The following is a 144,179-nucleotide window of genomic DNA, read 5'->3' as shown; positions in this document are numbered from 1 at the left end:
CAAGAAAACATGTTTTTAAAGGGAAGCTGTCTTGATAAGATTGGTTACTGTGACTGTATCATACATTTTTTATGACAAAAGAATAAGTTTAAATTAAATTCTTATTCTCGGCGATCACTGAGAAATAAAGACAACTGCTGTCTACATCAGGGGCATGACATAATGACACAGTGGCATCTATGAGTTTTTGGTGTCTCCCTACTTCACCAGTCTCTTTTTCTAATTTCTTGATGAGCATATTCATCCACTGGCTAGTCTTCTTCAGTCCAGAGTAAGTCCAACATTCATTCCTGCATCTCAGTGGTTTGTTTCAGCTCAGCTGCACATCACCAGTTACCATGGCACATACCTCACAGCCACCCTGGGTAACCTGATTTGGTCACCCTTGATAACCTTGATTTGGCAAGTGATTTGGCCAATCACTTGCAGTTCACTGTGTAAACAGGATCCAGGTGCCCAAATACCTTTTAGGACTGGAGCTGTGTTTTTACTCAGATATGCTGTTTTCCAACTTTGGGAAGCATGGCTGCAGGCTCAGACGTTTCTGCTGGCTCCAGCGGAGTCCTTCTGACTTGAGCCCACCGAGGAACTGGCTTGAGAGCCTCTCAGTCATTTGATGGGCACTGTAATAATGAAATTATTATTCAAGAAACATCTTCAGTTAATCAAGTATTCTTCTTTATGGAGACAAAGGGCCATCTGCTAGGGCATCTTGATTAGGATTCCACTGCATTAAATTTACAGTCATTGTGGGAAGATCAGAGCCAAGCAAACCAAAACAGGTTTTCTTCTTTCTCTTTTTTTGTTTAGAATTATTCAATGCAAAGGAATTGCCTTCCCTTGCTCCTCAGCCAGCAAAATACAAAATTAAAAAAAAAAAGAACCAAAAACCCACAACAACACACCCTCCCCGCAAATCCCACAACTCAACTTTCTATCTTTCCACCAAATATAATCACAAAAAAATCTCATCAAAAGCTGATTTAGTGCAAGGTTCACTAAAAAAAGGGCCTGAGTTTGTGAATGTAAGAGAAAATTATCTGAATTTGTGGTTTTTAATGAACCATGAAATCTGGCAGCTTCACTGGCTTGGGATTTCCATCCAGACATGTGCATGTCTCTGGAAAAAAGCTTCTCTTCTTTGGTGATTAGCAACATGAAAGGTGTTTAATATTTTAGCAGCTGGGTAAATAGTTTTTACAGACATTTGTTTATGTGTTTATGACAGAACTGATGGTATCACAGAACCAAAACAAAACCCTGCACTAGGTTTTTGCAGAGAAGTAGAAAGAAGTTCTTCCTTTAATATATTTTCAAGTGTTTATTAGCAACATATTGGAACTGGTTTTCAAAATAGCAAAATACAGGAGCACATACAGAAAACATACTTGTTTAAGTCAGCACTTGCCTTGCAGGCTGGCAGTCCTCAGAGGCTGGGTACTTCCCACCAGCTGCCCTTGTGAGGGAGCTCGGGGCATTGTGCAGGTGGAAAACAGCCACAGTCACACCTTTCTCCCCGTGTACCTCTGCACCCCTGAGGACATGTGGAAGAGCAGGCTCTGCAATTTGTCTTGCCTTTATATGGGCTATTTTCTCCTCAGAAGTTGTGTGTGTTTATTTATTCATTTGTTCATTTATTTGTCTTGGTCAGGTCAGGAGTAAGAAAAATAAAAGTTTTGCTAAGGTAAACTATCAGAAACAAGCTGTCATGGACTTGAAGTACAAACTGCTTGACAAACTTCATCTGTCATTAAAAAGAGAAAAAAAAGCATTGTGTTTTGGTTGCTTAGATGTGATGTGCTATCAGCAGCTAAAACCAATTCATTTACAGAATGATTAATATAAGCAGCAGATGGTGAAAGGACAGTATCCTTAGCTATTAAAAATATTAATCAAAGCTAACTGTGAGAATTTGTACATGACCTAATCAGCTATGGTGCCAGTTAAACACCTTGTGAAACTGTTTGCTATATATAGTAACCTTGGGTACTTCCCCCTAATATTGAAAGAAATCAGAAAAGGTTTTTTGAAGTCACTTACAGATACAAAAACTTCTAAAACAAACCTTTTTTTATGTATCTGGGTGAAACTGAAGGATAATTACAGGTGCACAGTCAGGGTGGCACACTGACCATTTTATATCAGGAAAAATACTATTTACTTTCATGAACATGTTTGAAGAACTTGGAAAATTACTGGTCAAATCATAATCATCATCAGCATCAGGACCCCCAACCTTTTTAATAAATGACAGTTCTTTGGGGGGGACAGGAAGAGAAAAAATATTTTTTTTTTTCTGCATAAGCATAATGACATGACTAAGATATTGCTAAAATAAAAGTAAAAGCTTTGTGCATCTTGGTTAATTAACACTGTGACTTTGTCCTCTATTGAAAAAACGTGACTGTTTAAGGTAAGGATAACCTATACGCTGTAACAGCATCAGCTGACCCAGATGAAAAAGATGAATATACATTTTAGACACCATTTCATTCTCCTGAAAAAAACCCTAAAATATTATAAACTAAAAACTCTATATTTTAACTCCTGTATGTCAAGATGTTTCAACTTCTTCAAGTGTTCCTTAGCATTGCCTTGTTACTTTAATTGAGAAAACCTTAAGAAATCTGATGGTTCTTTACTTATTTATAACTTGTGTTCACATTTATGCAAATAGGGAAAAAATCGAGCTGTATCCTTGAAAAAAAAATCATAGATCTGACTGATTCTACAAAAGAGCAATCACAGACCTTTTAATGCATTCTTCCCGGCATGGGGAGGAAATCGAGGAACAACAATTGCAGGCAAAACTTCGCAATACAATTGTCTTGAAAAGGCTACAAATATTTCTCGCACAATAAATATTGTCCATTCCTGTCAGCCTTTTCAACCTCTTTTGTGTTCCCAGAAATTGCCAGTAATGAAAACAGAGCAGAGCCAATCAAATTGTTGTATACACTACTGCACTGTGGGAGCTGGAAGCCCTGCATTTAAAATAAGTCTTATGCATTATTCATAGACTATGTATGTTTATGTAAATTACCAAAGGTGGGAGTGTATACTGAAGCAGAATAAGAGGTAAAAGAGTGATGATAAAAATACCCTGCTTAAACTGTACCTTAGCAGGGGATATATATGCCCCTTCTACATGTCCTTGTTAAAAATGAGTGAAATCACGTGCCATATCCTGTATGGAAAACAAATATACTTTCTGGCTTCTAGGACAGACATATTTTTCAACATTTCTATTGGAGCAAGTATATAAATACAAAACAAATACGTGAGCCTTTCAGTCATTCACAAAGGCACTGGGGAGATTTGGTAGTGCTACCTTTAGGGAAGTTATAAGTTTAAAACTATGGGAGAGATATTTGCTGGAACAGTCACCTGAAAACTTACAAAAATAGAAAAAAAATCTTAAACTTACTCTTTCCAAAAAACAAGACCATTTCTAGGTCAACAGTCCTCTTTCCACCCATTTACACTAGCTATTATCAACACACATATCCCTTCTTCTGAAAGGAAGAGTTTTAGAGAACAAAACACAAACACAGGTAAGGGTTAAAATGATAATTTCTTTCAGGCATTATGAGTGACAAGAGGAGGAGGAGAAGGAGGAGGAGGAGGAGGAGCATTTATGTAAAAGAGGGTCGACTCTGCAGCCCTCTGCAGTTGAGTAGCATACAGTACAAATGCATTGATTGTTCTTGGATTCATGTATTTGCACACAAAATTTAGTAACTCCCTTCTAATGTGTTTAAATTTTGTGTAATATTACTTTGAAAACATATATCATCATATGTGCTATATATTATACATCTTATAGAATATTAATGAGTATAACTCATAATATATTACATGAATGTTACATTACGTGAAATCATTCTACTTTTCTTTCTTTAAATGAAACTGCTGCTTGACCTAAGCTCAGAGCATAACTTATTGAGTGACAATGGCTGCATAATTATACATTTAGTGTGAGCAGGAAATTGTTTTCCTGTTCTGTATTGCAATTTTCCCGTAATGCATTATAACAAAACCTATGCCTTTTGGAATACTGCAGATTTCCAACTTGCACCTCAAATAATCCATATTCCTTTAAAAATACGGTTATTTTGAGGAAATCCTGAGGTATCCCACACAAACCGGAGGAAGAAACGGAAGAAATTGTCATGGTTTAACCCCAGCCAGCAACTAAGCACCATGCAGCTGCTCGCTCACTCCCTCAGCCCCGGTGGGATGGAGAGAATCAGAGGAGTAAGAGAGAGAAAATTCCTGGCTAAGATAAGAACAGTTTAATAATTTAAATTAAAAAAAATAGTAATTATAACAATAACAATATAATAATAGTAACATTAATATACAAAGCAAGTGATGCACAATGCAATTGCTCACCACCCGCCAAACCATACCCAGACAGTTCCCGAGCAGCAATCGCTGCTCCCTGGCCAACCCCCCTCCCCCCAGTTTATATACTGAGCATGACATCATATGGTATGGAATAGCCCTTCGGTCAGCCTGGATCAACTGTTCTGGCTGTGCCCCCTCCCAGATTCTTGTGCACCTGGGAAGCTGAAAAGTCCTTGACTAGCATAAGCAGAACCTAGCAACAACTAAGTCTTGTGGAGATGAGCCGGGGGCTCTGCAGATAGCAGGAGCCAACGAGGAAACCTCCGTGAAACACCTCAAGGGAAACAAGGGATGTTCCACTAAGAAGGTGACACGGCGAACAGCCCAGATGAAATACCTCTACACGAATGCACACAGCATGGGGAACAAACAGGAGGAGCTGGAAGCTGCTGTGCTACTAGACAGCTACAACCTGATTACCATAACTGAAACTTGGTGGGATGAATCCCATGACTGGAATGTGGCTATCGATGGCTACAGGCTGTTGAGAAGGGACAGGTGAAGAAGGAGGGGCAGAGGCATTGCCCTCTACATAAAGAAATCAATACAGTGTGAAGAGCTGTCCCTGAAGAATAGCCATGAGCCGGTCAAAAGCTTATGGGTAGGAATCAGAGACAGAGGCAACAAAGGGAACCTTGTGGTTGCTGTCTACTGCAGGCCACCTGATCAAGGGGAGCCTACTGACGAAGCCTTCTTCCTCCAGCTCCAGGAGGCTTTGCGCTTGCAGACTCTTGTCCTGCTGGGGGACTTCAACCACCCCAACAGTTGCTGGAAAAGCAACACGGCGAGCTGTAGGCAATCCAGGAGATTCCTGGAATGCATAGATGACAACTTCCTAAGCCAGGTAATAGACACCCCTACCCGAGGGGATGCGATACTGGAACTGATGGTCACCAATGCAAGTGAGCTCATCAGTGATGTCAAGACTGGAGGCAGCCTGGGCTGCAGTGATCACGCGCTGGTGGAGTTCACACTCCTGAAGGATGTGGGAAAAGCGAGGAGTACAGTCAGGACACTAAATTTTAGAAAGGCAAACTTGCAGCTCTTCAAGGAGTTAGTCAGAAGGACCCCCTGGGAGAGGGTCCTCAGGGACAGGGGAACGGAACAGAGCTGGCAGACATTTAAGGACACCTTCCATAGAGCACAAGAGCTCTCAGTCCCCAAGTGTAAGAAATCAGGCAAGGAAGGGAAGAGACCAGCATGGCTGAGTCGAGACCTGCTGGTCAAACTAAAGATGAAGAGGGAACTGCACAGGCAGTGGAAGCAGGGACAGGTGTCCTGGGAAGAGTACAGGGAAGCTGCCCAGTTGTGTAGGCAGGGGGTCAGGAAGGCCAAAGTGCGGCTGGAGTTGAAGTTGGCAAGGGTTGTAAAGAATAACAAGGAGGGCTTCTAAAGGAATGTCAGCCAGAAAAGGAAGGTTAAAGAAAGTGTGCCCCCCTTGATGAACAAGAATGGCGACCTTTTATCAACAGACAAGGAGAAGGCTCAGGTATTCAACAACTTCTTTGCCTCGGTCTTCACCGGCAACCTCTCTCCTCACCCCTCCCGAGTCGATGGATGACAAGATGGGGAGCAGGGGGGTAAAGCTCCTCCCACTGTAAGGGAAGATCACGTTCAAGACCACCTGAGGAACCTGAATGTATACAAGTCTATGGGACCTGATGAGATGCATCCCAGAGTCCTGAGGGAACTGGCTGATGTAGTTGCCAAGCCACTCTCCATGATACTTGAAAAGTCATGGCAGTCAGGTGAAGTCCCTGCTGACTGGAAGAAGGGGAATGTTGTGCCCATTTTTAAAAAGGGAAGAAAGGAGGACCCTGGGAACTACTGACCTGTCAGCCTCACCCCTGTGCCTGGGAAGACCATGGAACAGATCCTCCTAGAAGCTATGCTCAAGGACATGGAGGACAGGGAGGTGATTCGAGACAGCCAGCACAGCTTCACCAAGGGCAAGTCCTGCCTGACCAACCTAGTGGCTTTCTATGAAGGAGTGACTGCATCAATGGACAAGGGAAAAGCAATGGATGTCATCCACTTGGACTTGTGTAAAGCCTTTGACACAGTCCTCCACAACATCCTCCTCTCTAAATTGGGGAGATATGGGTTTGATGGGTGGACTGTTTGGTGGATAAGGAATTGGCTGGATGGTCGCATCCAGAGGGTAGTGGTCAATGGCTCAATGTCCACATGGAGACCAGTGACAAGTGGAGTCCCTCAGGGGTCCATACTGGGATCAGTGCTGTTTAATATCTTCCTCAGTGACATAGTGTCCTGGTTTTGGCTGGAATAGTGTTAATTTTCTTCCTAGTAGCTGGCATAGTGCTGTGTTTTGGATTTAGTAGGAGAAGAATGTTGATAACACACTGATGGTTTAGTGGTTGCTAAGTACTGCTTATGATCGTCAAGGACTTTTCGGCTTCCCATGCTCTGCCAGGTGCACAAGAAACTGGAGGGGGCACAGCCAGGATAGTTGATCCAAACTGTCCGAAGGGCTATTCCATACCATATGATGTCATGCTCAGTATATAATGGGGGGGCGGGGCTGAGGCTGGCCGGGGAGGAGCAATCACTGCTCGGGAACTGTCTGGGTATGGTTTGGCGGGTGGTGAGCAATTGCATTGTGCATCACTTGCTTTGTATATTATTATTATTATTATATTTTTATTATTATAATTACTATTTTACTTTATTTCAATTATTAAACTGTTCTTATCTCAACCCAGGAGTGTTTCTCACTCTTACTCCTCCGATTCTCTCCCCCATCCCACCGGGGCTGAGGGAGTGAGCGAGCGGCTGCATGGTGCTTAGTTGCTGGCTGGGGCTAAAGCACGACACACAGACAGTGGGATTGAGCGCACCCTCAGCAAGTTTGCACACGACACCAAGCTGAGTGGTGCGGTTGACATGCCAGAAGGACGAGATGTCATCCAAAGGGACCTGGACAAGCTGCAGAGGTGGGCCCATGTGAACTGCACTTTGCTCATTTTCATCAAAGTTCATCGTCATTAAGCTGGGCAATTCTTACTGTAATACCATTGATGTGGCATATAGCAACCATAAAAGAGATGACATACAGCATTATATAGCAATTAGCATCATACAATTCAGTTAATTGGCTATTTTCACCCAAAATCAAATCCCCTTGATGTACACATCGGACTTCTGCATCCTTTTGCATCACCCACCAAGTGCACCCAGGTTCTTGAGAAAAAGCAATCCCACAAATGGGTTTGCCTTTGCCAGAGGGGGAAGTAACCCAGACTGTCTTCCCCAGCATATTTTTTATGTGCACTACAGGGACTTTATCTCCTTCTACAGTAGGTAAATGTTTTGATTGGGCAGGGCCAACTTGATTGGCAGATCCCCTGCTGTTGACTAACCAGGTGGCTTTTGCTAAATGTGTATCCCAGTGTTTGAATGTCCCACCACCCATTGCTCTCAGGGTAGTCTTTAACAGTCCATTGTATCGTTCGATTTTCCCAGAGGCTGGTGCATGGTAAGGGATGTGATACACCCACTCAATGCCATGCTCTTTGGCCCAGGTGTCTATGAGGTTGTTTCAGAAATGAGTCCCGTTGTCTGACTTAATTCTTTCTGAGGTGCCATGTTGCCACAGGACTTGCTTTTCAAGGCCCAGGATGGTGTTCCAAGCAGTGGCACAGAGCATGGTGTATGTTTTCAGCCATCTGGTGGTTGCTTCCAGCATGGTGAGCACATAGCGCTTGCCTTGGCGGGTCTGTGGGAGTGTGATATAATCCATCTGCGAGGCCCCCCCCCATATTTATATTTCAGCCATTGCCCACCATACCAGGCTTGAACTGCTTGACTTGCTTGATTGCAGCGCATGTTTCACATTCATGAATAACCTGTGCAATACTGTCCATAGTTAAGTCCCCCTCGATCACGAGCTCATCTATATGTTGCATCTCTTCCCTGATGGCCTGAGGCATCATGGGCCCACCGAGCTATAAATAATTCACCCTTACGTTGCCAGTCCAGATCCACCTGAGCCACTTCAATCTTAGCAGCCTGATACACCTCGTGGTTGTTTTGATGTTCTTCAGTGGCCTGACTCTTGGGTACGTGAGCATCTACGTGACGAACTTTTACAACCAGGTTCTCTACCCGGGCAGCAATATCTTGCCGCAATGCGGCAGCCCAGGTGGGTTTGCCTCTGCGCTGCCAGTTGCTCTCCTTCCATTGCTGCAACCATCCCCACAGGGCATTTGCCACCATCCATGAGTCAGTATAGAGATAAAGGACTGGCCACTTTTCTCATTCAGCAAATATCTAAAGCCAGCTGGATGGCTTTCACCTTTGCAAACTGACTCAACTCCCCTTCTCTTTCAGCAGTTTCTGCGACTTGTTGTATAGGACTCCATACAGCAGCTTTCCACCTCCGATGCTTTCCCACAAGACAACAGGACCCATCAGTGAACAGGGGCCTTTTGGACAGTCCATAATCACTTCCAAGATTCCTGGGCGACTGGGGTTTCCTATTCGAGCCCATTGTGTGATTAGTGCAACCCACTTACTCCATGTAGCATCAGTTGCATGATGTGTAGAGGGGACCCTCCCTCTGAACATCCAGCCCAGCACTGGCAGTCGGGGTGCCAGCAGGAGCTCTGCTTCAGTACCAACCACTTCCAAAGAAGCTTGAACCCCTTCATATGCTGCCAATATCTCTTTCTCAGTTGGAGTGTAGCAGGCTTCGGATCCTCTGTATCCCTGACTCCAAAACCCTAGGGGTCAACCTCGAGTCTCCCCTGGTGCTTTCTGCCAGAGGCTCCAGGTAGGGCCATTCTCCCCGGCTGCGGTGTAGACCACATTTTTAATATCCTGCCCTGCCTGGACTGGCCCAAGGGCTACTGCATGAACTATCTCCCATTTAATTTGTTCAAAAGCTTGTTGTTGCTCAGAGCCCCATTTGAAATTGTTCTTCTTGCGGGTCACTTGATAGAGGGGTCTAATGATCTGACTGTAATTTGGAATATGCATTCTCCAAAAACCCACAATGCCTAAGAAAGCTTGTGTTTCCTTTTTGCTAGTTGGTGGGGACATAGCTGTTATTTTGTTGATCACATCCATTGGGATCTGACGACATCCATCTTGCCATTTTATTCCTAAAAATTGGATTTCCTGTGCAGGTCCCTTGACCTTACTTTGGTTTATGGCAAAACCAGCCTTCAGAAGGATTTGGACTATTTCCTTTCCCTTCTCAAAAACTTCTTCTGCTGTATTGCCCCACACAATGCTGTCATCAATATACTGCAGATGTTCTGGAGCTTCACCCTGTTCCAGTGCCATCTGGATCAGTCCATGGCAAATGGTGGGGCTGTGCTTCCACCCCTGGGGCAGCCAATTCCAGCTGTACTGAACACCCCTCCAAGGAAAAGCAAACTGTGGCCTGCACTCTGCTGCCAAAGGGATGGAGAAAAATGCATTCACAATGTAAGTTGTGGCATACCACTTGGCTGCCGTTGACTTGCTTTTGACTCCAGTTCGTATTGAAGTTCTAGCATGTCTGGCACAGCAGCATTCAGTAGTGGTGTAACTTCGTTCAGGCCACGATAGTCCACCGTTAGTCTCCGCTCCCCATTAGACTTTTGCACTGGCCATATGGGACTGTTAAAGGGTGAGTGAGTCTTGCTGATTGCTCGCTGGCTCTCCAGTCGACGAATCAGGTTATGGATGGGAATCAGGGAGTCTCGGTTGGTGCGATATTGCCGCCGGTGCACAGTTGTGGTAGTGATTGGCACCTGTTGTTCTTTGACCCTCAGCAACCCCACAATAGAAGGGTCCTCTGAGAGACCAGGCAAGGTGGACAGCTGTTTAATTTCCTCTGTCTCCAAGGCAGCTATACCAAAAGCCCACCGGTACCCTTTTGGGTCCTTGAAATACCCTCTCCTGAGGTAGTCTATGCCAAGGATGCACAGAGGTTCTGGGCCAGTCACAATGGGGTGCTTCTGCCACTCATTCCCAGTTAGGCTCACTTCAGCCTCCAGCACACTTAATTCCCTCAGGTACTGGATACCTTTCTCTGAGGTGGTCCATTTGCCTGGGCGGTATATAACATCCTCCTTGAAGGGATACCTTTCTTTCATGCTTGACAGAAGTCGCCTCCAGAGGCTGAGAGTTTTTGCCCCTTGTCCAATTGCTTTGTCAATGCTCCCTTCCCTAGAAAGGGATCCCAGCTGCTTGGCTTCCTTACCTTCTAAATCCAGGCTACTGGCCCCATTAGCCCAGCATCGGAGCAGCCAGGTGATGATGTGCTCACCTGGCTGATGACTGAAATCTTTTCGCATATCTTGCAGCTCACTCAGGGTTAGGGATTGGGTGGTTACCATCTCATTTATGGGTTCTTCCTCCTCTGGTTCTCATGATGGCCCTGTATCATCTTCATCCCTTACTAAACGAGCTGATTTTCTTGTGTATTTTTTCTTTTGTATAGGGGCAACTGATACCAGTGCAGGTTGGTTCTCTGGTTTAGCCATAGTGCCTGTCACTGGGGTTGGAGTGGCCACAGTGCCTGTGGCAGGGGTTGGAGTAGCCCAGTATAAGTAAGTATAAGTATACATGTTATACAACATTAATGAATGTAACACATAATATATTACATGAATGTTACATTACGTGAAATCATTCTACTTTTCTTTCTTTAAATGAAACTGCTGCTTGACCTAAGCTCAGAGCATAACTTATTGAGTGACAATGGCTGCATAATTATACATTTAGTGTGAGCAGGAAATTGTTTTCCTGTTCTGTATTGCAATTTTCCCGTAATGCATTATAACAAAACCTATGCCTTTTGGAATACTGCAGATTTCCAACTTGCACCTCAAATAATCCATATTCCTTTAAAAATACGGTTATTTTGAGGAAATCCTGAGGTATCCCACACAAACCAGAGGTAGAAACGGAAGAAACTTAGGGTCAAGGTGGCTGACAGCAAAGAAGGGTTTTGAAAGAAATTTTTCCACTCTGCCACAGCACTGATTTTTAAGCAATTAACACAAGGACTATAACATGAAAATATCCCAGAAACCTCATTGTTGAGTTGATTTTAGGGTGTAGAAAATACTGTGGGAGTCAGTTGGAGGCATAATCCTACATGGACAAGCAACACTCAGTGAATAACTGACTTCTGATACCAAACATTTTCCTCCAGAACACTAATCCATACTTTACTTTTCCTACATGTACTTACAGATCAAGTTCCTCTCCATCACCATCTTCCTACATGTGTAGTACAGAGATCATTTGAGAATGCCCATAATGAAACACGTAGGCAAGGGCTTGGGTTGTTGTTTCTGAGCAATGTTGCCATGAATGTTAAAAATCCCTCAGGGCAAGGAGCTGAGGACCTATATTATTATGTTGATTCTCATCTCTCAGGACTGTAGTGAGAAAAATTCAATGCCATGAAATCTGAGAACAGAGCACTGTAATTAGCTTATGCTCTAACCCGATGATAAGCAGGATACACTCGAAAGACTCTTTTGGAAAAGAACCTTTTGCATTCAGACCTCTCTGAAAAGACTTTGTGTCTTTGAGGAATGTGTTGTACCAAACAAGTGGCAATCTCAGACACCAGCTATTTGATACAGGCATCTTATTATATTTCAGTGATATAGTACTTAACATCTCTGATACCATGGAATGGAATGGTTGGCTAAGGACTTTACCTGATATTTCCTGCATATATATATATACACACACACGTGCGCGTGTATGCGTGCACGTGTACACACACACACACACACACATCCATCAAATATATATCACATAAATGTGTATTATCAGAAAGATTAACATATACACCTTTCTGATAACATTGTGACTGTGAAAGGACCGAGGGAGATAGTATTAAGGAAGGAGATCAAACTACATTATGCCGTTTTAGGAAGCAACATAGATATTTAATCCCCTGCTGAGGCTGAACTAAGGAAAAGAAACACAGTAAATGTTTTGTTTTGACTAGAGTGCACACAGATTTTTTTAGAAAAATTATCAGTGTAACCCTTAAGATGTTTAAAATCCAGGCTGATATCCTACAGTCTTTTAGCATGGTTTTTTTTCTTACTCAGGCAATTTAGTTAATGGTTGTGTTTCTTGTATGTTTCCGAAAATAATCTCTCAAGCAGCAAATTTAGTATACTCATCCTGGTTCAAGAAGGGCAGCTCTTAGCTCTCTCTCAAATGTAACACCCTTCCTAGCTCTGAATGTCATAGCTGAAAAGTACTATGACCTGCCAAATTAGAAAAAGAAGTTATTTTTCTAATTTAACTTCTAAACCAGAAGTTCTGTTCTTTCAGAAAGGTCTCACTGGTATCCAACATGTAGCTCTGGAATGCTGCAATAGTTGACTACAAAGCAGAGACATTTAAGTTAATGACATTTAGTAGAGAAATACTTTAACACGTACTATGCAATGGTCCTCTTTCAGTTTATGGTGAATACAGTTACAGTGAATACACTTCAGAGGCAGACACCCAACAGGATAGTTGTTAGTACAAGGCAGACTCTGTGGGGCTGTATGGGGCTCAACAATTCTCCAATAAAATGACCTCCATACTCACTACAGAGTGATGAGATCTAAAAGTATCTGGGCAGGTAATATATGCACAATTTCACACCCTCATTAAGTACCAGTCTTTGAGATTTTATTTGGACCACTCAAAGATATGCCTTCAGTGCAGAATGACTGTGGAGTCTCCAGTGCTGCTCTTTCAGGTGCCCAGATGGGTGGCAAAGCAACATGCTGAAAAAATACATGCACTAGACAACGGGAACTCAAGTGAAAAGGATTGCCACCTCTGAGATCTTCTGTATACAGACATAACCCAAATTAAGCACAAACCTTCCATTATAACTTTAGCTCGAGTTGTGCGCAGTAAACACTTGATGAGACAGAAGATGAAGAAAGGATTTGGGCTCATATTCCAAGCCCTTCCATAAAACTTGGGAGGGTTAGATCCAGATACTGTAGCTTAGCCAAAAGTGGAGGATGTAGGTAGGTCAAACCACATGCGCAGTGGCATTTCAACAATGTATTCTACTTGCTACACAGTCATTGACTGAATGAATAATAAATGGATGGAAAGGCAAAAACACCCAAAATCATGAGGGTCATCACAGAATATTTGTGGGATTTTTGTTTATGAAAACCCTCTCTCAAATGTATATTAACTAAGCTGTAATGTAAAAATGGAATCATTGCAAAATGCCCGCAATTATTCTGCAAATTGTGCTTCTCGCTGGCATGAAACTGCAGCTGATTTACATACAGCATAGCTGGAAATGAAGCAATATGACACATAGGACTACACACACATCAAACATTCCTGCTACAAATTCTACCTACTCCAACAAATAAATACTGCCACTTATAGATCAAAGGCAGCATTGCAACTGTTATATGTTCACTGTAAAATTCTAAAAATACTTTGTTTCCTGTAATGGAATTAGGAGTAGGAATTTCAATATCAAAAGTCAATCGTTTCTCAAATAAACTAAAGGAATACCCTTTTAAGTTTATTACAGGGAAAAGTCTGTATTTTCAATCAGACTGCCAGGATTTTATGGAATGAGAAATTGTGCAGTGAAAAGATGGTCTTCAGAGACTTGATACTCTGAACAAACAATATGTACGTGAGGTTTATTCTGTTATTTAAACAACATTAACACAACAACAGCCTCTGCCTGCACTGAAAGACTGTGCAGAAATTATTTCCATGTCTTTGAACAGAAATATCCCATTTGAAAGCTGCTGATATGTTTACACAAAACACTGTCTATTTCAAATCGTGTTTTAGGAAAGTGGACAAGTATCCTTGGATCCTTGGACAATAAAAAGACATAAAATTTACCTTGTAAAATATCAGAGTAAATCCATGGTAAATGCAGAAGTTACCCTGTGATTTCTAAGGTAATTTCCAGGGAGATGAACTAAACAGATGAAATGGGAGCATGAACCTGGATTCCATGGGCACAGAAATATGTGATATAATGTGTTATTTTGGCACTGGATACTAGGTGATATTTGTTGTTTTGTATTTGATAGCAAACAAGTGGTATCGTGAGTTCTTGTTAGTATTAGCATATATAACTGAGACTACAGAGATCACTAATTCTGCTTCTAGCAGTAGTCAAGAGGGATGGGAGAACTATGATTACAAAACAAATTTAAAAATTCCTTCTAGATTTTGCCAGTGCCAAATCTTCCTAATTTCCCAAGTAAATGACCCAGATACCTCCAGCTACTAAATATTCACTGTCTCATGACATATCAACAGGCAGAAAAGCAGTAAGGATGGAGTGAGAAGAGTGCTTGTAGTCCTTTGAGAAGGAAGGACAAACGTGGCAAGCATGACCAAGCCCTTCTGACTGCCACCACTGCTGCTGTTGCTGAAAGAAGTAGGATTTAGGCAATAGTGTAAGGTAGGAGCCCAGCAAAACTTCAGGAACACAGCTGTTTTCAGCCTGAGGATCCCAGCAGCACTTCAGGGACATGTGCTTTTCCCTCCAGGATAAATTCGACATTAATTGTGATTACTAAAATTTATTCCTCCTAGATTATCCACTATACTACCACTTTGGCAATAAGTCTTCCCAGTGCCACACTTCAGGGACTAATTTTGAATACAGAGATGGAAATATGCAGTGCCTATCACATCTCTCTAACAATGAATGTTATTCCTTCAGTATCTCCTGAATATCACTAATTGATTAACATGCACATAACTCTACATTGAGGAGAGATGACCAATAACACCGCAGTCCTGTCTTCAACATGTAAGAAGTAACCCTGTGCTTCCATTTCACGTAAGCCTGTTTTTAATTTGAGGATAAAGAACAGTAGCTACAATAAAAGCAGCCTCTAATGCCGTAAACACAATGTCACTTCTATCCAAGGGGAAATAAGCTCCCCCCTTTTCTTGTTTTATGGATTTTGAAGGGTGTTTTGTTTGTTTGTTTTCAAACAGCATCTCAGTAGAGTTCTGACACTGGTTAACCATATCAGTACTCCTGACTCCGACCACTCCAGATAACAGCACCAGCATGGACTGGTGGGGGTGAAAGGAAGCCAGTGCATGTTAAATTATGCAACTGTGTGCTGTGTTCAGCTGGGATAGAGTTAATTTTCTTCCTAGTAGCAGGCACAGTGCTGTGTTTTGGATTTAGTAGGAGAAGAATGTTGATAACACACTGATGGTTTAGTGATTGCTAAGCAGTGCTTATGCTAGTCAAGGACTTTTCAGCTTCCCATGCTCTGCCAGGTGTACAAGAAAATGGGAGGGGGCACAGCCAGGATAGTTGATCCAAACTGTCCGAAGGGCTATTCCATACCATATGATGTCATGCTCAGTATATAAACTGGGGGGGGGGGGTTGGCCAGGGAGCAGCAATCACTGCTCGGGAACTGTCTGGGTATCAGTTGGCGAGTGGTGAGCAATTGCATTGTGCATCACTTGCTTTGTATCTTATTATTATTGTTATCATTATTATATTGTTATTATTATCATTACTATTTTACTTTATTTCAATTATTAAACTGTTCTTATCTCAACCCAGGAGTGTTTCTCACTCTTACTCCTCCGATTCTCTCCCCCATCCCATCGGGGCAGGGGGAGTGAGCGAGTGGCTGTGTGGCGCTTAGTTGCTGGCTGGGGCTAAAGCACGACAAACTGCAAAAAAGTTAACAACAGAGGGGGTTTGGTTGAACTCTGCTGCATGTTGGCATCTACAGCCATTTAAAATGCTGCAGGTTATCCTGGCTGGCTTCACTTTAATGCTCTCAAACAGTGCAAGTCTTCCATAGGTGCTGTGTCCTATCTGCTAGTCCTGTGTGGACATACTGGCCATCCAACACCACCCCAAATGTGGCTGGAGACCAATGCAGCAGTCAGTTCAGGGACCCGACCCAGCAGACAGGAATTGGCAGCAGGCGCTGGGAAGGCCTGTTTCATCCTTCTTGTCTCTGGATGGGACAGAGGTGCTTCTGAGATCTCCTCTGTGAGGCGGGACAGGGATAAAAGCCAGTGCTGTATAGCAAATCTGTAAGGAAATCTCTACAGTTTGGGGAATCTGGGATTAATTACTGCACTGTGTGGTGTCATAGAAATGCTCCTGGAAAGGGTTTCAGGCATGGCTAAACTAAATTCTTTGTATGAAAAGAAAGTGTTTGTAGCATACTTAATTACAGAACATTTATATCAGAAGTTATATCAATCACTTAAAAATACAGAATGATAGTATGACATCAGAACCACAGGTTTTATTTAATTTGAAGCAGATTTACATCAGGCTTATACTTTTGTTATACAGAACTTAAATGCCATTAAGCTATGCTTTACTCGCAGGACCAGTAAAATATAAATCCTGTAATAAAACCATTGCAAAACACAGCTTTTTAAAATCCTCTGTGTGACAGACACCTATAGGTAAGAAACAGACTAGCTCTTTCACATTTTTCTTTTGAAAAGATCATAAAAAGTGGAAAACAATAGAGTTTTAATTAAATGAGAAAACATGAAGCGAAATTTTCTGAATATCTGTGAATAGGCTCCAATGTATTTTGTAATGTAACTGCCTCCCAACCTGTTTCTGCTGATTTTCAATAACAGTGGCTGGAATCTCCTTAGGTCTCTAACAGCTCAGATTTCTGCAGCAAGTCCATTTTGGTAAGTCAATTCCCTCTCTGAGAAAATCTTATCTCACTGTTCTGTGGATACACTAAAAGCTTTGCAGCAAGTGCAGAAGATAGAATAATCCTAAGGCCATAGAATCATAGAATAATTTAGGTTGGAAAAACCCTCTAAGATCATAGAATCACAGAATGCTTTGGGTTGGAAGGGACTTTTAGAGGTCATCTAGCCCAACCCCCCTGCAGTGAGCAGGGACAGCTTTAACCACATCAGGTTGCTCACAGCCCTGTCCAACCTGACCTGCAATGTTGCCAGGGATGGGGCCTCCACTGCCTCTCTGGGAAACCTGTGCCAGTGCTTCACCACCCTCATTGTAAAAAATTTCTTCCTTATGTCTAGTCTAAATCTATTCTTCTTGAGTTTAAAACCATTATTCCTTGTCCTGTCACAACAGGCCTTGCTAAAAAGATTGCCCCCATCCTTCCTATAGGCCCCCTTTAAGTATTGGAAGGTCCAAGAAGGTCTCCTCGCAGCCTTCTCTTCTCCAGGCTGAACAACCCCAACTCTCTCAGCCTGGCCTCATAGGAGAGGTGCTCCAGCCCTCGGATCATTTTGGTGGCCCTCCTCTGGACCCGCTCCAACAGGTCCATGTCCTTCTTGTGCTGAGGGCCCCAGAGCCGGACGCAGTACTCCAGGTGAGGTCTCACCAGAGCAGAGTAGAGGTGCAGAATCCCCTCCCTCGACCTGCTGGCCTTGCTTCTTTTGATGCAGCCCAGGATTCGGTTGGCTTTCTGGGCTGCAAGTGCACATTTCTGGCTCATGTCCAGCTTCTCATCCACCAGTTGCCCCAAGTCCTTCTCGGCAGGGCTGCTCTCAATCCCTTCATCCCCCAGCCTGTACTGATATTGGGGATTGCTCCATCCCAGGTGGAGGACCTTGCACTTGGCCTTGTTGAACCTCATGAGGTTCACACAGGCCCACCTCTCCAGCTTGTCCAGGTCCCTCTGGATAACATCTCGTCCTTCTGGCGTGTCAACTGCACCACTCAGATTCGTGTTGTCTGCAAACTTGCTGAGGGTGCACTCGATCCCACTGTCTATGTCACTGAGGAAGATGTTAAATAGCACCGGTCCCAGTACAGACCCCTGAGGGACTCCACTTGTCACTGGTCTCCATGTGGACATTGAGCCATTGACCACTACCCTCTGGATGCGACCATCCAGCCAATTCCTTATCCACGAAACAGTCCACCCATCAAACCCATATCTCCCCAATTTAGAGAGGAGGATGTTGTGGGGGACTGTGTCAAAGGCTTTACAGAAGTCCAAGTAGATGACATCCATTGCTTTTCCCTTGTCCACTGATGCAGTCACTCCTTCATAGAAAGCCACTAGGTTGGTCAGGCAGGACTTGCCCTTGGTGAATCTGTGCTGGCTGTCTCGAATCACCTCCCTGTCCTCCATGTCCTTGAGCATAGCTTCTAGGAGGATCTGTTCCATGGTCTTCCCAGGCACAGGGGTGAGGCTGACAGGTCAGTAGTTCCCAGGGTCCTCCTTTCTTCCCTTTTTAAAAATGGGCACAACATTCCCCTTCTTCCAGTCAGCAGGGACTTCACCTGACTGCCATGACTTTTCAAGTATCATGGAGAGTGGCTTGGCAACTACATCAGCCAGTTCCCTCAGGACTCTGGGATGCATCTCATCAGGTCCCATAGACTTGTATACATTCAGGTTCCTCAGGTGGTCTTGAACGTGATCTTCCCTTACAGTGGGAGGAGCTTTACCCCCCTGCTCCCCATCTTGTCGTCCATCGACTCGGGAGGGGTGAGGAGAGAGGTTGCCGGTGAAGACCGAGGCAAAGAAGTTGTTGAGTACCTGAGCCTTCTCCTTGTCTGTTGATAAAAGGTCACCATTCTTGTTCATCAAGGGGGGCACACTTTCTTTAACCTTCCTTTTCTGGCTGACATTCCTTTAGAAGCCCTCCTTGTTATTCTTTACAACCCTTGCCAACTTCAACTCCAGCTGCACTTTGGCCTTCCTGACCCCCTGCCTACACAACTGGGCAGCTTCCCTGTACTCTTCCCAGGACACCTGTCCCTGCTTCCACTGCCTGTGCAGTTCCCTCTTCATCTTTAGTTTGACCAGCAGGTCTCGACTCAGCCATGCTGGTCTCTTCCCTTCCTTGCCTGATTTCTTACACTTGGGGACTGAGAGCTCTTGTGCTCTATGGAAGGTGTCCTTAAAGGTCTGCCAGCTCTGTTCCGTTCCCCTGTCCCTGAGGACCCTCTCCCAGGGGGTCCTTCTGACTAACTCCTTGAAGAGCTGGAAGTTTGCCTTTCTAAAATTTAGGGTCCTGACTGTACTCCTCGCTTTTCCCACGTCCTTCAGGAGTGTGAACTCCACCAGCGCGTGATCACTGCAGCCCAGGCTGCCTTCAGTCTTGACATCACTGATGAGCTCACTTGCATTGGTGACCATCAGTTCCAGTATCGCATCCCCTCGGGTAGGGGTGTCTATTACCTGGCTTAGGAAGTTGTCATCTATGCATTCCAGGAATCTCCTGGATTGCCTACAGCTCGCCGTGTTGCTTTTCCAGCAACTGTTGGGGTGGTTGAAGTCCCCCAGCAGGACAAGAGTCTGCAAGCGCAAAGCCTCCTGGAGCTGGAGGAAGAAGGCTTCGTCAGTAGGCTCCCCTTGATCAGGTGGCCTGCAGTAGACAGCAACCACAAGGTTCCCTTTGTTGCCTCTGTCTCTGATTCCTACCCATAAGCTTTTGACCGGCTCATGGCTATTCTTCAGGGACAGCTCTTCACACTGTATTGATTTCTTTATGTAGAGGGCAATGCCTCTGCCCCTCCTTCTTCACCTGTCCCTTCTCAACAGCCTGTAGCCATCGATAGCCACATTCCAGTCATGGGATTCATCCCACCAAGTTTCAGTTATGGTAATCAGGTTGTAGCTGTCTAGTAGCACAGCAGTTTCCAGCTCCTCCTGTTTGTTCCCCATGCTGTGTGCGTTCAGGTAGAGGCTTTTCATCTGGGCTGTTGGCCGTGTCACCTTCTTAGTGGAACATCCCTTGTTTCCCTTGAGGTGTTTCACAAAGGTTTCCTTGTGAGCTCTATCTATCTCTGGAGCCCCCGGCTCATCTCTGCCAGACTTCAACTGTGCAGCAGCGTCCCCATCATGCCTCTGGGCATCACGTTGAGGGCTCACAGTAGCACCCCGTCCCTCTAACCATTGCGTACCATCCCACAGCTTGTCACAGGCACGCCTGGTACATTCCCCCTCCCCCTTCACATCTAGTTTAAAGCCCTGTTAATGAGCCCCACAAGCTTCTGAGCAAAGACCCTCTTTCCCCTTTGAGAAAGGTGGCTCCCATTTGTTGCCAGCAAGCCTGGTGCCATGTAGGCCATCCCATTGTCAAAGAACCCAAAGTTGTGACGGTGGCACCAGCCATGGAGCCATGTGTAAAGAGATTGGATCCGCCTGTTCCTACCAATGTCACCTCCCACAACGGGAAGGAGGGAGGAAAAGGTGACCTGTACCCCCGATCCCTCACTAAGCGTCCCAAGGCCCTGAAGTCTCCTTTAATCACCCTTCAGCTACGCACTGCAACTTCATCACCACCGACATGGAAGAGCAGTAACGGGTAGTATTCTGAGGGCCATAGCAGGCTGGGAAGTCTCCTGGTGATATCTCTGACCCGGGCTCCTGGCAGGTAGCAGACTTCCCTATGAGGAGGGTCCACCCGGCATATTGGACCCTCTGTTCCCCTCAGAAGGGAGTCTCCTCTAACTATGACCCTTCTTTTCTTCCTTGTGGAGGCGGTAGTAATATGGGGGGTAGGTCTTTGTGGTCTTGGCACCTCTTCTGGTGTAGACTGGTCCTCCACCTCTAGAGCCTCATACCTATTGTGCAGAGGCACCTGGGGAGCCATGGTGGGCAAGGAAAGGGTTCGCTTGCCGCCCCGATTGTGCACTTTTTTCCACTTGCTGCTTCCCTCTAAGACCCTGCATATATCCTGGTGTGCGGAGGGTACTGGCTCCCTTTGGTCACAGGCCTTCTCTGGAGGCTGTCCCTGCTCAGGTTTCTGGGAGCTCAGAGCATGGTTCCACCAGTCTATCTCTTGCTCAGACTCTCTGATGCTCCATAGCCTGTCTACTTCCTCTCTTAGCTCTGCCCACCAAGCTGAGTAGATAGTCCACTTGGTCACAGCGCACACAGCTGTTCCCTCCACTGCCATCTGTTCCCAGAGCAAGCTGGTGGCACTCCCTGCAGCCCGAGACCTGGACAGCTGTGTGTTTCCCTGGGAGCTCAGTCTGGGTTGATACAGCCTTTCTGGCTGGTGCAGAGGATACAGCCTTCTGCCGGGTGGATACCATGGCCATGCCTAGGCTCGCTCGCACCAGCTGAACTTACTGAACCTACCTCCTGAGCTAGCAGGGGGACTTGGCCTTCCCCGCATGTCCTGCCCACACAAACTGACACGCAAACTGACGCTCCACGCCCTGTTTGCCTGTCCTGGTCACAGCGCTCCTGGTCGCTCGTGCTCCCTGGGGGCTGCTTTTATAGGTGGGGTTTGGCCGCTGTCACTCCTGTCCCTGCCCACGCTGCGTCAGAGCTGCCGCACGTCAGCAGCGCACCCTTTCCCGCTCTTCCCCGCTCAAGGCTGGGGGATGGGGTTCCCTCTGTCCCTGCGCTTTTGCCGCCTTAGCAAGGGTGCCCTGGCACGAGCGTACGCTCCAGAGCCCTCCGCCTCGGTGATCATAGAATGGAATCATGGAATCGTTTAGGTTGGAAAAGACCTTTAAGATCATCCAGTCCGACCATCAACCTACACTACCAAGTCCACACTAAACCAATCAAGGGTAGACTAGACTAAACCATGTCCCAGAGTGCCACGTCTACCCGTTTTCTGAGCGTTTCCAGGGATGGTGACTGATCAAGTCCGACTGTAAACCTAACACTGCCAGCTCCAGCACCAAGGCTAAATCAATCAGTCTAAAGTGCTTTTCCAAGACAATAAAAGAAGTGCATAATTTATGAAATTCCAGTGAACAACAAACTCACTTGTATGCCAATTTACCAATAACCCATACACCAAATCACAAATATCTTCCCAATAGAAAAGAAACAAATCACTAGGTTTTGCAAGATGATATAACTCAGTTAAAAGCAGAATCCCCCCCACCCAGTTTTATGACTTCAGTCTCAGCTCTCTACATTTTTTTGTTTTCTTTCTGCTTTTGTAATTAAGACAGCTGCAAAATCACTATCATTCCTCCAGCTGCCTAAATATAGTGCATCTGATTTTCACTTATAATAGCAAACAAAGCATGATGTTGCCATGACATAAAAGTGAGTGGTGGTGTGGTAGCAGTGGCATACCTTGTGTTACAAGAAGACTGGCCTTACAGTTTTCTCTTTTGTCCCACGAAGACACACTTCAAGGCAGTATCAATGTTCATCCAGAACCAAGAGAATTAATTACGCCCATTTTAAGAACACATACAATAAGAGTGTCATAAAGTAATCCTGATGGAAACCAGAAATCCACAATGAATCAAGAGGAAGGGGAGACATGAGGAACTCCCTGTACCTGGGAGAAAGAGACGCAAATTTAGCCTACATCTAAGCCTCCCAAAAGTTTCAGGTCATCCTTTCAGGTAATGCTGTGGGCGAGCAGTTGTGAATTAGTGATCTTTTTAAGGACTGCTGTTTCTACAGATTATATATTATTCCTTCAGGCCTTTCACTAAACGTGTAAATAGGGCACATTAGGCAGAATACAGTATATATAGCAGTACACAATAGAAGACTAGACAAATATAACAGATTAATATATTTGTAAAGCAATTTTATTCATTTTTAAACATTTTTAAAAATGGATAAGAAATATCATGTTCTTAACAGGTACTATTTGCTATCACATGCTAAGTATTTGAAGGGGAAATAGATGTTCCCAGGGTAAACAGATAGAAGGGGCTTGAAAAAGAGAATGTCAAATAGGTGCTGAATATGAAGAAAGAAAATGAAATCAAAACAATCCTTCTTGCCAGAATCAGTATACTCATGCAAAGGCAAGCAAAACAAGCCTACCACCCCTCAAACAGATGTCCCACATAAAAAAAAAAAAATCGCTCTTTCAAAATCTCATCTTACAAGGTAGGTATGATCCCAGCAGAACCCATACTGATTTCCATTTCTTTCTAAAGATACTGTTTTGAAGAAAGAAAAGTTCTTTATGAATAATATCCTGTAAATTTTTGCAACTATGTCTATTTCCCATCTTCTCTGAAATTTAGTATCTCAACCACAATTTTTGTGTCCTATTGACAAAAATCACAGCAAACAACAAAAAAATACCCAATGCTGAAGTAATCAAAAGTAAATTTCAGCTAGAAAATAGTTTCCCTTCCTGACACTATTTTCAGATTTTGTCTTCCCCGCTCCCCTGTGCCAAACCAGCTGGGCAGATGAACTCAGGATTATAATGGAAACTATTAAACAGCCTTGGCTATGATATCACTCTCATGGTTCCAGAACACAACACTAAACCTTGGCTTTACCAATCTGCATGCACCAGCAGCAGATGTATCTGTAGCTAGTGCACCCTACACGGGGTAGAGACCTCACAGCAACAGGCACGAATAGCCTTTTAAGTCCTTACGAAAACTACTTTTCAGAAGACAGGGTGTGACAGTGATGAAATGCCATCTGGCTTCCATGTGCTCTCAACAGATTACACTTACATGTCCTTACAGACACAGAAATCTTTTTTCCAGAAGAAATGCCTGGGAAGAAAGGTAAGTGGGATGAAGATGTAGGTAAGAAACCATAATGTCAAACAAAATTATTTTAAAGCATTTCACTTTATTCTTCTTTTCTTAACTTACTTTGTATTGCCAGTATTGCTGTATCTTGAATGAGGTTTTCCAGACAGAGATCACAACTTGCAGAAGGAGGTTCCCAAGACATGAGTGATGAGTGCCACCTATCTACATACATTACCATCACATTCTCTCTATTCAAAGGCAAAACCTACCGGCTGTTGCTTTTCACTTTTTCTGCCTGCTGAGTTGTAAACTGTACGATAGAGAGTAGTTGTAGGACATTCAATAAAATGAAGAGGAAATAAATACCTGTGGAAGTTCCAAGGTTGCAGAGAATTTTCTATTATGTACTAGTATTAACCTCTGTACAGTAAAACTGTCTCCTAGGCTTTCAAGGGGAAAACACCCTTTCATTTGTGAAATCTGCACATGGGTCATAACAATCTATCTTTCAAATATTCATTTGTAAACAACAGGCAAAGAGAAATACCTTGATCAGTAGAAGGTTTTGCTACAATCATTCTTGAAATTGATGTCTTAATGTGTGTGCATTAAGTGAGAAAATGTGATTTACTTCCTTGACCATCCAGAGGTTCCTGCACTGCCAGAGATGAGGCGCTGGACAGACCTGCAGCTGAGGAGTACGTGTGCAGTGTGTCACTTTTCTGGACAGCAGAAGCATAAAGAATAATTCAGTGCTGGGAAGAGTTGGGTTGCCTCTGCTTCAACGTAGTTTGCATGTGCTCTGGTTAGCCTAAATACTGTCTACATGATTCCTTACAACTACATGAAGGGAAATAAACCCACCTGGATAAAATGCAAAAATTCAGTGGCCAAAAAGCAGCAGAAAGCATATTTGTCTGCTCAGCTGCCAGACTTGGGTTTTGGAGAGACCTGATGTTGCCATCCTACAGCAACTCCCTGGGCAGGATTTATGCTCAAGGCAACAAGAAATGTGCCAGCAGAGGCATACTAATTATTCATTGCTATCTAATACTAAAGAGGTGTAAGTAACTTTAGGAAAATATGTGAAAATAGAAAAAGGACTCCTATAAAAACTCAGGAAAATAAAAAATACAGCACTACCACTAAAGCTTTTCCTTTGTCTCAATGAATAGCTTTTTCTTGCTATTTATCTTGCATTTTCCGACCTCTTTACAGAAATGTTGTTAGTATCCTTTAAAAGCATGTTTTCATTCAGTAATTGTTCTTTCCTTTCAACACCCTTGGTAATGAAGATTGTTACCAAGAAAATCATAATCACTAAAAAAAAAATTAACCCTAGCACAGTGCCTATACCTATGCAGCAGTTATGATACCTGCTGTGCCCAAAATGTTCTCAGTGTCTAAGAGGTCAGCCATGAGGATCAGTTACTTGCCTGTTTGAAAGACAGAAATCGGGGCATTGGAGGTTTCTATAAAGTGGTTAGGAGAACAGAAAAAACATTATCCTCTACATGCAAAGTACACAAAGAAATCAGAACAGTAAAAGCCCAAATTCAGTTTTTCATTACTTAATTCTCTTAGTTACCTATATTTATTATCTCACCTGAATTTTACATTGTGCTGGTTTTGGCTGGGATAGATTTAATTTTCTTCATAGTAGCTAGTATGGGGCTATGTTTTGGATTTGTGCTGCAACAATGTTGATAATACAGGGATGTTTTCACTATTGCTAAGCAGTGCTTACAGAGTCAAGGCGTTTTCTGCCTTTCACACCACACCCCCAGCAAGCAGGCTGGGGGTGCACAAGAAGTTGGGAGGGGACACAGCTGGGACAGCTGACCCCAACTGACCCAAGGGATATCCCATACAATATGACATCATGCTCAGCACATAAAGCTGGGGGAAGAAGAAGGAAGGGGAGGACATTGGGAGTGATGGCATTTGTCTTCCCAAGTAACCATTACACATGACCATATTGCGTTTGTGTGTGGCGAAGTTTTGGTAGTGGGGGGGGGGGGGGGGAGGGGGGCTACAGGGGTGGCTTCTGTGAGAAGCTGCTAGAAGATTCCCCTATGTCCGTCAGAGCCAATGCCAGCCAGCTCCAAGATGGATCCGCCACCGGCCAAGGCTGAGCCCATCAGTGACAGTGGTAGTGCCTCTGGGATAACAAATTTTAGAAGGGGGAATAAAAAAAGAACCCAACCCAGAACAAGTTGCAGCTGGAGTGAGGAGTGAGAACAAGTGAGAGGCACAGCCCTGCAGACCCCAAGGTCGGTGCAGAAGGAGGGCAGGAGGTGCTCCAGGCACGGAGCAGAGATTCCCCTGCAGCCCCTGGTGCAGCCCCTGCTGAGGCAGCTGTGCCCCTGCACCCATGGAGGCCCACGGGGGAGCAGAGATCCACCTGCACCCGGGGAGGGCCCCACGCCGGAGCAGGGGGACGTGCCCCAAGGAGGCTGTGACCCCGTGGGAAGCCCACGCTGGAGCAGGCTCCTGGCAGGGCCTGTGGGCCCGTGGGGAGAGGAGCCCACGCTGGAGCGGGTTTGCTGGCAGGAGCTGTGGCCCCGTGGGGGACCCACGCTGGAGCAGTCTGCTCCTGAAGGGCTGCACCCCGTGGGAGGGACCCACGCTGGAGCGGTTCATGAAGAACTGCAGCCCGTGGGAAGGAGCCACGCTGGAGAAGTTCATGGAGGCCTGTCTGCCGTGGGTGGGACCCCAGGCTGGAGCAGGGGAAGAGTGTGAGGAGTCCTCCCCTGAGGGGGAAGGGGCAGCAGAGACAACGTGTGAGGAACTGACCCCAACCCCCATTCCCCGTCCCCCTGCACCGCTCACGGGGGAGGAGGTAGAGAAAATTGGGAGTGAAGGTGAGCCCCGGAAGAAGGGAGGGGTGGGAGGAAGGTGTTTTAAGATTTGGTTTTATTTCTCATGACCCTACACATGCTCTCAGTCCTCTCTCCTACTCAGTTTTGACTGTTAATAAATTAAACTGTTTTTCCCCCAAGTCGAGTCTGGTTTGCCTGTGACGGTAATTGCTGAGTGATCTCTCCCTGTTCTTATCTTGACCCATGAGCTTTTTTGTTCCATTTTCTCTCCCCTGTCCAGTTGAGAAGGGGGGTGATAGAGTGGCTTTGGTGGGCACTTGGCATCCAGCCAGAGTCAACCCACTTTCCTGTAGGAAAGCCCTGCTTTCCTGGAGATGGCTGAACACCTGCTTGCCGATGGGAAGGAGTGACTGAATTCCTTGTTTTGCTTTGCTTGCATGCGTGGCTTTGGCTTTTCCTATTAAACTGTCTTTATCTCCACTCACAAGTTTCCTCACTTTTACCCTTCCGATTCTCTCCCCCATCCCACCGGAGGAGAGTGAGTGAGCGGCTGTGTGGGGCTGAGTTGCTGGCTGGTGTCAAACCACAACATATATATTCCTTGCATGTTATATGAAACCAAAGTGGGAAAGGTATGTTATTTCTGAAGATGGAAAGGATGGGGTTTGATATAACTAGAGAGTACAGTGTTCTGAATAACCCATTCTTTTACATACCATTTTCGTCTAGCTATACAGTATCTCTCAAGATCAGATGTAGTCTTTAGCTAAATGATGGGATTATACATTTGCAATTCTGCAGCCACACAACGTGACTTGAGAGGATTAGCCTTTCCTTCCTCACCCAGCTCTCCTGCCCCCACAACAAACGTACACTCCATCAAATAGTCTGTAAAACTGCTGGGACACAAACCCGTATGTTCCTCCTGTATTTTTTCTCCTATAGTATTGTCCTTGCACAGCTGCACCATCCTAGTTTTATGCCCCTTATGTATAGACTTGGCCTTCAGAAAGGAAAAACTGTCAGACACGAAGCTGGATCTCAAAGTGAAATATTTACAGCCCTAGGTTTTAGCAACAAGAAGTCACAGTGATGTAGCGATGCAAACGTTTTTAGGATTTTGGGCAGGGACTGCCTTTACTCTGTGTGCCCAGTACCAAGTGCAACCATGGCCTTTATTAAAAATTATTATAAACAGTTACTACAAACAGTTCAGAGTAATACTGAATAGCTCACCATCTCTCATTGCTTTTATACGTCACTGAACTTGAATTATCATTGTTTGGCACATCTTACATGGCAGCATTACTCTACTGAAATGTGTATTACTACAGAATAAATAATACATGACCTGCATTATAATACACATTTTTAGTTGCTTGGTCCTCATTTTAAGCAGCAATTAAAAATCAGCTCTGACAAACAGACGAAACAAAAAAATGTAGGAAATACAAGGTTACTCATTACCACTGTTTGTCTATTGATAATAGTTTATTGTTAAGCTCTCTGCCATGAGATGCAAAGTCTCATTTGGGTCTGGCTGCTAAGAAAATACTGTAGAATGTCACTCATGTAAAACCTCAAGAAAAATGTATCATCCAGAAACTGATCAAACTCAGTTGTAGAAATTGTAATGCTACCTGTTGCCTTGGTCAGGAGTTTTGAAATGGCACACATTTTGCAGTCACTGACTACCTATTAAAAAACTTTAGATCCATTTGTATAAGCTATAAACATTCCATGGATTATTATACTTACATTCTTCTCAGACTAGTTTTTATTTGGTGCCACTTTGTAGGAACAAGAAAGAATAAGAATTTCTGCTTTTCCATACCTCCCCTCACTGAAGGATATTTACCCCAAAATATCTATACAACCAGGGTAGAATTGCATTTCACCATTTCTACCCTAGTCCATCTAAAGGAATGCTATCATTGGTTTGTTTTTAGAGGTTTACATCAGGTTTTGGTCCTTATCTATAAAATACACCTTTATTTCCCTACCATTTATGTCACCGTTTTTTTACTTAGCAAACACTGAAATGTCTGCGTCATTCCCTTTTGTTCTATTTGTTTACTTATGATATGAAGCAAGAATTATCTACTAGTTAAAGCACTGGACTGAGTTTAAGGTCAATTCTTGAAACATCTACAGATTTTTACATGACCTTGGATGAACCAGTCAATGATCATTTCTTAGTGCTTTAGTTCCTATCTGTAATACAGAAAGATATGACAGATCCCAACTTTATTGCAATGTTCTGAGGATAAATTCATAAATACTTGTGAGTTTCTTAACTGTTGTTTGATCTGGGCATCCATAGGGATATTCACTGCAAATACCAAATGCAATTGCAAATGAAATAGCAAATGACCTGGCAATTACCTTCTTGACATTATCATTGCTAGTGATGTCATACAGTGCCAAAAAAGAAATTTCTTACAAATATAGTTCAATTTGTGGCACTATCTTGTCTAAGTAATTGCTAAACCTGTACTGTAACCGATTTAGGAAGACATTACAGGGAAGTAAAACAGATCTTGACAACCTAGATCTCATGACTAGCATGATCTCATGCAGATGCACATCCACCATTTTTCCTGTCCACTGAATTTTCTTAATATTTCCTCATTCTACATGAAGGCAAATACAAGTCTGAGATGGGAAAGAAACTGAAGGCAGTTGAAGCCCTAAATCTAAATGAATCCTGAGTTTTCTGTAAGATTGATGAGGTCTAGCATGACAACTGTCGTGGTTTAGCCCCAGCCAGCAACCAAGCACCATGCAGTCGCTCGCTCACTCCCCCTACCCCGATGGGATGGGGGAGAGAATCGGAGGAATAAGAGTGAGAAACACTCCTGGGTTGAGATAAGAACAGTTTAATAATTGAAATAAAGTAAAATAATAACAATATAATAATAACAGTAATAATAATATACAAAGCAGGTGATGCACAATGCAATTCCTCACCACCCGCCGACCGATACCCAGACGGTTCCCGAGCAGCGATCGCTCCTCCCCGGCCAACCCCCCCCAGTTTATATACTGAGCATGACATCATATGGTATGGAATAGCCCTTTGGGCAGTTTGGATCAACTATTCTGGCTGTGCCCCCTCCCAGTTTCTTGTGCACCTGGCAGAGCATGAGAAGCTGAAAAGTCCTTGATTAGCATAAGCAGTACTCAGCAAAAACTAAAAACATCAGCATGTTATCAACATTCTTCTCCTACTAAACCCAAAACACAGCACTATGCCTGTTACTAGGAAGAAAATTAACTCTATCCCAGCCGAAACCAGGACACAACAAAGACAGGAGAGTAGCTACTACGTACAGGGTAGATATAAAACTAAAATATCCTTATATGCTAAAATACACATCCCTCTCCTTCCCAAAAGAACTGGTATGTAAAACTTAAACTTTGGCTGCAGGGATTTTTTTGAATGTATCTTTTGAGACAAGGACAGAAACTTGAGACTTCCTGACAAGAGGACAGAAGGGCTAGCACAAATACTTATAAAACATGTCTGCATTTATTATATCCTCAGAAAGGTAAGTGGGATGTAGGATAAAATGCAACATGAAATTATCTAATATAATTCAGGGCTCTGTTTTGGGGCCAGCCTTGTTTAATATCTTTATTGATGATCTGGATGAGGGGAATTGAGTGCACCCTCAGTAAGTTTGCAGATGACACCAAACTGGGTGGGAATGTTGATCTGCTGGAGGGTAGGATGGCCGTGCAGAGGGATCTGGACAGGCTGGATTGCTGGGCTGAGGCCAGCTGTATGAGGTTGAACAAGGCCAAGTGTCCTGCACTTCAGTCACAACAACCCCATGCAACGCTACAGGCTTGGGGAAGAGTGGCTGGAAAGCTGTCTGGCAGAAAAGGACCTGGGGGTGTTGGTCGACAGCCAGCTGAACATGAGCCAGCAGTGTGCCCAGGTGGCCAAGAAGGCCAACAGCATCCTAGCTTGTGTCAGGAATAGTGTGGCCAGCAGGAGCAGGGAGGTGATTGTGCCCCTGTACTCAGCGCTGGTGAGGCCACACCTGGAATACTGTGTCCAGTTTTGGGCCCCTCAGTAAGAAAGACATTGAGTTGCTGGAGCATGTCCAGGGAAGGACAAAGAAGCTGGTGAAGGGTCTGGAGCACAGGCCTTATGAGGAGCGGCTGAGGGACCTGGGGTTGTTCAGCGTGGAGAAGAGGAGGCTGAGGGGAGACCTTATTGCTCTCTACAACTACCTGAAAGGAGGTTGTAGTGAGGTGGGTGTTGGTCTCTTCTCCCACGTAGTTAGTGATAGGATGAGAGGAAATGGGCTCAAGCTGTGCCAGGGGAGGTTTAGGTTGGATATTAGGAAAAATTTCTTCATGGAAAGGGTAGTCAAGCATTTGAAACTGCCCAGAGAGGTGGTGGAGTCATCGTCCCTGGAGGTGTTCAAAAAACGTGTAGATGTGGCACTTTGGGACATGGTTTAGTCTAGTCTACCCTTGATTGGCTTAGAGTAGACTTGGTAGTGTAGGTTAATGGTTGGACTGGATGATCTTAAAGGTCTTTTCCAACCTAAACGATTCTATGATTCTATAATTATGGTGAACTAACCTCTTTCTTTAATAACCAGTTACCCAGACAAAGGACTTGCAGTGGATCTCATTTCAGTATGCATCCCAGTGAAGCATCTCCTTCTCAGTAAAGCATTTGATATGGTATCAAATGGAGCTTAAAATGGAAAAGATGAGGATTAATAACAAGATAGTTAATGAACAACAGATTGTTAACAAAAGGGTGTCAGACAGGAAGTTATTAGTGGATTTCCTTGGGACTAAGCCATTCTAGTATTTCCACTGGTGACCTTGTCACAAAAAAAAATCCAAGCATGTCAAGCACACTTGCTAAGGACACAGGTTTAGATGGTGAAGAGGAATATTCACATCATTTGGCATAACAATCACAGTGATTTAACATCCCCTCACAGACAATGGAGGGAATCAGAGAGGATTTTTAAAAAGATGGTCCAGAAAGGGATTCCACTTTACATGTTCTTTAACATCTCTTAGAGAACATGGTATATTTGAGAAAATGAAGCTTCTTAACCTAGCAGCTAAGCTGGATGATGTTGCATCATTGAGGTTGAAGAGGGTCAGACTACTACAGAGGAATAACCAGGTGACCTTGGGAGACAGAATAAGAAAGAAAGGATGGCATTTAATAGCTTGAAATACAAAGTCCTGTATTTAGCTGTTAACCAGAATTTGTGCTAGGAATTTTGAGTCCACATTGAAAACGACAAGAGGCAAAAGCAAAGTTCAAAAACAACACTTGAGGCCTTTGTTGATCTTAGGATGACTATGATCTAGTGAAGCCATGACAAGAAACCTAAAACAAACAAACAAAAAAGAAAATTATTTGATACATATCAGGAACACTTTTTCCAGCACAGACAGGGCGGAAGTGTTAATCTCATTACTCAGAGCAATGATAAAGATGTTTACCAGGACATACCGTTCCAATCAAAGGAAATTTGAACTGGACTCAGTGAAGAGAAAAGTCTACTTGCATGACCTGAGAAACAGAAAGTCTGTCTTACAGGACATTAGAAATGTTGAGCCTGAAAAACTGTGGACTAAGGGTGAGGGACAAGATCTGTTTAAGCTAATGAACTATGCTGGTACAAAACCCAGTGCACTTAACATAGCCATGAATAAAAGCAGACGGAAAAGTAGGTTAATGACTTCTAGGACAATATATTCTAGGACAACCTTCTACTTGAAATACTGAGTCCAAACAATCTACCAAGTTTAAGATGAAGAAACATGAATAAGCTTTATGAATCGCAACTATAAAGCTCCCAGGATACGGCTCAGGGCTGTGATGGAACCATAAACAGTTTTTTTGAGAGGCATTTTGAAATCATCAGGTAAAAGGTGTTACATAGTGTGTAAAACAAAATCTTTATAATTAAATTTATCTTCTCTTTCATTATTAAAAAAATACCCCAAACTTCCGCTTTGTTATAAGAGGAATATGGGTATATTATAACACTGTAAGAATCAGAATTGCTGCATAGATACACATGGGCAGTAGAAGTCAATTAGTCAAAGATTTTAGGTACTCTCCATAATGATATTCCATAGGATCTATATTACAGAAGTGTTATTTCTCTCACCTCTATAGCAGCATAGGAAGATGCCTGCCAGGCTACATTTAGACATTTTGTCACTGGGTGCTTTCAGTATGCGGTGCGCACAAACTTTGGCTAATAAAATTGTTCCTACTGGGATGTTGTGAACACTAAATGACAGGTGTGGACAGAGGAGATATTCCCAGCACTCAGAGACTAAGTATTTTTTCTGGTATAACTTTATAGTCACCCCTGATAACAAGCACTGATCCTGTTCTGCTTTCCAATGCTGTTTTACGTATATGCTGAGCGGCATTTAAAAAGAAGAATTAGGATGGACTGGTTAGGGTTCCTGCCTCTCTGTTTGCTTCCCTTTACCTATCTTAACCTTCTACACTGTGGTCACTTAGAAAATACCTAAGTAACTGAACTACTCTAGCTTGACTGGTTTGTGTATCTAACAGAAAAGTTCACATATTGCAGCCTTGGTCACATTTTTGTCACCACCTTGAATTTACAGATTTAAATCAGAAGATGTGAGAGAAGGAAAATCAGTTGGTTGCCATTTCTCTGCTTTAATTATTGAATTCACTGTGTGATGGGAGGAAAAATAAACTTTGAAATATATCCCTGGACACACCCCAGAATAGCAATGCCTTTTTTTTTTCTTAAAAGAAAAGGAACTTCCAGAGAGGTACCTTGGAGACCTGTATTTGCTTTGTGCTTGTAATTTCCAGAAGAATCAACAACTTACAGCTGGTTTAATTGAAACACAGTACATAATAAGCTGAAAAGTATTTCAGAAAGATGAATCTTGAAGATAACGCCAAAATAACTGAAGGAATAATGGGTTCAGAGGGGCTTCTCCAAGCATAAACTGATCTCCAAATCTTTTCTTGTTGGATTTGATGACACTGCTCCCCTCTCAGAAGTATTTATTACTTTAAAATGAACACAGAGGAAGAATAAATACAATAGTTTTATATTTATCAAAAACAATACACCTATCAGCAGACTGAAAAATGATGGAATCTTCTGAATGCTATAGTTTGTTTTTCTACAGAGAAAAGAGCAACACGTTACTATGTGTACAAAAAGATCTTCAGCTGTGCAAGTTCTCAGTCACCATAATTTTCCTTTTACCACTTTGCACGAGTACCACAGCGATTTACACTAGTGGCATTAAGACTGCCATGCCATTGTAAATAGCTCTACAAAGAATTCCTGACATTTCTAGTCTTTGATTCAGCAACATGACCATTTTTTGTAAACGAAAATGAGGACTGATTCTGAACCATAACTGAGATGAAGCACAACTTGCTCTACAAATTAAGCTATTTCATGTAAATAATGTGTCATATACCCTGCAGTTTTGGGAGTGGCTTCAGTATGATACCTGTAATATTTTTCCCCCAAGAATTCTTTTTATGACCACTTTCAAATTACTTTCTAGTGAGTCCACAGCCCGCAGAGTTTGAAACACGACCATAGTATTCTGATAAATGAGGTTCTTTAGGCACAAAATTTGTGTCCTGCCAGAAGTGGTAACTGCTGTCCAGAACTTATTGATGAGATCTGGTATTGTTTTTGAACAACAGAAGGCAGCTGACTTTCTTGGCCTGACACTTGATTTTATTGGAAAAAAAATTCATGTAGGGGACACTTTTCCGCCTATAAATAAGCAGTGATACATTACATGCTTAGAGTTAATTTATGACTATCTCCTATTACTGGTAGAATCAGTCAGCCCACGTTCTATAAGGTGTTTTGAACCAGAAGACCACAGGCATGCAAGTCACAGCCCATGAATACTATCAACATCTCCCTTAACATTTTAAAGGAATATTGTACTCAAGTTCAGCTTGTTTATCTACAGGAAAAGATACTGTGTTTTAAATTTTCCATGGGTAAACTTCAAAAGACGAAATTATCTCATGCTCAGAATATAGAAGAAGTTTTCTCAGAACCAACCTTCCTCTTTGGCATACTCATAAAACAATTGTCGTTTTAAAGACGTTCATTTTTAAATTCCTGTGTAAGGCATATGTTGATGATGTTCCCAGACACAACATTTCAAGACTAGTTCAGAATTTGGGGGACATCACAGGAGTAAATCATGAACCTTGAATTACGATCTGACATAACCCAAGCTTTAGTTACATTTGAATATGTATCTTGGTTCTTCATTAAGCACCCCAGAAAACTCAAAGCCCAATTTATTACAGAGATTTAAATGACTGTGATTGTCATAATCAAGAGAAAAGTAGGTTATACCTATAAATTAAATGTATTGTATAATTCAATCACATATTTCATAAGTTGCAAAAATTGCTACCAAAAAAATCAAGAATGTTGAATTCATACACCACACACTCTCATGCAAAGTGAGAAGAAAATTCTGAAACTCTAATCTTAGTAGAAAATTTCCTTTCTACTGCATACATGAGATAGTAGCATATGATCTCAGTTACATGGCAACCAGTATGACCACAGAACCATAGGACTGAAGAAAATTTTAAGAGTTCATCATTCACCCCATCACCCATTCACTGGCCAAGTCAAAATCACCTCTTAATCTGTGGCATTTCTGACAGACACCTTGCAAGGGAAAATCTCTTCTACAGCAATCCTATAGTTTTGCTAACATCTAAACAGTGTTCTCCTTTTTTCTGTTTCAGCCCAATGTCCTGTCCTTCAATGATATGCAGTCTTTCTTTGACAAATTTTTCCTCCTCAGACCTTTTCTATTTACTTCAGATAACTCCCATCTTTACAAGACCACCAGAATTATCAGCTTTTCTTGTTTCTTTCTTTCAGACTTTTAAAGTGGACCATACTTTTTATTGGAAGTGTCCTATATGGGGAACAGGTCCAGCCTTACCTGTGCTAGGCAGAGCAGAAAAATAATATTAATAATGACACACCCATTTGCAGCAGCCTGACATTGGTTCATAGTCAGCTTTTCCAAGGGATAGCTACCCACCAAGGAATAACTACCTAGCCAGATGGTTTGCATCTTGTATTTGTGCAGCTTATCCTGCATAACTGCATTTTGCAGAATCACTTTAAACACAATCCTCTTTTCCAATGCACTTGCAGAGCATCCCAGGCAGCAGTTTTGTGCAAATGTAATATTTGAACACATACTATGTCATCCAGGTGGAACTACTGCAGCATATGAGATGCAGAACAGGCTGTTATGGAAGCCTACTCAATCCCACTGATAGATTATTCCCTTTTTTGATCAAATCATTACTGTGATTATTAAAATTATTTCATTGTTCATGGCTAACAATAAAACAGGAACGAACACAGTCAGTCCCAAGCAGTAGGATGGCTTTCCACACATCACAAAGTATTCCCATCCCACATATTAGGACATATATTCAAGGAAAAATGGGACAACTAATTTGACATTGTCTTTTCCAAACATATGGAATATGTTAGAAGTTTTTGTGGAAATAATTCTAGAAACTGTTAATTATTTAATGTCAAGGAGAAGAGAAAATACTTAAAAGACTAATGTCCATGGTCATCAGAATGCCCTGTTAGCAATTCAAGGCCATTCAGACAAGCAGAATCACAGCCAAATTATCTCTTTCTCCAGGACCAAAAGAAAATTGTAAGTCCTCTTGGAAACCATTTATATTTCTAATATTTCTTCTCAATCAGTCTGTTGGGTGTTGCGTCAAGAGGGCTTTGGAAGGCACCCAATTTGTCGTTATAAGTCCGGTCGTGTTCAGTGCACTGAACTATCACGATTATGGATGCACAAATAATGTAGGCACTTTTTGTCTAGTAGTGCTGCATGAACTACCATGGCCACACTTAAAGCGTCTGGTCACGTTCAGTGAGAACTATCATGGCTAGACCAATGAATCAAAGCAATTTATTAAAGCAACAGACACGCAGGTTCTTTGGATTACTGGCAATAAATTCACTGACTGCAAGGCACATGCAAATACCAAAGCATGGGTAACACAGATGCATCAAAAGATATAAAGCAACTCTATATAGAGGTTTCTAAGTTTCCCGGGGAGGCACTTGGTATAACCAAGTGTTCAGATCTTACCCAAAGGCGTCCCAATGGGGGGGAAGAGAGGCTCAGCCCGTCCACTGATCCCAGAAGTCAGAATGGTACGCGATGGTATCTTCCCTAACATCCCCTCTCTCTTAGGCTAATTTATACTATTTTTTACCTTTCAGGTGGAGCTTGAGTGACTCTAGTTATACACACTGTGTTATGATTGGTGTAAAACTTTCTTGCTTCGCTTTAAAGGTATAGGCTAGGAAAAGCTCAAAGCGCAAGCTCAGTGAGGAGTGGTCGCACCTTAGAGGTGGGTAGGTTTTGGGATGGAGGTGTGTTTTGGTATTATAATGATATTATAATGAGCAAAGTTTACCAAAGGGCAGCATTTTGTCAAAACCATGACAGGTTGTTGGCCCAGGGTCTCATATTATACCCTTTCCTATTGTCCTTCTTCATTCATCCATCGTTTACACAACTTCTCACAGTGTTCCATTATACTGCACTCTGTTCCTTTGGTAAGTACATCTACAATAAATTGTCTGCCATGTTCTGGCAGTCAGGGCTATACAGAGACTAAAAGCAGCAGCAATAAGGTGACAAATGCTTTATCTTTTCATGTCTGTAGATAGACCAAGTCTCCGGGCTTGACAGAGTGTACTGGGGAATCCAAGGGCACAGGAGCTGCCCCGGCTGGGCAGAATGCTTCACAGCAGTCCCATCTGGGGTGCCACACAGAGCCTGGCCGCGGTGTCTCCACACCACTCCACCCTCCAGGCAGTTCCTCTTCGAGCCAACACACCAAGTTCCCTTGGTGTTGCCGACGTCTAAGGTTGCAGGCCCAGGAAACTTCTGTGAAATGGATTCCTTGCATGCCAGCTGCACTCCACCCTGGAGGCTTCTTCAGTGCTGTGTCTTTCCTAAAATTGTGAATCTAAATTTAATCTCTAAATCACCTCCAGCAATTACTCCACATTGGGAAAGACAGGATTTCTTTCCTCTGAAAAGTCTAGTTTGAGAAGAATCTATTCCAAAATTTTCACTGCAACCCAAGGGTTCTCAAGACATGTCCAGTCCAGGCTGCCAAAGTCCTCTGCCCTGCTTTCCCCCTAAATTTCTACTCTTGGTCCTCACAGAAGAGCTTGGCAGCATGAAAGATGACAGCGAACATGAGGCAGCACAGTGAAAGTTCAAGATTTGCAAAGGCATTTCCATAAGGCAGGCACCCTATCTCTGCCACCCAAGCCCTCTTCCATCATGGAAGTTGCTTCTGAGTAAGAAGGAAGATCTATACCATTTCTTGCAACATCCTATGTTCTCAGGTCAGTGGTTATCAGGTCAGGAAACCTTAGATGTGCAGCAAGTAGTTATTCAGCCCTCAGAAAACTGCTCCCTGGTAGGCTTCAGTTAATAGCGTATTTTGACTAATGGGTCAGAACAGTACTTTATACATGAGGTTTCATATCATCCAATTTGCCTGACAATTTTGGTGCATCTGTTTCTCAAAATTCTCATTCATTTTCTTTATATCTTTACAACGAAGCTATAAAAGCATTTGCCAGCCTTCATCAGATTCCTTTATGTTATATTTATTTCAGGCACTTTAGTTTAACAGGGATCCAGTTCCTTCATTTCAGCATATCTTACAGACAAGAAAGAAGAAAATGTTTTCTTGCCAAATTTAATGCAATTAAGAAGTTAAATGGAAGAAAAACCAGCTAAACCCACTTATACAACACTGAACTATGTGAAGACCTACTTCTGTAAGTCCAGCAAAGAACAACTTTCAGAATGCTATGGACCATGACATGTATGGGAGATGTTGTCTTGCAATGCAGATGACATGGTGCACCAGCGCATGGGACCATCCACTGCTCAGAACAGTATTCTCTCTTCTGGTACTGTGAGCAAGCCAAATATCCCACTTAAAACATGCTTATGGCTAAGATGGAGAAAAGAAGGAATAATTTGACCCCTGGTATTTCATGGTCCATGAAGTGGTAGGTGTGATTTTCTATTTCCCTTTCTTCGTTTTCAGATGAAATAAAAAGACAAATGGCTGATAAGCGTCTTATTTCCAGTGAAAAGGTGGTGTAGAAAGACAGTCATCTCACCTCCTCTCTTCCTTGCAGAAACACCTGCCCTTTAATAAAGAAGATGGGAGACAGGGAGGAAGGAGGGAGCAAGCCAAGTAAGCAAGTAACACAATACATTTCCAAAGTAGCAGAGAAAATGGGGATCTTTACTATCCCGTCTTTCAAGTAACTACACAGGACAGGTCAGGCTGTGTCTCTCAGTAAAGGATTCTGGGTGAGATGAGATAGAAACGCACAAATATGGGAAAATATTTTAATTTAGAAGTTTATTTTCATTCATGAACACAGCTATGAATAGAAATTATGCAATTCCCACACAACATACAGATGACATAGGTAATAAGGAATAATGTAAAAAGAGTAAATATCATAAACTATAAAATACAAACTGCCAAACTGTATTAACTGTATGTATTTAAGAAAGGAGTTTTGATTCTCTTGGCTTCAGTGCCAGCACTGAGATGTTACTCATCTCTACATAATTTTATTCCATTTATTTAAAGATATAAAGAATTGCTTTCCTCTGTAGTAATTGCTACTGGTCATGTCACTGTCATGAGCTCTGGAAGAGACAATGAATTCTCAACCTTGTCTCTCAATCCACTTTGTCTCAAAAACATAGTGAGAGCAATGACTTCTTCATAGGAAAAAGAGAACTTTTCTTAGTAACATATTATGGTTTAAGAGCCATTTGTCAATTTTCAGATGCATCCAGCTCCTATGGCTTGCTGTAATTCTGTCAGGTACTAAAGATTCAGAAGCAGATGCACACCATCTAGCTCTGTTACCTGCATCATTTAGACCAAAGGGCAAAAACTCACATGATGAGCGCAGAAGTAGTTTTGTCTGCTTCCATGTGGCCATTGTTGCCAGGGTAACTCCATCCTCCGAGATCCTCGCGTGCAGCACGTCTGTCTGGCTTCCCACTACCACTGGCTCACCAACAGACAACATCACAGCATGGCAGAAGCGCAGGGAAAAAGATGAGATTGGCACACCACACTTTCATATATGAGGTGCTCACATTTAAAGGCTTCTTAGAATGCCATGGCCAAAAGCACGTAATCACATAAAGTAACTAATTTTCAGTACTTTTATGTCTTAGGACAGGAAAGGGAGCTCATGGATTTCTGCATGCTCTACCTGCAGGGTCAACACAACTGACAGATCTTTAGTAAAAGCAACCTATCTTTGTTCTTTCTAATCACTGTGCAATCACAGAGCAATTTGAAGTAAGGTCTCAGAAAGAACTCTAGCAGCAAATAACCCTGAAATTTAAGGGTGTTTGCATCAAACCTTACCTTTGCAACAATCTTTTTCCTTTATGTTAAAGTGAACCAAAGCCCCAGATCTGAGCACTACTTTCTGGCAAAATTCAGGTACAGACCTGGATCTCGTGTTGTACCTCAGATTTATTCACAAAAGTGGTATCTGCCTGTGCTAACTAAACACAAAATTACTGATCCACATACTATCTTGGCTTTTTGTGATCATAAACCTTAAAGAAAGTGTTGAAAAACCTAAACCAGAGATGTTCAACACACATCATCTAGACTGGAAGTGGCCTACATGTCCTACCTATGTGGCCTTCATGATACTTGCTTATTCTGCAGTGTCTAAGTGGTCTCACTTTTAAAGTACATTTCAAGCACACGCGGTTCCAAAGAAATCTTTGCAAACATGCCACACCACCACTTTCTGAATATGAAGACATTTGCACTGAGTGACTCACAGGTTCACATCCTCAGTTTCTTCTTAACTTCAGGGTGCCATCAGTCCAGAAATCCAGTGATGACTTTTCAGCATCAGTATCAATAATTTAATTATATTCACATGAGTTGATATATTGGGAGTGAAGAGGGTAAGAAGAACAGAGTTGTGAAGAAATTAAAAAGAGAGGTCAAGAACATCAAGGCAAGGTCAGGAAGGGGAAGGGAAAATTAGAGAAGGAAAAGCACGAAACACAGGATGGAAGTAACAGAACCTTCTCCATGAATGATGCAGGACATATCAGTGAAGAACAGCAAAAATAACCACTCTCCTCTGTAAAAGTCAGCTTTGGATCTTGGTCTTTAGGCAAATCTTCCACTACAACAGATGCCCTGCAAGGTATCAAAAAGAGCATACAATGCTGATTGCCCAGAAGGAATTCAGCCCTCAGAGCTGAATGAATGGGATGCCCTTAATTTAAGAATAAACAAACATCTCTGCCTCAGCATATTTAAGTTTTGCTCCCATGATTTGTGATTTCTTTAAGACAGTACACTTAATGTGCTTTTGAAAGTTGTACATTATTAACTGCAAAAAAGGAATTACAAACTGTTGTTTCTGGTCTTTGCTTATTTAAAGTCTCTGTTTTTGTTGAGAATCTGAACATTTATTGCCTATTCAAGATAAGTGAATTATAGCAATATATATATACATTTTTGTACTGGTTTGAATGACCAGTACATTTTGCTAATACAGAATAGTGCTCCTTCAACTGAATAATTCACAGGTATCAGTGAGACCAAACAAAAAGTAAAGTACTACTTAGCATAAGCAAGAAAGGTAAGAATCTGATTTTAACTAGTTTCAGCATTAGGACAACAGATAGTTAAATACTGCAAAGTCAAGTAGAAGTCCCTATATTATATTCATATATTCAACAAAGTCAGGACTAAAACATAATATGCATATTAAATTTATTAATGTTTAACCTGAGACGGCAACTAAGTCCCACACAGCTGCTCAATCACTCCCCACATAGTGGGACAGGGGAGAGAATCGGAAGAGTAAAAATGAGAAAACTTGTGGGGTGAGATAAACACAGTTTAATAGGGAAAGCAAAAGCCGCACAAGGAAGCAAAGCAAAACAAGGAATTCATTCACTCCTTCCCATCAGCAGGCAGGTGTCCAGCCATCTGCAGGAAAGCAGGGCTCCATCACGCGTAACGGTGACTTGAAGACAGGCGCCATCACTCCCAATGTCCTCCCCTTCCTTCTTCTTCCCCCAGCTTTATATGCGGAGCATGATGTCATATCGTATGGGATATCCATTGGGTCAGTTGGGGTCAGCTGTCCCAGCTGTGTCCCTTCCCAATTTCTTGTGCACCCCCAGCCTACTCACTGGTGGGGTGGTGTGAGAAGCAGAAAAGGCCTTGACTCTATGTAAGCACTGCTCAGCAGTAACGAAAACATCTCTGTATTATCAACACTGTTTCCAGCAGAAATCCAAAACATAGCCCCATACTAGCTACTGTGAAGAAAATTAACTCCATCCCAGCCAAAACCAGCATAAAGACCTTTACAATCTGATGATTTAAGATCATCAAGTCCAACCGCTAACCTAACACTGAAGTCCACCACTAAACCACATCCCTAAGCACCACGCCTACATGTCTTTTAAACACCTCCAGGTGACTCCACCACCTCTCTGGCAGCCTGTTCCAATACTTGACTGCCCTTTCTGTGAAGAAATTTTTCCTAGTACCCGATCTAAACCTCCCCTGGCACAACTTGAGCCCATTTCCTCTTGTCCTATCACTTGTTAATTAGGAAAAGAGACCAATCCCCACCTCACTACAACCTTCTTTCAGGTAGTTGTAGAGAGCAATAAGGTCTCCCCTCAGCCTCCTCTTCTCCACGCTGAACAACCCCAGGTCCCTCAGCCGCTCCTCATAAGGCCTGTGCTCCAGACCCTTCACCAGCTTCTTTGTCCTTCCCTGGACATGCTCCAGCAACTCAATGTCTTTCTTGTACTGAGGGGCCCAAAACTGGACACAGTATTCCAGGTGTGGCCTCACCAGCGCTGAGTACAGGGGCACAATCACCTCCCTGCTCCTGCTGGCCACACTATTCCTGATACAAGCCAGGATGCTGTTGGCCTTCTTGGCCACCTGGGCACACTGCTGGCTCATGTTCAGCTGGCTGTCGACCAACACCCCCAGGTCCTTTTCTGCCGGGCAGCTTTCCAGCCACTCTTCCCCAAGCCTGTAGCATTGCATGGGCTTGTTGTGATCCCTCAGCCCATTGATCCAGCCTGTCCAGATCCCTATGTAAAAGATTCCTTGCTTTCAATTTTTCCTAACAGTATTATTGTTTTATTTTGATAAATGACATTGTTGCATAGCTACATGGATTGAAACTGAAGAATGGTTTTATTTTTTGATGTCAGCATGCTTGATGGTATTTTTAAAAAGCTTGAAAAAACCATGAAGCTGCATTTTATAGCCTTGCATTATTGTAACATGATGTAAGTCGGACCACTGTAGGCTAAAACCTCAGCATCATCCATGGACACATGAGGCCACGGTGCTCGCCTGAAGGTGGTGAAGGCCATGCAGTGTCAGTGGAGCAGATGTTTTCCCTTTGCTGGCACTATAGCGCTGCAGCTTCTGGCTCTCCACGCCATGCAGAGCTTTCACGCCGGGCAACAAGTCCTCTTGCTATATTGTTTTCACAAAGAAAAAAGCATTCCTCGCTTCCAGGGTTTCCTACAGCATCATGTATTCCACCATGTGCTCCCTCTGGGCCTGTAGGCATGGTGGTGCTGGGTTGATGGTTGGACTGATGATCTTAGAGATCCTTTCCAATCTTAATGATTCCTAGTTTTACTTTCATTACAAAAATAATCCAGCCACCAAGCCAGGAAACATGAAATTAATTATTACTCTACCCTTAATTGGTTTAGTGGCGGACTTGGTAATGTTAGGACTGGATGATCTTAAAGGTCTGTTCCAACCTAAACGATTCTCTGATTCTATCATCCCAGCTCCCTTACTCGTACAAGCTGTTTTTTTATTCCACACAAAGACCCAACAACAGGTTTTTGCGCGGTGTTTTGCAGCGAAGAGCAGTGCCACAGCTCCAAGAAGAACTATCTCAACTCCGGCCTACTCCACCTGTCCCCTGCCCTCAGTGGCGGCCAGGGCCTTTCCCGTCCCCTCCCGCAGCCCTCCTTACCTTCAGCCCCCGCTCCGGAGCTGTCCCCAGCTCTCCGAGCTCCCGCAGCCCGAGGCGGTCGGCCCCTAAAGCGGACGCCCTCCCCTCTGCCGCCCCGGGCTCTGACGCAGCTCGCCGCCCCCTTCCCGCCGAACTACAACTCCCAGCACGCCCCGCGCCCGCCGTAAAGCGGCCTGCCCTGTGCGGCGGGCGGGGAGCGGGTGTCGCTGCCGCCATCGGCATCGCCGCCGCCATCGCCATCGCCATCGCCATCGCCATCGCCATCGCCATCGCCATCGCCATCGCCATGTACCACAGCAGCACGCAGCGGCGGCACTGGACTTTCCGCGGCGAGGAGGAGCTGGTGCGGTGCCGGGCCGACGCCAACCGCAAGTTCCGCAGCAAAGCGGTGGCGAGCGGGAAGGTGCGGGGCGGGGGAGCCGTGAGGGGAGCGGCGGGGACGGGGACGGGGACGGTTGCGGCCTCCTCCCGGCCGGCACTCCCTGCGGCTGTGAGGGGAGAAGCTGGGGTGGGAGACGGCCGTGCCGGAGCGCATCCCGTGAGTCAGGCTCGGCTTTGCTCCCCTCAAGGTCCAGCAGACCGACCCTGTCCTTCTGGAGCCCCACGAGGAGCTGGCGATATGCAAGTACTACGAAAAGCGGTTGCTGGATTTCTGCGCCGTCTTCAAGCCTGCCATGCCGCGTTCCGTGGTGGTAAGCAGCAGTGCCGGCTCGGTGTGTCATCCGCTTGCGGTCTGATGGCTAATGGAGCTGCAGGCTTTGCCCCCTCCGTGTCTCTTGTTCCTTGGCTTGCTTGCCTTACTCCTGAGAGCACGGATGTCCCTTAAATTTTTGTTTTCCAGTGCTGCAGTCTGTGTTTCAGGCCGCTTTTTATCTCTGTCTGTTTTCTGGTCAGTGCAACTGTTTCAAAAACAGAGAGTTGTTTCTTAACTTCATCCATTTGTTGTGGCTGTTATGCTTGCATGGATGACTTTTAACAGTTTTCTTTCCTTTCCCTTAAGGAAAGAGTAGAAACAAACTCAACGATATATGGATTGATGATACAATAAAATAAGCTCACTGTAGCTAAAGGAGGTAGTCCCAAAGTTGCGCTGTCTGGTCCTGTTGTTTCTCAACCATTGGTACTTGTCTGACCACAAAGCAAGCTGGTTCAAGCACCTATACTGGCAGTAAATTAACTTACAAAGGGTGTGTGTGTGGGGGGGGAAATCTTTGAGCTGACTAATCTTGAACACAGAAGAGCACGTTTCAGAAGGGAGAGAGTAGGGACTTAGAGCTGAAGCAGCGAATGAAATTGTGCTTCTTTTGTGACCTAGCCATTAAGAAGTATGACCTACATAGTCCCCTGTCAGGTCTCCCTCTTTCTGGGGGATGTGGCAAATAAGAAAGATGAAGAGTGCCTTGTCTGAAGATGCATTTGAAATGTAGCAGTAGGCTGCCGTTACATACTCTGTGGACCCAGACCTTATATTTCGGAAGTGGCCCCTGTAGAGTGTGTGTGCTGGATCAGACTCCGCAGGTCATGGTTTTGGAAGACACCTCCCTTCATGCTGATGGCGTTCAGATCAGCTTGGAAATCTGGCACTGACAGACTGAAGTACTTTTAGACACACAGAGAAGCAGAAATGTTAAACACGCTGGGAAATTTACTGATCTAAAAAAGTGAGATCTAAACTTGGCTGGGATTACTCACAACTTCTAGGATAATTTTTTCAGTCTTTGGGTTTTAAACTTCATTTAAATACTTCATTTTTCTCATGAAGATACTGTAGGCTTTTTGAGCGTTGTCTTCTTAAATATGTCTAAAAGTGGAGGAAAAGATAAGCTGCCTTTTTGTAAGCTCTTGCCAGTCATAAATGTATTAGACTTTGAAATATTTAATGATATGGCATTGTGTGCAACTTAGTGCCTTAGTGTGTCCTGTATGTCTGTAGTATGTATTCAAACTTGCCTGTTCTGTTTTGTGACTTTATTTTTTTATTTATTTTTCTTTTTCTTAATCCATTTTTGCTTCTGTATTTACTTTTCCCTCCCTTTTTTTAACTTAGGGAACAGCTTGCATGTATTTCAAACGCTTTTACCTCAATAACTCGGTGATGGAGTATCATCCTCGGATAATAATGTGAGTTTTTAACGCATCTTGAGTTATTCTATCAAATGGAATGTTGGAGGTATAATCTTCATATCTGGAAAGACCTGAAAAAATGAGAAAGGAAATCTGAGAGCTTAAATAGAGTAAACACAAAGTATGGTCACTTTCAGTTTCCATTTGGAAAAGTTTGCTGTGTTCAGAACAGATACAAATGTTCTGAATAGAACTGTTGATAGAAAGATGGATGCTGCATATGTCAACTGTTTGCTTTGTTTCCCTCCTCAAGGCTAACATGTGCATTTTTGGCTTGTAAAGTAGATGAATTTAATGTGTCCAGCGCACAGTTTGTTGGTAATCTTCGAGAAAGCCCTCTTGGACAGGAAAAAGCTCTTGAACAAATACTGGAATATGAACTACTGCTTATTCAGCAGCTGAACTTCCATCTTATCGTCCACAATCCATACAGGCCGTTTGAGGGATTTCTAATCGATTTGAAGGTAGTATTGTTTATATTTTGCATACTCCGTATACTAACATAATACAAATCTGTGGTGGGATGTGTTAGAAAACTTCTATTTCCTTTTGTGCCTGTGATCTTAAAAGATCTCATTTCTAAAGTGATAGGCAAATATCTGAAAGGAAGTTGGTTTCGTTGTGGTCTTTAAGCACTTCAGATTATTTTTGGAATAAGAAGATGGCCTGCTACTTTTTAGCTTTACAAAATATTGTTGAATTGTGTGTTCTGAGCTCACGAACCAGAAGACGAGGAACAGCTACTTACTTTCCTAAATACTTACTTTTTAGACTCGCTATCCAGTGCTGGAGAATCCTGAAGTTTTGAGGAAAACAGCTGATGACTTCCTCAATCGAGTGGCTCTGACAGATGCGTATCTGCTCTTTACTCCCTCACAGATAGCTCTCACTGCCATATTATCTAGTGGTTCAAGAGCAGGAATTAATATGGAAAGGTAGTCTTTTCTTTTTTGCTGTAGGTATGATTTAAACAGTTTATTTGCTGCTTGTATAAAATTCATTTGTTCTAGATATTCTTAACTAGTAGAAGTGTTTATTTACTGGTCGTTAACACTCTGGTATGTTCTTTAAGTATGTTTCAAAACTGAAGCAGTACTATTTCCCACCCCCCCTCCATATTTTCAAAAAACAGGTGATAAATGCAATTAGTTGGTGTCTGGTTTCTGTATTCCTTCGGAAGAAGGGAAAAAAAAATTAAACTGATGACTATGCCCTAATTAGAACAGCATAGGATTATCAGACTCATCTTGAAGATTAAAGAAAGTGGAAATACAGTACAAACTGAGAGTATGAAACACCTAAGGAATCACTTAAAAAATAAAAAGTAAGACTTTTAAGCATCTAAGGCTACAGAGTCAAATTAAATTACACCAAACTGACAGCTACTAGGCATGCGGAAACTAAGTGCTGTACTTCACTGGTACAACTGTACAATTTCCATGGAAACGGACTAGCAACCAGGTGCTGTTTTAAATCAGTCTGTTCTTTCTGTGGTCTAGCCACTGGTGTTTGCAAAGACCTTATCAAACACTTTGATGTCATTGCTGAAATGCATGGTTTGTTTGGTTTCATTTTTTTTTAAGGTCAAAACATAATGCTTTTCTTCAGGAAAAACAACTGAGGTAGTTGCTCTGAGTAGCTGTATCTGGGGTGTTCTGATTGCATGACACTCCATGCAAGCATTTTGCATCTAGAGTCTTAATGCCTGCAGGCACAAGGGCTGATGCTAAATCCAAACAGTTCTTTTTCAAGAAGCCTTCCTTCCACCTGCTCTCAATGAATCTCAAATCTCTCATGTTCTGAAAGAACAAGACAGTGTGGAAGTATCCTCTGCAGGGTTCCCTGTTGATCTCATTCCTGTGTACTACTTGTGCCAAAATCCAGAAAAGCATGCTTACAAAAAACTAGAATAATTCGTAAGTAGCGTGTGAATCAAGGTATGTGAACTTTGCGTATTCATGAACAACTCAAGTCTTTGTCACCTGTCTGCACCATAACCTGCTATAACCTTGTCATTTATTGTTCTGTGTGAGTTTGGGCTGCTGGATGGGAGAGAAGCAAATAATCCTGCATCTCAGGTCTTGTCAACCTGTGAGTAGGTGTGCCTGGAGAGGTGGGACAGAACATGGTTTGAAAACCTGTTGCTCCTATGATGTCAGTGTATAGGTCGGTCTTGAAAAAGTTAGATCTTCAGAAAACAACAGGTGCCACTGTGCTCTGGCTAATAGGTGGCTCTAAATTAATCTTCACTTCTGGTATCAGCACAAGGTTAAATAATACTCTGAAATTTGAGCTCTGCAAGAGCAGTGGTGCTGACAGAGAGAGCAGCTATCACCTTATAGTAATTACTGTCTTCATGGTGGCTGGTGCCTCAGTCTGGGCGCTGGAGCTGATACAGCCATGTATGTCTATGAAGCAAGTTTGAAGTTAACACAGACTGAACAGATTGATACACTTTGGAGTCTTTGGACTTCTCTAATTTATCCATAAGTGCACTTCCTGGGAAGGGATAAAACTACTTCATTGTTGTGGATCATGGTGAGAATTGTTGCTCATGTGTGTTGGGGTTTTACCCAGGTGGTGTGTGTCTGTATTAATGTTCTTTCTAAAAGGAAGTTTGAATCTCTTGAGGGAAGAGGAGGGGACCCACAGACTCTTACAGGGCACCATTTAGGATTTGGTTTCAGCTGCTAAAGGAAGCAGTTCTGCCTTTCAAGCTTTGCTGTCTCTCGGTCTGTCTGAAGACTACTCTTCTGCAGTATTTGCTTTTCTAGCAATCATACTGTGCAATAGTGTGATGTTAGTATGACACTTCATAGAATCTTAAATGTAAGTTGACTTAACTCAGTGAGACTTACTTGCAGTTGGAACTTTGGTTCTTTACATGGCCATTTTGTCATGTTTTTACAGAAAAAGAATGTTGAAAGTGACAGATTTGCTTTTTTTATCACTTCATAGCACTTACGTAACCAAAGCGTTCTTACTAAGTCTAATCATAAAGCTCTAGGAGATGTCAATAATAGATAATACACGTTTTATTAACTAATGGTAGCTGCCACAAATAATTATGACACTTTAAGAACTCATTCTTTTGTGTCTCTTTCCAGTTATTTATCAGAAAGTCTTATGCTGAAAGAAGACAGAACATCCTTAGCCAATCTACTAGATGGCATGAAATGTAAGTAAACATTGGAAAAATATGATAAACAGTATCTCTAAAGGACAAAACCAGCTTTTTCCAAACAAGAAAAGCTTTCAGCAGAAAGGTGTGCTTCAAGTGTTTTTCTTCACCTCAGGGCGTGCGTAAGGTAAGTAAAACATGGGCAGTAGAATGAACTACCTAGCATGTGGATACAAGGGGAGAAAACACTGAGACTCTCCTATGATATGAGAAAATGAAATTAAAAGGCAAAGGGCCTGATGCTTCTTGGAACATAAGTGCTATAAATTAAGTTCCAGCAAGTGACTCAAAAGTGAGAAATCTATATTGGGAGCTAGGTAATGTTTTTTGTAAGTCAAGATGAAATGATGCTTTGCTGTCACTGTGTCTTAAACATTACAGCTTCAGGCAAAAGCCTGCACATAACTACTTCTACCACCAGAGGGTACCTTTTCTAAGCTAAATGGTTAATGCTAAGTGATATGCCAGGATTTATATTTGCACTTCTGTTTTGCAGCAATAAAGATGTTTCAAAAGATGGTTAGGTTTGCTATATATAAAATAGCAAGAACGCTAGGATGGTTTGTCTGAGATAATGAGGAATGTAGTACACTGATTCTTACCCTTTTTTAATTAAACTAAAAGGCTGGGATATGAAATTTTCAGTAAGTAATCAGTTATTTAATGCTTTAAGCTAATGCACGCATTTAAAATGGGAGAGTGGTAGCATAAAAAATGCAGTCCTGTCACTCAGCTGAGTTTAGTAGTGAATGCACCGTACAGGTCACCAGGGTCTACAAATTCAGTCTAAATTGAATTTATAAACTTAAGGTGCTCTTCCCTTTCTCTTCCTGCTAATGAGTCCAGTCCTCAGGTTTCCATTGCTGAGTTGCAAAGGGAACATTGGGATCACTGCTTCTTCACTTGCATCATTCTGGAAGGTAGCTTTAGCCCAATGACAGCTCTTCCATAAACATATGATGGCTGGAAGGAAATTTTGAAGCATCTGTAAATGACTAGTTTTACAGAGAAGTGGTGATGGAGAAAAAAATCTTGTTTCTTGCAGGGTAGCTGTAAATTTAATTTGCATTCTTAACAAGACTAAACCCAATCTTTTCTTTTTTTTTTAAGACTGAGGTACAATGCTGGATGCAAAAAAATACCTGTGTATTTTGAAGTGTGTTAGCAGAGTAATGTGAACTCTACATTATTATAACACCTTGAGGAAATCCAGAATCAATGCTGATGACTTGTTTCAGTGTAGTTCTTTGTGCTCAGCTGCTTCTGTACCTTGATGTTACTTAGAATTAATCCTCAGATGTAAGATGATAGTTAAGTCTTACATAAGTAATCTTTCGTCCTCTAAAATTTGAGTGCTATGTGGGATGGGAAATTCTGTAAGCAAGCAGGAGGAGTTACTACTTTGAATGTCTAATGCTTGCTTTGACAAATACAAGGATTTTACTAGGTAAGCTTTCTGTCTCAACTGTTTGCACTATGTTGCATTACCCATTTAATGGCTAATGTTGCATGTTGCCTTGTGTAGGGTCTTTTGAGTGTGAAAGCACCAGATACAGTTTTAAAACCTTACAGAGGTGTGGACTTCAAAACTTTGTAGATTCTGTTTTTATTCTGTGTACCATTCTGATTTACTTTTTGTGTAGCTTTTTTTTTTCCTAGTAGAAGCTGCTTGAAAATGTATACTGTGCTCCTGTAATTATGAGGGAAGGGAGGGTAAACTGTTGGCTCAAGCTTAAGTATGAGGGATAAGCAGTAACAGTAGCCATACTACTGATTGATAAGCTTGTGTAATTCACAAGGTAGAGCAGAAATGATTTAATTCGGTTAGAGCTGTGTTGTTGCCACTGTAGGCATGAAAAATCTCATAAAGAAATATGAACTGCCAAGGCCTGAAGAGGTTGCTGCTATAAAACAGAAATTAGAGAAGTGTCACAGCTCGGAGCTTTCACTTAATACAAACCCGTAAGTAGATACTTATTCTTTGATGCATTAACTTCCACCTTTTATTGCTATAGAAACATTAACTTTCTCTGATCTGAGTGATTGAAAATGAAAACACCTAAATGTACACACAAGGATGTCTGTTCACATGCTTACTATATGAGTGTCTACTGGAAGCTGAGAACCAAGACTCAAAGTAGTGCTTTTGGTAATAGGTGAATATGTTCTTTCATGGTGATTGGCACTGCAGGCTGTAATACTGATTGTTTTGTAACACAGAACTGGAATCCTGGGTGGCTTCTGAGGTCTGGACACTTGATGTCATATGTCACTAGAATCAGGGGCTTTAAAATTGTACAACTGACACAAGAATTGTGTAAAGTGTTAATCTTTTCTTAAAACTTATGTGGATGGCAAAGTACTTCCTCATTTTTCTTTTCTGCCCTTTTCACTTTAGTACCCACTGTGAACTTCCAGTAAGCTGTTAGTTGAGGTTTCAGTAGTTTTTTTGTGATGAATATGTCCATAATCTAATCTTGTGGCCCAATAAGGAGACTCTGACTCTTATAAAAATACCTAAACATTTCACTTTTTTCCTGGATGGCGTTAGGAAGAAGAGGAAAGGTTATGAAGATGATGATTATGTCTCCAAGAGATCTAAAATGGATGAGGTCAGTAAAAGTATTGTACTTGTTTTTCCACTCTTAACTGCCAAGACAGAAGTAACGCAGCTACTGAGACAGACTTCTGCATCTGTTCATCATAGAATCATAGAATCGTTTAGGTTGGAAAAGACCTTTAAGATCATCCAGTCCAACCATTAACCTACACTACCAAGTCCACACTAAACCAATTAAGGCTAGACTAGACTAAACCATGTCCCAAAGTGCCACATCTGCCCGTTTTTTGAACACTTCCAGGGATGGTGACTCCACCAACTCTCTGGGCAGCCTGGTCCAATGCTTGACTACCCTTTCTGTGAAGAAATTTTTCCTAATATCCAACCTAAATGTCCCCTGCGCAGCTTGAGCCCATTTCCTGTTGTCCTATCACTAACCACATGGGAGAAGAGACCAACACCCACCTCACTACAGCCTCCTTTCAGGTAGTTGTAGAGAGCAATAAGGTCTCCCCTCAGCCTCCTCTTCTCCACGCTGAACAACCCCAGGTCCCTCAGCCGCTCCTCATAAGGCCTGTGCTCCAGACCCTTCACCAGCTTCTTTGTCCTTCCCTGGACATGCTCCAGCAACTCAATGTCCTTCTTGTATTGAGGGGCCCAAAACTGGACACAGTATTCCAGGTGCGGCCTCACCAGTGCCGAGTACAGGGGCACAATCACCTCCCTGCTCCTGCTGGCCACACTATTCCTGATACAAGCCAGGATGCTGTTGGCCTTGGCCACCTGGGCACACTGCTGGCTCATGTTCAGCTGGCTGTTGACCAGCACCCCCAGGTCCTTTTCTGCCGGGCAGCTTTCCAGCCACTCTTCCCCAAGCCTGTAGCGTTGCATGGGGTTGTTGTGGCTGAAGTGCAGGACCCAGCACTTGGCCTTGTTCAACCTCATACAGTTGGCCTCAGCCCATCAATCCAGCCTGTCCATGTCCCTCTGCAGGGCCATCCTACCCTCCAGCAGATCGACACTCCCACCCAGCTTGGTGTCATCTGCAAACTTACTGAGGGTGCACTCAATCCCCTCATCCAGATCGTTGATAAAGATATTAAACACTACTGGCCCCAAAACAGAGCCCTGGGGAACACCGCTCGTGACCGGCCGCCAACTGGACTTAACTCCATTCACCACTACTCTCTGGGCTTGGCCACCGAGCCAGTTTTTTACCCAGTGAAGACTACCCCCATCCAAGCCATGAGCAGCCAGCTTCCTCAGGAGAATGTTGTGGGAGATGGTGTCAGAGGTTTTGCTGAAGTCCAGGTAGATGACATCCACAGCCTTTCCTTCATGCACCAGGCAGGTCACCAGGTCATAAAAGGAGATCAGGTTGGTCAAACAGGACCTGCCTTTCATGAACCCATGCTGGCTGGGCCTGAACCTCTGGTTGATCTGCTCTTGCCTGTTGAGCGTACTCAATATGAACCGCTCCATAATCTTTCCCGGCACTGAGGTCAGGCTGAGAGGCCTGTAGTTCCCCGGGTCCTCCTTCCGGCCCTTCTTGTAGATCGACATCACATTGGCAAGCCTCCAGTCATCAGGGACCTCCCCTGTTAACCAGGACTGTTGATGGATGATGGAATGTGGGTTGGAAAGCTCTGCCAGCTTCCTCAGTACTCTCAGGTGGATCCCATCTGGCCCCATAGACTTGTGAGTGTCCCAGTGGCATGCAGGTCGTTAACTGCTTCCTCCTGGGTTAAACAATTCTGTGATTCTGTGGGGGCTCCATTCTGCTCCCCGTCCCTGTCTTCCAGCTCAGGGGGCTGAATACCCTGGGGATGACCGGTCTGGCTATTAAAGACAGAGGCAAAGAAGGCGTTAAGTACCTCAGCCTTTTCCTTGTCCTTGGTGACAGTGTTCCCCCCGTATCCAGCAAAGGATGGAGATTCTCCTTGGCTCTCCTTTTATTGTTGATGTACTTGTAAAACCATTTTTTATTATCTTTTACAACAGTGGCCAGATTGAGTTCTAGCTGGGCTTCTGCTTTTCTAACTTCTTCCCTGCATGACCTAACAAGATCCCTGTACTCTTCTTGAGTTGCCTGCCCCTTCTTCCAAAGGTGGTAGACTCTCCTTTTTTCCCTGAGTCCCAGCAAAAGCTCCCTGTTCAGCCAGGCTGGTCGTCTTTCCACCGGTTCGTCTTACAGCACATGGGGACAGCCCGCTCCTGCGCCCTTAAGACTTCCTTCTTGAAGAAGGCCCAGCCTTCCTGGAGACCTTTGCCTTTCAGGACTGCTTCCCAAGGGACTTTCCCAACCAGCATCCTGAACAGGCCAAAATCTGCCCTCCAGAAGTTCATGGTAACAGTTTTGCTGCCCCTCCTCTTTACATCGCCAAGAATCGAGAACTCTATCATATCGTGGTCGCTAAGCCCAAGACGGCCTCCGACCAGGACATCTCTCACAAGCCCTTCTCTGTTTGTAAGCAGCAGGTCAAGTGAGGCACCTCCCCTGGTAGTAATATTCTTTTACGTGTTGCTTGGACAGAATCTTTTTCACCTTTGTTCTTAAAAATGAGCCAGAGTTCATAGTAGCTTGCGTTAGGAGTGTTCCTGAACACCCTAGTCTTTTGTGGAGAGGGGGGACACACAGGCCATCCTTCTTGCTCTTCGCTCTGCTTTGAAAGTCTTTTGACAAACCATAGAACAACCAGAGAACAAAATAAAGCTTAGTACTTGTAATTCCAGCATGTGAAACTCCATGGTGCCAGTGAGGGGAAATAGCCGTGAAACTGAGATTCAGAATATTGTGATGAAAGGAGGTTTTGGAAGGCCAGGAACTGAACACTTGAGGATAAATCCTAGCTCTACAGGTGGAAACTCACTCCTTAGAATGTGGATGAAATATACTCAAGCGGGCTTTTTTCACAGAAGTTTTATGTGGTGGTTTTTTCTGCTGGCCAATGTTTCTGAAACTGTTTTCACTTACTTTCTCTGGCTTCTTGTACAAAGCAGAAGTAAGCTGCTGGACTAAATTTCTTTGTCAGCCAATTTGCTAGCAAGGCTTGCATAAATTACAGGTGGGTAGCTAGTACCTCAGGTTATAAGACCAGGTGGAGATAGACTGAGGAGGGTGACTTAACAAGTGAAAACAATTAAGGTTATCCTTCTGATCTAATCTGAACACCTCTCAGAGCTTTCATCGGTAATACTGACTGGAAGTTGTAGGGAGTGCATTCAGGTGGAGGGATAGCTTTGTGCAAAATGCTTTTTAACTGCACTTCTCTTGTTGCTGAAGACATTGTACACCTGATAGTCCAGGACACCTTATGTATGGCATTTAGAAAAACTTGCTAATAGCTGAAGACTGTCATCTGTCAAAATCTTAACATAAAATGCAGGATGTGTGGGTTTTTTATAATTGAAGGAATCTTGCTGTTGTAAATTGCCACAGTAGGTTGATGCTATAATGTCAAACTAGAATCTAAAAAATGATTTGAATGAGATTCTAATAAAATTAGCATTGAAGTATGTTCTAACAGAATGCGGAACCTCAAGCATATTTTATGATAGCTATTTAATGCTCTAAAAACTTTGACTAGTGTTTATTCCAAATGCCAGTCTTAAAAAGCATATTGAAGCTGGCAACTCTGTAAAACTAGCGCTTTTGTAACTTTTCACTTTCTCAACAGAACAGCTCCACCTAAGCTGTGGAGAATCACTTCTTCCTCCCTGTCCCAGTTGAGTTTGAAAGGGGTCTTATTTTAGTTATGCTGCTATGGTTTGAAGCAGTTTTGATTTTGGGGTTTCTTACTAATTTACATTCACAATTCTTTGTCCAAAGGAATAAACTAATTGAATAAATTCACGTAGTCTACAGCATTTCATGATAAGCTCTTGCACAGTTCTAACAGCTCTTGAAACTTGGGCTTTTTAAATACTGATTGATGTATATGAACTGCCAAGGGTTTGTACTTGTATAGTTTTGTTTCTGAGTAATTATTGCATGCAAGAGTAGATCTGAGCTGGCCAGGACATAAAGGAAAAAAAGTGTGCTTCATTTTTTGGAAAGCTTATAGTATGTGCATACTGCTCAAACCTCGAGACCTCACTAATCCTGTAGCTAGCTGATATTAACAGTATTTATAGCTGTAAGTAATTAGGCTGTAATACAGAAGTGCACAATCTGTTTTAATCTACTTGTAAGATTTTGTTTCTTGATTTCATAGGTGATGTTAATTAACAACAGCAAGGCTGTAACTGGTATGGAGAGCTCATCAATTTGAAATGAGGAAAGAAACACACAGGGTACTGGCTGAGTGCAGATGATACAGCTGACAAAAAGCACAAGATAGTAGTAAAAGGTTGCAATATGAGCTCTTGTGCAATTCTCTACATAGTTGTCCATAATGAAGCATGAGCTAAACCTCAAACAGGTGCTGAAAAAGGGGCTGCTAAAATGACAGGACCTTCTTGACTTTAAAACTAGGCACGGATAACTAGCTTTAAGGTTAAAGGGCTTAGTCACCACTAGTTAAAATATTTTTTTAGTCTTCATGGAATAAAGTGTTCATGAAATACTTCTGTTAGGTCCTAAATCTGGTGATAAAGAGCATAGGTGTCTTTTTTGGTGTGGGTTTTGTCCATGTGGGGTGTTTTTGGTGTTCTTGGTAAGCATTATGGCATGCTTAGTCCCAGGAGGCTTTCAATCCTGTGTTTTGGGATTAGCCACTGCTAGCTGGAAAGTAAGTCTTCCCTCTGCTGTATTTACTTGACTGAGTTATTCCTGTTTTCTTCCCTGCACCGGACATGGAGCACACTGGGTAATATTGCTAGGGCAGGCAAGAAACACTTTAAATGAACCCAGAAATCAAGACTTAACTGGAGTCTAACAACAGACTAGGACATACTTAAACTCCTTTAATGGTGCTCATGTTTAGCCATGGGAGGATGTCTGAGATGAAACCCAGGTCATGGGGAGTCTAAGGAAAGGAAATAGCCTTTCATGTTGTTCAGCAGTTGTTGACCATGACCTTAGGTCAGGAGCATCATAAGAATCTGAAAGGGAACTTAACAAACGTGTTTCATCAAGTAACGTCTGCGTAGGCCTTGCATGACTTCTTATTTCCCATTTGAGTGATCCCTGTGAATTCACCAGGACTGACAATTACTACCCAGTTGTCAGAAGTTGAAGGGAACGTGCATGGCAAGCATGGTCAGCTGTCCTGGCAGAAGTGCCTGACTGTCAGGTAACATGGAGACAACAAACCACTAAGTGCTGTGTTTAAAGTCGGTTTACACTTGCTGTTTAAGTCCACTACTGATAGCAGACATAGTTCAGAGATGTGAAAAGTTACCTGTGTTACTTCAATTCTCTTTAACTGGTGTATGTAGTAGAAGTTACTGTGACAGCCTGTGCAGCAGTTCTGTGTACCTACAGTTACATACTGCCTGTGAAACACACCAAAGTCACATGTTGCTGAAGGCGTTGCCTTTTTCCCTTCCATTAGGAAGAGTGGACTGATGATGATCTTGTGGACTCGGTGTAACCTTGAAGGAAGATGGCATCCTACCACTGCATAAACTACTGTTCGGTGTTAAGTGTGAACCTGTCTGCCACAGGTTCCCTACTCTGTGTCATGAGGTATTTATTCTGTCAGTTTTTAGTATCTTTGCAATAAAGCATTTGACTTCGCTCAAATAATCTGTTGTAGTTCCATTAAACCCTCATCTGTTCTAAGGTCAAACATTAGTAAGAAATGTTTGCCTTAAATCTGTCACTTGGGGAAGAGTTTTGGTTCTGCCATGCTGTAATACTATGCGTATGTCAAACTGGGCATTTAGCAAACTGGATAAATGCGAGCAGGAGACAGATCTGGTAACAGACCTCTATGTCCTTTGAAGCAGGATGTGCTCCCTTCTTCCCAAGCTTGTCACTGAAGCAGCTAAAAGAATCAAACTGTGCCCATAACACTTGGTACATGTGGGAAGCTCTTCTCAAGTGTACTAAGAGGCTGCAGCAACACACTTTACAGTCTGGAAAGTAAATAATCACACCTTTGTGACTTACTCTGCAGGTGTGATCTCTGATTACATTGCTGTGACTAATGTACCTAGGGATAACCAAGAAGAGTATATTAAAAATCTTCCTAAGGAGCTGGAGGTCTCCCAAATCTAGGGCAAAGTCTATTTCCTTTTCAAATACTGTTTGAATATAAGCAGTTCTGCAGCACATATACCTAAATGCAATTTTAGGAGTTTCCTAGTTTCATTGCTGGATTTTGTATGCAGTGGGTAAATAGTCAGCCAAGTCTGTTCTGCAGTGGTTTTTTTTTTTACCAGTTACACTACCTACACCCAGCCAACTACATCTACAAAATAACCCACTTCATCCACTCTAGTTTTGACAAATCTTTCTACACTGGGGTCATTGGCTGACTGGTCAGGGAAGAAAAGCAGCTATCACAATTTCATTCAGAAGCCGTGGCACCATTTACACACCACCACCACATCAAGTGAAGGAAGCATGACTTAATGTGGTTTCAGTTAAGTCACATACTGAGGTTCTGAACTGGTTGGAAGCTTTAAGTAGAGCATTCAGCAGTAGTAGCATCGCACAAAAAAACGTTACAAACTGGGACTGTGACTTCTGTGATCTGCGGTGTACAGAGAGACAACTGAGCCAGGCACAAAGAAATCTTGTTAATTACCTTTTCCTCTGAGATGCAGTTTAATACAGGCTTAGCAGCAGTTTTTATGGGATGATCTAAAAAAGAATTCAGTACTACCAAGGTCTTGCAAACAGGTGTGTCTTTACTAGGCTGTAGTAAGAGCATCACCTCTGTCTACTACGCATAGTACTCGTGATGCTGGAGAGACCAGGGCAGCACCGCAAGGGCCAACTACAGACCCCAAAGACATGTGCCAAGAGAAAGTCTATACGATTTGGCATGACAGTGAATGGAAACAGCAATTCGAATAGACAGGAGATAGAATAATGACACACTAACAGTGTAACGACTATGTTCATATGGCAGTTATTTCTGTGATGATGTCATCATCTTGTCGGTCACTCTCAGCACCCTTTCATTCCTTATTAGATCGCTGCCTAGGAAAGTTAAACATGGTGATGGTGAAATACCCTCTGAATCAGCTGCGTATTTTACATTCAATTTTTAACAGTTTTAACATCTACTTTCTTGTTCCACGAGAGAGACATACAAATTAAGGCATATGGACAAGGTAATGCTGTTCTGAGGATTCATGCTAAAAAAGTGACACTGCGTGACCATTTCCAAGTACATCAAGTGTGCAGGCACGAAAAAATTTCCATGGCAAAGTTAGCCAGTTTCTATAAAGAGTTGATCTGCAGCTTGATTTATTTTAAAAACTTAGATTTTCACTTATAAAAATAATATTTACGCTAGACTTACAGGACACAAAAAACCAACCAATACATATTTTATAAAATGGTTTAATGAATGCATGCATGTCTGATACAATTATCAATAAGTTTACTGAATTCAAATTATTTACTGTTGTAAACATTTTACAAAAGCATTGTGATTTATCTGGATATACAGTTCTTGATGGAAGAACTACTTGGACTGAATCAGTGGCACATCAAAAAATAAAGCTGACAAGACCCATTCTGCATATTCTCTTTCAGCATGATTCCAGCAAGAGAAACAGCATGGTATAAAAAGTGTACAGTAAAGATTGTTCCTACCATAACATCAAATCCTGGAAAATGTAAATACAAGTTAAAGTGGTTGAAACAGTCAAAAGTCATAATTATTGTAACCAGTCAGAAATTACAGTAAGAAATGTTATCCAGTTATATGTAGCTGTCAAAACAACACATTTCTTTTCATGTCAGTTGTTAATTCTTCTCCAACAAGACAGCAAAACTTTGGCAATCAGAGGTGCTGAAAATAATGTTCAAAGTTCCAAGACAGTCACAGCATTTTCTTTGCGGAAGGTGAACTGTACACCAAGGCTCAGAGGTTGTGAAAACTGTTTCCAAGTGGAAAAAAAGTGCAAACATCCTGCACAGATAGCTTAAAAAGCTGCTGGTACAATCATTCACCAACAGGATCTTTGTTTTCTTTTTGCATAGTTCACACATCACTGGGAATGTGACAGGGTGTGCTATTTTTGGCAAGAGCAAGAAGAAAGTGATACTGGTGTGAGTTGCCATGTTGGGCATGCTGGATCCATGCAGAATTCGGGTTGAGGGCTGCTACCTGATGTTATTAGAGACTGAATACTGATTTTGTTTTTGTTGAAGCAGTTCAGTAATGGCCAAAAGCTTCTTAAGAACATGCTGTAGAGAGAGAGTCAGTAAAACCATAAAGTTAGGCACTGGAAACAACAGTCTTCCTTGAGAAGCATTTTCAGCATTAGCCCATGTCTACCTGCTACTAGGTAGTTTAAAATACATTAAAACAAAAACAAAAAAAAAAAAGGAAACAGCTGATTCCCTAGTCAGCAAGACACTGCTTCAAAAGGGAAGTCTCCAACAGCATTATGAACTTCACCTCTCCATCCATGGATATTTTTGCTGCTTTGTGGTTTAACAGGGAAGCCAGGAAAGTGCACTGCTAGCACGCTGCTAGGCTTTGCTAGAGGAGTTTGCCCTGTTTGTTTACAAATGTAGTGGCCAATTAGGAAGCAGAAATGGGAGGCATCAATACAAAATGAATGAAAGTAAATTTAGTTCTCAACTGAAAAAAACCAAGATCCTAAAACTAACGACCCAGAGGGCCTGTCAGAAAACAGTAATTTTGTGGGTTTAGGCTTCCTTTAGAAGCTAAAACTTCCTCTGGCAACTTTAAAAAAAATCTCTTTGATTTTGTTGCATGAAGAAACAAAACTATGGACTCAGTATTTACCTTTACAGCTAGCTAATAACCTGGTGAAATGCAGATATTTTAAAATGCTTATCACTCATACTGCAAGCCAGAAATACTACAAAAGAATCCTGATACTAAGGAGTAACTCAAGACAGACAGTAGTCTGCACCTGTGATTTCTTCGTTAACCTTCGTTGCTCACCTGCATTACACCTCGCTCATTGCTGAGTGTCCGCAGTTCATCTGAGTGTGCCACACATATCTCATGCAAGGCCGCCAGATCACGAGACAGGTCAGTTCTAGAATGGTCAGTAGTGTCTGGAAGCTCAGGAACATTCTTCAACAAAAAAGATGAGAGCAAATTTAGGGTATGCAGGCACACATGAAGATAAATTACAGCTCTGCCGATGCAATTGTTTCATACTGCACACAAGTACTGCAGTGTTTGTCTTCCCAGCTAGGTCTGCAGTCCATCTCTCTGTGACAAATTATGTATTTCCTCCTCTCTGTATGTGTGCATTTTACCAGTATACTGCAATTCCTACTCCTGCTAGAAGGTTTTTACTAAAATATCTTGTATTGCTACACTACTGTTGAGCTGACCAGAAAGGTATGGAGACTCATCTTACAATGTTCCCCTAAATGAGGGGGAATCCATCCATCAGGTGCTTTTTTTTCCCATCTAAATGAGAGAACAGCAGCAGCAACAAAAATTCAGCAAAATCTGTAACTATCAAGTAACTCACTCCACTGGTCATAAAACAATGATGTTATAATTAAAACAGTAGATTAATCAGACAGTTACTTGCAAACCAACAGTTTTCAGAGACCTCATGCAAAATCTATCATTTAAAGAAAACTGATGTATCATAACAGTGTGGCAACCTACCTGAATGCCACACTCATTTTTATATCATATCAAAATACTCTGTGAGATGTCTTCTAGGTCATTTTTAAGGGATCAACTCAGGAAGCTTGGCACATTTTTTTTCATCTTGTTTTTTAAAATTAATTCTTGGTTTACAAATACACACATATAACATGAGGCCCTAACTCCTGTTACAGCTATCATATACAAAACCGTAACAGTTCAAAAGAATACAGTAACTGCAGTTCACTTTCAAACTACAATATCTAGAATGCATTGAGTGACACGTTTGGTAATGCATAACTCAAATTCAACCTACTATTTTTTAAAGCAAAATACAATTTTTTTAAAAGAAAAGAAAGCAAAGTAATGACAGATTATATCTAAGAATTATTGTTTTAAAACATAATTTTAAAGATTTGTATTTTTGGCCAAGATTTCTAATCCTCATAGCTATGTAATCTATTTGAGCTTCTCACATCTATGGAGGCACTAAATGAATAAAGTCCAAGATGACATTTGATGGTTTTAATTCCGTATGATAAGCCAGCAATCTGCAGTTTCTAAACATGCATAAGAACAATTTAGTCCGTTACAAGCATTCAAAACTGCATGCGAGCTGATGCATTTTTCAGGTAGTTATTAAGAAGTGTAAAGATTTTTCATTTGCAATGTAGCTATGTAACTTCCAGTAAAGATTTTTTTAACCACTTACCCCAAGTTCATCCAAGAACATGATCATGCGATGTTTGTTGCTCTTGATGAATGGATTTACCCCTTCCATATATGGCTCCTAGTAATTTTTAAAAGTATTCATTAGAACAAATCAATGCTAAGATAACTGTCATACCTGAAGCAAACAGAGTGCAGTCAGACAAACGATGTTGCAAAACAAGTCAGTCACCTGGAGTGATTTTGTTTTTTCAAATAGATTTCTAATACCTGGTGTGCAGCCAGTCAAAAGACTGCAGAATTTGGTATTTTCTTACATTCAGAAGATTCAGAGTCTCCCAATTCAGAAATTTTCTTATACATGCATACTGACAGGAATTTGCATTAAGATGAACATCTCTCGATACCTAGCTCCAATGAACAAATGCTCTACTTTCAAAGGTATGATCAGGAGTAAGTGCCCTCTTTCTTGCTCTTTCATTAATGCTTACATTCCAAGTTACATGTGTCAGAGAACAACTTTTATAATGCCAGCCTGAAGTCACTTTCATTATGCTTAAGTCAACAGATTCGTTTTTCAACCATGTTTCGGCCTGGAAACCGAGACAGACCAGTTGTTGCTGGCATTCTCTTACTGTTACAATAGAAACTTTACTGAAAGCTGGGTCTTTTTAGTGCAATATGTACACTTGATTTACAACATTAATTATGTCTAGCAATATGAAAATTAGTACAAATGGGAGGGGTGCTTTGACGTACTCTACCACAGAAAACACCAACCTAAAGCGTAAATAAATGCACGGTGAAAGCAGGGGAGGGGGAAGAGTCAGAGGCTGGTGGTTCTTCATTTGTTTCAGAATTGGATAATCTATACCAAGCTGGGAATTCAGGCCTGATTAGTCTCAATCTGAGACTAGTAAGATATAGATATATACTATATATATGTGTGTGGAATGCATTTCAAGGCTGTGTACAGAAGTACACCAGTATTACTGAAAGATGCCCCTGCTTTTGACATCTAATAATCAATGGAAATGCAAAAAAAGCTTCCATCATCTATTTAAGGCAGGATATTTATCCTTCTGATTCCTTCCTATCACAGATTCCTGCTCCAGCAATTCTCAGTTGTCTTTCTGATATGGACATTCCGAAAGAAAATGTGCCCATGTTACCATTACCATCATGGACACGTTTGCTGTGGTGGGATGGCTGCCTGCCTTCCCCCTCCCCACTTCTCCCCTCTAACGCAGGAAATACTGTAGCACAACTGCTACCTTTTCTGTTGCAAATGGGAAAAAGGATGCTCCACATACTTCCACTGTTGTCTCTGGAACAAATGCCTGCTGAGTTTATCTGTGTTCTCATGGCATCAATACACGGTTGCATCGCACTCTGTAAGACCTACTGGTATGGTCATCCCTTCATCAGTTACTTTAACAGACCGTTGCTGGCGTTCCCACTACCAGATTTAAACTCTTCATGGGATGTACCAAGTCATTAATGTGAGTTTCTAGATCACTTCCTCTCAAACGGTTATGGCTCCTCTTCCCAATTTGACCAGATTTTATGCTACTGCTTGACTTCAGATCAACACCCTGTTTAGCTCTAAATGACTAGGGCAGAAGAAACTGCAGCAACAAGGCCTCCTTGCTGCAAACAGGTGATGTATCAGGCTTTGCACAAGAAAACAGCAACAGATTCTTGCATGTATTAAAAGGAACATTGAAATGTACTGGAAATGTAGTTCTAGGCTGTTGTGTGTGCCTAAAATTGTATTCACCTTAGCTCCAAATTCAACCAGATTTGCTAAATTCTGCACAGACTTGGCGACCAGCGTCAGCGTTCTTGCAGCAGTGGCGGAAGGAGAATCTGCCAGGAATACAAAGTAGAGAGTTACTGGCCATTCCATTTAAACCTAACAGCAGTCACATGAAAGTAAAGCTCTTCTCCAATTCATGTCTTTTCATGGAATAAAATATTTTTAATATTATAACAGAACTGCATGTGGAAGATGTCACTTGGTGAAGTAAAACTTGTGTTGCTTAGTAACATCCACAAAAATGTATTAATATGAACATCTGATTTTCATAACAGTTGCATACAAAACAAGTATGCAAAATAAAGTACTGTCAGTAAGAGGTGAAGTAAGAACCATATTCACAAAAGTGAAACAGTTCTGTTGAAAGGAGGATTATTTGTTGTTAGAATAAAAAAAATTAATTTACCTTTAGAGTAAAAAAAAGGCGAGTTTACCTTTTTCCTTATCTGTGCATATGCACATAAGTGGGCTCTGACAAGTTACACAAAGTTACTGGCGTCAGGAAAACAGAGTAAACATTACAAGTAATCGTGGCTTGTATTTCCATGAAATGACAGTCACTTGCTGTACTTTACATTAACCGCTTCGTCAGTTAAAACTTCCTTTTCCAAGCAGTGATATTACCCAGTAATACCTTACAAAATTATTTTTCCCTCCAGTTACGGTAAAAGGCCTGGTTGAAAGCCAGGTATGAAATGTTCCAAAATTGACATAGTTATTATATAAGCTCTAAATTTTATAGTTCTTCATAATAATGCTATATGCTTCTCATTGTCTACCTGCATCTTTTGTTGTTCTTTCTTCCCCTCCGCATCCAAAATCCACTGAAAAATAAGTTCTAATTTTTCATAGAATCATCTAGGTTGGAAAAGACCTTTAAGATCATCCAGTCCAACCATTAACCTACACTACCAAGCCCACTCTAGACTAATCAAGGGTAGACCAGACTAAACCATATCCCGAAGTGCCACATCTACCCGTTTTTTAAACGCCTCCAGGGATGGTGACTCCACCACCTCTCTGGGCAGCCTGTTCCAATGCCTGACCACCCTTTCCGTAAAGAAATTTTTCCTAATTTCCAGTCTAAACCTCCCCTGGCGCAGCTTAAGCCCATTTCCTCTTGTCCTATCGCTAGCTACTTGGGAGAAGAGACCAACACCCACCTCACTACAACCTCCTTTCAGGTAGTTGTAGAGAGCGATAAGGTCTCCCCTCAGCCTCCTCTTTTCCAGGCTAAACAACCCCAGTTCCCTCAGCCGCTCCTCATAAGACTTCTTCTCCAGACCCTTCACCAGCTTCGTTGCCCGCCTCTGAACACGCTCCAGCACCTCAATGTCTTTCTTGTAGTGAGGGGCCCAAAACTGGACACAGTATTCCAGGTGTGGCCTCACCAGCGCCAAGTACAGGGGGACAATCACCTCCCTGCTCCTGCTGGCCACAGCATTCCTGATACAAGCCAGGATGCTGTTGGCCTTCTTGGCCACCTGGGCACACTGCTGGCTCATGTTCAGCCGGCTATCTACTAACACCCCCAGGTCCTTTTTGGCCAGGCAGCTTTCCAGCCACTCCTCCCCAAGCCTGTAGCGTTGCATGGGGTTGTTGTGACTGAAGTGCAGGACCTGGCACTTGGCCTTGTTGAACCTCATACAGTTGGCCACGGCCCATCGATCCAGTCTGTCCAGGTCCCTCTGCAGGGCCATCCTACCCTCGAGCAGATCGACACTCCCACCCAGTTTGGTGTCGTCTGCAAACTTACTGAGGGTGCACTCGATCCCCTCATCCAGATCATTGATAAAGATATTGAACAAGACTGGCCCTAAAACAGAGCCCTGGGGAACACCGCTCGTGACCGGCCGCCAACTGGACTTAACACCATTTATCACTACTCTCTGGGCTCGGCCACCCAACCAGTTCTTTACCCAGCGAAGAGTATGCCTGTCTAAGCCGTGAGCTGCCAGCTTCCCGAGGAGGATATTATGCGAGACGGTGTCAAAAGCTTTGCTAAAGTCGAGGTAGATGACATCCACAGCCTTTCCATCATCTACCAGGCGGGTCACCAGGTCATAGAAGGAGATCAGGTTGGTCAAGCAGGACCTGCCTTTTGTGAACCCATGCTGGCTGGGCCTGATCCCCTGGTTGACCTGTACTTGCCTGTGGAGTTCGCTCAAGATGAACCTCTCCATAATCTTCCCCGGCACCGAGGTCAGGCTGACAGGCCTGTAGTTCCCCGGGTCCTCCTTCCGGCCCTTCTTGTAGATGGGTGTCACATTGGCAAGCCTCCAGTCATCAGGGACCTCCCCTGTTAACCAGGACTGTTGATAGATGATGGAAAGTGGCTTGGCAAGCTCCTCTGCCAGCTCCCTCAGTACTCTCGGGTGGATCCCATCCGGCCCCATAGACTTGTGAGCGTCCAGGTGGCATAGCAGGTCATTAACTGCTTCCTCCTGGACTATGAGGGCTCCATTCTGGTCCCTATCCCTATCCTCTTGCTCAGGGGCCTGAGTACCCTGGGGATGACCGGTCTGGCTGTTGAACACAGAGGCAAAGAAGGCGTTAAGTACCTCAGCCTTTTCCTTGTCCTCGGTGACAATGTTCCCCCCCACATCCAGCAAAGAATGGAGATCCTCCTTGGCTCTCCTTTTATTGCTGATGTACTTATAAAAGCATTTTTTATTGTCTTTTACAGCACTGGCCAGATTGAGTTCTAGCTGGGCTTTTGCCTTTCTAATTTCCTCCCTGCAGGACCTAACAAGATCCCTGTACTCCTCCTGAGCTGCCCGCCCCTTCTGCCAAAGGCGGTAGACTCTCCTTTTTTCCCTGAGTCCCCGCAAAAGCTCCCTATTCAGCCAGGCCGGTCGATTTCCCCTCCGGTTGGTCTTACGACACACGGGGACAGCCCGCTCCTGCGCCCTTAAGACTTCCTTCTTGAAGAGGGCCCAGCCTTCCTGGACCCCTTTGCCCTTCAGGACCGCCTCCCAAGGGACTTTCCCAACCAGGGTCCTGAAGAGGGCAAAGTCTGCCCTCCGGAAGTCCATGGTAATAGTTTTGGTGCCCCTCCGCTTAGCATCACCCAAAATTGAGAACTTTATCATGTCGTGGTCGCTAAGCCCGAGACGGCCTCCGACCTCGACATTTCCCACAAGCCCTTCTCTGTTGGTAAACAGCAGGTCAAGCGGGGCACCTCCCCTGGTAGGCTCGCTTACCAGCTGCATTAGAAAGTTATCCCCCACATGCTCTAGGAACTTCCAAGACTGCTGCCTCTCTGCTGTGTGGTATTTCCAGCAGATGTCTGGCAAGTTGAAGTCCCCCATGAGAACAAGGGCTAGCGATTGCGACACTTCTGCCAGCCGCTTATAGAATGCCTCATCTACCTCTACCTCCTGGTTGGGTGGTCTATAGCAGACTCCCAACAGGACATCCACCTTTCCAGCCTTCCCCCTCATCCTTACCCATAAGCATTCCACCTTGTCATCACCACTGTCAAGCTCTATGCAATCGAAACACTCCCTAACATACAGAGCCACCCCACCGCCTTTCCTACCCTGCCTATCCCTTCTGAAGAGCTTATAGCCCTCCAGTGCAGCACTCCAGTCATGAGAGTCGTCCCACCACGTTTCCGTGATGGCGACTATGTCATAGCCATCCTGCTGCACAAGGGCCTCCAGCTCCTCCTGTTTGTTGCCCATGCTACGTGCATTGCTGTACATGCACTTAAGCTGGGCTGTCGATTTTGCCCCCAATGTTGCCATGCCGCCCCTGGGCTCCTTACTAGCGGGCCTGTTTATATCCCCTTCCCCCTTCAAACCTAGTTTAAAGCCCTCTCAATGAGTCCCGCCAACTCTTGGGCGAGAATCCTTTTCCCCCTTGGAGACAGCCGATCTCCATCAGCCGCCAGCAGGCCCGGTGCCGTGTAGACCTCCCTGTGATCGAAGAACCCAAAATTCCAGCGATGGCACCAGCCTCTGAGCCACCTGTTAATCAGGTGAGTTTTCCCATTCCTTTCAGTGTTCCTTGCTGCCACTGACGGGATAGAGGAAAACACAACCTGTGCTCCCGATCCTGCGAGCAATCGCCCCAGTGCCATAGTGCATAGCTGGAGCTATGCAACTCATGCCAGTTGTTCACTGTGTCTAGTGCTTGGTACAAGACAGGCCTTTGAAGCAGCAATGCTGGAAAATGTTACTAGCCTTGGAATCCAGAACTTCAGGTTAGGAGAACTGATCTAATGAAGTAAATTACTTTTAAAAAAACCTCAAAGATGCTTGAAACAAAGCATTTAACTTTTGAAACAAAGTTGGGTTTGGGTTTTTTTTTTTTTTTTTAGTTTCTTGGGTTTTTTTTCCTCCCAATCATGGTTGCCGAGGTGATAGGGTTGCTGCTGATACTGAGCTGTACCTATACACCCAGCCTTCAGAATACCTTTTTCCCCCTATTATAGGAAGAAGGTATATTGGAAGCTTTGCTCCAAAAGAAGGACTGCCTCACCCCCCCCCCTTTTTTTTTTTCCAATAGCTCTAAAAGCCCTGCACAGCATCTGTAAGTTTACCTTAGCAGTAATCAAGAATATTAGCTGGATTTACATGAGCAGGACTTTTAACACTGACAGACAAGCTTAAAAGGCATTACTCAAATTTATAGGTAATTTTTTGCACCTGCAGACACAGAGCAACACAAGTTAGGAGGTACCTAACTTGCAAATTACCTGAAGATAATAAAATCCTAAAGAAAGGATCACTGTGTACCAGGCCATGTTTCTCAAATGCTTTCTCCAAAGCAAATATGGAAATGATTACTGGGTGAGAGAAAGGAACTTTCTGTTCAACACAGCCCTTCTCATTTAGTGTAGCTTAAAAAGAGACAATACAAACATGCTACATTGTCTTAAAAAACTGTCTATGAATAAAGAAAAAAAGCTTTTCTGAATCGGATTTCTGATTTCCTCCTATTTCCAAATCAGCATTTTACTGGTAAAAATCAAGAAACCGCTAGGGAGGGAAGGAGGAAGAGCAATGGCTAGTGCAAACTAAATGCCCTCTAGCTTGGGGTGATCTTTGCCAAAGAAAAAAACCCCAGAAAACAATGATGAAGTATAATGTAGGCAAACTTTTAAAACTAAGCAACTTATATGTCTGAAAATTTTAACTCTATTACTAGAGTTTACAGTAGTTTATGCTTTTCCTTTTTTCCTCCCACAGAGGTTAAATTAAAAATGCCCACAAATATTTCCAGGTGCTTAAGGCAACTGCCATGGGCTAATCGGTGCCCTCACCATTACAGCTTCACGACAGGGAAGACCCGCACCAACAGTGTGTCAGGTGTGGTCCCTGATGTGTGCCACCGTGGAGAATGCTATCTGATACCGGCCAGCACTGTGCCACAGGCCAGTACAGCAGTGCTGCAATCCTGGCCTTGCAAACAGGAATGCTCCCTGTCGCTGTTTTAGTTAACTACTGCAGACGTACTCTACCAAGAGAGCATCAAAAAGCAGGGTAAGACTACGCAGTGAGAACATGCACTTAGGCGAGCGCATGGGAACTCTCCTATATATGGCCTTGAGGTCAACCAAGATTACCATCTCAAGTCTGCACAACCCACCCTATCTAAATACCACTCCTCTCTCTCCTATCTTCAAGATCCCGAATTTGAGATTGACTGTACTTAATGAGTCAAAGTAAAGACTTCTCCAATGGCTGGAAGCTAGCTAAGCGGGACGTTCAAACAAGTTACTCAAGCATAATTTTCTAGGTGCACAAGTGTATTCCAGGCTCTGCAGACACATTTTCAACTTCATCAATCCTGTTCACTTAAGACATACCATTGAATTTCAGCCATTAACTTTGAATACAATGCAATGCCAAAGTGACACCTGAAAGTCACACACTTGCATTTTTCACACTGCTAGAATATATTCCACATCGCTAGACTTTAACTCAAAATTGTATTACAAATGCATGTTTTTCTGGACTTTAAAATGACACTGGGGATAACCACAATTTAACCTTTAAGGGTGAAAAGCGTATGTTGGCTGTCTTATGGAGAAGTCAGTCAAGTGATGTGCATAACACAACTTTGGACACAGTGTTCAAAAAACCTTTGTATTTTGCTACATTAGACACTACAGTAATTTCATGCCTACTACTGTATAAAGTATGAATTCAATCTGAAGCATATAGTCACCTGAGATGATATTAAACATCCTTGGGTTCAGGATAGCAGGACAAATCAGTCGAAGAAAAACGAAGCCACTGAAATGGGAAGAAAATTATATTTTGTTCAATAAAGTTAAGAGAATTAATGGATTCAAGTTAGCGTGGAATCTTTTTGCGACAGATACCAACCAACCAGCCTGCACTCTGTGAGTATGTTAACAAGTTAAGAATATCATGCTATGACTTCAATTATGATAAAAGCTGAAAGAACAGGCATAATGATTTCCCAGTTAAGGTGAGCTGTTGAAACCACGTAGAAAGAACTTAATTGTGAAGTCATACTGAAGCTAATCTTGGACCACGCTGGTTTCAAAAAGGAAGAGCCCCTGGTCTCTGACTTCCCAAAGGTGTTCCGATGTCTGCTACTGCAAGGCATCCATCCTGCAGCCACCCACTCCCCCCAGCCAATGTATGGAGCAGTGCAGGAGCAGGTGGGCAAAGGGAACCTCTCTTTTGGCAGCAACACAGCCTTTAGTCAGCTTAAGCTGATCCACGTCCTGATGACTATATGCGATAGCAGAAGGATAATATGGGATCTGCTACTTTCCTCCCAGAAGTAATTGGTGCCATCTAGAAAGCTGGGAAAAAAGCACTCTGTTTTGACTGCAGAACTAGGAACTCATTCAAGAGAAACCCAGAATAGCCTTCGGTACCATGAGAAATACCTAACTTTCCGTTAATAGCAGAATTAAAACCCATCCACCTCGGGTTAACCTCAATTCCAGCTAATTGCTATACAATGAAGTGACATATGGACCAACTAAAGCAATCTAAATCATCTTTAATTTTGTTTGGAGTGCTTGGACACTACCAGCAAACTGGTTTTCACTACAGCAATACCAAAGCCTGACCACTTCTAAAAGAAGGAAGGGGACCTTACACTACCTTGCCTGTTGACAAGTACACAGTGATGGTAACGTTCCTATTACTTGAAAATGACACACATAGTAGTGATGTTAACACACCTTCCATATGTCCAAGACACCTAATACATAGTTATAGATGTTTCTTACTTCTCCAAGAACCATGAATTATGGGCTGGTAAGACAACACTTCTTGGCCATATGTGAAGTTAAAGTATTTTATATGGTGTGAATTTAAAACTATGAGGAAGGAAGTAATTTTTAAGTCATGGCATATACATCAATTCCTCTTTTAAAGTGCCCAAAGGTGAAGGCCAATGAGGTATGAATCTAGCATGGACCTTGCTGATACAGAAGATCTGGTGCTTCTTATCCTGGACAACCTGCCTAAATTGAGAAGAATCAGTATCTACACAGGGGGGTTACCACCAGAAAGAAATGGCAGCACCTTCTGACTGATACAGTAGTGTCATGGTTTAACCCCCGTTGGCAACCAAGCACCACATAGCTACTCGCTCACTCTCCCCCAGTGGGAGGGGGGAGAGAATCGGGGCGGGGGGGGGGGAAGAAAGTAAAACCCTTGAGTTGAGATACAGGCAGTTTAATAGGACAGCAAAGGAAGAGAAAATAATAATAATAGTAATAATGATGAAAGAATATACAAAACAAGTGATGCACAGTGCAACTGCTCACCACTCGCTGACCGATACCCAGCCGGTCCCCAAGCAGCGATCGCTGCCCCCTGGCCAACTCCCCCCAGTTTCTATACTGGGCATGATGCCATATGGTATGGAATAACCCTTTGGGCAGTTTGGGTCCTGGCTGTGCCCGCTCCCAGTGTCTTGTGCACCTGGCAGAGCATAGGAAACTTTGAGAAAGTCCTTGACTAGTGTAAGCACTGCTTAGCAACAACTAAAACATCAGTGTGTTATCAACATTACTCTCATCCTAAATCCAAACCACAGCACTATGCCAGCTACTAGGAAGAAAATTAGCTCTATCCCAGCCGAAACCAGGACAAGTAGGAAAGATACCCAGACGTCTAAAAACTGTCCATTTGCTTCTGAATATTTAATCACTCTTGGACCAAAAATAGTGCAATAAAAGATAACGATCACTAAAGGCTGTGAAACTCTAGAGAGAAATCACTAGCATCCACTTGCTAAGACTAACATCACAAGAGCAAGGGATCCCATATTTATAGCATCCAGTGGAGACCTCTGGAAAACCCTGAATGCAAGCTGTGTCCACTAAGGAAAGCCGCATGGTTCTCTCTGGAGCTGGGGAAGAACAGAACGAGATACGGTATTCATGGCTGAGCAATACAGCCTTCCAGTAGGTTACCCCCTCAAAGTAAGAGGGGCTCTCACAAAAAGAGCAGCCTCCATTTGAAGGCAATGCCCCTGCATGGTACCCTGGATGACATAAGGCTTCTGGTGTCAAAATGATAAACACACGCCAAAGACAAATCCTCTGAAAGACTCCCTCCACGGGAGATGAACCTTGGCAAATCATATGACTGCCAGACACTGCAAAAAAGGAAAGATGTGGCTCTGACACTCTTAAAACCCCCAGTAGCATTTAGAAAAACAGTGTCAAGACCACATCTTTGGCAAAAATTTTTGCTTGATCTGCAATGGCAGTGGAAAGTGTTAGAGGAAGAACTTGTGCATTGCATTGGTTTATGAACGTACATTTGAGTTTTTGTGGCTGGTGCGAGTTCAGAGGAGCCAGGTTCAGTTACCTCCTGCAACGTTTTTAGAGGAGCTCTGCAATGTTTCAACATGATTGGGCTGGAGCAGAGAAATGAAACAAAACTGGGACAGCACAGAATTACATATCCCAATGCAGACAGTACCTGCAAAATTTAATAACAGCCCAATTTTCTTTTTGAGAAGGTATTAGATTCCTTACCATGTTCAGTCTGCATTTTAAAGGGCATGGATCTTAAACCACGTAAGATTTCTCCAGCAATTAACACACACTACATAAGAGTGCTAGGCACAGTCATATGGCATATGACAGGAACATGATCTTCAGAAGTCACTGCTCTCTACAGGTATCACAGAGGTTAACTACTGCTTTGAGAGAAGTTTTTCTTTCCCAGCACGAAAAAGGAAATTGCTGTTTTAGATTAGTTTGTAAAACTTGATAAAATGCAAGTAAATTTGAAGTTAAAACTGTTAAGTACAGCTATCCTGACCTCTATACTACATCAGCTTATTCTGTCAAGGCTCTAAGAACATGATTAAGAATCTAGCAACCTTATAATCCTTAATTGGGATATTGTGCCTAAGTATCATAAATATCTTAAATACTGCTGTAACCTGAGTAAGTACTATACAGTTTTGTTACTGAAACACACACAGATAAGCACACTGAAGTATGTCTTTAACAAGACTTGAAAGATTATTTTTGGAATAAAGTGGCAAGTAACTTACCTAACAACTCTGGTTCTCATGGTGGTATTAGCTGGCCACTTGTTTTGAACGGACTTCTGTAGGCACCCATATATATACCTCAATGTCCTGCAAAAATAATAGCTAATTACTCATTCCATTAAACTTAAAGAATCAAAAAAGCTGGTCAGAAAGGATCTGGACCAACCTCCTACTTGATGCAGAACTATTATCAAGTCTACATTTGTAATTTAGACATAAGCTTTACATTAAGTTTATGAGTTAATTTATAATTTAATTTCTAAAATGTCAATTTCTAAATTTATACATTTAAATTAAAAAGTAAATTTATAAATGGCAAGGAAAAACCTTCACTGATACCCAATTCTATATGCAATTCAGTGATTATTCAGATGTGCATTAAATGTTTTATAACTGTCTGTTTCCTGTCTCTTAAGTAGTATTTTCTTTTAAAAAAGACAATTTTGATAGTTTCATTTTTTTCTTAAATTTCTCTCTTCTTAACTAAACAACTATTCTTTCCATATATAAGAGTTTAGTGTTTAAAAGTTAAGCAACCATACCAATAGTCCTCTCCCATAAAAAGATGGGAAAACTGTGGTATATTCCAAAAAATGTTGAGAGCTGCATCATATACTTAAAAGAAGTACAATTTTTAATGCTACCCTTGCCAGCATTAACACAAAAGAAACACTTCCGTGCTACTCTGCCATCTCAAAATTGAGGATTTTGTTTACTTTAAAAGCTAATGACACAGCAAAAAAAAGTGGATAGGACTAACAGTTTTCATTAGATGGCTCAAATCTGAACTATGAACAGAGTTATTTTAGTAAGTTAAAAAAAAAAAAAGGACAAAACCCCCTCTCTGCACTTCCCTAGCAGACAGAAGTAATCATAGCATGGTATCATTCTACTACTACCTGCTTCCATTTTTATTATGCTGTTAATAATTCCACCTCTTTCTCAGAAGAGGAGGACTGGAAAGAATTTGTAAACAACTTGAATATCTATAATTGTCTGCAAACTACTACTGTCTTCTACCTTTTTGTGGAAATATGAGATAGATTATTTTTCTTCCCTGACCTCTTGGGTCTTGTAGCTTCTCCTTCAAAGAAAAGCACATGTGCTAGCCAGAGGCTTTTGCAAAAAGCACTATTCCTGAAATTCCTGAAGGTGTTATTTTTTTCTCCGTCTATATTCCTCTGTAGGTATAGAGCAACCCTGAAGACATCAGTCTTATGACAGATTAGCAGAAGATGAACCAGTAAGAACATAATTTTAAGGTACAACATAATTCACACAAACAGGAATTTTCAAATGCAAATCTGAACAGAAAAATGAAAACTTACGGAGGCAGTATCTCTGCAGCCATGAATATTTTCTCCACCAATTCTGAAAGTATACTGAGTAAATGTGCCAAATTAGTGTTTACATCTTCGTTTTTTTCTAACTTTGAGGGATTTAACTAAAACAAAAAGAGAAAGATTGAGTTTATTCTCCTAACTAGAACTGCATATCTAGTTCTGCAATATTACACAACGAATACTTCTTCAAAGTAAATTAAAAATTCTGCCGCTGTACAAGTCTCTTACAGAACTCACAAGTCTGTTTCAATGGCTAGTCAGGAAATGTGAAGAAGCAATCTCTTTCAGTTCTAATACACCAGACTTTTAACAGCTCAGATATTCACCGCTATCCATCTGCATGACCTTTTGGTCTCTCTCAAACCAAATTTCTGAGTACTCCTATCCTTTCCACAATTAAGTTAAACACAGAAGTTAGGAGGGTCATTTCAAAACCAACAGTTTCAGGATCAATAACAATCATTTAATATCAGGAAGTTTTACATTAAAACTAAAGTTCAGACATTGACTTTTACATCTTGAGTTTACCATAAGTTACCTCGGTTAGGCCATTCAGTAACTGGTACAGAACAGCCTACAATTGGTAAGGAATAAATATGTAATTTAAAGAAATTTTAATTAAAAAACTTAAAAGGTTCTACTATAAATATTGTTCAAGCCAACATCTGGGGCGGGGGAGGGGAAATCTCTTAATGAATTCAGTTCCTGTATTTCTCATGTAAAGAATTTTAGTTCTGAGAGATTAATAAATGTCTCTGAAGCTAATATTTATTGCAAAGATAAAACATAAAAACCAGTAGGTAATTGTGTTAACAAACCAAAATATTTAAAAACATAGTTCAAGGTATCACCTCACAGGACTGCTTGCTCTCCATTATCTTTAATATAGAGTCTTTCAGTGCATGGTGAACAAAACTTGTTGCTGTGGCTTTCATATACTGCTCCATAAGTGTACTTGCTAAAGTGGTGGCACGAAACAAGGTAGTAGCTTCATCTGAAAAAACAAGACAGCAAAGAGAAAAGTTGAGAAAAGAAGGCAACAAAAAGCAGAGGAAAAATGTGCTGTGTTTACACTTTGATATATGTCATAACTAAAGGAGAAGGAGAAAAAAAAAAAAAAAGGAAGGTGCTGGAGCCCTACCCTCCCCACCTGCCCAGAGTTCCAGTAAATTTTAGTGTAATTCAGTGCAGTACCTTCCATGCTTATCTCCCTGTCATTTAACGTCCGTAATAACAAGGACTCAAGCTTTTCATGAAGAAAAATCTTCAATAAAATGCCAGCCAGCAGTGTTCTATCCTGTCCACAAACATGTGATAAGGCATAGACTACATGAAGTTCTTTCTGGAGTATAAGCTGAAAGAAAAACAGAATTTTAAAATCTTCAGAAGCTTCTCCTAACATGTAACAGCTTTGGAAAAACTGGTATCATGTATCTGTAGTGATCGATGTCACTATAAATATTATTTAACGATGTCAGCCAGTGTTACTGAGATCTGTCTCAACCAACAAAATGAGTTTTGACAGATAAACCAAGGGAAGTTAAACAACTTCATACCTCTTTAAATTCACTGTACTCCTCTTCTGGCATGATCTTCTCCATAGAATATCGTGCTCGAACACGCAAAGATCCTGGCTCAATACCCTTTAATGGTACATGGGAACTGAGTTGAAACCACTCATCTGTTGCATGTCCTTTTTGTAATCGGCTTAATTGGCAACGCATAAACACTTAAGGAAAAAAAGCGTTGTTCAAGTAAGTTATCTCCAGCAAAACAGTGCTACTATTGAATAAAAAAACCCCAGTTTATTTTCAGCAGGGTCATCTTGTTTCATATTATAAGAATAATCAAGATTTTTGGCATCAATATATTGACAGATTCTCTCTTCAAGAGCTTAACAGACTTCTGTAAACTGAAGAAGAAATATAAAGCACTCTGTAAAGAATGTATACATATACATTCAGAAATGACACACGGATAGTGGCACAGTTTTCTTTGTAACACCCAAGTAGTCAGTAAAAAAGTGCTACCCTGCAAATCCAGGTAGCAGTCAGAAACCAGAAATAGATGAAGTGTTCAGAATTCACCGTCCTCTTTCCAGCCTTGGGCTGATCCCACCATCAGGGCTGCTCCTTGATCACTTCATTACTTCTTACTGTTTATTATTATATTGTTGCTACGGCTTTCCCAAACACTGCCATATGTATTTCTTTTATACTAACTCCCAGGTTAAGGTTGTAACAGTTTACGCAAATTATGTAAAAAAAGTGTTCCCAAGCAGCTTGTTGCCTAGATAATGATGAAAGTCAACTCAAGAATGGCCAAATCATTAATTCACCTTTCAGTCATGTTGGTACCTTGAAATTGCCAAGCAACGACCTGGACTGTGGCTGAAGTCTGGCCCACCAGCTGGCTAGCAAGCTGCAGCAGCTGGAGCACAGGCCCCTTCAGAGCAGGCAGACATGCTCCTGAATGGAGTTATTTTGCACAGAAAGGGCCCAGGCACTTGCAGAGGCAACACTGTGCCTGTGAAACACCCACCATGTTCAAAGAGGGGTCCACGATTCAAGTTTCACATTTACCCTGCCAGTCTGGATATTTTGAGCAAACGCCCTCTCTTTCCATGCCTCTCAATGAGATCTGCTTTTAAGTTTCTCAGATTAAAAAAAAATAAAAACCCAAAAAACCAAAAAACAACAAAACCAAAACAACCCCAAAACCAAGAGTTTTGTTTTTTTCACATTTCTGCAAAGCCCATACACCACACTGCCTTGCACAAATTGTCAACGGTTCCAGCAAACTTCCCATTGCTCCGGTGTTGCAAGGATATAATTCCATAATGGAACAGAAAAACATCACATTTATGATGTTCACTTCAGGACATCCCTGTTGCCTATTTCCTGTTCTTTGGAGTTGATGAACTGATACAAGCTGATGCATTCAAATCAGTCAAATAGTGTGAGAAACAATTCATCATCACCTGCTACTTATCAACAGTGTGGATGGGACTATGTCTTTAGAGCAGATAATCAATTCATTTTCCTAGCATATTTGTCCCCAGCATCAAAGCACCTCTACCCACAACTAAGCAATGTGGTTTTCTTCTTATTTTGCTTGCACACCCCCTAAAAAATTCTAATTACTCATTCAGAATAAAAGCCATTTGAAATCTTGAGAAAGAGGAAATTCCTCAGTACATGGACATATGTGTTGGTTTTGTTTGGGATGGAGTTAATTTTCTTCACAGTAGCTAGTATGGGGCTATGTTTTGGATTTGTGCTGGAAACAGTGTTGATAATACAGAGATGTTTTCATTCCTGCTGAGCAGTGCTTACACAGAGTCAAGGCCTTTTCTGCTTCTCACACCACCCCACCAGTGAGTAGGCTGGGGGTGCACAAAAAATTGGGAAGGGACATGGCCAGGACAACTGACCCCAACTGACCCAAGGGATATTCCATGCCATATGACATCATGCTCAGCGCATAAAGCTGGGGGAAGAAGAAGGAAGGGAGGGGACGTTGGGAGTGATGGCGTTTGTCTTCCCAAGTCACCATTACACGTGATGGAGCCCTGCTTTCCTGGAGATGGCTAAGGCTGCTGATGGGAAGTAGGGAATTAATTCCTTTGTTTGCTTTGCTTGCATGCACAGCTTTGGCTTTCCCTATTAAACTGTGTTTATCTCACCCCACAAGTTTTCTCATTTTTACTCTTCTGAGTCTCTCCCCCATCCCACTGGGTGGGGGGAGTGAGCAAGTGGCTGGGCAGGGCTTAGTTGCTGGCTGAGGTTAAACCATGACAACATTCTAAATCTGGGCTTTCGCAGCCACAAGTCACTGCCATGTTAGCACAGCCCATCCTCCTCTAATCTCAGCTACCAGTTTCAAAAACAAGCTTTGGCACTACTGCAAATCATAACTGTGCCTGTAAGGAAAGACATTGGCTAATAGTTTACTCCGTGGATTTGCCTGCATGAGGCAGCTGCCTCCATTCTAAAAATGTTTCTTTTTCAACGTGAACTAATTTGAAATTAACCAACTATCATGGTGCAAAACCAAACCAGAACTTCCACTCCAGTTCAACACTGTGTGGTATTGTCCTAAGAGATTTACTTATGCAACTGTCTAATCATATCTGAGCATCCCAGTTTGCAGTAGCAGCAGATGAAGTCTACTAATATATTCTAGGGCTTTATTTTTTTCAAGCCTTATTATGTATTTTTTGAATAAATTCTTATGCAAAGTTAGAGAAACAAAGAAAAATTTAAATAGAATTGATACTAAACTGTTTAGTATCATTTCTGACTATTTGAAATACTTATTTTTAAAAATAAAAATAGTAAAATAATTATGGAATACGCAGGCAAACTTCAAAGTCAAAGACTTGAAAATTCAGGAAATACTTTAAAATACTGAAAAAACAGCCTTTATGCTAGTATCAGTTTGATATTTAACTTCTGTATGTTACAATGGAAGACATAAAGCAGTGAGACCAATAACAGAGTTTTATGCCTTCAATCTGCATTACATGTCAGGAAAAGCAAGCATAAAAGCTGACTTAACCCAGTTAACTGAGAAGATGAACAGTACCAGCTTCACATGTCTCCCACTTCATAGAAGTCCACATTTAACAGCTGTGGCTGAAACGGAGAATGTTCAGGAAAGGAACCAATTCCTTGCTTTTGAAAAGTTCAAGTGTTATTCAGGCAACGCAGCACATAGGTATGTAAGATAAGGTCTGGTTTAGCTTATTTCCCCCCCGCTGCCCCACACTTCACATATTTAATAGGGCTGGGGATGTAAGCAGAGATATGTGTTCATTCAAGTTGACTTAGTCTAATCCTTAACCCAAAACGAAAGGACTGTTCGGTTATGCAATCAAGAAACTTTGCCAAACCTGCTCCTGACCCAGATAAGGAAACCTTCTATCACCTCCTATCAGCTGGATGCAGCCAAAGCCAACACAACCTCCTAAATCTGGACAGAGAGGAAGAACTACAAAAACACTTCTAAAGAAGTTATTGAAGTATCCCATTCAAGAATTATCCTTTTAAAGGTTCTTTTACTAACCAGAGCTTTGGTGTAAATAGTTTTCCAGCTCAAATGAGTAAAAGAACAGTGCAAGAACATGGTCACAACTGCAATTGCAGCCCTTTTGTCTGTCAGAGGGAATATATCTTTTTCCTCCTGCTATGCAGAAAGTTTTCTAGACAGAGGAAGGAGAAAGAGTTTTGCAGTTGAAATAGGTTCTGCAAGAGCATTCAAAATGAGTAGTAATTCTACTTTCGTCGAGGTTTCCCTACAAATCTCAAAAAAAAAAAAAAAAAAAAAAGAAAATAAAGAAATTAGCACTGAGGCATACGTAACAGGCCAGTAACACAATATACTCAAACTGAAAACAACTGCAATAGATTAGAAATACTCTGACAGGCTTTGGAACAGACAGCTGTGAACACAACGGAAAATAAAAAAATCTTGGAACAAATTTGAAGGGGGCAGGGAAGGCGTCCTGCCCTGCAGGCATCAAAGAGGAGGCAGGGGGCTGAAGTTGCTCCAGAACAAGTATGGTGGGAAACAAGATACCTTGAGTAAGACAAAAAAAAACCTAAAAAGCACATTGTGAGGGAAGAGAACTAAACTGATTGGAAAAAAAAAAAAATCATTTTTTTCTATCTAAGAGCTCAGAATCCACGTTCTTCAAATGCCTTGTTTTCTAGAGAGCTGATAGGTCTTACCAGCTTGCTGTTAATTTGCTGGAACAGAAACAAAACCACAGTTGAAGAAGCAGCTGTCTGGGTAACACAAGGAAAATAAATTCTTGGGAACTTCTGTAAAAGGCAGAAGAAAATATGGATCCTTTCCCGTTCAAAATGATACCAAGGCAACTTCAGCTGTAAGCCCAAGACCAAGAGTGGTACAAGGAAAGCAGACAGATGAGGTAAACCAGAAAGAAAACAAGTCACATTTTGTTAAGACACTGCCAATTTTGGGGTTTTTGTGGTGGTTTGGGTTTTTTTTTTTTTTTTTTTTTGATAATGGAAGTACTACACCTTTCCTCCCTTTCTCTTTCTCACTGGAAGCAACAAAAAACCTGAAAAGGAATTCCATGCAATCAGGCTTAAGACTCCATGGAACTTAGCATTCTATGGAGCAGACCAATACTGACAGCTTCTCTTTCTGCTTGCTTTTTTGGTAAGCGCAGTCATTGTATAACACAATGGCTACTCTAGAGCAGAGCAAGGAAAGCCATCAGATACACAGGACTGGATTACTGTGCATTTTATTACTAAAAAACATGCAGGTTCTCATTGTAAAAACATTAATGGAAAGCCAGTACCAGACATCCAAAACATACAAGCACAGCAGTATGGTGAGCATAAAAATATACTTCATTCTCTTGTGACAATATTTGACAAGAGTAATGAAAACCACACAAAGTATCCATTGTTGCAATATATATGCATCTTTTACAGAAAAATACTTACATATATCTGGATCTTTACTTTTCTTTGTTTTGTTACTAAGACTTATCTCAAATCTATTAATATCAGATGAAAGATCACTAGGAGAAAAGACAGAAAGCCTCAATTAATACTATACTTGGCTGGCATTTAAGCTTATTCTAAACTTATTGCAATCCTGAGTTCTCATTATTAGCCAAAGACACTTATATTAACAAAGATATTTAGATCCCTACAGAAAATTCTGCCCATGCAGAATTTGGCTGAAAAGTTGCTGTTGTATAACCACACATACAGTATTTTTAAAAAGCATGTGCAGAACACTATACAGTGTTAAGAATCTTAAATGCAATGCAATTTGAAGTGAAATTCAGTAATTCAACAAGATTAAGACTTACTCAAAGACAAATTCTTCTGACCACACAGGGTTCTGCCCTTCCCTGATGTGTGTTTTTGCTACCTGGACACTGTTCAGGTAGATGTTGCAATACGGATTAGTAAAATGCTTTACTGGGAGCGTATGAGCTTCTTCCACATGCAAAATAAGACTGCTGACCTGAAAAAAAAAAAAAAAAAAAAAAACCCACAAAATTTACTTTTTGTTGCTAAAAGAGAAATACAAAACACGTGAATGGATTATTTTTTATCCTCCGTGTGGAAGCTTAATGTTACTATAAGAATACTGAATACAAACTAAAATTTCCCAATAAAAAGACGAAGGAACAGAAGTAATGGAACAACATTTTAAGTGGCACAATGGACAAAATAAGAGTAATTCAAATAATTACTGAAAACAAATCTCCAGCCCCATGTTTTTAAAGCATCTTCTTTTCTTCTTTTAAAATTATCTTTGAGGCATTAGGATTTGCAAATACTAACTTTTCTATGTACAGAAAATTTTACTGAAATCAAAGACTGGCACCTTGAGTTACGGGTCATAGTCATAGAAAGACTCCCTCCTGAGGGGAACAGAGGGTCCAATATGGCGGGTGGACCCTCCCCATAGGGAAGTCCGCTCCCTGGCAGGAGCCCGGGTCAGAGATATCACCAGGAGACTTCCCAGCCTGCTATGGCCCTCAGAATACCACCCCTTACTACACTTCCACGGGGGTGGTGACGAAGTTGCAGTGCATAGCCCAAGGGTGATTAAGAGACTTCAGGGCCTTGGGACACTTAGTGAGGGAATCGGGGGCACAGGTCATCTTTTCCTCCCTCCTTCCCGTTGTGGGAGGTGACATTGGTAGGAACAGGCGGATCCAATCTCTTTACACATGGCTCCATGGCTGGTGCCACCGTCACAACTTTGGGTTCTTTGACAATGGGATGGCCTACATGGCACCAGGCTTGCTGGCAACAAATGGGAGCCACCTTTCTCAAAGGGGAAAGAGGGTCTTTGCACAGGAGCTTGCGGGGCTCATTGACAGGGCTTTAAACTAGATGTGAAGGGGGAGGGGGAATGTACCAGGCTTGCCTGTGACAAGCTGTGGGATGGTATGCAATGGTTAGAGGGACGGGGTGCTACTGTGAGCCCTCAACGTGATGCCCAGAGGCATGATGGGGACGCTGCTGCACAGTTGAAGTCTGGCAGAGATGAGCCGGGGGCTCCTGAGATAGATAGAGCTCACAAGGAAACCTTCGTGAAACACCTCAAGGGAAACAAGGGATGTTCCACTAAGAAGGTGACACGGCCAACAGCCCAGATGAAAAGCCTCTACCTGAACGCACACAGCATGGGGAACAAACAGGAGGAGCTGGAAACTGCTGTGCTACTAGACAGCTACGACCTGATTACCATAACTGAAACTTGGTGGGATGAATCCCATGACTGGAATGTGGCTATCGATGGCTACAGGCTCTTCAGAAGGGACAGGTGAAGAAGGGGCAGAGGCGTTGCCCTCTACGTAAAGAAATCAATACAGTGTGAAGAGCTGTCCCTGAAGAATAGCCATGAGCCGGTCAAAAGCTTATGGGTAGGAATCAGAGACAGAGGCAGCAAAGGGAACCTTGTGGTTGCTGTCTACTGCAGGCCACCTGATCAAGGGGAGCCTACTGACGAAGCCTTCTTCCTCCAGCTCCAGGAGGCTTTGCGCTTACAGACTCTTGTCCTGCTGGGGGACTTCAACCACCCCAACAGTTGCTGGAAAAGCAACATAGCGAGCTGTAGGCAATCCAGGAGATTCCTGGAATGCATAGATGACAACTTCCTAAGCCGGGTAACAGACACCCCTACCTGAGGGGATGCGATACTGGACCTGATGGTCACCAATGCAAGTGAGCTCATCGGTGATGTCAAGACTGGAGGCAGCTTGGGCTGCAGTGATCGCGCGCTGGTGGAGTTCACACTCCTGAAGGACATGGGAAAAGCGAGGAGTACAGTCAGGACCCTAAATTTTACGAAAGCAAACTTGCAGCTCTTCAAGGAGTTAGTCAGAAGGACCCCCTGGGAGACGGTCCTCAGGGACAGGGGAACGGAACAGAGCTGGCAGATGTTTAAGGACATCTTCCATAGAGTGCAAGAGCTCTCAGTCCCCGAGTATCAGGCAAGGAAGGGAAGAGACCAGCATGGCTGAGTTGAGACCTGCTGGTCAAACTAAAGATGAAGAGGGAACTGCACAGGCAGTGGAAGCAGGGACAGGTGTCCTGGGGGGAATACAGGGAAGCTGCCCGGTTGTGTAGGGAGGGGGTCAGGAAGGCCAAGGCACAGCTGGAGCTGAATTTGGCAAGGGACGTAAAGAATAACAAGAAGGGCTTCTACAGGTATGTCAACCAGACAAGGAAGGTTAAAGAAAGTGTACCCCCATGATGAACAAGAAAGGCGAACTTGTATCAACAGACAAGGAGAAGGCTGAGGTACTCAACAACTTCTTTGCCTCGGTCTTCACCGGCAACCTCTCTCCTCACCCTTCCTGAATTGATGGACCAACCGCAAGCTGGGGGACAGGGGGGTAAAGCCCCTCCCACTGTAAGGGAAGATCACGTTCAAGACCACCTGAGGAACCTGAATGTACACAAGTCTATGTGACCTGATGAGATGCATCCCAGAGTCCTGAGGGAACTGGCTGATGTAGTTGCCAAGCCACTCTCCATGATACTTGAAAAGTCATGGCAGTCCGGTGAAGTCCCTGCTGACTGGAAGAAGGGGAATGTTGTGCCCATTTTCAAAAAGGGAAGAAAGGAGGACCCTGGGAACTACTGACCTGTCAGCCTCACCTCTGTGCCTAGGAAGATCATGGAACAGATCCTCCTAGAAGCTATGCTCAAGCACATGGAGGACAGGGAGGTGATTCGAGACAGCCAGCACAGCTTCACCAAGGGCAAGTCCTGCCTGACCAACCTAGTGGCTTTCTATGAAGGAGTGACTGCATCAGTGGACAAGGGAAAAGCAACCGATGTCATCTCTTTGGACTTCTGTAAAGCGTTCGACACAGTCCCCCACAACATCCTTCTCCCTAAATTGGAGAGATATGGGTTTGATGGGTGGACTGTTTGGTGGATAAGGAATTGGCTGGATGGTCGCATCCAGAGGGTTGTGGTCAATGGCTCCATGTCCACATGGAGACCAGTGACAAGTGGAGTCCCTCAGGGGTCTGTACTGGGACCGGTGCTATTTAACATCTTCATCAATGACATAGACAGTGGGATCAAGTGCACCCTCAGCAAGTTCGCAGACACCACCAATCTGAGTGGTGCAGCTGACACACCAGGAGGACGAGATGTCATCCAGAGGGACCTGGACAAGCTGGAGAGGTGGGCCTGTGTGAACCTCATGAGGTTCAACAAGGCCAAGTGCAAGGTCCTGCACCTGGGATGGGGCAACCCCCAATATCAATACAGGCTGGGGGATGAAGAGATTGAGAGCAGCCCTGCCGAGAAGGAATTGAGGGCACTGGTGGATGAAAAGCTGGACATGAGTCAACAATGTGCACTTGCAGCCCAGAAAGCCAACTGAATCCTGGGCTGCATCCAAAGAAGCGTGGCCAGCAGGTCGAGGGAGGGGATTCTGCCCCTCTACTCTGCTCTGGTGAGACCCCACCTGCAGTGCTGCGTCCAGCTCTGGGGCCCTCAGCACAAGAAGGACATGGACCTGTTGGAGCGGGTCCAGAGGAGGGCCACCAAAATGATCCGAGGGCTGGAGCACCTCTCCTGTGAAGCCAGGCTGAGAGAGTTGGGGTTGTTCAGCCTGGAGAAGAGAAGGCTGCGAGGAGACCTTATTGCAACCTTCCAATACTTAAAGGGGGCCTACAGGAAAGATGGGGGCAATCTTTTTAATAAGGCCTGTTGTGACAGGACAAGGAATAATGGATTTAAACTAAAGAAGAGTAGATTTAGACTGGATATAAGGAAGACATTTTTTACAATGTGGGTGATGAAGCACTGGCACAGGTTGCCCAGAGAGGCAGTGGAGGCCCCATCCCTGGCAACATTGCAGGTCAGGTTGGACGGGGCTCTGAGCAACCTGATCTGGTTAAAGCTGTCCCTGCTCACTGCAGGGGGTTGGGCTAGATGACCTCTAAAGGTTCCTTCCAACCCAAAGCATTCTATCATTCTGTGATTCTATGAGTAAGAGACATGGATTATTCTAAACACAATTGCTTATTTGGTACTTTTCTAACAGATTACATAAAATTCCCTTGTACAACACATTACATTCTATTCCTTTTTGTAGATGAGCATTTTCTTAATTTTTTGAAGTAAAGAATTATTTCACATTGGCACTCTTTTTGCTTTGCTTTTGCAGCTTGACACCCCCAATTTCACCTGCCACTTTATCTGTGAATTCATCTAATGTAGTTCATTTATTCAGAAGTATCCGAACATCTTTAATGTTAACTACAGAATAGCTGTGTGTCCTGGAAAACATCCTATTTTATTCCTTTCTCCACTGTCTGTTAAAACAACTACATTCAGTGTTCCTAACATTCAAAAATATGAGGGATTCTTGAAGTATATTCCTGTTATTATCCAATCATTACAGACTTAGCCATTTATAACTATAGCACTTTCAAGAGGCCCGGAGAAATTAAGCCACAAGCATGGTTCAGCATGTATTTGCTACTGAAAATGAGTAAAATTAGTTAAACGAGTATTCTGTTTACACGTCACATAAGTCTGTCAAATTTTTAAAGTTTCCCATACGTGGTAAATTTTAAAAGTTAAGATGATACAAACACTGACTTCTTCACACTTTTACTCAAATGCAGTCAGAAAATAATACCTAGCAAAGCACATGCAGATTGCCTAAAGCCATTTTGCTTTTTATGTATGTAGACATTACAATAAACTGTAAGTCATTCTGGTTGGTTTCATATGGGTACTGCATAACTCCAGAAAGGAAAGTAAGCACATGCAGGATTTACCACTGTTGAAAGGAAAATTCTGAGATTTATCAGTATTGTTTTGCAATGAGGAGACAAAACACTCCTCCACATGCACTGCCAATGCCATAGTATCAGCTTCACCTGACGTAGACGTTTACTTGATGTTCCTGGACTGGTTTTTCTTAAACTGCAAAACATCTGCAGAGCTTTCATCCAGTCCTAAGAGAAAAGGATGCAGAATGGTGTAATGAAACAAAGTCAGATACAGCTTCTTGCAATGGAACAGACATATCTAAAAAGAGTATCTGAAGTTTTCCCTTTAGCTTGGCAAAACTGAAGTTTCCTGTAATTCTGAAGAATGCAAGTTTGAATATTAAAGCAAAATTCTTATATTTACTAAGCAAAACCTAATAAAGGATTTGCAAATCTGAACCATTTTCTCTTTTAGAAATATCAAGCATTACTAATGGATATACAGTGTGACCTTTACCAATTTTCCAGTCTAGTAATATTACATGAAATTACAAATGGTATATAAAATGAAGCAAAACTTGTTTGCTTCTGAGAAAATTACAGTTAACAAGCTAAACTGTTCTGATTATTCTCTCCAGTACTTCTGTATGGCAGTCATAATACTGTGTATACTTCAAACAAAAACTAAACCAACATTAACAGAGAAACACAGAGCAAATATCCAAACATTCCCCACTTTGCTCACAAATGTGACCAGCAGAGCAGATGGACAGATTCCATTTTGATCAAGGAAATAAACAGGTTGTCTAACACCAAACTAACTGTAGAACCTTTGTGTGTATTTTTTTTTAAACAAATAAGCTGCTAAGAGGCACTGCCAACTTGCCAGGCCACCTCTGAAAAACTCACTGCAGCGTGAAAAAGTTGCGAATGGACGAGCTTTGCAAGGGGCCTTTGCAAGGTGGAAGATATGTTATAGCCTCATTCTCTAGTTTTTCTCCTCCAACCACTGAATTTTGTATAGGTCTTACAAAGCACAGAATTTAGGTTTTGACCAACAGCCTTCTAAAGTCTGTATCTCAAAGATCCACCATCTATTCTCAAAGTACAATTTTAAAATGTCATTTAAAAAAACCCGTAACACTGTTTCAATCTTACCCTTCACAATATCTTCCACATTTTAAAAATACAGGAGCATGTACTACAGCTGTTCTCAGCTAGACCACTTTGCAAGTCAGGTTTCAGCTTTCAAAACCTTCTACAGAAGGGAAAGCTTTCAGCTATGCATCATGACATTTCAGTAGCTTGTTTCCTTATTCTCAGGAGTAGCAACTGAAGAAACAAATGCCTCCTAAATACTCTTAACATGAATATTTTCTGGATGCATAGTACGCCTCTGTACTACTCACTCATAGCACTAAAACTTTTCTGCTTAAATGCCAACGCTTACAGCAGTGAAAATTAACAATGTGCAACAGTAAGCACAGTGACACTAGCATGTAAGGCTACATTTTACATTTGCTTTTGTTTTGTACAAACCGTACAGAGAACACGCAGTCCATAGGATGGCGCTGCTTGGTATTTATTTTACCACATTATAAGACAGCCTTAATATGCAAATAAAACTATTTTTCTACGAAATCTTACAGAGTAAAGCAAGCTGAGCTTTCTGAAAAGAGAAATATCTGTAAACTTTCCTGGGCCAAAGCTGTATTACTAAAAAAAAACCCAAAAAAAGCCCCAAAAAACCAAACAACACCTGTATTCTGTGTAAATGCAGTGAACAGCTTGTTAAGCAGATCAAAACCAAAAGCAGATTATACCAAATGTTCAGGCAACAAGACACGATATTCTGCCTTCTAGACATTCTTAATTCTTTTAATTTCTAGAACACAAAACACATTGCAGATGTGACAAAAATGAATGTACAGTAATGAGTGTGGAAATTAATGTATATATTCTCAAATACTATGCAGCATGCTGCTTCTTAAAGACAGTACCCTGAGAGTTGGATGATAAATGCCACTACATCATTCTAATGTTATCTCAGTGACTTTCATAAATTTGTATTAATTTAACAGGAAAATTTGTGCTTTCCTTTCTGTACAGCACAAGAAGAATACTAAATTTATACAGCCTTCATGCTCTGGTGAATAGTAGTCTATTATGAGTGCCCTAAACAGCTTTAATTCCATTCAAATAAAATCAAATGCGAAGCTTAACTTCTGATGAAACAGGTATATTTCAGAGATGTGGACCTTCCAAGCTGTAAACTTAATAAATAAGGACATTGTCTTATCTTAGGTACCCTCTCCTGCTGTTGAGTTAATTTCAGAGAATTAGGCTCTTATCCTGCAATTCTTAATCAGCAAACATAACCACTAGAGAGCTAGTAACTAAAGGATACCAACTAAAACCAGAAGACCTTACTTTTTGTGCATGGGGAGGCCCCAAGAAGACTATGAATAACCACCAATTTATGGACAGGACAAATGACTGGAGAAGGCAGCTTTTCAATATACTTCGGTCATTGGGCATACAGACGTGCATTAGCATTTTAGTTCATATCAGGAATATGCCTTTGAAGGAAAGCTCTACTTACCATGCTCTGGTTTATAATATGGAAAAATCCTGGAGAATAAATTACTCTTCTGAATTGAACTATATGTCGTGTTCCCCACCCCCTGTTCTCCAGAAACATACAGTGGAAAAATAATGGAAGTTCAATCCATGGGACCCGACTGGAACTTGTCCAAAGTAAAACCCCCAAGTTTTTCTGCTGAATTCTCAGCATCAACTGTTCCCTTTACAGATCTGCTACTACTCCATTATAACACCCGCTAATATAGACACAGCCACTAACTGTTTGTGATACACTTGCTTCCTGTTTCAGAAGGGCAATATCATTAAAAACCACAAGACAAAAAAATCACTTCTCAAATTAAATGTACCAACAAAAGCTCTCACCTGTGCTTGTTCTGGAGTTTCTCCTGCAAAGTAAAAGATGTAATGCTCTTCACTAAAGTGCTGAACTACTATCTGAAAACAGTTTGGCCTTAAAAATAAACAAAACAAAAAATGTAAGTTTTATTAATCTTCATAATATTAACAGACACCTTCACTTGTTGGTCTGTGCCAAAACAAAGCTTACACTGAACTAATACACTTCTGCTGTTTGTCTGTAAGGAGCATCGAACATTGCATCAATTTTTGTTTGTATACATATGGCATCATCACACGTGGAAAGAAGAAGAACTCCAACTAGAAAATTTCTCAGGTGGTCAAAACTGCATTTTGTTTTGAATGTATTATGTCATTTTAAGAAAACCGCACTTCAGTACTGCTCGTTTGTTTTGGAATATTGAGAAACTTTTAGAATGGCCTGTACTGAATAGGCATGTATGCTGACTGACAGTCAAGGCAAAAAATAGCCATCTGGTAATGGAAAAGACTTGTCAACGAGGACTATTTCTAGAGATTTTCAAAGCAGGAGATGTTCAGCATTAGTTCCCAACCAATTGATCATACATTAAGGATTGTTCTTCCAGGAGTTCAGGAAACAGTATTAACATAAGAAATCCCCCAGCTGAATGTGTCCCACGGCTCTCGCAACCAATAAAATGTGTATTGGCTGACATACAATCATTGAATGCATGTGACGCAAACCTCTACAACCTTAAATGCAATTCCAGTGTCTTTGCCATTTTGTGTACCTCAACTCATCTCCCAAAAAGGCAGTAAAAAATATTTTGGTTTGCTAAATTACAAGCTATTTAAAGTGCACACTTCACTCATGACCTTCCACGCTGTTCTCAAGGAAATTTAGCAAAACCAGCGTTACATGAAGGATCCTACTTCATTTGCAAAGGAGTTTCAGTCTTCAGTTCCCCATCCGTTTCATGGCCTGGAGAAACGCTGACACAGCACTCTGTGGCCATGCTGCAGAAGGGAGGGGGAGAGCAGGAAGTAGCCAGATCTGGGGATAATTAAATCATTGCCACCAAAGAACCATGCACAGCTACAGACTTCACTGTACTTCTGAGAAAGGGGCAAAGGCATATTTTAACAGCTACTTAAAATGCAGGAGGAACTTTGTCTCAGCTATCCTTCTTCATTAACAGCTTCCTAAGCTGGTGCAACCATGCATCTCCTTCTACCCACATTTAGTACCACTTACTGTCCAACAAACCCACAGCACAGTGTTTCCTAAAAGCTGTTTAAGACAGATGCTGTTAACCACAATGCTCCTTGTTTACAATATACACCAAAGCTTCCCGAATAATTGCCAACTTACATAAGGAACATTTCAGTAATTTTTTATTACTGTTCTCGTACTCTTTATCTGTATCTATGCTCCTCATTCCATTAGTTTAATGGATTTTTTTCAAAATTATTAAAAAGATTTAAAAAAAGAAAAGCCCCACATCAAACAAAAGCACTAGTCTTTGCACCTTAAGAAATGCCACTAATTTTAAGCATTTGTCTTTATATACAGTCAACTTCTAGTTATTTTTGTGAAAAAACTTAATTTTTTAATAAATATTAAGATCCGTGGGAAAACCAGAATTTCTAACACTCGTAGGAATAAGTGTACCTATTTCTTCCATATGACATTATAATACAGGACAGTGGACTTTTTTTGTAACTCTCAACGAACAAATGTGTAAACTCTTTCTTGTTAGTTACCAATGATATCTGAAAAACTTTTGGTTCTCAGCTGCTTGGCTGATAATCACATCCCTTGCAATTGGCATATTTTGAATATCAAAATATTACTGTGAATAAGATTTGATGTGAAAATTATCTCTGAATACAGTAATTGTGCAAAAACAATTTCTGAGGATATTGACTTACATGAACTAGTTTGTTGCTAAGTTGGTCTAATCTAATGAAAGGACTTGTTTCTTAAATAGAAAAGCACTTACAGACTCCATCTAACCAAGTTAGCTTTCAAATACCTATCAAAAGAATGCAGATCTTTTGGAATTGACAAAATTCTTGATATTGTCAGTTCTTAGTTCAAAAGGATTAAAACCCTCCGTTCATAATCCCTAATGTCTGTAAAATGAAACATGGAACAATTAATGCACTCACTATTAAAACATAACAATGCAAAAAAGCTTGAATCATCATCACATCTTCTTTCACAATAAAACTTTAACTAAATTATAAAATTTCTAACTAGAAGTTGTTTATGTACAGTTGCTAGCAATCAAGTTGCCATGGCTAAACATGTTACTATTCATCAGCTACATCTGTCTACATATGATCTTGCAATCGACACCAACTACAGACTCTTGGTATGAACGAAGAGCCACAGTGCAAGCTAGGGCTACTTGCTCACTAGCGACATACTGCCTGTGTTTTGTACATGCCTCAAACTAGCAGTCAACTCTCCTGCTGCACACATGAGAATTAAAAGGCAGTGTCCTACCTGCCAAACAAACTGTCATGTACTCCATAGACGGAACACACGCTAAGGTCTATTAGTCCTTTGGGTTTTGTGGCTCGTTTTTCACTTTCAAAATAAATAAGCTGGGCATCATTTCCCTCTAATATAAAGTACAAGTTTTTCCATCTCTTTCCTTTACCTGTAGAAAAGTCAAGCAAAAAGTTACGATACTGTTTAAAAGGAAGTGTAAATTTTGTAAATGAATAAAACAAAAGAGGGCAGTAAAGTTTTTGCCAAACTGCAAACAGAAGAACAATGTACAGGTAAACACACATAAGTTATAGTATCGGTACACATACTCAATTTTATGCAACATGTGGCTAAAACTAGACCCTCTTCACTGATGCAGGTAGAATTGCAAAAGGTTCTCTAAACATTTTCACTAATTTCAACAGGATTAAGCAAGTGCATATTGAGCTGCCTGGACAGTGAGTTCCTGTCCGTGTAAAGACTTTATCTACAGAGTTTGCAAATAATGCTTCTGTGGATCCCATTTGTTACAGTTTTAATTAAGATATAGACTCTTGACATGTGAAATTTACTCCTAAACTCTGACCAATGTTTAACAGATTTCATTACAGTATCTTAAGAGCATGGCTGAAGAACAGAAATGGGAATACATTATATACCAACTTAAATCAGAACCATGCCCCAAACACAACCATATTTAAGAATTTGGCTGGTTCCACTTGTTTGAGAGAAGATGTTCTCTGAACTACAATGGATAAAGAACTTTCTGCAACTAATTAATGCTTAAGTCACAGTACCATTTAGAAAAAACTTTCAGCCTTAATTTTATACTTTGATCATCATAAACCCACCATGGACCTCAATAAATGAGTACTAGCACTGTTTTGAAAAGACAAATCTAATATCCACTTATTACACGCTGTCTCCTAGATGGAAGAGTGATTTTATTGAGTTTGTTCCATATGCAGCTATGTGCATCTCTCTACACTTACTCAGTACTCCGGTTTGCACATTAAAAGTATCTCGTTACCTTTTTTAGCTAAAGGTCTTCCATCCATTCTTATTTGATTCCTCACTCTACAACATCCCTCTACACCTTCTCTCAGAATCGGCCTTCTCAATAGCAGAGATGCTTTCCTTGTTCTGTGCAGAGGGTCTACAGTTTGGGGTAGTTTGGTTTTTTTAATGTATCTTTTATATTTGGCTATATTGAAAATCATACCTTCTTTCTCACTTTTGGTTGCTATCCAGATTACTATCTGTAACTTATCCTTCTAGTCATGGTCTCTGTCATTTGCAGAAATTTTATTATTGATAGTTTTTTCTGCATCCATTAATGTTGATTTTTTAAAAAGTAGAAATGTAACACTTGGTAAGGCACTAGCTTCCTCAGAACTTCAAAGACTTGCTCAATGGCAATTCTTCAGGGTCATACCGAGATGAGTCAACCAGTCAGCTTTTAGCGTATTTGTTGTATGTTATGTTGACTGTGTCAGTGTTAGAACCCTAAAAAAGTCACTATATATCTTGTACAGCAGAATAGATATTTTAAGATTTAAAACATATGACCTAACTTGGAATAACAAAATTAAACCAGCTGTGCTCTCCAGCAAATGTACAGATTTATACTATTCTAGCTCTCTCTAACCTACTCTATCAACTAGAATTTAATGAGTTCCATATTAAAACCAAACTCTTTCCATGAAAGTGTACTTCATTTAATGAGTTTGAATACTACCTTTGACAAAGATGCCTAGTTTTTGTGCTGTGCTCTGATTTTTCTCAGAACAACTGCCAATTGGCATTTTCACACTGCATATAATTTTATCTATCACGTTGTTCTATTCATGTACTACTTAAGGAAAGAGATCTTTCATACTCTTCACACACTTTCTAGCACCTTTTGCCCACTTAAATTTTGTCCTTTTTGGACCACTACTATACTAAATTCACTAAGTATGCACATTCAGCTTGGAGAAGAGAAGGCTGAGGGGTGACCTCATCGCAGTCTACACCTTCCTCAAGGAGGGCACCAGAGGGGGAGGTGCTGATCTGCTCTCTCTGGTGACCAGTAATAGGACACAAGGAAATAGAATGAATCTTTGTCAGGCGAGGTTGAAATAGGACATAAGGAAAAGGTTCTTCACTGAGAGGTTGGTTGGTCACTGGAACAGGCTCCCCAGGGCAGTGGTCACAGCAGCAAGCCTGTCAGAGTTCAAGGAGCGTCTGGATGACGCTCTTAGTCATATGGTTTAGTTTTAGGTAGTCCTGAGAGGAGCAAGGAGTTGGACTTTATGATCCTTATGGGTCTCTTCCCACTTGAGATGTTCTATGATTCTATGATCCATATATGCTTTTTTTTTTTAAAAAAGAAAAAATTTCATAGAAGTAAACATAACTCACTTTTTTTCAGAAGATAACCTTTTTTGACAATATTTTTATAAAAAGCATCCTTTGTTTTCCGACGAATTGTATTGTAGATTTCTTTTCCATCCACTGTATCGTTAAGCACTTGTTCTTGGTGCTGGTAAACATGTAAGAAAAAACATATTTTAAGCTCAGAAATCGCCATTAGAAAATTGCATACTATGAAGTTGCAACCAGGATCATCTTACTGAATGCTACCAACTCACTATTACTATTCTCTCATGCATTTTAATAAAGCAATATCATTTTTCACACAATACCTTTGCTAGAAATGTAATAACTAATTCCGTATTTCCAGATTTATGATAGAAGAAAAAAGTTTTCATTACAGACCAACTTCTACAAAGTAACTCTGTCTTTTTCATATTAACTAAAAAGCATCATCTTTCACCCTGATTTCTGTTAAATTTATGCAAGTCTTTGAAGGTTTATCCAGCTTCTAACTGTCTTCTACCAAAGCTTTCGGGACTCAGTAATCATGGATAAAGTCTGAAGCAACAAGAATGGTGGAGATGACAATTAAAATTGACTTAAAGTTGCACAGTCCCTCATTAATCTCATTAGAACTCACATGTCCTAACTGAGTAGAACTCAAGACAAGAGAAGAAAGCAGAAACAGGAAACAGAGAAAGCATAAATTCACACAGAAAACTGTAGGATGTGTAAACGCAAGTACCAAACGAGAATGACCAAAAGCCCAAGCCAAGTTTGACCTTACGGAGAAAGCTGACCAGCAAAAGTTCTTTAACCATAAGAAAACATGAAAACCAAGACTGTAGTACGTGGAAGGGATATAACACAAAGCTGAACATAAATTGCACCACTGACCACTACATTTTTAAATAAAGAAAGTCACAAATATAACGAATAGGTTAAAAGAATCTGAAGTAGTCTCACATGGAAAATTAGTCAATGCAGGGAAGATTATTAATACAGGAACTGTAAGTGCATATGCAAAAAGCTAAAATGAAGACGGTTACTGCCATGATTCAAAAAGAATGATAGCGCATGAGGAAAGTTACTAGTGAAGCCTTTCAAGGAGCAGTCTCAGAATTCATATTTGCTTTTTGTCCCAACTGCATTACTGAGTGCAAGTGAACAGCAGCAAACAACTGGGAAGCTCTGATGACGTTAACACAATTAGTAGCATAGGAAAGATTGTAATAACAAGGTGTAAGTCTATTAGTACAACATAAAAGTGACACCTGTTGATACTTACCACTAGAAAACGGAAAATGAGAAATTTGAACAGCTGAGTCATTCACAGGAGGACTGAGCTATGATATAACATGGATATGACAACATACTGGGACAGAGTTAACTTTTGTCATAGCAGCCCCTCTGATAGTGTGTTTTGGTTTTGTGACTAAAACACTGCTGGAACACACCAGTGTTTTTGCCTCTTGCTGATCAGTGCTTGCACAGCCTCAAGACTTTCTCCATTTCCCACTCTGCCCCCCTCCTCAGCGAGGTGGCTTGGGCAGGAGAGATGCTAGGAGCAGACACAGCTGGGACAGCAGACACCAACTGATCAAAGGGATATTCCCTGCTATATAACATCACGATTAGCAATAAAACTCTGTGTGTATGGGAGTTGTCTTCCTGGGTGACCACTTCTCAGAGACCGGCTGGGCATCAGTCTGCTTGTGGGAGGTGGTGAGTGATTGCCTTTGCATCACCCCCACCACCTCTTCCTTTGCTTATTAAACTGTATTTACGTCAACCCAGGAGTTTTTTTGCTTTTACCCCCATCCTGCAGGAGAGGGGAGTGAGCAAACAAAGGTGTGGGTCCTTAGCTGCTTGCCAGGGTCAACCCACCACACAAAATGACACCTATTCTAGGATATTTCTGTTATTTTCCAGAAAGGGAATTACCCATGACATGGTACTCTACACTGTTCTGGTCCACCACATTCAAGAAGGTGAGCTTGCACCAAAAGCGGTGGCAGCAGGGCAACTACAAGGACATTACAAAGGGACAGGATCAGCTTTGGTATGCTTAGCTTAGTGAGCTGACTAAGGGAGAATACAAGCAATGTTCCCCTATTAATATGACAGATCTCACAAAGGGGTATGAATTGACCATAACTCTATTTAGAGAGGAAATTAAAGGCAAATTTGTAACCATTGAAACAGAAAAGTTTGGGAACAGAAAGTGAACAAAATATACATGTATACATTATAACTAGCTACAAGATTATGAAAAGCTAGATGATGTTGTGTACTTAATTGCTGGTGGTCTCTTAGGATGAACTTCTGCTATGGGGCAAGAACGCTCCAGAACAAGCCCTGCAGTCATCCTTGAAACTTTTCGGTGCATCCAGGTTTCCTCTGACAGAAGAAAAATTCCAGACACAGAAGACAGCAGGATAGCCTGGATCCCCCTAACATGGCACTAAGGCACAGCAGGGTCCAGAGCTAGGGACACACAGCAAAGGATGAACACCTCAGAGGACAGACAGAGCTTACCATATTGTCTGTTGACTAGAAGCCAACTTTTGGTAAGTGAATGCATTTGAGGATAAAACAAAAGAAACACACAGGCTGAAAACATTAAAATTGGAGATGATGCTGTTCAACTACCATTGGTATCTCTGCTCTAATTCAGTTCATAAACTGATGTGATGATGATTAGGTCTCTGTCTTCAGCAACAAACACTCAGAGATGAATTCTTACCTGCATTGGAACAGGATCTTTCAGGTAATACCCTTCAACAATCTGTTCTTTTCTATAGTGCTCAATGATGTCAGCAATACTGTTCCAATAAGAAAAAGAGGATTCAAATGTTAAACAGGTTAGTTTTTCCACTGTTTGAGAATCTGCTTTTCCATACAGCCACAGAAAACTTTCTCACAAAGTTTCAATAAAATCAAGTGTTAAACATCATAAGCTCATTTATAGCAATGAGAATTTACTAACATACTGAAGTCAAGAAAGTTCACAAAACTGTACTCAGAATGTATTAATTCTAAACTCTGCAAAATATTTTAATTAGTTGCTTAAAATGCCAAATGAGGGCACTGCTTTTTCCACATTCAAGTAGCACATGTGCCTTTACCAGATCTCCAACCAGGCTGAAAATTGCTATTTCATTGGCAATAATTTTCAAAGTCCTAGAGTAACTGGGGAAGGGGAATAGGAGATACTACAAGTGCAGAGCACTTTCTTTCTAGAAGGACAGGAATAGAAAACAGAAAAGGTTTGTAGCAGAGCTTATACAGATTATACTTGCAAATCACAGAGCTATCCTGTTAAATCAAATACTCAATCAGTAGCACTCCTCTACAGGGAAGCGTTCATTCTAATCCCCAGATTCAGACTGCAGTTGCATATGGAAGGCTCAGGAGAGAAGTAGTGACAGATACAAGCTGAAATTCAAGGCATTTGAGTTGTTCTACCTTATTTTTGCAGCTACTGAAATTTACACTGGAATGAAGAACAGCAACATGAATATCAATAGAAATTAATCTGTATGCAAAATATCAACCCAAAAAAGAACTAAATAATTAAGTAGAAAACAAAAATATACTGAGTGTGTCTTCGCACTTTCATGCATACTTAGCTGTGTGTGCAAAGATAATCAACAAGACATGCAGCAATCAAATCTTTGACCTGTTATGATTGGATACAGTTGTGTCCAACACAGGAACAATATCTAATACTGTAAAAATAACCTCAAAAACATTTAAATAGAGCTCTAGAAAGACATCTTTTCTCACTTTTCTCTCTCTCATTCTAAAGCTATGACCCAGTGCACGCTTGATAAAATAATTAATCTTCCCACAAATATTTTTGGTTTTCAGGTATGTAGTATGACATGTATTTCTCTTTCAGTATTACTGAAATCAAATAATTTATTTCAATTTTTACTGAGATACAATCTGCATATGCCATTTTCTGCATAAAAATTTAAACTCTGCCACACTACAGAAAATTACTCAGTCATCATATTTTGCATATTAAATAGCTACTGCCAACATCTCGTATTAAGTAAAATAGCATTATATATTTTTTCCTCACTCATCAAATCAAGAATACCTTGACTGTCAATGCCTCCTCTCCTTCCTTGGTTAAAAACGCCAGAAGGAGTTCCGCAATACAAGGAGCCGGTACCTATTTCTTCCAATTTCGTAAAATGGGCTGAAGAATAAACTCAGTTGTATCTGAAGACTCCTTTTGTAGTTAGAGTACCATGTAGACTAGGACTTTATGCCCTGACGGAGTGACTAAGGGCTTGACTCTGCAGCCCTCTCCTCCTACAAGTGAACTCAACTCAGATGGTGATTGTTGTATATGGCCTTGCCACTACGACAGCTCAAATGCCTAAACAAACTGAACACCACAAACATAGAGATACCAGGTATCTCCAGACAAATACGTTACAGAATGTGAACCTGCAAGTGATTAGAGTCATCTGACATGTAAAATGTCAAGCATGAAATCAGACTGACCACAAAACTTATCTAGGGGACAGGAAAATGAATCATAGCCTTCTTCAATGTCTGACAGCCACAAAAATCTTACTTACACAAAGTGCATGAAGGAAGGTACATATAAGCATGGATTTAAAAAAAACATTAAACTTAGTTTGATATACAGAAATAAAGATGGATCTCAATACTACATTAGAGTTACTTTAGTAACTGTAAAATGCTCAGCATAGGGCTTATTAGGTTCCCCAGGTCCTGGCTACTTGGATGATTTTGAAAGTATCTCACCATTACGAGCAGTATCATTTTTTAATATTCAAAGAGTTGAGAATTATTCCAACAGCTGACATTTCAAATAACAAAAATCCAGAAAGCAGAACTAAGCAATACTATTCTATACACTGTTAAATTATAAAGACAAAGAATTAACGTTAAACCCATATTGTTCAGGCCATCACAATACAGATTAATCTACCAGTAGAAACAAAATTATCTTCCAGTTGTCTAAGTTTTCAAATGGTGCTGTCTTGCAAATTCAAGATAACTTGAAAGCTTGTTCACTCTATCAACGATTGGGCCAATGCTTCTTATCTTCTCCTTTGACATAGAATCACTAGAAACAAAGAACCACCCCCAATTTTACAGGTTTTTATGTAGGTTGAATTTTGGAAACAAGGCAGATAGGAGAAGAAAAGGACAGGAGAGATGGCCTGGTAGGCTTTTCCTACCACATGTTCTAAAATCAGAATTGAAACATTAATAAATGCTACCTGATATAAAACCACTGTGAAACACATACAGAAGCTGTTCACAAAACAGTTGAGCACAGAAAGCATTTCTGGAGACCACCTAGCCCAAGCCCTCAGCTCAAAGCAGGGTCAATGATGGCAGGTTTCTCTGGCCCTCATTCAGTCACATCCTGAGCATCTCCAAGGATGGAGACTCTATACCTTTCTGGGTAACTTGTTCCAGTGTTTGATCACCCTCATACTAAGAGCCATACACCAGGAATTGCACATCTTCGGACTGAGATGTCATGACACAGTTACTAAAACCACGACCGTACAGGGTCTGCCTGGGATGGAATTCATGTTCTTCATAGCAGCCCATGCAGTGCTGCATTTTAGCTGTGACTGAAACACTGTCTTGATAGTACACCAGTGTTTTGACTATTGCTGAGCCATACTTGCAGTGTTGAGGCGTTCCTTTTTCCCCACTCTGCTGCCCCGCGCCCACCTCACAAGTAGGACAGGAGTGGGCAAGGAGCTGGGAGCGGACACAGCAGGCAGCTGGCCTGAACCAGCCAAAGGGATATTCCCTGCCACACAATGTTACATTCTGCAATAAAAGCTCAAGAAAAGGAGGAGGATGAAGGGAATGTTAAAAGACCTGTAGAGGGGTGACCCCAGCCAGCAGCTAAACACCCTACAGTGCTTGCTCATTCCCTGCCTTCTGGACAGGTGAGAAAACAGGAAAAGCAAATGTGACAGAACCCATGGGTCAAGATAAAGACAGTTTAATAAGTGAAGGGGGGGCGGTGGGCAGTGATGCAAAAGCAGTCACTCACCACCTCTCACAAGCAGACTGATGCTCAGTTTGGAAGACGAAACATTCCCTCCATTTTTTATTGCTGAGCATATCTCTTTGGTCAATTTGGGTCTCTGGAAAACAGAGAAAGTCTCAACACTGCAAGCACTGCTCAGCAAGAGCCAAAACACTGCTGTGCTATCAACACTTGTTTTAGCCACAAATCTGAATCATGGCACCATAGTGGCTGCTGTAAAGAAAATTAACTCCACACCAGCCAGACTTTGCCAAAATAATGAATGAAAAAATAATGAAAGCAGATCTCTGTATGACAGACGGCACACACAGCCCATCGGTCATACTCATCAACAGAAATTTTATGCAATTTACATACAGAGTGGTGGGAACACATGCAAAACTAACAGGTTGGAGGAAAAATAGTAAGTCCTCCTATGCAGCACAGACTACGAGATCCCTGACATGTCCCCATGACCTCTTTTCCTATGATGACCTGGAGCAACTTCTTCTGGAATGCAAGCAGACATACCATTGCTTATACAGGTTATCGTGGTTCCAGTCCTACGTCTGGTATTTAAAATATCCGAGAAATAAACCAAACATCTTTCTTTTTCTGTTTCCTTACTTTAGGTTCCTTACTTTTAGCTTCTTTCTTTTGCATGGAAGATCTTGGTCTATAATTTATTGAGACTATAACTGTAGCCAATACTCTGCAGACAAAGAGCAGATTGCTTTCATTTTATCTTTTACCCCAACTACAATGACAAAAACTGTAAGAGAATGTTGAAAATACTCTACTACCAAGGACGATTTTGTAAAGATCTAGTCTAATACCAGTATCATATTTCAAAGGAGGTACCTTGAGAGCATTTATTGAAACAGCTTAATATAAAAAACCTTATAGTTAATGGAAACTGTCAAACAGATGCATTTAAACAAGAGGCAGCACTTCTTAAATCTGAAATTTTCACCTTGAAGACAAACACTACATTTTTAGATAAGTCACAAAGACACAACTCTCTGCACCAAGAAATGCTTATAGATACATTCATTATCTTGCATAAATTTTTGTGTATCTCTGTTCTAGATTCAATGCCGTTTGTTGTTTTTCACTTCCAATTATTCCATACAACAAAACCACCTTAGTCTTCACATATTTAAAGACTTCTTTCTTACAGTGTCCCCATTAATTGAACTAATACAAGAATTAAAAAGCCCACAAAGTTGTTCCCTCATTCCTGCTCCTATTTATTGCCCTCTGCAGTAGAACTTACATTGCAGGATTTGGGCAGTTACCATCTTAATTTTGCAGCCTTAGTATCTTGCATTGCATACTTCATTAGATGTTTGAACTTCCAGGAAGTTTACCAACTTGCAGCACATACTAAGTTGGACTGAATGCGAGCCCAGGAGTATAGCAGCAATTCTCCAAACCATGCAAGAAAAATGAAGCCTTTTAAAGCTATGCAGATTCTCTTTCCCACTGAGGAAGAACTCGCAAACTAGGTACCAAAATATTTTAAAAAATTCTAAAAGCATTTTGTCATAACTTAGTGCTGCTTAACTTTACACTCTTGTTTTCTGTTCAACACCATGGAAAGAATCTTCTTCAGATAAATGTAATTTCTATACACGCCTCAAGTGAATCCAGCACTGTATTCTCAAGTAATCTAAAGTAATAACTTACATAATGTAGTAACTTTCTGAAGGTATACTATTTAATGCTGCAAAACCATTTGAGACTAATAAGAGTTCCACTAATTTGCTAGTTCATTTGACATCACCTAGAGTGGGGGTTCCTAGCCTATCATCCTCCTCATAAGCCATGTAACTAGAGAATGGGCAAAAGAGCATTTACCTTCATGAAAAGCTGACACTGCAGCTAGCTTGGTTTTCAATGAGGATGTCTGGAGGCCAGACGGATTAATGTAGAAGGTATTCAAGCAGCCTGGCAGTGGGATATGCATAGGTTCGTAAGGTTCCAATTGTTTAGCCTCACACCATCGTCCATTTGAAGTCATATGAAAAAGTCCACTGAACTTCTTAGTTAGGAGACCTCGACAATTTCTCAGACACACCAGCTGCTGGATTCCTACCCACTCAGAAGCCAAGCTGGAAGTGAGAGAAGTTCTCTATTGGGATGAAGAATGCCCTCGGTTCTAGGTGAGCAAGTCTGGAAAAGTGCTGATTTTGTGAGGCAGGCAACGGCCTCTGTTAAAAGAGGGAGGCGAGTTTTCATGACTGAAAAGTCTTACTTCTACGACAACTCTACAACAAGATTATCAAGGATGGAGCTGTACTGATGGCTTCTCCCACAAAAGGGGAAATGTATCTCTTGTTATTTCTCTTTTTGTACAAATTACTATTTTTTGGTACCAACGGCAAAACAAATGCATCCCAAGTTTGCTCACTCTAAATGAAGTGATCTGTACTTCTGACTTAAGTATCACGCACATATTACAATGCAGTTTAATGACTTTTTCCAACTATGAAGGTATTTTTTCCCCGTTCCTGTAAATACCCATTTGTATTATTTGAAAACCCTATTGAACGTCTCAGATAAAATTAACATTTTTATTTTCCCTTTTCAAATAGACAAGAATACAAATAGTAGCTTCCAAGACAACACAGCATTGTCTTAATTACAGATCCACATATGATCCATACAGTCCACAATTTATAGTTTGAAGAAACTGGTTGGCAGAAGAAGGACAATACTTTGAAAGAAACAAGCTACGCTTAGGCTTTAAGAACTTGCTCAGTTACAAGTAACTACTAAGCAAGTTAGGTAAAATGATTAGTATACTACTAAGAAAACTATAGCCTTGTAATCATAGCAGTACATAACTATCAGGAGCAAGTTATACAAATTCTTTACACAAATATAAAATACGCACAATTCCTTTTACCATTAAAACTTACCTATTATAGTATCTGCCTCCCATCATAAACTGATTGTTTGATGTTGGACATATTTTAAAACGCTGAATATTTTCACTGGTCCGAAAATAAAGTGAATAATCACCAGGTGTATTATCTGAAGGCCTCACAAGAAAACTGCACACCTGACCAACTGAAAAGATACCATAACAGTGTTACTTTTCTTAGTGTTATATATAAGCCCCTATCAAATCTATTTCCACATAAATTAGCAAGAATTGCACACTTGAAGAAATACAGAGTCTGTAAGGTAAGTTCCAACAGTGATCTCAAACTAGATGAGCTAGTACTAAACTGCTAAAATTAATGCAAAATGGTTTAGCTGTAGCTGGCAACCTAGCCACATCTTTGCCACGTCTTTGCAAGAGCATACAAACAAAAGTTGGCCAACATGTTTTCAAAAATTAACAATTTCTACTCTAATATTTAAAGTATGCTATTTAACAATACGGGTCAGAAATCTTGATGTTTTCATTTAAAGAAATATTTGCTCTATGAAAGGGCTAAAAAAGTTTGTAATATATTTTCCTTTAGGTATATAAAAGCATATTCTCCACAGCATTTTGATGAAGAAATCAGGACATGAAATAATTTATTACACAAACATTAATTTTAAAAATTATTTCAATCAATAATTATTAAATTAACTATACTTGAGAACATACTCAGTACTCATAGCCACAATAGTTTTTCTCCAATGTAGTATTCTACGAAGGTAACAACCACAAGGGCTGCTCAGACTAAGACATTCATATATGTTCACACATAAACGGAAGTTTTGGCACAGTTTAATAGGATCACTTTGTGCCATTTCACTACCACTGCATTTCAACCAGAAATACCAGTACCTGTCATCAGCAAATTGTAAGCCTCTTGTTTGGAGATCTTCCCATGGAACCATCTTAACAAAGATGAAGAGAAAAATTAGAAAGCAAGACTACCAGCTCTCTTTTTTGGCTGTGGTGACATCCAAGGCTCTGGCACCTATGAATTGATCTTTATTTAAAAAGACCTAATACATATAGATGAGATAATGAATGATTATGCTATTTTGATTCTGTTCTACCAAAAGCATGAAAAAACTAACATTAACAGGTATATGAATAAATTAATTTCAATAAAAATGTCCAATGCTTGGAGTTGAAGTTCAAATCCAACTGTGTTTAGAGATGAAAATGAATTGCCTAAAGGACAGATAATTTGATACTCATTATTTGAAGTCAGTCTCATACAGCAATTTACTTGAATCATGAAATCCAAAGCTCAAACAAGGAGGTTAAAAACTGTACAGAAAAACTCAAACTGAATTTTGCCAGAAGCTGTGGAAATTAAAACCTAGCTTTGTTAGACTACTGAATACAAACTGCTTTGATGTCACACCTTGTACCTTCCCAGAGTCCTGTGTCAGAGCAGTGCCCTAAGAAGTTCAGCAGCCTCTGTCCAGTCTCATCCTGATACTTACAACTGTACAGAACAGATTGACATGCTACAACTTAATAGCTTACTCTGTCCTTTAAAGGAAAGATGAAAATACGGCTTTTTTATGTATCAGAAAAGAGCTCTAATTCTAACTTACTTTCTATACTACCTTTAAAGGGTAACTTCTGGCTGCTGGAACGTTCAAAGGAATCACCATCTCCCCAGGATTCCTCTGAGTGGCACAAATAATTGTGCACAGGCAGTATCAAAGCTCCAAGCATTTGCTACAAACCAGTTTCCAAATAAATAAAATAAAAAATCCTACATTTGAAGGCAGCCCTACTGCCAGATTGACTAGCAGAACACCAGCAAACAGTAAACAAACACAAATACACCAGTGATTTTCTGTCTGCTATTAAGAATAACAAGAAATGTCTCATTCAGCCATCAGCCTCTTGGAGACCACAACTGGGCAACAGAGTAAAAGCAGCAGGTGCAAATATGGCAAGAAAATGGAGGACACATGGAATAATCAAGCCACTAGATATTTTTTTGAACTTTCTTCTGCCACTCTACTACTAAAAATAATCTATCAACAGCTTGACATATCAATACATTGTTGATTCTAAATTGTATTCAATCTTAAAAAAAATAAAAGTATTTAAGCAAATAGAACAAATCTTATAGTCCTCCATCTTTCTCTTTATAGCTTAAGTGTTATTACATGAGGCCAACAGAGACAAGCTGTAACTATCACACTATCATTTTTCTAAAGGTACTTTGCTGTCTCTCCAGCATTTAGAGTTGTGCAGATCTGAAAAAAGGTTACCTCTAAGGCAAACACTATGTCAAAGAAATACTCCATTGTGCATATTTTGGCTGAAAGTGATTGTACAGGGACTCATCTAAGGTTTTAACACTGCAAAACCCATTAGCAATAAGCATACCTATTACAGGACTCTTTCATGTGAATTATCCATGCATCTTCAGCAGCTAGTATAGAAAAAAGTCTTGAGATGAAAAAATAAATCTCTTTGGATCACCTTCCCAAAATTGGGAAATATCATAGCTGAAGTTTACAAACAGTTATGATTGCTTTTAATAACAAAACAAAAATCCTTACATTTTGCCTTCATGTGGATCTTCTTCTCTTCCCTAATGAGAAAATTAACATATTAAGTGCATGACAACAGTACAGCTCAGTTTAAAAAAAAAATAAACTTCATAGGTTAAGACCTTCTGATAAAAAAAAAAAAAAAACACTAAGAAGTCTGAGACATTTTTGAACTAAAGGGCTTATTGCAGTTCTATGAAAAGAAGTTTTCCTCTTCATTCACTAAGTGGAAATTCAGCCAAAATATGTTATTTCAGAGGTTGCTTCTGTCATATTTCAAGTCCTTCTTTAGAGGTGGTAACTTTTTAAAATCTCAGCTTTCCTAAGGTTAACTTAACCACTGATATATCAGTCTATAGTTCAATAGTCTAGTACTGCCACTTCAATTTAGCCATTCACATCCTGACATAGATCTGTGAGAAGCATCTGCAGGTAACAGTGCTATTAGCAAAACACGTGTACTGTGCAGGAAAATATTATCAAGAATATTTGATAATATTTGACTCCAAAGCAAGGCTGAGCTTGTTAAAAAAAAGTATTTTTCTTTTTTTTTTTTTTCCTTCTGAAGTATACTAAGCCATCTGTTCTCCTACAGTATCTGAATTATCTGCAGGTCACCCGGTTAGTTTCCTGAGCCCACACAAGCCCTTCTATGTGTAATTAACTCATCAATACATTTTTAACCCATTTTAACTTCATCCTTAAAAAAAACAGAGACCTACCATAAGGTAAAATTACATTCTGTACAGTTTGTGAACATCTCATGGCATATATAAAAAAGAAATGCAATTAAATGAGTAGCAGATTCTTTACCAGGACAGTCAAGTTTAGGAAACTGCCTAGTAAATTTACAGTACTATTCATTTGTACTTCTCTTTGGACAACATGTGGGTAAACACTTTTTTGATACTGAATTAGGCTTAAAGGTTTGTTATACTATTTTAAAAGAAGTAAATCAAATTCTAGGTTTAGAAAAGTAGGTAACTAGAAAACAGACAATTAAATGTCACTAGTTTTGGTTTATTTCGATATCATTTTTACAAAAGTCTCATTCATTTAAGAAATCTGAATATAAAAATTACTTACCACATCTTCTACCAGGTCTTCTACAATAAGACCTTGCTCATCTGTCCGTAGGTTTGTAACCCACATCCAGCCATCTTCCAATTCATTATGGACAATAAACATGTCTCCTTTAAGGAAACTGAAGAGGGTTACAGCAAGATTTAAATCAGAGGTACAATCACAGAATCACAGAATGCTTTGGGTTGGAAGGGACCTTTAGAGGTCATCTAGCCCAACCCCACTGCAGTGACCAGGGACAGCTTTAACCACATCAGGCTGCTCAGAGCCCCAGCCAACCTGACCTGCAATGTTGCCAGGGATGGGGCCTCTACCACCTCTCTGGGAAACCTGTGCCAGTGCTTCACCACCCTCATTGTAAGAAATTTCTTTCTTATGTCTAGTCTAAATCTATTCTTCTTGAGTTTAAAACCATTACTTGTTGTCCTGTCACAACAGGCCTTGCTAAAAAGATTGCCCCCATCTTTCCTATAGGCCCCCTTTAAGGTCTCCCCACAGCATTCTCTTCTCCAGGCTGAACAACCCCAACGCTCTTGAGCCTGTCCTCATAGGACAGGTGCTCCAGCCCTCAGATCATTTTTGTGGCCCTAATCATAACATAAAGTTTAATGAACACAACAAATTCTTCAGTATGATTTCCGCAAAATATTTGAGAAAACCTGTTTGTGAAAAACGCATTACTTGATACCCCAAGCATATCATGTATTTATCTTCACAGTGGCTACTATGTATGAGTATTTATACTTTTGATTTACATTTAGTATCTAATGCATACTTCAGTTCTGTCAACTTCAAAGTGAGCTAAGGATATATAAAACAAAAATAACACCACAACAATATTAGAAGATGGTAATTTTGTTCTTTTATCAAGAAGGATCAAATACTAAACACAAGTAAAATAACCAGAGATACCCTTAATAGTCTATAAAAAAAAAGTACTCCTTTCATCAAGAATTAATCTTGTATAATAAAAGCCTGTGGAAAATCTATTCTATACGTTCTCACATAAGAAGACACATATGTAGTAGCACTTACAAAGAGCATACAGAACAGTTACCAGTGAAGCCATGCAATTAGCTACAAGAAAAGCATAAATAAGAAGTATTAACATGTCTAGGGGAGTTTCATTTCTGGAATGTTAGTGTAAGTTATTCCTGAAGTGTTATCTCAAACTCAGGTCGTATGAAAACTTCTCACTGTGGCACAGCAAAACTTCTTAATCAAGTTTGATGGAAATAGCAATGAAGTATTAAACCTCTTTAACTACTATTTCAGTTGAAAATTACATAGCAAATTTCTCCGGCATTTCTCTCATTTGAAGCAGACTAACAGAAAAGGTGTTAACTTGAGTGCAAAGCAAACAGCAAGAATTAAAGAACAAAAAGCAAAAAACCACTATTGAAAACACAGAATAAATTCAGCTGCTAATGAACCTAAATTCTATGAATGGGTGACAGACAGCAAGAGCACCCTCCATCAGCTCCATTACAAAGAACTATATATTAAGTTACTGCATGGAACACAGGCTGAAATTAACCCTGTAATACTTCAAACTTCCTAAATATTAACTGTGATATTAAAATTTTAAGATTTTCTGAAATGCATAAAGTCTTCAAGAGCATATTAATTTGACCTAGATCAAACTAAGAACTGTGATCCCCGCTATGCCATGAACAGAACTATTAGCCACGTGGATCTCAAAACCCAAGCACAGAACTTTACATTTTATCTGTATCCTAAAAGAGGGAGAAAAAGGTGTAATTTTCTACAATTTTTGTTATGATAGCAAAGTAATAAAATGCCTTTTCCTCTTAAGTTGGTGAGTGGAATAAGGCACTTAACAGGCTCAGTTTATCTTTTTATTCTTACACACAGTAGGAAGCCTTACTTGCAATATGCAGTTAAGAGTCCCTCCCCTGTCTTACCACCTTCTCATCTGCTTAAAAAACCCATAATCTCAAAAGACAAGTATCCTCACAGCATTCTTTAAAGAGGTCAGATAGGACTGGACTGTAAGCCTTGGGATAAATTTCCATCGCAATGAAGATATAAAGCTCTCATATACCTTTCTCTATATCTTAGGCTAATACGCCCAAAACTAAGCCAATTCCCAATTTAACTGGTATGTTAAATCGACTTATGAAACCAAGACTGTCTCATTAGAGAGAATGGAAATCACTACAAATCTCCTTCAAATCCTCCTACTTTTCCATCTGAAAAAAAATTATTATGACATCTCAGAAAAGCAGTATCAATTCCGAGTAATCAGCACATGCTCTTCTGTTAGATATGGGACAGTTGGTTTTGTTTCCTTTCCACATAGCACCTCATGAAAACGCAAGAAAGGTGGGGAGTACGGACAACCCCTAAGAAATTACTGAGGTACCAATGTTAGGAAAAAAGTGAGTAACAGTTAACAGAAAAGTATGAGAATATGACAGCTAGGCCTGCAATTCAGTAATTTTTTAAGATCTTAAAATTATGGGAGATTAAACATTTAAAAGTATTACTTGTTCAATACACTCTTTCCAAAAGGAGAGGGGAGGGGAAGGGGAAGGGGAAGGGGAAGGGGAAGGGGAAGGGGAAGGGGAAGGGGAAGGGGAAGGGGAAGGGGAAGGGGAAGGGGAAGGGGAAGGGGAAGGGGAAGGGGAAGGGGAAGGGGAAGGGGAAGGGGAAGGGGAAGGGGAAGGGGAAGGGAGAATCATTCTTGCTCCATTTGATGGATAGAGAAGTAAAGAGAACTTAGAAAAAATAGTCACCAAGTTTCTAAGCACAGGTAAGAAAATGAATACTAAAACATTAAAGGCAAAGCTTTTTTAACATCAGTCCTTTTTTCTTATTTCAAAGAAGGCATTAAATACTCTACCCTTCCATTTATGAGTAGTCAACGCTTACATTTTCTTTCTAGTGGTCAGAATTGGTTTGGCTTGAACCATTTATCTGCTATTAGTTAGTTCTGTGGCTGCTCATGAAAATAAGCCTAGCTTACTTATTTCACACACTCACATGAGGCATTTCTGCACAGAATTCTTTCATACACAAATCTAACCTCTTGGAGAAAAATGTAGGGCTTTGTAAAACGTATCTGAAAATTATAACAGTACTAGTTTTACTTCTGTAAACCTAATGTAACTTCCCTTACAATTAATACAAACAAATACACCAAGAATAGAAAGTCTTATTGCTATTTCCAACAAAAAAAAACAGAGAGGCATCATCCTTTAACCTAACTGTGTTAAGATGCAACTGGACAGTATTTGCATATGAACACATACTTAAATCACCAGTATTTATAAATACTCTTGAGAATTGCACAACTGCTACTATTATTAAAACATACCTTATTTCATCAGTTTCTGGCACTTTGGTGTAAGGTAGAATTGCTCGAACTCTCCTCCTGTCCTCCACAGGCTACAATTGAAGAGAAGAGAGCAAAGATAATCCTTCTCCCCAGTGTTATGTTATTCTGAGGCAAAGGACTGGTAACAGTCACTTATATCCTCCTTGCCAGTTTTAAATTTCCAAAGCTCAAAACCACTGAGAGCGAGAAAAGCGTAGTTCATACAGTTAGCTACGAGAGCTCATTTTGTTTCATCTTCTAGCATGACAGATAACATATGCTTATCATCTTCAAAATAAATGACCAGTAAGGTAATTCCCATAAAAGTATAGTTTTAACATTTCTTCCACTGAGAGCCGAAATTTGCAGAAGTTTAACATTCAGAAACATATTTAGGTTTTGGGTTTTGTTTGGGGGGGGACATTATGTACTGTTTTGTTTCATTTTAATTACTTACATTGTTTTAAGAATGGGCATGTGAAAGAAGACCCATTTTCATACACCTTGGTTATTTCCAGGATGCACAGTTTGAAACCGTTGTTAAATACACAAAATATCACAAAACAGTAGAGGTTACATTACAATGGTGCTCTTTACTAGCCAAGAACTGCACATTTTCTTCTTGTTTAACTCTATTTACTTACAATGCTATTACTACATTTGGAGTTAACTGCAACACCTAACATCTAGTTTTCTCATTACATATTTTCATTAAGTAGCAATTTTTTTTTAAATCATTACTTTGTATCAGTAAGAATGTATTTTTATATTCCTTATAATTCAATGGAGGCTTAGCCCACGTAGAACTACAGGAAACTTTCTACAATGCTTTTTTCAGAGAAAACTACAAATGGTGATAAAAGTTACTAACATTTAAGTAAATGACACTTAAAAACTTTACTAGTAAAATTTTACTACTTGCCTCTGGAGGCGCTACCGGAAATAAGAGCTTTTCCCCTTTCAGCAAACAGGACACATGACTGTAATAACCTATTAGGTCTGAGAGTGAAGCAAAACGACGTCCACCAATGTAATAGTCTCCGCACATGGCAATAATCCTGTTAATAAAAAAAAAATTAAAAAAAAAAAAAAAAGAAGCTTGATGAAAGAAAATCTTTTGCTACTTTTTTTTTTTTTTAAGAAAAAGGAAGTCAGGATAATGTTTAATTTTTAAAGCAGTGCCTACTTTCAGCAAAATGCAGTACTACAAGCTCTCTATAAACATGTAAGTAAATCTTAGCTAATGAGTATTTAATAAAAAATTGCAGATATATATTGCATGATACACCAGTACGTTAAGACTCTAAAGGAAGTGGTGATTCACAATAAAATAATTCACAATGAAATAATGCACAAGTGGACACAACAGCATTATTTTTTGTATCATGCAGGACATACACGTTTTATGACAGGCTTGCATAAATTTAACAAAGTACTAAAATATTTTAACAACAAACAGCTGCACTTGATTGTACAATGCAGAAAACAAACACCTTTACAAATCAGTCACTTTCTTACAGTTAGTTTAGCATCCATATTAAAAGTTGAGAAATTACTTTGGAATAATCAAAGCATCTCATTATACTCAATACTCATTATACAGACACCAGGGCTCTGTTTTGGGGCCAGTCTTGTTCAATATCTTTATCAACGATCTGGATGAGGAGATTGAGTGCACCCTCAATAAGTTTGCAGATGACACCAAGTTGGGTGGGAGTGTCGATCTGCTCGAGGGTAGGATGGCCCTGCAGAGGGACCTGGACAGGCTGGACCTATGGGCCAAGGCCAACTGCATGAGGTTCAACAAGGCCAAGTGCTGGGTCCTGCACTTGGGTCACAACAACCCCATGCAACGCTACAGGCTTGGGGAAGAGTGGCTGGAAAGCTGCCCGGCAGAAAAGGACCTGGGGGTGGTGGTTGACATCCAGCTGAACATGAGCCAGCAGTGTGCCCGCCCAGGTGGCCAAGAAGGCCAACAGCATCCTGGCTTGTATCACGAATAGTGTGGCCAGCAGGAACAGGGAGGTGATTGTCCCCCTGTACTCGGCACTGGTGAGGCCACACCTGGAATACTGTGTCCAGTTTTGAGCCCCTCACTACAAGAAGGACATTGAGGTGCTGGAGCATGTCCAGGGAAGGACAAAGAAGCTGGTGAAGGGTCTGGAGCACAGGCCTTATGAGGAGCGGCTGAGGGAACTGGGGTTGTTTAGCCTGGAGAAGAGGAGGCTGAGGGGAGACCTTATTGCTCTCTACAACTACCTGAAAGGAGGTTGTAGTGAGGTGGGTGTTGGTCTCTTCTCCCATGTGGTTAGTGATAGGATGAGAGGAAATGGGCTCAAGCTGCGCCAGGGGAGGTTTAGATTGGATATTAGGAAAAATTTCTTCACAGAAAGGGTAGTCAAGCATTGGACCAGGCTGCCCAGAGAGGTGGTGGAGTCACCATCCCTGGAGGTGTTCAAAAAACAGGCAGCCATGGCACTTTGGGACATGGTTTAGTGGGCACGGTGGTGTTGGGTTGATGTTTGGACTGATGATCTTTAGACATCCTTTCCAACCTTAATGGTTCCTAGTTTTTACTTTCATTAAAAAATAATCCAGCCACCAGACCAGGAAACACGAAATTAATACTCTACCCTTAATTGATTTAGTGGTGAACTTGGTTATGTGAGGTTAATGGTTGGACTGGATGATCTTAAAGATCTTTTCCAACCTAAACGATTCTATGATCCTATGACAAAGACTTCTTCTACTGCTGCAGAAACATTTGCTTTCCTATTTTGTAAAGATGAACATTACACTGCAGCACTCTGCTTGCTGACTAACCTTCAAGCTCTTCTCAGAATACATCTCATTCACACTAATGCATAAATGAACTTACTAGTGTACACAATTTGGCAATGGTAAAATAACCCTAGTTACAACTTTGGACAAAGAGCTACTTGTATTTGGAACAACTAATGTTAACACATACTGAAAGCTGTTTCCATCAAACCTTCAGATTATTAAATATATAATCTCTTTGTTTCTTTTTGTTTTTTAGTCTTTGGGAGTTTTTCCCTCAAAATTAAGGAAGCAACCAGATGTTCTTGCACTTCAAGTATGTCCTGTGAGCTACAACGGCCACTACGGAACAGACTAAAACAATCTCCCTGACTAATGAAACCTGCATGTTGCCTTAAGTCTATTCACAACTGGTTTAGACAGACTTCTCTATCCAGATGTTGCTGGTTTCCTCACATTTTTCTTCTTTAGCCTATAAAGTAATTTTTAAGCAGCACATTTTAAACAATTAAACAAAAGTAAAAAGCTGTGCCATGCAAGAATGAAGAGTCAAAAATATTCAATTATAATACAATGATTGTTTTCTGTTTATTCTGTTCTAAAACCAAAAATAAACAGATCACAGTATTTTCAAGTAAAACTTTTAATTCTCACCTAAAATGATTGACATTTGTTTTACTAAGGAAGGAAAGCACAAATGAACCTGGTCTCCGATCACTCTCTCGAATAAGGTAACTTCCAGGTTTTCCTGCTTGTCGCAGACGTTCTTCTGCAATTGTTCTGTCAAGTTTTCCATGATACCACCTGAGAAAAGAATAACAACAGGCATCCTTAGAACTTAAGGTTTTTGCTTATTCTCACAGAAGAGACCTATGAAACTAACAAAAGCTTTCAGTCAAAACTGATGTAACTCCACACCTTTGCTTCACAGTTATCACGTCTTTGCATGTTCAAACTCCCAGTTTATTTACTTCCAATAAATATTTTGAAGACAGCATAGTTTTTCAGGTAACCTACTTCTCTCAGTGAACCATCCCAAGGGTTGGGGGGTCTACACATTTCATCAGCTTTTCTCTCCTCCCTAATTTGCTTATTTTAAATAAACAGAACCAGAGGTGACTGATCTGACCCAGAAGACTGTTGTATTTAAGCCTACAGGGACTTCAGTTCAGGCTGGATTTTCCAAAATCATTAATTAAAAAATTACTTGTAACAACCTGTTTCTCACCTGACACAGATACTGCTTTAGCAAAGCCTGCACTGAATTGGAGTGACAGCAGTCACCAGACCACTATCCAGCCCCCAGTCTTTCCTAATCACAATGCATACCCTATCAATTCAAAGCAAGTGCAGATGCATGGTATATCAGAGACTGCAAAATATGACAAAGGGACACTTTAGTGTAAAGGTTAGACTGTTACCATTCAAGCATTCATTCACTTTACCTCAGTTTATTTACACAGCTTTTGTCAGAACACTCATTCTACTACAAATGATGAAGTATTAGTTTGGTTGGTTTTTTTTTTTTTTTTTTAAAAGAAGGAAAAAAAAAAGGCAGCAATGGAGTGCACCATTCAAGTATAAAGCCAATCATCTTTCTCATTACCTTCAGAAAGCCACAGCATGTTCCGGAGCTACATACTGTAATAATTTATTAGCTCTGCATCCCTCAACTAACTATGCTTAATTCAACCTTTAATTTCTACACTCAAGAAAACATCAGCTTCCATAGAGCCACGGTTTTAGACAATTTAAATAATTTACCACTTCAGATCATTTGCCTTTTAGTTCTAACAGTTCACATATGTCTTGCAAGAGTCATAAAAATGCATTTTGGAAGAGATATGTAAATGACCTTTTGAACTAATATACGCAAGAACACCAAAAATTGCAGAGATTACAGTTAAAAAAACAATTAATAGCTGGGCTGTTGATAAAACCTGACCAGAAGTATTTTTTTTTTTCTGTGAAATGAAGCAAAAGTTTTGAGAGCTTTTATCAGAATGAAAATCAGATAGACTAAACGGATAAACATCATGTATACCAGCAGAAGCAGCACCAGCATAGATACTGTTTACCCTGGCAAAGCTGTGTGCTTGCTAGTATAGCTCTCCTTTGCTTCTCTTCCTCATCCTGATCAAAACAAGTTAAACCAGAAAAAGCGCTGCTGTGTCTGTACAACATACAGCACTTGAGGCTGCTGGAGGCCGAGTTACCTTAGTGAGATCCTGTCTCATCCCATTCCAGAGCAAGGCAGCCTTGCGGACAGAAACCTGTCGCTTAAAGACGGTCTGCAAAAAAGTGGATCACACTACCCCTGCCAGGAGGGTCCTTTAGAAAATGAAACAAAATCAAGACTGTCTGTTTTGAAGTACCTAGGATGAAATATTCTGCTTGTCAGTGTGCACAGTGTGGCTGAAACCTGAGTTTGTTCATTCCTGGTACCTGTCACAACAACTGGGCTTTGCTTTTCTGGGACAGACTGACTTTCACCAAGTAAGAACCTCCCTAGAGACCCAAGAAACCTTCCTGATCAAGAAATTCTTTGAAACTAACACTCCATGAAGCCTATTTTAAACTAACAATAGGTTCACTAATCTTTTATTTATTCCTATTTATCACTCACTTCAGAAAAACAATCTTAACTCTATTGAGAGACACATTGCGTTAAATGGCAAACTTAAAGGCATAGTTTTGAAATGGGGAAGGTTAAGAATGCAAATTACTAATAAAAAAATATACTAGGAAAACAAAAAGGCAAGATTACTCGCAAACAAAACATTCAACTTTTCTGTAATGGACTGGGATATCTCATAATGACAGCACAAACTTGCGTGCTCAAATTTTAAGACCAGAAGCTTTGTTCAAAGAGGACACCCTCCTGCTGGTGACAGCAATATGTGTGTGTGTGTGTGTGTGTGTGTATATATATATATATAGTGGTATATCCCACATATTGGAGACTGCTTCCTCTAATGCTGAACAGGCGCTATATATATATATAGTCTCCCATTCGACAGTTTTATACCAAGCATACCTGGTAATAAATGTGTTCTGTTAAAGTAGAACCAGGGTTAAAAATTATTTGCTCCCCCATTTCAGAAAAGGTTTATTTTCCGAAATAAAAATATCTATTTAACTTCTAAGTGCCATTAAATTCAGTGTCACTGAGCACATATTTGAAATGTTAACAGCTGAATTTAACTACAGCATTAACACTGAATTTAACTACCAACTGATATGAAGATACAAATGGCAGTAGAGCAGTCAATATTGAGCAATGATAGCAGAAAACAGCTCAAGTGATATCCTCAGGAAGCCTCTGTAGATAGCACACATCTTTAAAAAACAGGATACACACTGAAGTACAAGCTTTTAAGATACCACTAGAGTATGCAAAACGCTTGTTCGGAAATAACTGCATTTTTCAAGAGAGCAAAGTTTCATCTCTAGACAGAACCACTTTATTCAGGCAATATACAGTGTAAGAGTGTTGAAAGACTTCATTTTCAGAAGTGCACATCTTATATTTCATCCAGCTATCACCTGCTTTCAATATTATATGAAGATGCACTCTACAATTTTGCATCATTATCTTCACGTAATTTGACAGCAAACAGTAAAGACTATTTTACAAAATTGCAGTACTTGATCTGATTTAAGGATACCAAATGCTCAATTAAGGAGCAGCATTATCTTGTTTTTAATACTTCTGTTAAAAGGTTGTGGGATTTTTTTGCTTTGAAATACATCCACAGATAAATTTTTCTGTGAATATTGGCTAGTGTACCGAGTACAAATTCATACTAGTGAAAAATGTTAAGATCACTTAGGCTGTATTTTCAGTCATAAAGGAATATCCATCCAATATTCAATGCTATCCAAAGAAGGTACAACAGAAATGACTAAACTACAGAACCTGCCCTACTCATTGTAATTTCATCAGAGAATAAAGACTGCAGAACACTCTGAAGGACAGAACCTTCTGAAATAAAATAAATCCCAGATCATCTGGCTTTAACCCTCAATCAGGTATCTCAACAAAGCTTGAGTTCCGTGTCTCTGCAAAAATACATCACAAGAAACTACCTTTCCCTCTTCGGAGGTTCTGCACCATTTCAAGTTTATCGGTCAAGATCAACAACTTCAGCATTTTTAACAGCTTCAAGTTTTATGTGATCACAGTTAGAAGCAACGCTTAACCAGATCTCTTGATTTACCTCGAATACAGCTTCTAAACAGATGTAAAAGGAAGTCCTACCTACAGTGCACTATGAGTCTCATGAAAGGAATTAAGGTTCAGATAAGAGGGCATCACATAAAAAAAACCTGCCTAGCTGTTTGTAAACGTAAAGCTGCCCTTGTGGCTGTGACTTATCAAATGTGTGCACTCAAAACCGTAACTCACTACCACTTAGATGTATATCCTTCATCATTGCCAGACAAGATCCCTATCATTTCTAGTCAGTCACCTCTGCTTGCTTGCCTAGTCCTACCTAGGAACACTTTTGTATTTCTAATATTAACTTTGGAAATGTTTAAATGCTGACAATCCACTATTTTCACAGTGTTTTGAGCAAACATAATTAAATGCCATTCTGAATCACAGCTAGTGCCCTGACAATACAATAGCTTTGTAAGATGCGTTAAGAAATAAAACACGAGTAGCCTTGCAACCAAATGTTATGGAGTGATTCAACCATAAAACGTCTTACCAACTACAGACCCCAATTTAGGTGGTTGTTTCTGTGACCACCCATTTAACTGCTGTAACAAACATGTAAACTTGTCACCTAAATTGCGACCTTTATTTTGCTTCTAAGAGAATACCAGTAATAGGCTTCCATGTTTCACAAACCAGCCAAAAGCTGTGCAAGAAAATACTCTCCTCTGCCAGTTTAAATCAAAACCAGCATGTTCAAAACTCCAACCCTATGTATCACAATCTCAATTGCAGCAAACAGACAGAAGGCAGACACAACAGCATCACAAACAGCTTATATATACACACAAACAACATACAGCTGCTTAGGAGAATGGTCCTGACACCACAGCCACATCATGTGGCTGACAGCCATAAACCAGGTGATGAACGTCATGAAATAAGTTGCACTACAGTTAGAGCTGTTACCTCTGGCCTGCAAAAAGAGCTTCTTCATTTTCCTCCCCTCCATGGAAGAGGCCGGGTGCCAGACACCCAGTCACACCAGCCTCACTAGGCCCAGCCAGCACTTTCTGCTGTAAGCAGGAACACAACTACACTTCATTCCTTTAGCAACCTCATGGTACAGTAACAGGACTTTTGTCCCCCAACATGGACACACCACAAGGTCCATGCAAGGCACAGGCTCACAAAGAGGTAGCAGATGGTGAATTTACCATCTGGAAGGAGGCAGCTGCTATTGTGTCTGGAAGCGTGTCACACTGTTCAACCAAATACTTTATTTATTTACATATTTCCTTTTTACATGTGGGAAAAGCAAATATTATGAAACTTTGTTGTTCCACTAAAGGATTCTGCTGTTACAGTACACCACAATTTTTACTTAGGAACACAGTAGATTAGGGAGGAGGGAATGCAGGGGAAAGTGCTGAAGGGGAGTAAAAGTGGTTTTCAGCAACTTAGTACAAATGTAGATGTTTATAATAGCTGCAGACCTTTCTAATTCCATCTAGAAAAAAGTTCTGGTGCACAGGAAAAACAGTCATCAAATGCCATATCCACTTCAGTTAAAGCTCTTCTTAGCCATACCTTGATGCTTCAACAAAACCCATAAGAATGGCAAACTTCTAGGACTCAAGGTCCCTATCAATTTAGTCACCGCCTTAGTACCTTTCTCACGTTACAGATTCTTATCACCCCCTGATACTATGTGAGCTCTGTTCCCATTAGAACCCAAAGACAGCAGAGGTGATTACCTTGAACTAGGAAAATCCTCATTTCAAATGGCAGACAAACATCTCAAGTAGAGTTTCATGAAGACAGAGGAGAAAAAAAAAAACCACAACAAAATAGCCGGTATTCTTACCTGTTTCTTCTTATCCTGTTAACACCAACCATCCCCTCTCAAGCTTTCCATCTGAAGACTTGATGCTCCTATAGACTGTTCAAGTTTCATTTCGGTCTTACAGTTTCTCTCAGCCTAAAATGCATTCTTAGTTTTACCACTTTTATACAAACTCTGCCTTTTAACACTTTATCCTCCATCTCTGTCAGATTTCTAAGGCTGCATTACTTCCTTTATGCACATTATCTGTAGAGATTGAATTAAGCTAAGTTTGACTCAGACTTTACTAAATTCACATCCTTCTTCTGTCTTGTTAGTTACTATTCAGTAGTTAGCCGGTTTTGACCAAGTCTTTGCAGTTCTCCACATCACAAAGAACTTCCTGCCAGAAAAAGCTCTGCAAATATGTACCAACTGCTACACTGGATGCACCTTTAAGAAAATGAAACAAGGGCTGAACCTAACTTGAAGCCAAATAAGTGTTCTTTGTCCAGTATGCATGAAATTGAGTGTAACATACTCTTCTAGGAAAGGCAGGGAGGGGTTTTTATCCCTTTTGCATCCCTATGCATTCTGCTAAGAGGCGGTACAATGCACGTAAGCCTAACGACATAAGCCTAGTGAAGAATAATTCTGCTTTTCTCATTTGACTGTTCCAAAACCCCATAGAAAGAGTATATGGAAAACTGAACAGTGCTGCGCTTCAAGACTAGGAACCAGCCAACTAATGTGGCAGGTCACTACCATAGACACTCCTGGTACACCAGCTGTGCCAACCTGTTAGCCCTGGGACATGCAAACACCTCCAAAAGAAGCCATTAAAACACTTTCAGCAGTTTACATCAACTCTGGGCTAGAACAAAACAGATCAACCAAAAACGTCAGCACATCTTAACAAAGACTATGCAGAGATGAAAGAACAAGGTAAACATCCAGTCAAAAAGGAATACATTTAAATAACTTCACTAAGGAGAGGTTCTCAAAGTTTCAATTGCTGTAACAAACAATGCTGTCGGCTTTAAGAGAGACAGAAATGTGACAACAGCATAATATCCAACACAGCCAAAAGATTTCTTCCAATCCTACCTGATATATAATTACTGAAAATAAGGCTCACATTTTTGGAATGGCCACCAATAAGCAGGTGACATATAGCTAAACTGGCTGAAAAATAGATCTTGAAACAGCTTGCATTTTCTTACTGAAGGATCAGCTTAGGAAATCAATTCTAGACCTCATTATAGTTTTTAGCAAGAAGCTTTCCATTTTTACATGCTTCCCACTTGTGCCCTCTGCTCAAAAATATGACTTTTTCTGTTTGAACTAAGAGTAACTGCTACAGAAAAAATGTTAATACTGCTACACAAATCAGCAGATACTCTTTGGCAATAATTAAGGAATTTCTAAGATGTCATTCCTCTTCTCTGCCATTAACTTAATTAAATGTACCAGAGGCTCCTTCACCTGCTGCCTCCTCCTCACGCCTCAACCTCTCTAACCAAGCATGGGTTTTTGTTTTGTGCTCCACTCTCATGCCTCTTGCAAGCTGGAACGCCTCCCTAGAGAGATGCATCACGCCCATGGGTAGATAACTGCTTCTATAACAAGAAAACCCTGACAGTTATACACTAGAAATCAAAGATAGGTACAATGCCTGAATTAAAAGATGTCTAATATTTCCCCACATGCACTAGGAACAACAGTGGGGGAATATAACCTGGAGAGCACAATCCATACACAACAAATCCAACAGCGTGACATAAAAGAACTGTCTGTACAACTAAGAAAAGGAAAAAAAAACTGTTTCTAGACTTGAATATAGAATGAGGTGATTACTACAGAGTCTTGGTAACATTTTGCTTTTGGAGGAATAAGGACATTTTTCTAGCATCCCTTTTATTGCCAAGGAGTGGAAAGAACAACAACAACAACAAAAATCTCTCCACAGATGCTTAGAAAGCACTATGCAAGAAAAAGTCTGGGGAAAAGGTGTGGTTTGAACAATAAAATGCAAGCAATTCCTTAATCTTCTGGATTAAGCAAGTATCCAAGCTTGAATCTTGCAACATCTCCGGTGTTACTCTACTAACAGATGGCAATATAAAAAAAAAAGGAGTTGACTGATTTATGGTTACTCTTTAATTTTATATATAGAAAAAGATGATGCAATGTATCTATAAAATAACCATACAAAACCCAATGAATAAGCCACAGACAGAGTACCCTTTTGTGCGTGTCCTACCTATGGGTGAACATTTACATATATATGCATAGTTTTATGGAAAGACAAGGTGGACTTAAAATAGTAAGACACCAAAATTTTAGAAAAACTTCTTACACAAATCTACACAGAATTACTATACGACTCTTGAGCTGATTATCAAAGGTTGGCTAAACCTAGATGTTTGCTGGAAACTACTCTAGAAAAGCAAGCAGTATACTCTGCAAGGGAAAGTTCATAGGAAAAACACTTGTCCAAATATCTGTAAGTAGCTATTCATAAGAAAATCATATAAGAAAATCATATAAGAAAATCATATAAGAAAATCATATAAGAAAATCATATAAGAAAATCATATAAGAAAATCATATAAGAAAATCATATAAGAAAATCATATAAGAAAATCATATAAGAAAATCATATAAGAAAATCATATAAGAAAATCATATAAGAAAATCATATAAGAAAATCATATAAGAAAATCATATACCCATCCCTGTTGAACCAATGACAGTAATCCTTAACAGAAAACGTTAACATTTTAAATATTCCCATGTAGTTACATACTCAACTTCTTCAAATATAATTATATATAGCTAACATCTCAACGCTAACATTAACTGGACAAACTGGCAAGATACAGACTGGGTGGGTGGTCTGCAAGATGGGTAGGAGATTGGCTCACAGGCCACATTCAGAGTGTGGTGATCAGTGGTTTGTACTCTGGCTGGCAGCCCGTCACAAGTGGGGTCCCCCAGGGATCAATACTGGGCCCCACGCTGTTCAACATCTTCATAAATGAGCTGGATGATGGGATTGAAAGCACCCTGACCAGGTTTGTTGATGATACCAGATTGGGTGGCAAGGTGGATGCGTGAGAAGGGAGAGCTATCTTACAGACAGATATGGGCAGGCTGGAAGAGTGGGCTGGCAAGAACAGTATGAAGTTTAGGAAAGACAAGTGCAAGGTCCTGCACCTGGGATGACATAACCCAAAAGCCCAGCACAGGCTGAGATCCGTGTGGCTGGGGAGCAGCCTTGCTGAGACAGAGCTGGGGTCCTGGTGGACAGCAAGATGAACCTGAGTCAGCAGTGTGCCACTGCAGCAACAAAGGCACATCAGATCCTGGGCTGCATCCACAGGGGCATTGCTAGCAGACATAGAGATGTGACCATCCCAGCGCTTCTCAGGTTGCACCTGGAGTACAGTCCAGTTCCGGTCCCCACAGTACAAGAAAGATGTGGACAGACTGAAGAGAATCCAAAGGAGGGCCACGAGATGATGAGAGGGATAGGGAACCTAACCCATGTGGAAATACTGACAGTGTTAGGTCTCTTCTCCCTGGGAAGAGAAGGCGCAGGGGGACCTCACCACTCTATTGAAATTTTTTTACAGTGAAAACAATCACGTCCTGGAACAAACTACCCAGGGATGTGGTAGAATCCCCATCACTGGAGGTTTTCAAGATGCAGCTGGACAGGGTGCAAGATAATCTCAACTATGCTCCCTTTCCCACAAAAGGCTAGGCCAGATGTTCTTTCAAGGTTCCTCCCAAACTAGGCTGTTTTATGGTTCTATGCTTCTATATATTTCAACCCCAATGAAACTGTATACTTACAAAGCCCAATTAGCACTTGAGGACGAACAACTACTACTATTTCAGTTTAACAAAACAGGAAACCCTAACAAAAAAAAAAAAAAAAAAATATTTGGTATGAAGTTGGCCTGAGAAGCAGCTGAAAATATGGAAATTAATATGGAAATATGGAAGGTTAAAATGACTTTTTTAGGGCCTGATCACCACAAGGATCAAACTGCTAACTTACCAGAACTGGCTACACTGAGTGTCCTGGAGACCTCGATAGTCCTTTCTTGAAATAGAACTGGAGGTTTCAAGTTAGTTTAGCAACATTGGTTTGTATACATTAATTATTACAATGCTTAATGTGTACCAAAAAGATAATTTAGAAGGAAAAGGTAGACGTTCCAGGCAAATTTATTAAATATTTAAGCAGCACTGTTAGCTACCTTGGAAAGTTTTCTTTTTTAAAAAAAAGCAAATTCTTGAACTTTTACAGGAGAAGTTAGGAGATCTGCCTACATAGAAAATAATGAAATATTCCATTTACCCACCTAAGGATTTATTTTACTTTCCTTTAAAGTCTTCCCTGTTAGCTACTGCCACTGACATGATCCTTGTCTGCTTCAAGTAGGTCCTACAACCTGATCCTCAACTATAAACAGTATATTTATACATATACAGAATTAATTCACTTGGAAGTGACTGATGGGGATCTAGTCCAAACCTCCCAATCCCCAGGCCACTCAAGCAGGGTCACCTAAATCAGGCTGCTCAGGGCCATGTTCAGTTGGGTAATGAACACCTCCAATGACGGAGACTCCACAACCTCTCTGGGCAACCTCTGCCACTGTTTGACCACCCCCACAATCAAAAAAAAAGGCACTTTTTGTATTCAGATGGAATTTCAAGGTTTTTTTAATTTGTTTCCATTGCTTCTTGCCCTGTCATTGGGCACCACTGAGAACAGGCTGGCTCCCTCATCTTCATTCGCTCCCATCAGGTACTTATATGCAAGGATAAGACCCACCTGAGCCTCCTTCTCCAGACTGAACAGTCCCAGCTCTCTCAGCCTCTCCTCGTCTGACAGATGCTCCAGTCCCTGCAACATCTTGGTGGCCCTGCACTGGGCCCACCTCAGTAAGTCCATGTGTCTCTTCTTCTGGAGGGCCCAGCACTGGACACAGCATCCCAGAGGTGTCTCAGCAGTGCTGAGCAAAGGGGAAGGACCACCTCCCTCCAGCTGCTGGCAACGCTCCTCCCAACGCAGCCCAAGATACTGTCAGCCTTCTTTGCCATGAGGGTGCATTGCTAGCTCTGTCCACCAGGATGGCCAGGTCCTTCTCCACAGAGCTGTTTCCCAGCTGGTCAGCCACCAGCATCTGCTTGGGGTTATTCCTCCCCAGTGCCAGAGCTTTGTGTTTCCTTTGTTGAACTTCAGGAGATCCCTCACAGCCCAATTCTCCAGCCTGTCCAGGGCACCGTGGGTGACAGCACACCCACCTGGTGTTTCAGCCACTCCTCTCAGTTTTGCATTGTCTGTGAACTTGCTACGGGTGTACTCTGTCCCAGCACATTAATCAAAATGTTCAACAGTGTTGGCCCCTGGGCACACCCAGGGGAACACCACCAGTAACTTGCCTTCACCTGGACTTTGTGCTGCTGATCACCACCTGCTGGCTGTTCAGCTGGCTTTCAATCCACCTCACTGTCCATTTATCTAACCTGTACACTGTCAGTTTGTCTGTGAGGAGGCTACGGGAGACAGTGTCAAAAGCCTTACTAAAGTTGAAATAAACTCTCTCTGCTTCTCCCCAAGCCAATGACCTCATTGTAGGAGGCTGTTACATTGGTTAAGCACTATTTCCCCATCATAAATCCAGGCTAGCTACTCCCCATCATCTTCAAAGCAAAACATAATTTAAAGATAGACTCATGCAAGAACAGAAACTTTTTTCTGCTCCAGAGTGATAAAGCAGATATTTTATGCAAAAATAAAAAATACTAAAGACTGCCCACAGTCTTTATGTAGTGTACAAAAGTATATAAAACAGGACAAGTATATAAAACTTGTCAAGCACTGGTAAGATTTTATTGGCACTGACCATACTCCGGAGGGACACAGAATCATTTCACTGCAATCTTCTGTGCAGCACAAAGACAATATTAAAACAAGATACCTTCTCCTCCCTCCTACCGTGCCTACCAGTGAGACAGATAAAGATTTTTTTGTTGCTGTTGTTCAAGGAGAAAGGAAGGCATGTGGGAAACTGGAAAACTACTACGGGAGTCCTAAGAAGTTATGACTGAAACAACAAATGGGGTCCTACACTGAAGAGACGCATGCCGACATTGGTAAAATTTGTGTTCTTCCCCACTCCCCAGCCACAAAACAGTAAGACAAGAAGAGGTGAGGAAATAGGGCATAATATTATGCTTCTCGATAGGGTAGGCCAGTAGATGAAGTGCCTAAGTCCCACACTGAAGTTCTGGGAGTCAATATACGACACAAAATAAAAACTAGGTGAAGTGTGGGTCAAGAGGCTGTATTCACTGTTTAAACAAAATGACATCATCTGATGTTAACTAGAAACATCAACTAAACTACTGAAAAATCCTCCTCAAACTTTTTCCGGTATCAAATACCAGTCTACTTCTGGTTTTCTTAATCTGAAGCTTTCATTTATATATGTACCTAACATGCTCAGTTTACTTACAGCTTCGCTTTCTATATATGGTTAGGTACAAGTTTGCTCTGCTGCTTTTGACCATTCATTTAAGACAGCACTTCTAACACCACACATTCAGCCAGAACTAAAACCAAATTTATATTCAGGTCTATTTTTTAAGTGGCCAAATCAGTACACTGCCCATCAACTTTAGAAAAGTAAGGTGTTTCCTTCAGTAGAGAACAGGAATTAATAAAGAAATTTGTTACCTAAAAAAGAAAAGTTTACCTGCTAACCACATTAACTGCTAAACAGGAAAGAAACCTCATACACTAAAATCAAGCTACATCACGTTTCATTTTTTTATTGTTTATACACGACTTAACTGAACATGCCAGTATTATTTCCCCTGTTTTCAGATTCATTCATTGGTATGGAAAAGGGCCTTCAACCCTTATTCAGCAAAAAAATTCTTTTTCATGAGTTACTGAAATAAACAAATGCTGCAGAACTCTGGACCTGCCACCTTTGACACTCATGTGAAGAAACTAGAACTTCACACTATGTTCAGGCAGAAAAATGTTCTACTTTGATGCAATCATTTAACATTGCTCTATCCATCTCTATCTTCAGCTCTTTTTCTCACTATTATGTTGCCTCAACAGGCACACCAACAGTGACTGTAAGAACACATCTGCTTTGGGTAAGATTTGTTTTAACCAGACAGTATTCTGACAGCCTATTTCATTTTATATGGTTGATAGCTTTTGATTTCAAGTCATTTCCATTTCAAAGTGATAACTACTGCTCAAAAAACAAGGTATGAAAATAGTTTTACTGAAATATACTAGAACTGCTTCTGCCACCTTAATGAACTAGGATCTAAAATAATTTTGTCAAAGATTTTTAATCAAATACATAAATAACTGAATTATTCCACATACCACTGGTTTACAACCAAATAAAATAGCATTCATTCATTAAATCTGAACGTATTTCCTTACACTGTTTCACTCTCTGTCAGCGAGCTTTACAAATGAGCTAGAAAGCACGGAAGAAAATGACCAAAACAAACACCAGAGTTGCCCACTTTATTCCTGAGCATCCTATGCCTCCCACCTAGCATTAAGCTACATATAAACATGCTACTACTGTGCTCCAGAAAAATGAAAAGCCACACACACACTGAACAGACAAGCCTTAAGTCAGTTTCAGTCAGGATCAAAGAAGGTAAAAATCAGCCCTACTTGGGGATTTTGAGTTTGTGAATAAAAAGAACCTGTTACATGCTGACAGTCTCCACCCACTGCTAGAAAATTAAAGAAAACACACTAAGAGAAGACACACTCCCCTCTTCCGCAGGTAGGTGGAAAAGAGAAGAGGAAATTAAGTGTATTAGGTGCTTGCTAGCAAAGACGAACACATCCTGACTACCCTGAACGAACTATATTTACAGCATCCTGATGGGAAATGCAGAACATGCATCTGCTTCACTTCCCATCCCTTCAGGTTAGTTACTGTGAAAGCCAGACTGTCAACTATATGGTATTTAAAAACTTCTTCAAATTTAAAAAAAACATTTGGTCTGTAAGACCTTTATGGCCTAACACTTGCAAACTGGGATGTTGTGTATGTTTTGTGGTTTTTTTTCTTTTTTTTTTTTAATTTGCAAAACAAGTTAGGAGATGAAAAAGTGGTCAAGTTGTGTCAACTTTATACAGAAAGCTTCATTTCATTTTAGACTTAAAAGTCTGATCTAAGACTGGAGAATGACCTTGGAAACACCAGCAGCAAATTTACCAGATATTTTTGTTTGGGGTCAGTAACCAACTATTCGGTAAATCCTGAAATATGATGCATGTCCATGGGAAGGCAAAGAAGCCTACTGAGTTGTTACTGTTATGAAAGAAATTAATGCCTTTTCATTCTTATACAGGAGAATAGTAATTTTATATCCCATAAAGTGAGGCCAGGAGTGAAGAGTACTCTCAATTTTCCGATATGCCCGTTACATACTGCAACCAATTAAGACAAAGAAACAAAACCATTTGACAGAATCGTGGAGCTATCCATCAAGCCAACCCTGCATGCCTCCTACAAAAAACTGAATGAATTAGGAGGAAGTGGGAAAGGGTGGAGCTGGCAGTCATATTTAAACAAATGGAACAGCAGTTTTGTAATCACATTCAACTGGAGAAATTTAATCCAAGTTTAAGTTACAAGATCAATTACTGCTCTTAAAGACTTATATTGGACCTTTTCTTATATAAGATGATAGATAATACTGATCTTTGGTTTTGGTAATAAATCAAGAGTTCAACTCCGCAAAAGCAGATGGTATGACTACAAAGAAAGGGCACTTCCAAAATAAACCAGCAGGACTGAAAGGATACAATTTACTATGGACACGTGGCCAATTTAAATGACTTAACTGAGAAAGGTAAAAACTAATACCATATAAAATAAATAATAAATGAATTAAAGGGAAAAAGGCTTCTAACGATATTAATCAGCCAACTCAATTTTTTTTTTTTTTAAGGAAAAGTCACACCCCAAGGATAAAATTACGAAGAAAAAGGTTAAGTGTGTGGAGGTGTGCACTTCCAAATCAATTTTTTAAATGTATTTTATTTTTTGGATGTTTCTGTATTAAAGAATCTTCAAGAGAAGAACATTTAACTACAGAGCTATGGCCCGGTCCTGCAAAATCTTCCATGTCCCCTTTGTCTGAATAAGGTAAGTAGCCTTGTCAACCAAAACAAAATCAGGGCCTCTGCAGTCTTCCCCTAGCAGGGAAAGGGGAGCTTCCAGGAGCTGCCCCCTTCTCCTTGTCAGAAATCGAATGTCCTCTTTCATGAAAGTTAACCATCATGCTTGCATGTGACTTACAAGACAATATTCTGACTGCAAAATCCACTCAGAATTGGAGATGTAGTAACAACTATTTAGTATAAAACAGGTGATTATTCATAAATAATCACCCCACTTTCTAAAAATATTTGAAAAGAGCTTGCTTTTTGGCTTTTTCCCCCAAGTTCTCTGAGGACCTTAGGCAGATCTAACAGAAGGAGCAGTCTGATCTTTCAGAGAGAAAACCAGAAGAGCAGAATTCTGTATCTCACTGGCTTAGCACACAATGTTGAAGAAGTAACTTTGCTTTTACGTGCTCCTATTTCCCTCCTTATCCTTTGTCAAATCTGCTTAATCCTATTTCTAGCTCGTCAGAGAAGTTTAAAAGTTTAAGACTATTCAAACACTGTCTGCACAAAACAAGGCCTTGGTGTTTACAAACTTCCACAAAATGTCCAGAAATTAAAAGAATAAAGGATTACTAGGAAGCCTGTCAGGGTTAGAGAGATTAATTTAAAAGAAATACTATACTGTTACATTTTATGGCCTCTTTGTAACTACAGTGGCTCCTGAAATCTTGGAAGTACATGAAATAGTGCAGAACTTAACTCTGAGAGTAGAGTTATGTGAGAAAGTAAAAAAGAACCCAAATTCAGATGGGTTTTCAGATTAACTTTCTGACCTGTATCTTGAACACATCTGCCACCCTGTACCTCAAAACCCCAAATTGTTTACGATACTCACTGTAACTTCAGGAACAACGTATTTCTAGATAGTGATGAAAGCAATTTAAGTCTTTGAAGCAATTTCATTTTGGGGAGGATATGGTACCTGCTCAAGGGCTATTTTCTGTTCTAATACAAGCCTTGCAAGTGCTTTACCTAAACTTGCAGACTTTCTACAGTTAAATCCGAAGGTTACGTCTAGAGTACTTACTAATTACATGAACTCTATATAACATTATCTGATCTTATATTTCACACCATATAAACACAGAACTGGTCCGCCTCTAGTGCAAGATTCTTTCTATTACGAGCACTGCAGGAATGGAGATTAACCTAATGGATGGATAAGTATAATAAAACCTAACTGCAGGTTTAGAGTTTGGTTTTTTTTTTAACTGCCTCCTCTCTCCAGACATAATTAAAACCAACTTTATTTTAAATTGGTTGAGCAGCAAAGCAGTTAGAAATTATTTATAAAAATAGCCTCTCTTCTCACACTCTTAAAATACAGAATTAATTGTAATTCATTTTAAATCCATGTTTCAAGACTGCCTGACTTTAAAAAAAAAAAAAAAAAGACCAGACACGTGCACATAGCTTTTCCATTTCATGTACGAACATAGCTGAAGTTAAGTGTTACAGGGTTTCTTTTCAGTACAAAACAATGGAATACAAAAGGAAGACATGGTGTATGAATTATTTTATGTCATTTTTGCTAGCTTTTCTTTAAAAAAAAATAGAGTTTATGGCTCTTCGAAGACAGACAAGGGCGCTACCAGAGATTGGAAAAGTCTCCCCAACAGGTAGTTTAACCACAACCGGAATAGCTCACTCTTCCTGGCAGCCTGCAGTCATCGCTATGAAGACTTGCAAAAAACCTGACTCGGCTCGACCAGGGCGCATTTTTTTCCAGGAGCTGACCCCACTTACGACCGGACCTCCACCCTCAGGTGAAGGGGGGCTTCACGGCCCTGCGGCCGCTGCTCACCCTCCGCCCGCCCACCGCACCAGGCCGGGCCGCGGCTGGGCTCCCGCTCCCGGGCACTCTCCCGGCGGAGCAGCCTTCCTGCTGGAGCGGAACCGGGGAAGGGGTGGGGTGGCAGGGGGGCTAGAACTTCTGCGGGACTTCCACGGGAGTTTGACACACACTTTCCACCGGGCAAAGGTGGGGGCCCGGCGCCGCGGCCCCCGCTGCTCGGCGGCAGGCCGGGGCCGGGGCGGGCCCCTGCGGGGCGGCGGCTACTCACTGGTTGGTGGGGGGCGCGTTGAGCGGGATGGCCACCTCCTCCTCTTCGTACTCCGGCCCGTCCAGCGAGTCGCCTTCGTCCACAGTCCCCAGGCCCCCGGCCAAAGGGGGCGGCGGCGGCGGCGGCAGCGGGGGGAAGGCGGCGGCGGCGGTGCCGGGATCGGTCGCCCGGGCCGCCTCCGATCCCTGCGCCGGGCCGGCCGCTGTGGCGGCGCCGCCGGCCGCCGGAGGGGCAGGCCCCGCGCCCAGCTCCAGGAGCCCCAGTACCGAGCACAAAGCCGGGCCACCCGGGGGGCCGGCGCCTGGGCTGCCGCCGCCGCCGCCGCCGGAGCCGGCCGGGAAGGGGCCCTGCGGCCCCGGCCCCTTGCCCCGGCATACGGCGGGGTAGTGCCCGGGCTCCGCGCCGCCGCCGCCGGCTCCCGCCGTCCCGGCTGAGGTAACCGAGCCGCCCTCCTCAGCCCCGGCCTCGGCCGCCATCATGTTGAGCCTCGTTTCCCCCCCCCCCCCCCCCCCCGCCCGCCGGCCGCCGCACGCCGCGGAGGTGGCGACAAAGGGGCCCCGGCCCCCCGCCCCGCCCCGCCCCGGCGGGGAGCGGAGCCGGGACGAGGGCGAAACTTCCCCGGCGGAGACGGGCCGGGAACAATAGCCGGGCTGGGCGGGGGCTGGGCGCGCAGGGCAGCTCCGCAGGGCCCCGCCGCGGCTGCCTCGGCCCCGGCGGCCGCCAGGGGAGCGGCTGCCGCCGCCTCGGCCCGCCTCCCGCCGGCCCGGCAGCGCGCGGGAGCCAGGCGGGCCGGGCCGCACCGCGCCTGCGCGCCGCACCCCGCGCGCCCGCACCGACAGACGCGTGCGCGGCCGGGAGAGGGCGGGGGCGGGGGCGGCGGCGCCTGGGGCGTGAGGGAGCCCCCGCAGCCCACCGCGAGAAGAATAAAGAAATAAAAGCGAGCCCAGCGGGGCGGGCGCCGCCGCGAGGAGGGGCTGCGCGGGGGCGGCGTGCCGCGGCCCGCAGGTGGGGCCTCCCCGCAGGGCCGGGGGCCTCGGCGGGGTGCGGTGAGGGGCAGCGGCAGCGGCAGCGTCCGGCCGGCTGCAGCGCTGGCAGGCGGCTGCGCTCTGCCGGGCGCCCGGCCCCGGGCCGGGGCAGAAGCCTGACGGGAGTGGGAAGAGGCGCCGTCAGCTCAGCGCCTGTGGGCCTGGCTGCCTCCGTGCGGCGTGGCCCAGTAGCTCGCGGGGGCTGCTGCTCAGGGAAATCGACCCCAAAAGGGCCCTTTCCTTTGCATATTATGGCGCAGACCTGCTGTTCGAGCAGGAACAATAAAAAAATGCATCCTAGAGTCAACAAGATACTACTCATCTTGTAAGAGTCGTGACTCCATTGCTACCAGAAAGGTATTTACTCTGCACTTTCCTGAAATGGTACTTTTTTTTTTTTTTTTACTCAAGCCTGCAAACTCTCACACCCCCAAGCCCATCTTCGTCATTAATAATTCTGCTAACTTAAGTGGGTTTTCTTGGCACATCCGGTTTACCTCACACGTAAGTAGTTCTGTGATCAAGAAGACATCGTGCGACAAACATTACCAGGCAATATAACATGTAGATATCTTTTGATCCCCCTCCTTGCCTCCCTCCACCCCCCGCGCCGGTGTTAAAAGAGCTGACAAATATCAGCACGTTGACACTTGTACCTCTCTCAAGAGTTCTCAGAAGGCATCTAAACATTCAGGTTTTCAAAGCTTTGCATTACCCGAAAGTATTAAGTGAATTTTTCCTGAGGCCACTAAAACAAAACTACTACTCCCGCTTTCACAGCTCTCCAGCCAAGGTCTTTTTATCTGCTGAAATGAAGTTTCATATCTTGCCTTCTAAAGGCAAAATTTGGTTCCAGTTACACCACTAAGATCAGTGGAATTATGCTGGGTTTGTGCCCAGTGTCAGTGAAAGGAGAAGCTGGCTCTAGCCGTCAGTTTACAGCGTTGTAACACATTCATATCCTGCCGTTTTTCTGTTTAAGAAATTGCAGTTTCAGTGGCAGTCTCTTTACAACTCTGATTTTGCATTACCATGTTTCAGTATTGTAATTTCAAACAATGTCATAGCCTGCTGTCTCTGTGGGTTTCTATTTACTGCTGTTTGCTTTCCCTGACAGATTTCTAAATAAAATTATTTTAACGCAGCCTTGTTGCTGTTGTGGAAGCGATACGCCTAAATATAGAAATGCAGCGTAAATGCAAGATTCCCTTTACGAGGCAGGCTTTTCTAAGTGCCTTCCAGGGCAGCAGCATGTGTATGGGTCTGTGGGGACTGGAAGGACAGCTGTGCTAAGAATTTCTGGCAGGAGGGGATAATATGGCAGCGGCAGTCCTTCAGGAGATTTATTTTGGGGAGAGTAGTTTTAAATTTGGTAAGGATTCCACAGAAAGAGAGCTTCCAGTAAGATCAGCCAAGTTGTTGCATGGCCGCCCCTGACACACCATTTCTGCTCACTTTGCAGGCAAAGTTGTCTTGTCCCAGGCTGCTTGGCACTGCAGGTAACACACATCGCCCTGCATGTCCTCTTTCTTAAGGCTTGCAAGTTGACTGCCATTGTACAAGCCTTCCGGGGGCTTTATCTACCTGAATATCTTTGGATGAAGGAAAAAGTGTAACGATATTTTTCTTGATACTTCTTGTGCATTTACAAATACGTCTGGTATAAATGATGCTAGGATAGTTAGTCCTTCCTCCCTGCTGTGTGGATGGTGTCAGGCTAGGTTCTCCGAAAAGTCTATTTGCATGTTTCCTAGAGTTAGTTTGCGGGATGGTGAATCTGGGAATATACATGTTTTTCTTTTCTGCTGGCTATCAGGTCTGGTGTCCCTCACTCTTCGTCTAGTATCGAAAAGTCAGAGCACATGTAGATTACGATTTGTCTGACCTCATTTAAAGACCAATCATGTAGAAAGGCCAAAACTGAGTCTGGCAGGTAAAAGCACATTGTTGCACGTTTGTTAATGCTGCCATTAAAACTACCCGTTCGTTTGTTAATCTATGGCAAATGAAATTCTTAGCTTAGGATTCTGCCTGTGGAGGACTAACGCAGCCTGTGTCTGTGCTTGTAAATAAAACTGAGTGCTTCCAGGCACTTCAATATGATTGTCTGCAGAGCCCAGGACATAGCAACCTTTCCTGCCATGCCTCCAAACACCCCACCAGCTTGGTGCTGCTTGGCAGTAGAGGTACAGCAGGCTCCCTTCCTGCCTGGTAGTCTGCGTGCAGCCGCACTGCTGTGGAGACCAAGAATGCTCCTACATGGACCGGTGTGCCGGTCTGTGCCAGCTGGCTCGAGAGCCCATGCACGTTTATGGGGACGCTCAATTCACTAGCGTGGAGTAGATGCAGCCATAATTGCCATTATTTTGTCCATAGTGGCAGGTGTTCACAGTCCTTCATAGGTCTAGTTGATACTGCAAAGCTTTTGGGATCTGAAGCTGTCTTCCAGTGTCGTGGCAGGTGAATTACAGTGGCATTGAGGCCTCTGAACTGCATTGCTAAATCAGAGACCCTGGTTTATACAGGATACTCGGGCCATACCACTCATACACAGTTGGGACCAGTATGATAATATGTACCGTAAGAATGGTGACAGTGGTGAGATGTTCCAAGCAGCTGAACACATGATTAAGATCTCAAGAGTTTTCAGGCTGGGTTTGTCACTGATTTGCGTGGCCTTGGGCAAGTCATTTGAACAAGGTTGCACTTTCTCCATCAGCAAAGTAAGAAGCTATTTCGCAGATGTGTCAGAGGATTAATTAGGTTTTTTACAAGATCTGAAAACTGTTAAACATCAATGCTTATTAGGATGAAAAGCCACGTAAAGTGAAATGATCCAGTGTTTCAGTTATTTATGGAGAAGGTGTTGCTTGGATCATAGATACAAACACCTTATAACCTTCACTTTCGCTTCTTATTTTAGCACAAAATCTGCTTCTATCCTCTACCTGAATGCAGTTTATTTCCACTTTTCCAAAGGTGTTATCCTATCTGAGAAATAAATAGCAACAGGGGAATTTTTAATCTTTGTGTTGTGGGATGGAGCGATAAGAAAGCAGCCTGCCTGTAATGAAGAACCCGGAATGCTCCAACTATTCCAATTCTTTCCTTTGTAGTCCCACAGCTATTTGATAAACAGTTACAGAGTGAGTGCTAATTCTTCCTACCTGCATCGCTGTTACAACCCCGTGGGCGGCCACATGTATTGCTGGGGAGGTGGAACAGTAGGCAGAGCCTGGGCAAGAACTTGAGTACTGATACTTTTATTTCCTGTAACTTAAATTCTTTACTTCCATCATGTTTATATTTTCTTTTATCAAATAAAGCTGACTGTGTTCCCAGAATGATTGTCATAAGGTAATCTTTGAACAGTCATCACCACTGTCCACATATTTAATTTTGGGTTTGTGCTGTCAATTCTCCTATGTTCATGGTACAAATTAGAAACTTCTGTTTTCATTGAATATTTTGTTTGTATTGAATCTCCGGATAGATCATTAATGATTTTTAAAAAGCTATTTATAAAATCTTTCCCTTCATTTTAAAAGATCAGGTTTTCAAATATTATTTTTGTTTAATGATTTCCTGAGCGTTCAAGAACATTTTTGTCACATGAGAAATGATCTCTCTCAAACTCCAAACTCTTCCGTAACCTTTTGTCCCTACTCATTTTGTTGTTGTGTAGTTTGATATTGTTTCAAATAAATGTTTAAGATGGAGATGAATTAAGCCCAAATAAAAGACTATAATCCCCATACTAATAGAAATTGTGTCCTATCTTAAGAGTCAGTATGTATATGACTTTAAAATTAATCAAGAAATTACTACTGAGTCACTATTTATTTTCGTCTGTTAAGCAGATGTGAAAATGTATGTGAGCTACCTTGAGGTAATAATTTTTATTGGTATGTGATACTGTTCTTTTTGTTTCTTTTGTCTGCCTTCCAAAATGGCTTAAAAAGCTTTTGTATGGTTGCCTGTAATTGTTCACTTTCTCTTTTCAGCTTTAGAACAGCACCATTACATAGAGGCATAGGTTTTCACTTGTCTCACTTCACCTCAGGCTGCATCTGGAAAAGAAGTCTTTTCCCCCCCCCTCTAATTTTGCATATTTCATGGTTTTGCTGGTGTAAATAGATGTGTGGTATTTCAGTCCCTTTTCATGAGCCCTCAGTGCGCAGGGCAAATCATCTTCCTTTCAGAAACAAACTGATACTACTCTTCCATACTCGGCCTCAGTGCAACACATCTTTGAGCCTGAAGCCTTAATGTCAGTTAGAACAATGAGGCTCAAAATCTTTTCTTCCTGGCAAATCTTGTTCCTTGCTGATCTGAGTCTGGCCATACTTCAACCCAGTCGTTCCAGTCGTGAACACTGATGGAAACATTTTTCCTACCTTTATTATTTGTACATCCTAACAGATTTGCTCAGAACCTGTTGCATTGCAGTTTTCTTGAGAATTAGAAAGTGTACAGTTTCTATGCCATACCATTTAAACGTGCAGAGCTTCCTAGTTTAATCAAAGAGTAATTATTTTACCGTTGCCTTTTAAAAAATCTTTTTTTTTTGAGCATAATGCACTGATGTCTGTATACATTTTACTGTGATTATTACCACATTAGTAATGACTTTTCAAAATACTGTGTATTTTGTACTGTATTTTTCAGTTTGATACATTTCTAGTTTTAGACCATTTGCTGTCTTCCTGAAATTTAACATGGTGTTTTGTGATGTGCCAATGGAAACATAGTATATTCATCTGAATGAATAATCATCTTAGGTCATATGGTATATCAGCAAGTGAATTATTCAGAAACAACCATGTTAAGCAATAGAACAGCGTTCAGCAGCACTCTGTTCGGAGGCGTTGCACAGCCTTCTGGCCGCAACCTTGGCCTGCACTAACAGGGAGTCAGAAGCTTTGTTTGCTGCTGCCTTTTGCTTGGTACGTCAGTGCCCAATTTTTATTTTTTTTTTCTTTCAGACCTTCGAGAAGGAGGGTCTTTCAGACCTCCTGCAGCAATGAAGTAGACAATGTTTTTTTCCACGAATCCTAATCAAATCCTACAAAAATGCGCCTATAAGGACTAATACTGTTAAAAGTACACGTAGCGTAAGAGAGTGCAAAAAAATGAAATTGTGTGGAGCAAAACCAATGGAGTAGTGCATCAGAAGACTAAAATTGTTCTACTAACTGTATTTTCCTGTGGCCAAATACTTTATCATTTCTGTATGTGTCTGAGAAAGTGCATATTCACTGATGAACCTTGCTACAGCTTTTTACAATGTTGCAGGATTTTGCTTTTTAGAAAAGCCACTGTGGTTTGGCTTTCAGACCTATTTTACCTGCTAAGTTTAGGCTGATGTCCTAGCACTTCGCATAAAACTCCTGCAGTAGATGTTTTAAAAATAGGCACACATAAAATTTTACTGGTTCTTGCATTTAGATTTTCTAGCTGTAATCGTTACTTCTCAATAACTATCAGCTTGTATCTGGCAAAATATATTGACAAAGTAGTATGTTTCAGAGGCCGGGGTTGTTATTTCAGGCATAACATGTTCAAGTCCAGGTGCACCTGTGCTGGCTTGTTCTCAGAGCATTGCTCTGCAGTATGGTCTTACACAGCCCTGGCTTGGTACTAAATTGGGATTGTCAGTGTTGTGTTTTAATTTACAGACGAACCTGAAAATTCAAGAACAAGTCTAGAGACTGGATGAAACTGATCAGTAAGTGGAACCCAAACTGCAGGTCATGCATCTGGCATTCCAGAGCAAGGCTATTGTTAGATAATTGCCATCTGTAAACTTTAAGTGTGTTATAGATGAAAAAAATGATACAGAGGTAAGTTTCAGTCACAGAGGTGGTGGCATGTTATCTTAGCACACAGGAGGCAAAGTGGGAGTGTGCTTTTCGTATAATACTGCATGGCAGCTGTAGCTGCCACAATGCGTGTTCTACCTGAAATAGAACAGCAACTGCAAGGGCATAAGTGGATGCAGGCCCCAGAACATAGACCAGCCATGCAAATGGTGTATTTTTCCAAAGGAAATGTTGTAAGAGTCAAATCATAATAACAAACTGAGGGGGAAAAAAAAAACACATGAAAAAAAATTATTTTATTTGCTTTGAAAAACTGCTTGTGATTTTCCATATGTGATTTTTGATATATGTCTTTACCCTTATTAGTATCCTCTCTGATAGATAAGCTTTTTTATTATATAATAGTTAATTAAGCAGCACCAGCATTTTTCCTCTTTTCTGACAGCTGAAGTTTATGTCCCTGAAAGGCCATGGCAAAACACCCCTTTAACTTCAGTAGCATAGGAACAAGTGCTACATGAATGTTCTGTCAGTCTTACTTAAAGACTGTGGTCCTTGAATTTCAGCTCCCTATTATTGCCTATATTTAAATGCGAGAAAAAAATGGCTGTTTATATTTGTCTATATTTATAATTGATGCCTTCAGATAAAGCAAGTACGGGTTCTCTCCTGAGCCTGTAAGTACTGAGTGACTCCATTTATAGATATACTGAACAGTTAACGTTATTTTTTTAGCAGTGCCAGAAATATTCTCATTTTTGGAAGCTGATTTGTTAGTTACTAAGTTTTTGCCATAAGAAGAGATGAAAAACTGAGTTGCAAAGGACAAACAACATTTTTGTCCATTTTGAATTTGAAAATATTTTACATGTAATAATTTTCCCTGCTTAGTTAATTACAGCTAACTTCCATAAGGGTTCTCAGTAATGAATGACCTTTGGTTTATGCAGCATGTCTCTGACTGTTGATGGACAAAAATTTACATGTTGACAAACATCTTTGTATTTTTGCAGCTGTTTAGGTATCCTTTTGAAGTTTGTATAGGTGCTTTTACAGGAGCCAGGGAAAGGAAAAAAGTCTGATAAGAATGAACAAACAGGAAAATGAGATTACACTCGTAATACCTACAGAACTTCCTCTGAGACCCATGATATAACCTATGCAGGATAATCCCAGCTGTTGTGTGGAGGACTGTCTTTCATTTCAAGCTTGGGCAATTTTTCATGCTGTTTACTCTGACACTTTTAAACAAACAGTTTAATCACACTATCGAGAATAGATCGTTCTCATTAGTTTCAATAAAATAATTTCTCAGTTTGTGGTTATTAGCTGCAATGACTTAATATAAGGTGCCTACCTATATCTTGGATTGAAATAAAGGGTATTTCTGTCAGACATAGCCATCAGCTGTTCCTATAAATGAAATTATATGCATAACCTACAAAGATCAACAAAAGACTCTAATGCATATATTACTCAGCAGGCTCATATTCTGCATTGATAGTAGACATTGATATCATTGCTTAATAGAACAATTCAAGTATAAAATTTAAATAGAGTATATCTAGCTGTAGCTGTAATATAGTTAACAATAGCTATATATTGGTCTTTTCAAGGAATATTTGTATAGTGGAGCTCATAAAATAATAACAATGGAAATTATTTATTTTTAGTTTTAAATTTTCACTTAAGTTTTCAGTTACCAGAAAATAATAATCAACTCTTTTGACCTGTATTTTTACATCTTCATGAATGGTGTAATTGAAAACTGAAAAACCAGGAAAGGAAGTACTGTGTCATGTAAGAGATGTGACTTTAGGCAATATGTAGCTAGATCTAGTTTCATGGACATCAAATCTGCATAAAGCCACTAATTTTTTAAAATGGCTGCTCACATGGTGCCAACAAAATTTGTGTGTACATTTACTGACTCTGCAAGACCCAGTGTTTGCATGTGAGGCATATAGCATATATTTGCAAAATTGGAAACTGTGTCTGAGGTCATATTTACACATCTAAAGTATCCATTCTGTATATGAAGATTCCTGTTTCCTTATGGATATGTATATACTCCCATGAAACAAGTTCCTTCAAGTATTACTCTGGGATAGTTTAGGTGTCCTGTTCTTCTACTTACAGGTTAGTTCCTGTATGTCCTCCATCCTAGGATGATTTTTTCAGTTAGGAAATGTTTCTGAATTAGAAAGAAGAAACAAAATGTTAAAATCCAATATGCTAAAACCAATTCTCAGCTATTTTTCTTATAGGATACAAGGACGTAATTAAGACACAGTGTATTAATCTAATTGCAAAAATTAATAGGTGAAGTGCTGTGGTTTACGTTATGTAATTGCCCAGGCTCCTAAGCTTCTTGACCTTATAACTTGTTAATCTAAATGTATACTTTTCAGGTACTCCACTTTTTTCCATTACTGTTCTACTTACTGCTTATGATAGCATTTATTTGTGTGTGTGAAAACAATTCGTTTAAGCTAGTTGTGTTTCTGGTGTTGACTTTGTTGACTTCTGAGAAAAGCAGCTTGCAACTTAAAGAATGCTGTGAGCTGAAAGTATCCCTGCATCTGGTGGGTAGCAGAGGGTCGGTAAAATGTGCAGTGGACGCTCGCTGTCTCTCTGATATGGAATGTTAGAGACAGGAGGTTTTCCCTCCGGGGCTTGGGAGAGAAGCTCTGGCCTATTTTCAACAGAACTGTGGTAAATCAGAAGCTGTTTTCTCTCTGGGGAACAAAGAGTTCTGGCTTCTGGCCAAATTCACGCAAGATGATGGTCAGCAATTCCAAGAGGAATAAAGTCAGATTGGCATATTTCAGTCAAGGCTAAAGTTACCTTTCCAATGGAATTAGGGCTGGCAGTGGGAGTGGGTCTTCACTGGTGCATACACTGGTGTAGGATTTTGAGCCTACTGCTCTGTCATTCAACATCTGTTTTTCCCTCTACGAAGAAATCTCTCCTTAGTGACAGATTAGCTCATATAATATCTGCACAAGAAAACAAAGTGTCCTTTCTCACTGACAAAGGGTGCTTCTTAACATCTGTGCTTCTGAGTTTTCGTGTATGAGTAGGGGAATTGTGGACTGACAGATCACCTCCTACGGTTACCTCCTACCCTTAATTGTCTTGCCTTTAAATGTCTGGCAATTCCATGCCTCAAGTTAAAGCAGATGCTAATTAAAAAAGTTATGGGCCTGTGTATGTGAAAGATTTACAGCAGTGCACATGATACTGTTCCAGTCCACAACTTAAGTATAACTCACGTTTCTGTAACTCGAATTTCCTTTGGAGAATTTATTCTTGTGGGAATGAAAAGTAATTTGCATTGACATAAATTTGTTTAGTTGCATCTGTGCCAAACTTTCTAGCAATTCAGGATTTGTCTTCCTACTCTGCTTTTCACCCTTCCAACCACTTTACTGTCCTAACCAGCCAATCCACCTATTGGTGTCACCTCTATTTCCTAGGGAATAGAGTACCTGGACAACATGAATGCCTGACATGACCTCCTTGTCTGAATGCCAAGGTATGGCCATATTCTGCCTTTTTCTATCCCACAGTTTTGATATCAGCATGGCTAGAAAATACATTATTTTAGTTAGACCTTTACCATGCCTCTTCACCTAAGCTAAGATCATAGATTGTATCAGAGTCTAGAAAGAAATTAAAGCAAATCCTACCTCTCTGGTACAGAAAATATGGCCTATTTGAAAGTAGTACCATGACAATGGAGAAGTGAAGTCTCAGATGAATTGCTATGCAGTGCTGTAGTGAAAGTAGGGTGCCAGCAGGAAAGTTAAAAACAACCAACCTATTCCATAAGCAGCAATTTCTTATGAATCTGTGCTGTACATTTCTATGCATCTTTGCCTCCTGTGTCTTCCCCCATCATCACCATCTCTTCTTTTCTTCTCTCAATACTGCCTGAGGAGGAGAAAGCATAAGATGTAGCTGGGTCTGAACCACTTGTGAACTATTTGATTGAAAGCCACATGCAGATTTGAGCCCTTTCCCTCAGGGGGACGAGGGCAGAGAAGGAGAGGGAGCTTTTGGGAGTGTTTTCACCTTACCTTAATTTTCCTAAAACTTGTGAAAAAGCAATTACTTCTGAGTCCTGGTAAAGACTGGGTCAACATTGGGCCATTAGGTTCAAAAGCTATTGGAGGAATCAGACATTTTCACACACACATATAGCATGATCACATATTCTTAGAAAGCAAGGCTAAAGAAGATTTCCTTAGAAATTATGTTTATCAAATGCTATAAATACTATTATTTGCTTTACGTAGTACATGCATGTTTTTAATCATGGAAGGAATTACTTAAGTTAATTGTTGCAACTTATTAAAAAAATTATCAATCAGTAAAATCTTAGTAAGTTACTTTTTATTAACATCAAATTTAGGCTATTTTAATCAACAGAAATTCCCATCTGTGTTTCTTCAGCTTGCTAAAAAACTATTGCAGTGATATGAAAACTTCATATTGCTGTTATGTCACATGGAGTATTTTACAAGTTACAAACTGCTTAAGCTCCTAAATTGCTGAAACTCACTGAAAAGTAGCGGCCGTGGTAACATAAACTTTAAGCCAGCACAAGGTACAAGAAATCATATTTTAGATGCAAAACATTCCATGTTAGACCTGTAGGAACTGCCTATCTCCATCTCCCTTTCATAAATGTGTGAGTATGCCTTCCAGCAACCCAGAATATCAGCATTCTCTTGGGTGATAGCAATTCATATGAAGGGCCAAGATAAGCCCACGCCTGGAAGGAGTGTTGCTCAGTTGTGTCATGAAACCCATTAGCACATTGGTCAGTGCCAACAGAGGGTGAAGAAGGGAGATGGGAACCATTGTCCTCTTAATTTTGTTTTTGTGTCTTTATTTGTATTTTTTGTCATGTCTCCCTTAGCCTTCATGGTCAGATACTTGTTTCCTTCGCTGTTTTATTGCATGGATTAGCAAAATACCTTTCAACATTAAGAATCCTGTAGAATGATGAATTAAACCAGTCTTAAAAGAAAAACTACCCTTAACTTTATGCCATGCTCTAATTATTTTTTAATTCAAAAGTAGCTTCCATGACCTGTGCCATTTTTGTGTTTTCCTTATTTGAAGTGAAGAACAGCACATCTGTAATCAAATGTGTCCTATACTGCAGACAGGCTGTACCCTGCTAATGGCAATCTCTCTGAGATAGGTGGTTCCACAGCATGTTTTTAAAGTATACAGGAAGAGAGGTAGAAAGGGATGTACCTCCAATATTTAAAAAAACAAACAAACAAACAAAAACCCCCAAACACTGCAGAAGAGGTTCTGAGAAGACAGAAGTTGTACTAACATTCCTCTAAGTTGTTATTACTATGGAAATTTAATATTGCAGACTAACACCTTAGCATCCAGATCCTGAAAAGCACTGATTTTAACTGCTGCTCACTGTCTTATTTTGCTTTAGAAAGGCAGCAGCATAAAATAAAAGGCTAATAGAACTACTGAAAACTTATAAGAATGTGGAAAGCTGTCTCAGCAATTCAATATATTTCTGAAGTAAGAAAAGGAATAGAGCAAAAGGAGGAAGAAATGGACAGAAAGACAGTGAAGGAAGACATCGCAGTAGCCACAGTGCTGGCAGGGATGTCATTTACAGTGACAAAATGGAGCCTCATAGCCAAGAAAATCAGGCACACAGGCAGTTGATGGAGATATTAAGGAGGTGCCGCCCAACACTGAGGGGTCAGACAGGTTCTTGTAAGGATCCTTGGCAGAATGATGGCAGCATGAAATTGTAGTTAAAATTAAAGTTTTATATTCTTAACAGAATATTATGATTAGTATAGCACAGAATTTATGATTAGAATGTCACAGGACTTCTACAAGCAGAATCAATGTAGCACAATTTATAAGTAGTGTAACGCAGAATTTATAATACAATTTAACTTATGACTTTCACCTGCACTCTCTGCAGATTGGGTCGTATCTTAATAAGTGGTTTGCCGTATCAATATAACAATCCCAGTCTAGACTCAAAAATCACATAACGGCAGACGAGTCACTCCCTCAGTGCCCAGAGGCAGCAGAGGATGATGGGGGTGTCCCTGGCCACGGGGTTCCCGGGTCTCACTGTCCAGCAGCGGTCTGGGTCCAAGTTCCCCCTTGGGAGTTGTGACAGCTTGATTTCATGGACAGTGCTCTGTCCTGTTATGTTTCTTTCTCCTGTGCCGGGGCCATCGTCACCACTGGGCTGGCTGGGTGCCTGGGACCTTCACGGCTGGTGAGGAGGGGAGTAACTGGCCTGGCACCGAGCAACCTTGAGGCCAGCAGTGAGGGGAAGAAGAAATCTGTTTGGTTTGTCTAGTTGGTGCACAGGACCTTCAGGGACTGATAATGAGGGGAAGGGAACAAACACATGACACGCTTGATCACAGAGAACAGCTGCTTGCCTCATAAAACAATGTTAGTTATGCTAACCACATCAGCAGGGTCAGGAGCAGGGCATACAGGTCACAGTAGGGAAATACGCTTGTTGGTGCTTATGGTCCATAAGGTCACTTTCCACCATTTTCCTCACCGGAATCCTGCTTCAGTCACAGCAGCCTGTTAGGCATGCTAACAGTACGGAAAAACTTCATACAAAATAAATGCTATAAATGCCCATCATAGTGTAACTCTGTGGAAACATACGAAACAACATGCTCATTTTTCAAAGCAGGTATATAGACATGCCTCTGGCAGGCCAAGAGAGAACTGCCATAAAAAGCATCTTCTCAGCTCTGCAAAATATTCTCCTTTCCTTTTCAGATGTCGTGCAGGACCAAGCACATGCTTGTAATTCAAGGCAGCTATTGCTTGCTGCCTCCAGACTCCTGATTACACTTACAGTTTACCCATCAGTTTCCCAAGAGCATAGCCCTCTATCATCCTGCATCCCCATTTGTGACAGTTAATTTTTTTCCTAATCTGATAAAAGGTTTCATCAGCCATAGTGCTAGAGGACAGGCAAAGTCTT

General features: G+C 41.3%; 2 protein-coding genes across 2 annotated transcripts; one reads left to right on the top strand and one right to left on the bottom strand.

Annotated features, from left to right (window-relative positions):
• The first annotated feature begins 44,127 nt into the window (after positions 1 to 44,127).
• Positions 44,128 to 57,376, top strand: CCNH (cyclin H). The gene is made up of 9 exons (XM_075726152.1): positions 44,128 to 44,244; positions 44,411 to 44,533; positions 45,889 to 45,962; positions 46,219 to 46,429; positions 46,737 to 46,900; positions 49,073 to 49,143; positions 50,997 to 51,108; positions 51,698 to 51,758; positions 57,202 to 57,376. Exons 1-9 carry the CDS (start codon positions 44,128 to 44,130, stop codon positions 57,238 to 57,240), a joined length of 972 nt encoding a protein of 323 aa, XP_075582267.1. The 3' UTR covers positions 57,241 to 57,376.
• Positions 57,377 to 59,149: 1,773 nt separating this feature from the next.
• Positions 59,150 to 130,790, bottom strand: RASA1 (RAS p21 protein activator 1). The gene is made up of 25 exons (XM_075725837.1): positions 130,312 to 130,790; positions 113,666 to 113,815; positions 111,153 to 111,288; positions 110,231 to 110,301; positions 106,894 to 107,011; positions 105,817 to 105,848; positions 104,123 to 104,175; positions 103,257 to 103,407; positions 97,036 to 97,114; positions 94,335 to 94,455; positions 91,944 to 92,100; positions 89,477 to 89,564; positions 86,678 to 86,755; positions 81,617 to 81,774; positions 81,243 to 81,319; positions 76,317 to 76,489; positions 75,955 to 76,114; positions 75,612 to 75,754; positions 74,746 to 74,861; positions 73,418 to 73,504; positions 70,082 to 70,149; positions 63,866 to 63,954; positions 62,129 to 62,206; positions 60,748 to 60,882; positions 59,150 to 60,017 (listed from the first exon to the last, which is right to left on the bottom strand). Exons 1-25 carry the CDS (start codon positions 130,788 to 130,790, stop codon positions 59,934 to 59,936), a joined length of 3,081 nt encoding a protein of 1,026 aa, XP_075581952.1. The 3' UTR covers positions 59,150 to 59,933.
• Positions 130,791 to 144,179: the final 13,389 nt, after the last annotated feature.

The sequence above is a fragment of the Pelecanus crispus genome, chromosome Z (genome assembly GCF_030463565.1).
Source record: "Pelecanus crispus isolate bPelCri1 chromosome Z, bPelCri1.pri, whole genome shotgun sequence".
NCBI lineage: Eukaryota > Metazoa > Chordata > Aves > Pelecaniformes > Pelecanidae > Pelecanus > Pelecanus crispus.
Note: the sequence above shows the minus strand (reverse complement) of the source record. Positions and strands in the feature narration are given on the sequence as shown.

Bases quoted from the DNA above. Each gene is read 5' to 3' on its own strand.
- CCNH (XM_075726152.1), top strand. From the start codon at position 44,128: ATGTACCACAGCAGCACGCAGCGGCGGCACTGGACTTTCCGCGGCGAG. The intron at 44,534-45,888 runs GTAAGCAGCAGT...TTTTTAACTTAG, and splicing joins CCATGCCGCGTTCCGTGGTG to GGAACAGCTTGCATGTATTT. The intron at 51,109-51,697 runs GTAAGTAGATAC...GGATGGCGTTAG, and splicing joins CTTTCACTTAATACAAACCC to GAAGAAGAGGAAAGGTTATG.
- RASA1 (XM_075725837.1), bottom strand. From the start codon at position 130,790: ATGATGGCGGCCGAGGCCGGGGCTGAGGAGGGCGGCTCGGTTACCTCA. The intron at 113,816-130,311 runs GTGAGTAGCCGC...TTCTTTTCTCAG, and splicing joins AACGCGCCCCCCACCAACCA to GTGGTATCATGGAAAACTTG. The intron at 81,775-86,677 runs GTGAAGCTGATA...TTTTTTTTTCAG, and splicing joins CAAGTAAACGTCTACGTCAG to GTCAGCAGTCTTATTTTGCA.